The sequence below is a fragment of the Balaenoptera acutorostrata genome, chromosome 4 (genome assembly GCF_949987535.1).
Source record: "Balaenoptera acutorostrata chromosome 4, mBalAcu1.1, whole genome shotgun sequence".
Lineage (NCBI taxonomy): Eukaryota > Metazoa > Chordata > Mammalia > Artiodactyla > Balaenopteridae > Balaenoptera > Balaenoptera acutorostrata.
In genome coordinates this window covers 84,896,684-85,040,862 of record NC_080067.1, presented here as the reverse complement: position 1 = coordinate 85,040,862, position 144,179 = coordinate 84,896,684, and the positions used below count along the sequence as shown (strand labels likewise).

The 144,179-nt window shown below is 41.2% G+C and overlaps 1 protein-coding gene and 1 non-coding gene across 5 annotated transcripts; both read right to left on the bottom strand.

Annotated features, from left to right (window-relative positions):
- Window positions 1-37,597: 37,597 nt before the first annotated feature.
- On the bottom strand, window positions 37,598-127,195 carry GPR156 (G protein-coupled receptor 156). Of its 4 annotated transcripts, none has more exons than XM_057546098.1 (10): window positions 126,985-127,195; window positions 97,127-97,605; window positions 96,774-96,910; window positions 61,929-62,064; window positions 61,599-61,709; window positions 56,630-56,755; window positions 55,532-55,627; window positions 51,955-52,191; window positions 44,886-45,044; window positions 37,598-40,691 (listed from the first exon to the last, which is right to left on the bottom strand). In XM_057546098.1, exons 2-10 carry the CDS (start codon window positions 97,220-97,222, stop codon window positions 39,342-39,344), a joined length of 2,448 nt encoding a protein of 815 aa, XP_057402081.1. In that variant the 5' UTR covers window positions 97,223-97,605; window positions 126,985-127,195; the 3' UTR covers window positions 37,598-39,341. The 4 variants fall into 4 exon arrangements, with proteins under 4 accessions (XP_057402081.1, XP_057402083.1, XP_057402082.1 ...); XM_057546100.1 differs by having other exon boundaries at window positions 56,642-56,755; XM_057546099.1 differs by lacking the exon at window positions 126,985-127,195 and adding an exon at window positions 126,820-126,977.
- TRNAG-CCC (transfer RNA glycine (anticodon CCC)) lies at window positions 75,094-75,166 on the bottom strand. Its single transcript has one exon. It is a non-coding gene; the product is annotated as a tRNA-Gly (tRNA).
- Window positions 127,196-144,179: the final 16,984 nt, after the last annotated feature.

Below are 144,179 nucleotides of genomic sequence, written 5' to 3'. Positions count from 1 at the left end.
GAAAGGACGCAAATCAATAAAATTAGAAATGAAAAAGGAGAAATCACACTGACACTGCAGAAATATAAAGGATTATAAGAGACTACTACAAACAACTATATGCCAATAAAATGGACAACCATGAAGAAATGGACGAATTCTTGGAAAGGAACAATTTTCCAAGACTGAACCAGGGAGAATTAGAAAATATAAACAGACCTATCACAAGTAATGAAATTGAAACTGTTATTAAAAATCTTCCAACAAACAAAAGTTCAGGACCAGATGACTTCACAGGCGAATTCTATCAAACATTTAGGGAAGAACTAACACCTATCCTTCTCAAAGTCTTCCAAAAAATTGCAGAGGGAGGAACACTCCCAAATTCATTCGATGAAGCCACCATCACCCTGATACCAAAACCAGAAAAATATATCACACAAAAAGAAAATTATAGATCAATATCACTGATGAACATAGATGCAAAAATCCTGAACAAAATACTAGCAAACAGAATCCAACAGCACATTAAAAGGATCATACACCATGATCAAGTGGGATTTATCCCAGGGATGCAAGGATTCTTCAATATACACAAATCAATCAATGTAATACACCACATTAACAAATTAAAGAATAAAAACCATATGATCATCTCAATAGATGCAGAAAAAGCTTTTGACAAAATTCAACACCAATTTATGATAAAAACTCTCCAGAAAATGGGCATAGAGGGAACCTACCTCAACATAATAAAGGTCATATATGACAAACCCACAGCAAGCATCATACTCAATGATGAAAAACTGAAAGCATTTCCACTAAGATCAGGAGCAAGACAAGGATGTCCACTCTCTCCACTCTTGTTCAACATAGTTTTGGAAGTCCTAGCCACAACAATCAGAGAAGAAAAAGAAATAAAAGCAATAAAAATTGGAAAAGAAGAAGTAAAACTGTCACTCTTTGCTGATGAAATATACTATACATAGAAAATCCTAAAGATGCCACCAGAAAACCAGTAGAACTAATCAGTGAATTTGGTAAGGTTGCAGGATACAAAATTAATGCACAGAAATCTCTGGCATTCCTATACACCAACAACGAAAAATCAGAAAGAGAAATTAAGGATAGACGCCCATTTACCATTGCAACAAAAAGGATAAAATACCTAGGAATAAACCTGCCTAAGGAGGTGAAAGACTTGTACTCAGAAAACTATAAAACACTGATGAAAGAAATCAAAGATGACATAAGCAGATGGAGAAATATACCATGTTCTTGGATTGGAAGAATCAATATTGTGAAAATGACTGTACTACCCAAAGCAATCTACAGATTCAGTGCAATCCCTATCAAACTACCAATGGCATTCTTCACAGAATTAGAAGAAAAAATTTTACAATTCGTATGGAAACACAAAAGATCCCGAATAGTCAAACAATCTTGAGAAAGAAAAACGGAGTTGGAGGAATCAGGCTCCCTGACTTCAAACTATACCAAACAGCTACAGTAATCAAGAGAGTATGGTACTGGCACAAAAACAGAAATATAGATCAATGGTACAAGATAGAATGCCCAGAGATAAACCCACGCACATATGGGTACCTAATTTATGACAAGGGAGGCAAAAACATACAATGGAGAAAAGACAGCCTCTTAATAAGTGTTGTTGGGAAAACTGGACAGCTACATGTAAAGGAATGAAATTAGAACACTCCCTAACACCACACACAAAAATAAACTCCAAATGGATTAAAGACTTAATAAATGTAAGACCAGACACTATAAAACTCTTAGAGGAAAACATAGGAAAAACACTCTTTGACATAAACCACAGCAAGATCTTTTTTGACCCACCTCCTAGAGTAATGGAAATTAAAACAAAAATAAACAAATGGGACTTAATTAAACTTAAAAGCTTTTGCACATCAAAGGAAACCATAAACAAGACAAAAAGACAACTCTCAGAATAGGAGAAAATATTTGCAAATGAAACAACAGACAAAGGATTAATCTACAAAATATACAAACAGCTCATGGAGCTCAATATCTAAAAAACAAACAATTCAGTTAAAAAATGGGCAGAAGACCTAAACAGACATTTCACCAAGGAAGACATACAGATGGCCAAGAGGCACATGAAAAGATGCTCAACATCACTAATTATTAGAGAAATGCAAATCAAAACTACAATGAGGTATCACCTCATGCCGGTCAGAATGGCCATTATCAAAAAATCTAGAAACAATAAATGCTGGAAAGGGTTTGGTGAAAAGGGAACCCTCCTGCACTGTTACTGGGACTGTAAACTGATACAACCACTATGGAAAACAGTATGGAGGTTCCTTAAAAAACTAAAAATAGAACTACCATGTGACCCAGTGACCCAGCAATCTCACTAGTGGGCATATATCCTGAGAAAACCATAATTCAAAAAGAGACATGGGGGCTTCCCTGGTGGTGCAGTGGTTAAGAATCTGCCTGCCAATGCAGAGGACACGGGTTCAAGCCCTGGTCCGGGAAGATCCCATATGCCGCGGAGCAACTAAGCCCGTGTGCCACAGCTACTGAGCCTGCGCTCTAGAGCCTGTGAGCCACTACTACTGAGCCCATGTGCCACAACTACTGAAGCCCACGTGCCTAGGGCCTGTGCTCCGCAACAAGTGAGGCCGCGATAGCGAGAGGCCCACGCACCGCGATGAAGAGTGGCCCCCACTTGCTGCAACTAGAGAAAGCTGGTGCACAGCAACAAAGACCCAATGCAGCCAAAAATAAATAAATAAATTTATTTTTCTTAAAAAAGAGAGAGAGGTACGACAATGTTCATTGCAGCACTATTTACAATAGCCAGGACATGGAACCAACCTAAATGTCCAACAACAGATGAATGGATAAAGATGTGGCACATATGTACAATGGACTATTACTCAGCCACAAAAAGAAAAGAAATTGAGTTATTTATAGTGAGGTGGATGGACCTAGAGTCTGTCATACAGAGTGAAGTAAATCAGAAAGAGAAAAACAAATACCATATGCTAACACATATATATGGAATGTAAAAAAAAAAAAAAACTGGTACTGATGAACCTAGTTGCAGGGCAGGAATAAAGAGATAGACATAGAAAATGGACTTGAGGACATGGGGTGGGAGGGCAAAGCTGGGGCAAAGTGAGAGTAGCATCGACATACATACACTACCAAATGTAAAATAGTTGGCTGGTGGGAAGCAGCAGCATAGCACAGGGAGATTGGCTCGGTGCTTTGCGATACCTAGAGGGGTGGGATAGGGAGGAGGGGAGGGAGGCTCAAGAGGGAGGGAATATGGGGACACGTGTATGCATATGGCTGATTTGCTTTGTTGTGCAACAGAAACTAACACGGTATTGTGAAGCAATTATACTCCAATACGGATCTATTAAATAAATAAATAAACATATAAAATGGAAAAAAAAAGAAAGGTTAAATCTATTGAAAATTGTTCTTTAAAGTATACTAATTCCAGGCGACCATACAGAAGGATGAAAAAAGTCATCAATTTGTCAACTTCCTACTACAAGCAAGTAAATACTTCAAGAAAATCCCAGGAAATCATTTAAAGAATCAATAAAATGAACCGGTAGTTTTCACTAATGGATAAACAGTTGATGCCATTCATCAACAGAAAAGAGAAGAGAATCTGGAATCTCATTGCACCCACTACTCTTTATTGATTTTTAAAAAAGGCACTTGATTCCATCAACCATAACTCAGTTCTTTCAGCATTACTGGAAAAAAGAACTGCTAATAATAATGTATGACTTAGAAACTCAACATGTAAACCACAAAAGAACCCTAAATTACAGAATATTCTAGTATCCCAGAGAATGAGCTGATGAACAGTAATAATTAAGAAATATTTCCCATTGTATGCAGAAATTACATAGGTGTGTGTGTGTGTGTGTGTAGTGTGTTTTCACATCATTATTATTCTCAATGTCTGGAATCCAATAAAAATTACCAGGCATGAAAAAAAGCAGGCTATTTTCACCTATTGTGAAAAGATGTATCAATCAATCAAAACCAACCCAGGATTGACATATATTTTAGAATTATTGGATAAAGATATTAAAATGGTATTCAGTAGGTTCAAAACTTAAATTGAGACATGAAAGTTATTTAAAAAAGATTAAGTCAAACTTTTAAATATCAGAAGTACAATGTCTGAGATGAAAACTACCATGGATGTGACTAACAACTGATTAGACATTGCAAAATAAAAGATAAGTAAACTTGAAGACAGCAGTTGATGCTACCCAAAATAAAAAGCGAGAAGTGAATTGAAAAATAAATATGATGGAGCATCAGTGAGCTATAAGACAACTTAAGCAGTAATTGGACTTCCTGAAGGAGAGAAGGAGAGTGGACAGAAAAGTATTTGAAAAAACTATGGCCAATATTTTGATGAAAACCATAAACCACTGCTCCAAAAAGTGTGGCAAACCCTAAGCACAAGACACATGAAGAAAATGACATGAAGACACATAATAAGTTGTTCAAAACTAGTGGTAAGGATAAAAGCTTAAAAGAAGTCAGACATGTTTTAAAGAGAGAAACAAAGATAAGAATGACAGGAAATTTCTGTTGGAAACAATATAAGTGAAAGGACAGTATAACAATATCTTTAAGATACTGAAAGGGAATAACTGTCAAGCTAGAATTCAATATCAGGGAAAACATCTTTCAAAAAACAAAGATGGAATAAAGAATTTTTCAAACATATAAAAGCTGAGAGTTGAAAGAATTCATCATCAGCACACATTCATTATAAGAAATAAGGAGGGCTTCCCTGGTGGCGCAGTGGTTGAGAATCCGCCTGCCAATGCAGGGGACACGGGTTCGAGCCCTGGTCTGGGAAGATCCCACATGCCGCGGAGCAACTAGGCCCGTGAGCCACAATTACTGAGCCTGCGCGTCTGGAGCCTGTGCCCCGCAGCAAGAGAAGGCGCGATAATGAGAGGCCCGCGCACCGTGATGAAGAGTGGCCCCCACTTGCTGCAACTAGAGAAAGCCCTCGCACAGAAACGAAGACCCAACACAGCCATAAATAAATAAAACCCAAAAGTTAAAAAATAAATAAATAAATAAAGAGTGGTCTTTAAAAAAAAAAAAAAAGAAATAAGGAAATTTTTATTTCTACCTTTCCAATCCAAATGCTTTTATTTCTTTTTCTTGTCTTATTGCACTGGCTAGAAGTGCTAATATAATGTTGAATACAGAATGGACATCCTTGTCTCATTCCTGATCCTAAAGGGAAAAAGCATCTTTGTAAATGGTCCTTTAATCAAACTCTCTTTCGTTATCGATTTTGAACATACCATCTATTTCCTATCAAGATCATATCAATTTTTTTTTCTCTAGGTAGAAGGTAAGTAAGAATCACAGGGTAGAAATTACAGAAGACAGAAAGTGACTTGATGTTAAAAAAACAAAGCAAAACAAAAAACAAAACCCACTTTCTAATAGTGAGAACAATTAAGAAATGGAAATGGTTGCCTTGGGAGAGAAAGTATCTGTCTAGAAGTTCCAGAGGACCCCATGCTATGAATAGTGTGGCAGTGATTTTAATCCTTCACTGAAGAAGAAACTAGTTGACCTCTTCAGTTTTCTTATGGCTGTGATGATTCTGTGATAATCTGAGGCTGTGAGATGTTTCTTCAAAAAAGGGAAATTATAAGCAAACTACATATTTAAATGCTTATGGATAGTGTTACATACAGGCAATCCAATATATCACTATTTTTCCAAGCTTTTTTATAGTTTATTAAACCCAAAATTTTCTGTAGTTTTGTTTCTTAACTTGTTAACTAGATTCTGTCTTTTTTTTTTTTTTTAAGAGTAGTTTTAGGTTCACAGCAAAATTGAGAGGAAGGTACAGAGATTTCCCATGTACTCCCTACTCCCCACAGGCATTGCCTCCACATTATCAACATCCCCTACAAGAGTAGTACATTTGTTACAATTGATGAACCTACATTGACACATCATAATAACCAAGGTCCATAGGTTACATTAGGGTTTACTCTTGACGTTTGCTGTACCTTCTATGAGCTTGGATATACCATTTTTCACAGATATATGTTATGTTCAAATTATGTTTTAAATGCCCTCTTGAAATCTTTTGCAGGGAATCTTTTGAAGTCAGTTCATTGTAAACCCCCAACACTTCATGGCTCAATAAAGAAGTTCCATTGTTCCATTGCACAGAAGTATTTGTACCTAGTAGGATTCACGAAGCTTGCTAGAAGAAATTCTGGTTGTCAAAAGAAATTCCTGATTGTATGAGACCATAAGAAAAGATGGTGCTGAGTGTTCTGATGGTACTGGACTCTGGGGTGTGTTTGTTTGTTTGCTTTGATGGGTGTCTCTCTGACCTCATTAGGTCAGTGGAAAGAGAACAAAGGCCTCTTATCTTGCTGATTACACCACCAGGAAGCCCCAGGTAGTTGAAATGAGAATGCTTCAAAATACAGGAATAGATATATTCCCAGAGAGAAAATAGGACAAACAACTAATTAAGAGCTGAACACGGGAAGAAAGACCAACAGAACAGCCCTAGAAACCAAAGCGGTGACGTGAAAGAGGCCTGCAAAAGATCTGTAGTTGAGTGCCAAACTTAGATCTGGGTTGACATCCCAGAAAATTTGGCAACAATTAACAATACATGAAGTTTAGGTAGATTGGGACTCCATTTGAACCTAATTAGTCCTATTTTATTATTTAAGAATTAATAAATGCAAGAGTGTATAAAGCAAAGTCAATCTACTCTTTTACCTAATCACTGTAACCTCAATCAACCAAGTCTGGTACCCAGAGGCAACTTCTGTTACCAGTTCGTGGTGTCTCCTTCCACAGATAATCTATGAACATACAAACTGGGGAAGTGGGGGAGGCATAACCCTAACACAATGGACACACTGTTCTGTATCTCACATTTATCTTTTAACAATATATCTTTGAAACATTTTCTATATGTACATAGAGTTCTGCTTCATATTTTTTAAACAGCAGCATAGTTTTCCATTGTGTGAAAGTACAATTATTTATTTGACCAGTCCGAAAATGATGAATATTTAGATTGCTTCTAGGCTTTTGCTAGCATTTTCTGCTGCTTTTTAAAAAGTATGCACCTTAATGGTGCCTTTTAATGAATATGCTCAGTAAACACATCAGCTAGGAAATAACACTTCATACTTAACAAATTAGCTAAAATAAAAGATTTTATTTTAGGGGTTATGGAAAACAGGCACACTGATTATATATATATATCAATCAAGTATCATTGCAATTATTCTCAAACATAGCTGTTTATCAGAATTTCCTTAGAGTTTTTTCTCAAAATACAGATGAGGCTTGGGTCACTTTCGTGGCGATTCTGATTTAGAAAGACTGAATTAAGTTTTATACACCTAGGAGCAGGGTTGAAAGAGCCTCTCTACAATCCTAACCCCAAGCTTGGATGCGTAAATACATATTGGCAGGTACCAACACTCTAGAATTGGTTCTTAGGGGAAATGACCTTTATAGACCTTGCTTCATGAATTCAGCCCTTATTAAGGGATGATACACATCACTGTCCCTGTTACTACACATTTTAAAAAATTTTATGGAAATAAAGCACAAAGATTTTATTGTGCTAACAGAGCTAACTATTTATATAAATCTCTTGGTTCTTATTTGTCATCGCAAAAGTATAATATATAGTTTTAATGTCTGTGTACATATTAGTTTGGTTCTTTTTCCACTTAGGTTTATTTCATATGCACATTTAGATACACAAATATAGATCACCAAGTTATCATTTTAATAGTTATATGCTTACATTATTTTACTTTATATTTTGCAAAACCAGTCGTCAAATCAGGATATTTGCATTGTGCCATTTTTTCCTGTTGTTAATGGTGCAGATATAAATAGCATTATTCAAACAACTTTTTTGTTCTAAATTATTTCCTCAAGCATTACTAAAAGAAGTTGTACATCAGAAGACAAACAGTTTTAATACTTTTACCTGTATAGGCTGCTCTACAGAAAGATTCTAAGTCACTGTGTTCTGAGGAATGGACAGTGTGTCTGTTTCCCCGTTGCCTCTCCAGCAAGGGGTTTTATTGCTTTTATTTTAATCTGATAAATATTGTTTTATCTCATTCTTGATGAATTCCGTAAACATATTTATTAAAAGGCATTATAATGGTTTAAGTTGACTCTGGCAACAGACTGCCAGGGTTCAAATTCTTGCTCTGATATAGGACTTTCATTAAGTTACGTACTTTCTTTCTGCCTCGGTACCCTATGTTTAAAATGGCAACAATAATGGTACTTACCTCAAAAGTATATTGTGAGGATAAAATGAGTTAAGCCCTTAGAACTCTTCTTGGCATTTGGTAAACACCATGTAACAGAGGCCATTATGAGTGCCCATGAGTGCCAGGAACAGTGCTAGACTCCAGAGATAAAACTGTAAATACAACAAACACAGAAACAGTTTCTGCACTCACAAAGCTCACAGACTAGTTGAAGATACAGGCAATTCCAATCTGTATGAAAGGCATATGGCAAGGGAACATGTTGGGAAGAATGTCTGATTCGAATATTTGATTTTTGTATTAGAGAAGCTACAGAAATGTTCTAAATGTTGGTTTGAGGTTCTATTTCTTCTCACATGAGTTCGTCATAGCCATTGTCTACTTGCCCATGCAGTCTAAGTATTTATTACATATGTGTATATCAGTATTTTTTGATATATGAAAGCAATGCTTATTATGTTACAGCCACACTGGCCTTTGCTGTTCCTTTAACAACCCATTCTCCTTCCTCAGAGCGATTGATTCGCTGTTCCCTCTGCCTGGAAAGCTCTTCTCCCAGTATTCACATGGCCTATTCCCTCTCCTCTTTCAGTCTCTCTCCTATTTAAAATTGCAAACTTCATCGCCCAAGACTCTCTACTCTCCTTCCCTGATTTATTTTTCTCCATTGTACATTTCACTTCTATACTAGGAAACATTTATTTTGCTTCAGTTTCTACCATTAGAACTTAAGACCCATAGAATCAGGAGTTTTGTCAGTTTCATTCTTCACTAGATCGCCAATAGTTAAAATAGTGTTCAGCACTTAGTAGCCGCTCAATAAATATTTGTTGAATAAATAAATTGTCACTCATACAAAATTGATATAACGTACATATTCTGGAACTTACTTTTTCATTGAAGGATACATCTTAGATATATTTTCATACTGGTACATATAGATCTCCCTCATTCTTTTTAACTATTATATAATTCTCCAAAGAGGTATGAACCCTAGTTTATTTAGTTTTTTGTTAACAGACATTTGAATCATTTCCAATTTGTTGCTGTCAGCAACAATAACATGTGACAGCATATCTATCTTCATGTAATTGTGGTTTTCTTATAGGACTTAAAATTTATTTTGAGTATTGAGATTTGTCCATTATATTTATTGCAAATATTTATTGCTTATACTTTCACTTTCTGAATGTGTTAAAACTTCAAACTGAAAATGAAAATACATCTCTCTCTCCATCTCCCACTGCCCCTTTACTTACATTATCTCAGAGACAGTGCATATAAAGTTTATGTAACGGAAGCAAAAGTTTCATAAAACATACCCTTTACTACATTCCATATACTTTGATACCTTCTGTTCTATTCTATTCTACGCATTTCATTTCATTAAAAAATGCTTGTAGAGACCCTCTAAATTGATATCAAATCACTAGTTCATTGAAACCCACAGTATGAAAAGCTCTGCCCTCTTCTCCACCACCGTGGGATGAACTAATCTATAGAAGCAGGCAAGCATTTGAGTTTCCCTGTTTGGCATGCTGGTAGCCTGTTAAAACTGGAGACCTACCATGTACCTCGGCCCAATTAAGTAAGGTCTAGCTCTTATCCATCTTTTTCCAAGAGTTGAGACCCAGCTACTATACCTGCCAAGAATGAACAGATGGTGTCAAACTAAACCACTGCTACAGATGGCAACCACCTGACTTGGAATGTCATTGTTTGCTGCCATACCTTACCTACCAGACTGGTATTAGCCCCACTCACACCCCATCTGCCTAGATAAACAGGGATATCATTTTAAGACTGTTTGCTCACTTCCATGTTGATACTTAAGGGAGGTCACTCTGTCAGATGGGAATTCTTTCCAGGCAATGCTAGCACTTAAAGCCAGGAAGGGACAGGACCATAACTTTCCAAGTTCAATTTATTCAAATCCCTGCCCAGCCTGAGTCTGGGAGTACAGGGGTGGGTATGGGAATGTGCTGCTGGGATCCAGGTAAAGAGTTGGGACTCTAGCCAAAGGGACCAGAATCCAGGGCAGAACTCTGGGCAAACAGGAGGAGGTCAAGTACAGACGACTAAGCATGGCATGTTGGGGTAGGCAGTAGCATAGTGACACTTGGGTTGCTAAGGCCCGCTTGAAACTCACAACAAATGACAAGATTGTGTCTAGGTCCCACCAGCTGATGGAGCTAGGCTCCTGCCTTGATCAAGATCAGCTCAGGAACAGGGTGACCCTCAGCATGTATATTAGGGCCATCCAGGCCTTGAACTGAGAGTGACAGGGCAGGCAGGGACTCATAGGAAATAATAAGAAAGATTCCTTGACTTCTACATTAAAGCTGGGAAAATAACTCCTCTCTTGGGCATTTGACTCAGGACCTGTGAGGTGATCATACTGGGTAAACAATTTAAATGCAAATTGATATGATCAGGATTGGAAGAGCAGATCAGATCAGCAGATTTTTCTCAATTAGGAAAAGAAGGAAAGAAACATGTTCTATTCTTGGAAAGAATTTTCTGACGGGTAAGTTTACTCATTCACTCACTCACCCACCCATTCATTCATTTATAATGTAGGACACACTTTGCTTTCATTCACTTTTGCACTGTCAGATGTGCACACTTTCATATTTTCTCAGTCTCTCTGGACTTTACCGGCAGATGGGCAGGTATAAGGTACTTACCCAACTTAAATATGCAGATTTCTCAGGCAGCATTACTTGACTTTAGTGTCAGTGGGCCCCTGATGACAATTGAAAAGTGCTCAAAAGTCAGTTCTACATGAGAAGTAAATTTGTTTAATTGTGTTTTTTTCTGTTGGGTAGGTAAGTCCTTTTATGGCAGCAAGATACAGATAGCGATAAATGACAAGCTCCTGAAAGTAGATTGTAGGAGATGAAAATATTCAACACCTAAACCCAGATGTCAGCAGAGACGACTATGTCCTTCAATATTTAAGAAAGGGCCGGTCCCTTACTCCACTCCCTGCCTGCATTCTGAGGAGGCCGCACTGCACTCTGCCTTCCTCAGGTAGCAGGGGCAGGAAGCTCATATTGTCATGCTCATGGCTTCAGTTCTCGTTTTCAATGTGTTGTTTTCATCTCCCCTTTGGCAGCTCTTTCTTCCCTGTGTTGTTCTGTCCAACCCAATATGGAGCTCACTTCTCTCTCTCTCTCTCTCTCTCTCTCTCTCTCTCCTTCTCTTCCCCACCTCCCAAATCTCACATGGGACATTTGAGTATGCAGTAGAGTCCACTGCAGACTTATCCTACATCCCTTCTTCCTCTACCTTTCGGCTCCCCAACTAAAACTCATGGACCTTCAGTCTGTGGGTGGGGGACATGTTGGTGTTTGCTTAGTCTCATTAAAGCTCCCTGAAAGCTAAAAGAGAGGGGCCCTTTCTGCAATTAACAGCACCCAATAACTGCTTCTTTCTTTCTATTCTTATATCAATTAGAACAATTCATGCCACCCCATAAAAGGGGAAAAAATGGTCAGTTGGGTTTAAAATATACTTTAAAAATCATTATGCTAATAATATGGACAAACCCTATTTAGCTGTCAATGGATTAGATGTGGTCATAGTTATAATACTGTTTAAAAATACATAAAATTTTAGTATAGACAACTGCAAAGAGGAAAACAAAAATTGGCGCATAAATTTCCCAGATTGCCTCTGTTGATATAATACCCAGATTTTGATGATTTTTCTGCTACTTTCCTGTTCCAAGCTTGCTGGAATTATAGGGTACTCATTGGTACAAGGGGAAATGATACTTTGACCAGGAACCCTGACCAGGATCTGTCAATGGGACCCAAAACACCAAATCACAAGTCAGGAGCTGGCTGAGGTAAGGCAACAGAATAATTGAAGGTAGAAAGTTTATGAGGAAAGAGTGAAATTAAAGGTGGTCCAGGGCCAGAATTCAAGACAACCATAGAAGATGCCAGGCCCAAGAAAGGACATGCATGGGAATCAAGATCCACTTGAAACTCTTAGATCTGAGCAGGAAGAGTTGCAAAGAGACTAGGGAGGAGAACCAGAGTGCGTGTTATAGATCCAGATGATGTGGCAGGAAGCGGTTGTCACGGCAGAGCTCTACTAGAGGCCCTCAGGTTTCCCCTATGGGTGGGCCTCTGCTGGTCCACAAAGCCTGGGCCTTGGTAGGCAGCTTGCTGGTGCTATATTCAGCCAGGAGGCAGTCACTGTGGTTAGTGGAGTCCAGGATCTCCTGGCTCTATGAAATGATATTGGTAGATTTATAATAGGATCAGGCCAGCCTGGATCATTAAGGGTGGCTAGGAGGTCAGTCTGTGTTCTTCAGTCTGTGAGGCCTAGGTGAGGTTGAAGGTCAGGAAGCCAAGAATAGCAGCTGTTACAGGCAATTTGAGTTGAAGTTTCTGTTACTTGCATCTAAAAGCACCTTAAATAATCGTGTGTGTGTGTGCACACATGTGCATATGTGTATTTTAATGTATATAGATGTATGAAACAAATTCTGAATGGCTTTAGAAATAAAATGTTAAAGGATGTTATCATAAAGGAGATTATGAGTGATTTTATTTTTTGCCTTTTCTCTCTCTCTTTTCTTTTTCTTTTTAATCTTTTTAAACAATGAACTTATATATATCAGCCAGGGTTCCTACAAACAATAGAGGCTGACCGAGTCTGATGTAAGTGGAAAAGGAACTTATTTAAAGGATATTGAGAACTCACAGAACCACCTGGCAGTCTGTAAAACCAAGTTTAGGAGGAAGGCAATAACCAGGGACCCCAAACCGCACCTGGAACCATTCTGGTAAGGACACTGCTGTTGCTGCCACTAACTCCTGGCCACCAAAGCTCACAGTGCTGCCCAGCTTTAAGTGCTGGATACCACTGCTGCTGACTAGAAGCTCTTCCACCTTCACCTGTCACCAAAATGGACACATGCCTCTTTGTGACAATAACCCCTGCTTCAAAGTCCAGGAGTTCACATTTGTTTGACTGATCTTAGGGCACTCTCCCATGCTCAAGGACAAAGAAGCTGGAAAGTGAGAATATGCACTTCCACTTTCTATAGTGGAAGGCAAGATTTGCTCCCATCAAGACTCATAGGTAGTGAAAATATAGAAAGGCAAAAAGTAATAAAGCAAAACAAAGCAAAAAACCCAACCCATACCAAACCAAATCAAACCAAACCAAAATAAAAGTCCAACATCAATGTAAGCACTTTAAGAAATACCACTATTTTTGTAAATAGGAAAAATAGATGCACAACATATTTTACACATTTGAGGAAAAAAATTTATGAAGTCATCTGAATTTATGTACCTTTCATATATGAAACACATTTATCTCACATTTTCTGGTTTGCTAACCAAAAGTTCAATTCAGAATACCTGCCATTTTTACAATCTCTCTGATGAATTTATTGTTACTAGAAGCTATTTATTCTAATGTACCAATAGGTAAATTATATATAGTCTGATGTTTTAAGCAGCTGAGCTTCCTATAAGCATGGTTAAGGGAATCACAAAGAGTGCTTCTCTACTCAGTATTTTTTTTTTAACATCTTTATTGGAGTATAATTGCTTTACAATGGTGTGTTAGTTTCTGCCTTATAACAAAGTGAATCAGCTATGCATATACATATATCCCCATATCTCCTCCCTCTTGCGTCTCCCTCCCACCTGCCCTATCCCACCCCTCTAGGTGGTCACAAAGCACTGAGCTGATCTCCCTGTGCTATGTGGATGCTTCCCACTAGCTATCTATTTTACATTTGGTAGTGTATATATGTCCATGCCACTCTCTCACTTCGTCCAGGCTTACCCTACCCCCTCCGCTTGTCCTCAAGTCCCTTCTCTATGTCTGTGCCTTTATTCCTGTCCTGCCCCTAGGCTCTTCAGAATTTTTTTTTTTTTAGATTCCATATATATGTGTTAGCATATGGTATTTGTTTTTCTCTTTCTGACTTACTTCACTCTGTATGACAGAATCTAGGTCCATCACTCAGTATTTTTTTTTTGCCATCAAAAATAGAAATTTTTAAATTGTCAAGAAAATATGTACTTGGTACATTCACTAGAATTAGCAATAACTATATTTAAACAAGCAGTTTAGAACAAGATTCAAATAAATCAAGTTGGATTTATTCCAGGGATGCAAGGGTGGTTCAACATTCGCAAATCAAGCAATGTGCAACACCACATTAACAAAAGGAAGGATAAAATTAACACGATCAATTCAATAGATGCAGAAAAAGCATTTGACAAAATTCAACATCCATTCATGATAAAAACTCTCATCAAAGTGTGTATAGAGGGAACATATCTCAACGTAATAAGGCCATTTATAACAAACCCACAGCCAACATCACACTCAATGGTGAAAAGCTGAAAGCTTTTCCTCTAAATTCAGGAACAAGACAAGGATGCCCACTCTTACCACTTCTATTTAACATAGTATTAGAAGCCCTAGCCACAGCAAGCAGACAAGAAAAAGAAATAAAAAGTGTACAAATTGGAAGCAAAGAACTAATTGTCACTATTTGCAGATGACCTGATACTTTATATAGAAAACCCTAAAGTCTCCACCCCAAAACTATTAGAACTAATAAACAAATTCAGTAAAGTTTCAGAATACAAGATTAATATAGAGAAATCTCTCACATTTCTATACACTCATAATGAACTATCAGAAAGAGAAAGTTAAGGGGAATTCCCTGGTGGTCCAGTGGTTAGGGCTCGGTGCTTTCACTGTCAGGGCCTGGTTTTAATCTCTGGTTGGGGAACTAAGATCCTGCAAGTCGCGTGGTGCAACCAAAAAAAAAGAAAAAGAAAAAGTTAAAAAAAACCGGAAAATTGAATTACCATACGATCCAGCAATTCCAATTCTGAGTAGATATCTAGAAAAAAATGAAAACACTATTTCAAAAAGATACATGCACCCCAATCTTCATAGCAGCACTATTTATAGTAGCCAAGATATGGAAGCAACCTAAATGCCCATTAACAGACTGAATGGATAAAGAAGATGTGTGTATACACACACACATACACACACTGGAATGTTAGCCATAAAAAAGAATGAAATTCTGCCATTTGCAGCAACATGGATGGACCTAGAGAATATTATGCTTAGTGAAATAAGACAAAGAAAGACAAATATCATACAATGTCACTTATATGTGGAATCTAGAAAATAAAATAAACAAGCATAAATAACAAAACAGAAACAGCCTCACAGATATAGAAAACAAACCAGTGGTTACCAAAGGGGAGAGAGAAGGGGGAGGGGCAAATTAGGGGTATGGGATCAAGAGATACAGACTACTCTGTGTAAAATAGATAAGTAACCAGGATATATTGCATAGCACAGGGAACTATAGCCATTATCTTACAATAACTTTTAATGGCATATAATCTGTAAAAATACTGAATCACTATGCTGTACACTTGAAACTAATATAATATTGTAAATCAGCTATACTTTAATAAATAGCATTTTAAAATTTATCAAGAACATTACAGGGGACTTCACTGGTGGTCCTATGGTTAAGACTTAGCCTTCCAATGCAGGGGGTACAGGTTCAATCCCTGGTCGGGGAGCTAAGATCCCAAACACCTCACTGCCAAAAAACCAAAACGTAAAACAGAAGCAATATTGTAGCAAATAAAATAAAGACTTAAAAAATGGTCCACATCAAAAAAAATCTTAAAAAAAATGTATTCAATATTCACTAAAATTAGCAATAACTATATTTAAACAAGCAATTTAAATCAAGATTCAAAGAAATCCAAAGACCTAGGTACAGTAAGTATATTTGTCTTTATCTCCTTCAGATTTTCTCTCCTATATTTTCTGAATACAAACACCAGAACAATTTTCTTTAAAATGCCAGTTTCATCATGTCATTCATGTGCACAAAATCTTTCAGTATCTCTCTGTGCCTTTAGGAAAAATCTAGACTCCTGAGTTGGCATTAAGACTTCTATTCAATGTGGCAGTCCCAATCTATCTTTCCAGCTGCATCTCCCACTCCCTTAGTTAAAGCCAAACGAGACAATGAACAAGCCTTGGGCTTTCCTGCCTCCGGGCTCTGTTCATAGGGTCTTCTCCACACAATAAGCTTTCACCAGCTCTTCCTACCCATATCAATTTTACTTATCTCTAAAAACTGGGTTCACACCTCATGTTCTGTGCAGAGACTTCTCTGACTCTCAGCTTAGTTGAATCAATACTTTGAATTCCTATAGCAAAAACCATCCAACTTTCCAGTTTTTAAAAATAATTAATTAATTAATTTATGGCTGCATTGGGTCTTCGTTGCTGCACGCAGGCTTTCTCTAGTTGCAGCAAGTGGGGGCTACTCGTTGTTGAGGTGCACAGGCTTCTCATTGCAGTGGCTTCTCCTGTTGCGGAGCACAGGCTCTAGGTGTGCGGGCTTCAGTAGTTGTGGCTCATGGGCTCTAGAGCACAGGCTCAGTAGTTGTGGCGCAAGGGCTTAGTTGCGCCGCGGCATGTGGGATCTTCCCAGACCAGGGCTCAAACCTGTGTCCCGTGCATTGGCAGGCAGATTCTTAACCACTGCGCCACCAGGGAAGTCCCAGCTTTCCAGTTCTTAATGGTGATGTTAGGTTGTGAGGTGTATCGCCATTTGTTACCACTAAGCATCAAAGCAGGAGATTGTAAATTTTAAAATAATTAATTAACTGAAGCAATTTTAAGATTATCTCCCACATTAACACCACCCTCCATCACTTGAGTCATGATAGGCTTTCTAGATGGGGAGCTACCTCTGTAGCACTGGTGATTACACATAACCATCTGCCCAGGAGTGTGTCTCACTGTATGATTCCAAGTGCAGCATCCCATCATTCACTCAGCCTGCCTTTTCACCTAGTACTCAGGGATCATGTTGGAGGCCCAGAGGCTTGTAAGACATTGAGAGCCCCATGCAGAGATGAAGGGATGGGGGGGGCCTTTGAGATGACTCTAAATCCATAATGGGCATAGTTACCTATGGGGTGGAGATATTGGGGAAGGAGTTACAGTTTGGATGTAGAGACATGCAGGAGGTAACACCAAAACTTTCAGAACAGAGAGGGGTAGAAGGATGGATGGGAAAGATCACTCTGTAACAGAAAAAACCTTGTTTGGGAAAACACAAGAGACCACCTCCACCCCCATCCTAGCTTAGGGACTCCCAGAAATATGTGGGTGGACTTTGAGAGTGGTCAGATTTCTCAAAATTGAAGGTGACAGGGCTTCCCTGGTGGCACAGTGGTTGAGAATCCGCCTGCCAATGCAGGGGACACGGGTTCGAGCCCTGATCTGGGAAGATCCCACATGCCGCAGAGCAACTAGGCCCGTGAGCCACAACTACTGAGCCTGCGCGTCTGGAGCCTGTGCTCCGCAACAAGAGAGGCCGCGATAGTGAGAGGCCCGCGCACCGCGATGAAGAGTGGCCCCCGCTTGCCGCAACTAGAGAAAGCCCTCGCACAGAAAGGAAGACCCAACATAGCCAAAAAAAAAAAAAAAAAAAAAAATTGAAGGTGACAGCAAAGCCTGAGAAATGCCACTTTTACCATTACTGTGACTCTATTTTATTTCAGACAGGTGTGGCCTGGGACAACATGGGTTATATTCAGATGTTTATTTGTCATTTTAAGGCACACAGGAATGATAGAGAGATAAAAATACCTGTATTTAGGTGAAGGGGTTATGGGTAATTTTTGTGGTTTTACAACAAAGTTTAAATAAAGAATAAAAAGTTTAATAACAACTATATATAGTTATTATTAAGCTGTTACCACAAAATAAATATTAAAAATTAAAATGTTATTAAACTGTTACCATAAAATTTTACATATAAAATATATATATTCATATATATATATATGTATGTAAAATGTATACACATTGTTCACATTGGTCTGGGAACAGTTTCTGACAGGACACTTCATGGGTCAGTGACGGCTTCCACACGAGGGGCTGTTGGCGGATTCTGTCAGGAAAGCCAATGGGGTTGGAGACAGAGGAAGAAAGGGTTCTATTAGGATCTGAGTGGGAGAAAAGGGGCAAGGAGTCACTTCCTGCATACCAAGAGAAAGATAAAAAGGAGAAAGGAAACAATACAAGCTCTCTACACTCAAGGTCAGCTCAGGGTAAAATTGGGTTGAAAACAGAAAAGGTCTTCAGTTCCAATCCCATTCTATTTTTATCTCCTTGGATCTCATTTTCTTCCACTTCTACTTTGTATCTTTATTAAAACTTATGAAAGTATGCTTCCTTTCTTTGCCTCACTTAGTTCTGTTTCTTGGAACTTGCTTAGCACAACAGCTCATTCTCTGCCTGTCTCCTGAGGCCAGTTCTGGCTTTATTGTCAAGTCTGCACAATGCCTTGCAGGCCCTCAGGAGAGTCCTCACATTAAGCTGGCCATGAACACACTGGCTGCCTAACCCCCAGGCTGCCACCTGCTGTCTTGCCCTATAGATGTTCCTTTACAGGGATGCACCCTGGCAATCTGTATACTTTCATGAATGGCATGGCCTCCTTTCCCAGGTGGACTCAATTCCTATCATCCCTGAGAACATGTTCTGCTCTGACCCCTTACTCATCTGACCTCCGGAAGGCCTGGGAACAGTGTGTTGCCCCAATTACAGAAAGCAGAGTGTGGCTGAGGTCAGCCCCAGGCCATCCTTGCTGGGACTACTGCCCTGTGGAGGATTCCTGGGGTTGATCACGGTTTAGTTAGGGGCCTCTTCAGACTTCGTGAATATCACTCAAGTAAGCCCAGGCTGTAACTCTCCACAGGTCCCATGACTCCCTCACTCCCACCCCAAGTGGCCTGCTAATTCTCAGACTTGTCTGATGCAGTTACTAAGAAAACCTCACCTGGTGTGCAGTGGTTCTTCAATGCCTGTGAGAAAACCTTCATTTTGTCTTTACCTGGTCTATACGCTATGCCAGGTGATCACAGGTATCATGGCCTGGTTAATGTTGAAGAATATTCTGAAAGCCTGACAGAGACCATGGTCTGGGGTACAGGTTGCCACCAATTGGGGCTTTATAGTTAACTCCTAATAAACTAAAGAAGTGTCCCGGCTGTTTAATGTCCGAACATTGCCAAATAATGGGCTTTCTGTTAAACACCTACAGCGTGCAGAATTTGACTAATCCCACTGTGACCCTGACTTTTTGCAATGAGACAGAGCACCCCAGAGTTTACAGAGACACCACGCCCACTATGAAATACTGTGGCCTCAAGGTATGCTGTAGATCAGTCTTCTTACACTTTATTGTGCACATAAATCACCTGGGGATTTTTGTAGAAATGTAGATTCTGATCCAGCAGAACTGGGTGGGGCCTGAGATTCTGCCTTTCTAGCAAGTTTCCAGGTGATATTAATACTGCTACTCTGAGGACCATACTTTGAGTAACAAGACTCTGAAGGAAGCAGAGCAGGTGGAAAATATTCTAGGACATAATTCCAAATTGTGTCCTTCTATGGACAATTTTCTTGCAGCTAGAAAGGAAGTCAGCTTTGAGACAGACGGAAATGGCCTTCATCCACTTGGCCACTTCTCCCAGACAGATGACATTTCCTTGTGAGCAAGCAGAGATAAGGGAACTGATTAGCGTCCAAAAGGAACCCAGCCATATGTCAGCATTTCCACACCACAGCGCATATACCTCCTCAAATCCTCACCTAAACACACCCCATTCCTCACCCACCCACCTAGTGATTCAGCTCTTTAGGCCCTAGGACAGGGCAGGAGAGATGATGTGAAATTGCCCAGTGACTGGATAATGCTTAGTTCTGACAGCTGGGATTTTCAGAGAAGGTAACAGGGCTCTCTTCTCTTCAGTCTCCACTTGCTGTCCAGGTGGTGGTTGGCAGCTCACTGGGCTGGGCACTATGAAAATCAGAAATGAATAAAACCTTGTCCCTGCTCTCTAGACACTTGCCATCGAGTAAGGAAGACACGTGGGCAAATAACGATGGAATGATGAGTGAACGCTTTATAAGTCTTATGACAAATAACTGTTTTGAACATATCTGGTGAAAGGGTGGGGCTAAGGTTTGGGAAAGGATGTAGAAAAGGCTTCACAGAAGAGGGGCATGGGAGCTAGGACTTTTCCAGGTGGAGAAGGAGGCACGGGAGGGTAGCCTAACCGGAGTATCCTGACAGGGCTCCTTGAGAGGAAGGCTGGGAAGAGAGGGCAGCTCCAAAGAGGAGTCCCTGGGACCAAGGTTTTCCAAAGCACACAACGTGAGGAAGGCTCTTGCTTACTTATCTCCTACTGAGGTATAAGGGTTTTCTCTTTTCATTTTTAATGTTTCTCTGATTTTAGAAGTATTTCTAGTAAAGTTAAAGGTAGATAAGAAAGAGTTGATTGCTGTAATGAAAGGGTGTTTATGAGCTTCTCAAAGATCTTTGTCCCAGAAAGACACACAAGTCAGACTGCAGTGCTCCAGGGACAGACAGGCCTGTTGTCCAGGGCTAGCTGCAACAGTGGAGAGGGGTGTAATTGCCATCTAGTGGCCCAAACCCACAAGTGTGAGCTCCATTCGAGGCATCTGTAGTCTCTTCAGGTGTGGAATCATTATGGCCTCTACAAGTCATTTAGCATAACTTCCTCTATCCTCTTCCAGGGCCTAGCCCCTTAGTTTGGTTACTGGAGAATACTGATTCAACTATGAAAATATCAAATGGGCAGTATACACAAGAAATTAATGCATACTAAAGTGTCAAGAATTACTGAAAAAATGTCAAGTGGCGGATGCTGAGCCCATGCCTAATTTGATGGAGGAGAGGAATTGATGGCCAAACCGTGGAGGGTAGGAAAAGCAGGGGCGGGTGGGGCGGGGGAATGGGTCCTCCCTGAGAGAAGAAACAAACTCAGGAAGAGGCTGCTGGAGCAGCAGCTGCCTTTGATTTTACTTGTTTACCTTCTCCTGGGAAGGGGCAAACAGAAGCTACTCGGTATTATTTTTAGAGCTATTTTCAAACAGTGTGGCTAGAAAGGGCTGCTGTGCTGTTTGGCTATGAAGAATGTTTAGCATGCCTAATTTTCTTCCAGAAGGAAGAAAATTTGTCCCCAGGTGCTTTGTCCCCAGGTGCACCAGCAATGTTAAACACTCTGAAGAAAGAATCCGTATCAGTGCCCCCGACTGATGTGGGGTGTCTCCTCTGGCACCACGAGGGGCCCTGGCATGGCCTTTTTCTGGTGCCAGCAGGGGGTGGTCTGATTTACTCTTTCCCCCAGACTCCACTTCTCCAGGGTCCCTTACTATTTGCCGAATCCTTACATTACTCAGAGAGAGCCCAAGGGCTCCTTTTAGCCTCCGAAGAAGGTCATTTCGGATGAGGAGGCTATAGCGAGGTAGAGCCGTTACAGAGCAGGTGAAAGAGAGGCCGGGAAGGCTACGACAAGGAAGCAGAAGGGGCAGGGACCAGGGATTTGCCAGCCAGACATCCTGGCTTCTTAGGACCTTGTGAGACCATTTAGGCAAGTTAGCTCATCTCTCCGGCCGGCCTTAGTTTCCTCTTCTACAAAATGGAGGTTAAAAACAACTAGTGTTATTGTGAAGATTTAAAGGAGAAGAAGACAGTAAAGCAGAGAGTCTGGCACCTAGTAGGTGCTCCATCATTTCCTTTCAATGCCTACCTTCAAATCTCCCTTCTAATGCCCGCATTTCCTCCGCCGCTTCTCTTTACTTCTTGTTGGAAGGGTACCTCAGTCTCCAGTGTTGAGCCAAGATCCCCGCCGTCTAGGAGTTCTCATTTGGTGCGAAACGGAAGGATGCGCTACAGCTGAGACTTTGGCGCGCCGCCAGGGGGCGGGGCCTTCTCCTTTCAGAATGTCCGGCTCCGCTTTGGAATCACTTCCTCCCTCCCAGGCTCCGGGGCTGTCAGGGGTCCCTTACCAAAAGGGGTGGGTGGCTCAGTCTGAGCGAGAGATGCTCTTTCCTGGGGCACTGATTCTTTGGTGCCTTTTCCAAAGGGGCTCTTTTCACCTTCTGAGCGTTAAAACCTCGGAGGTCTAGGTTAAGCATCTAGGCTTGAGGGGAAGAGCCCAGAGAGATACTCAGCTGCTTTTAGTTTGGGCTGGGATTTCTCATATTTAAGTAAGGTAGAGGCCTCTCTCTCTTTCTAATTTGGTAAAATAGAAATAACATAAAATCTACCATTTTAACCATTTTAAGTGTTAAATTCAGTGGCAGTAAGTGCATTCATATTGTTGGGTAACCATCATCACATCTCTCTCCAGAAATCTTTCATCATCCCAAACTGAAATTCCACACCCATTAAATAATAACTTCCCATTCCCCTTTCCCCACAACCCCTAGTAACACTATTCTACTTTCTGTCTCTATAAATTTGACTATTCTAGGTACCTCACATAAGTAGAATTATAAAATATTTGTCCTTTTGTATATGTACAGGCCTCTTTTAAAGGAAAAATTATACATTACAGATATACTCGGTCGCCTATTCTGATGTTGCACACACACACACACACACACACACACATACACATATGTATGTGTAAAAGTAGGTATAGAATCCTATGTGTACAGCTCTGTTTACAGGTTAGGCCATTAGAAAACCAAATCATCAAACTGAACCTAAAAATCCACAAAATTCTATATAATTAAATTTAATGTGAGAGATGATATTTTGTTTTAGCAAAACAAAAGTTTTAGACCCAAAGTTGTTTAAAAATAGAAAACGTTTTGGTCTGGGTCCATGTTTAATTTTTGTCTGCATTTTGACTTTATTTTAATGCAGAGAATAACTATTTGCATAAGTATGTTATAGGGAATGTCATTAGTATCATCAAAGCTTGGTTTGATAGTTCAGAATAATCAGACCACACACTTAACCATAATGCCAGCAAGCAAGTCTTGAAGACCAATTTTAATGAAGTTTTACTAGATAATAATGTAAAATTATCTTTTCTTACAGATAAGATTAGCATTGTGATGTTATTGAAATCTGAATTAAAGGAGGCATCTAATTTAACTCTTATTATAGAGTTGGGAACGAAAAAAATCCTTTATTGTAATTACTTACTATACTTGCTGCTAATGAACTGTTGCAAGTTGGTACATACAAAGAAACTCTGAGCAGTAGAATCTGAATATGAAATCATCTGCTATGGCAAGGTCTTCTTGAATCCAGCATGCTTATAAAACTGTTTGACTCATCTATTGCTATGAAATAAGCCATCCTAAAATTAGTGGCTTAAGACAGCAACATTTATTTTGCTCAGAAATCTTTGATTTGGGTTGAGGCTTGGTGGCGATCGCTTGTGTCTGCACCCTAGGACTTACCTGGGGTGGCTTGAAGACCGGGGGCTGAAATCATCTAATGCAGAGGTTGGAAAACTTTTTCTGTAAAAGATGAGATAGTAAATTATTTTTGCCTTTGCAGACCATATGGTTTCTGTTGTAACTACTAAACTCTGCATTATAGCACAAAAGAAGCCATAGACAAATAAATGGGTGTGGTTGTACTCCAATAAAACTTATAAAAACAGGCAATAAGTCAGATTTGGCCTACAGGTAAAAATCTGCTAACCCCTGATCTAAAGGCTTGTTCACTCACATGCCTGGCAGTTGATGCTGGCTTCTGACCCTTATCTGGGCCTTCCAGCCAGAATACCCACGTGTGGCCTCTCCATGGGGCCTGAGCTGTGTTCCAAGGGCAAGTGTTCACAGAGAAAGAGCCAGGAGGAAGTTCTATCTTCTTCATGACCTAGCCTGAGAAGCTATGCAGCATCACTTCGACCACGTTCTATTTGTTGAAGCAGTCACAAAGGCCCACTGAGGTTAAAGGGGAGGAAATATAGACTCTACCTCTTAAGGGGATAGTGACAAGGTCCTGGAAGAGCGTTTAGACCAGGAATATCGCTGAGCCCATTTTTGGACAATACAATCATCCACATTTACCATCTGCCATGTGATGATTCAATTCTCCCACTAGTTTTTTTACATTCAAACCATTTCAAAATCCTCGCTTATACAGCAAGCCCTGACGTCATTTGAGCTTCATTTATTATGAAAACGTTCACAAGCACAACCTTTGGTACTGAAGTTTCATGGAACATTCTAAAAGTCATCCAGACGATTCAGAGAAAGCTAAAACTTGCTTTTATATTATCACTAAAATAAAAAGCCAAATTTCAAAAAAATCTCAAAGAGATCTTGAAAATATCTTCTCCATTTGAGAAACACTAATTCAAGCCTTAGGCCACAGGGGAAAACAAATTCCTTCCGGCCTTTACAGGATCCAGTCCAACTTCCCGGAGTGAAGGTCGAAAGTCCTGTAATTATAAGCTGTGTGCATTTGCTGCCAGAGTCCTCTCCCCAGAGCTCTTGGGGGAAGCTGTAGGCCAAGGATTTGGTCTCATTCACTCAGAGACACTACTAACAGCCCCTCATTGTTTTTAACCATTTGCACTTGCACTGTGGCTCTTCAGCAGCCTCTTCACAGCAGTGAAAATGTTCTCTCCTTTATTATTGGCTGGAATTTGGACTGATATGCCTTAGCTTTCTGGATCATCTTCCAAAAGTTTCTCTTAGGGTTTTGCTTGGTGTCCAACCTGGAGGACTGAACACCTGCTATAGGTGGAAGAGAAAGCATGGGAACTCTTTCCTGCATAACCATCTGACTTCTCTTTTTTGATTATCTGAACAAATAGATCTTAAGAATGCCGCCCCACTCTGACAAAGCCTTGCTAAGATCTTCATTCAACATTTTTAGTGGTGAAAGAAGACACGGGAAGCATGTCTTCAGCTCTGGAATACCCCCATTCAGAGAATCTGAGGTGGTTGGACTCAGATGCCGTATCTGAAGTCTGTAGGAAACAATGTAAGCGCATAATAGACCTCAGTGAGCGTCAGGCAGGATGGAGGTAAGGGCTCACACCTCTCACACCCATGTGTCTTGTTTCTGGGTTATTGGATGTTGAGCTTTTCACAGTTGGTCCAGGGACTGAGGGCGGGGGGCTCAGTTGGTGTGGAGCTTTGGAGACCTTTACTGAGCAGCTGGAAGGGAAGTAGCAGCTTATCCTGAAGGTGGGAAGACACTTGGTTAAAGCTAATTGCTGTTTCTATTGCCTTTGGTAACTGAGAGGCTGAGCTGTGGGCCCTCCTTTTCTCCTGTACATCTTGGTAAGGGGTCTCTATCTTAAGATGCTCTCCCTCTTTCCTGCTGTTCATTCCCGTCTACTGGGAGCCAGACCTTCTCTCTGTGACTCATGTAGTTGCTGTAGAGATAATTCTGATGTCAGAAGCAGAGGCCATTGATGTGAGAGGAAGAAAGTAACGACTATTCAGAAACAAGTCTCCTCTCATCATGCAAATACCCCTAATTAAGAAATCCAGACAGATTCTGTGTCATGGAAACATAATTTCCATTGACTCAGAGAATTCCAGGAATTGCTGTAGGCTATCAACCTTTCTTGATTTCCTGAGTTAAATGGCTTCGCCTTCACTCTGGGTTTTCTTGAATAAAAGTAAATTCAATCTGACATTTGTGAAATATCTTGCATGTGCCAGGAATGGTCCTAGTGACCTGAGAGATAGGTATGAACAACAGAGTTCCTGCCCTCAAGGAGCTTACAACTGAACAAAATAATCTTTAAGTGGTAAACTCTGTGGATCCTGATAGAAAGGTGAAGATTTTGTTTGGACACTGTAATGGGTTGAATTGTGTTCCTCCAAAATTTATATGTTGAAGTCCTAACCCCCATACCTCAAATGTGACCTTATCTGGAGATAGGGTCTTTACAGAGGGAATTAAGTTACAGGGAGGTCATTAGGGTACACACTAGGGAGAGAGGCCTGGAACAGAACCCTCACAGCTCTCAGAAGGAATCAATCTTGCTGACATCTTGATTTAGACTTCTAGTCTCTAGAACTGAGACAATAAATTTCTGTTGTTTAAGTCACCCAGTATGTGGTACTTTGTTACCACAGCCCTAGCAAAATAAACACTCAGCAACATAGACACTCAGTGGCCCCCTTCTGCTTTTGTACAAGCTGGTGAGGAAAACCCTGGGTGGAAGTAAATTAAATGTTTGTGGAGTTTGCATTTACTAGACATTTGATAAATTCACTCATTGATTTATTTATTCATCCATTTCCTATCTCTTTACCCTGGTTTAATTATTTTTTATTACACTTACCACTATCTGGGAAATTTAATCTTTTGTTTACTTGTTCACTGTTTCTCCACCTGCTTTATGATAGAGGTGCAATAAATATTTGTTGAATAAGAATTTATCCTCTCTCATTCCCTTCCCTCCCTCTCTCTATTAATATTTAAGCACCTCTTATGTCTATTGTGTACACAGCATTCCATGCTCATCCCTGTCAGAACATAAAGACATTCAAAGAATGGCTCTTGGACTTCCCTGGTGGCGCAGTGGTTAAGAATCTGCCTGCCAATGCAGGGGACACAGTTCCGATCCCTGGTCCAGGAAGATCCCACATGCCACGAAGCAACTAAGCCCGGTGCCACAGCTACTGAGCCTGAGTGCCACAACTACTGAAGCCCTCGCGCCCAAAGCCCATGCTCTGCAACAAGAGAAGCCACTGCAATGAGAAGCCCGTGCACTGCAATGAAGAGTAGCCCCCGCTCACCGCAACTAGAGAAAGCCCTCACACAGCAACAAAGACCCAACGCAGCCAAAAATAAATAAATTAATTAAAAAAAAATTGCCATCTCTCAAAACACTAAAAAAAAAAAAGAATGGCTCTTGTCTCCGAGGAGTTTGTGATTTCGGGAGAGAGATGAATATCCATGCGAGGGGCTGCATGCCTCACATGGGTGAGTGTGTGCTGGGCAGCTGTTGGATCATGGCTGTTGCAGAGGGAGGGCGAAGTGGGCTGAGGTGTGCGGGAAAGGGTCACAGAGGAGGAGGGACCTACACTTGAGATGAAGGGAGAGAAGTGGAGAGAGTAAGGGGAGAATAGAATGTTTATAATCCATCTACCTTCCTAACCCCTGCAGTCTATGCTTAGGAAGGAGTAGGATTGCTCCAGGCCAGGAGTTGGGCAAAGCGTAGGGATGGAGATGGTGGCAGGACCCAGAAGCTTCATTCTGGTGTCCCAGGAGATCAGAGGAGCCAAATCCCAGGGGCTCTCAACTCTGGCTGCACATGAAAATCACTTTGGGAACTTAAAATACTAATGTCAAGACCCTACCTTGATCTGGGATGTCCTGGAAATTATAGGCAGGACTTCAGATGGAAGAAATTCTTTTAGCATGTGGCTTGAGAGCAGTGGCTTCTGTATGCAAGCCCCAGGCCACTCTGGGCCAGTAGTGAGACTCCTGTAGTTCCAGAGTGACAGGGATAACTGTTGGAAATAAGACATCTGGCTGCATTCCACTGGTACGGCCCGGCCCCCTTTTCCTGAGTGTAAAAGTGCCTGCTTGTGACATCAGAAGAATGTGTTGACAGATCTGTATCCTGTTTCTGACTCTCCATTATATTTTATGGTGGGAGCAGTAGCAACAACAGCAGAAACAACCTGGTGTCCCTTTTTTTAAGGATCCTTCAGCTTTCTGTAGGTGTTCATAGATAGGAACAATCCAGACGAGTGGCTTTCACCACTGCTGATTTTTATTTGTTTGTTTTGAGGATGTTGGGGAAATTGGGTCCAGAGTTTTAGGGATCTTACTACTTGGGTCCTGTTAGCTTGATTTCTTCCGGCATTATCTGCAAGGCTCTATCATAATGCTTGGCATGTAATGGACTCTCAACTAAGGAAACAGCAGAGATCCTCTGAAATGCTATACTTCAAGTACAGTCTGAGAGAAAAACACTGCAAACTCCTGTTTGTTTGCTCAAGACCCACTCGGTACAAACAGAAAGGTGGGAACAAAGAGAGAGTTGGTCAGTCTTCAAAATAAACCTAGAAATGTAGATTGAGATCTATGAGGCATCAGGCACTGCGCAAGATATTTTGGACGTGCAATGATAAATTGGACGTGGCTTTTGACCTCCAGTCCCTAATAATCTAGTAAGAGAGGCAAGAAATGAACATGTGAAAAGTTAACAATGAAGGACTTATATAACAGCTCAAGATAATAAATTCCGAGACCAGTTGGAACCGGTCAGAGGAACGCAAGGTCACTTTAGGCTGGGGTGGTTAGAAGGAGGGAGGGGCTGGTGTGAACAAAAGTGAGAGCCTGAGGTGGGTGCCGGCATACTCTGCTTAACGTACTGTAAACCCATTTGGCAGGAGCCAGGAGGGGAGTTTTAGGCAAGTTGAGAACGGGGGAGGGTTGAGCTCCATAAGGGAGGGCCTCGAATCCCAAACCAAGGTGACAGCTCATCTTGCAGGAAGTGGGAACAATGAAAGTTTTTCAGCAATGTAGAGACTTGGGTGGAAGAGATTCCATGGCCCTTCCCCAGTCTCCGCAGAAGCCCTGTGGTCTGCACCACTTCTAGTCATCATGGAGTCTTCTGGGACCCTTGCCCAGCATCATCTTTTTCTCCCACTTAAAGGGCATGACACTTGAGAAAACACTTTCAGCTTGGAGGACTGGGTTTGGTCTTTTTAAACAAGGGACTTGCTTGTTTTCAATATCCCGTGTGTTTGGCATTGAACTTCCTGAAGGGGGCGGGAGTGACTGGGTAGCTTTAGAAACCTCCCTTCCAGTGAGTGGCAGGACATATTTAAAGTGATGAAAGGGAAAAACCTACAACCAAGATTAATCTACCCAGCAAGGATCTCATTCAGATTCGACAGAGAAATTAAAACCTTTACAGACAAGCAAAAGCTAAGAGAATTCAGCACCACCAAACCAGCTTTACAACAAATGCTAAAGGAACTTCTCTAGGCAGGAAACACAAGAAAAGGAAAAGAACTACAGTAACAAACCCAAAACAATTAAGAAATGGTAATAGGAACATACATATCGATAACTAACTTAAATGTAAATGGATTAAATGCTCCAACCAAAAGACATAGACTGGCTGAATGGATACAAAAACAGACGCATATATATGCTGTCTACAAGAGACCCAAATCAGACCTAGGGACACATACAGACTGAAAGTGAAGGGATGGAAAAAGACATTCCATGCAAATGGAAATCAAAAGAAAGCTGGAGTAGCGATACTCGTTTCAGATAAAATGGACTTTAAAATAAAGACTGTTACAAGAGATAAGGAGGGACACTACATAATGGTCAAAGGATCAAGCCAAGAAGAAGATATAACAATTATGAATGTTTATACACCCAACATAGGAGCACCTCAATACGTAAGGCAAATGCTAACAACCATGAAAGGAGAAATCGACAGCAACACAATAATAGTAGGGGACTTTAACACCCCACTTACACCCATGGACAGATCATCCAAACAGAAAATAAATAAGGAAACACAAGCTTTAAGTGACACAATAGATCAGATAGGTCTAATTGATATTTATAGAGCATTCCACCCAAAAGTGGCAGAATACACTTTCTTCTCAACTGCGCATGGAACATTCTCCAGGATACATCACATCTTGGGTCAAAAATCAAGCCCTGGTAAGTTTAAGAAAATTGAAATCACATCAAGCATCTTTTCCGACCAAAACGCTATGAGACTAGATATCAATTACAGGAAAAAAATCTGTAAAAAATACAAATACATGGAGGCTAAATAATACAGTACTAAATAACCAAGAGACCACTGAAGAAATCAAAGAGGAAATCAAAATTACCTAGAAACAAATGACAGTGAGAACACGACCACCCAAAACCTATGGGATGCAGCAAAAGCAGTCCTAAGAGGGAAGTTTATAGCAATACAATCCTACCTCAAGAAACAAGAAACATCTCAAATAAACAACCTAACCTTACACCTAAAGCAATGAGAGAAAGAAGAACAAAAAACCCACAAAGTTAGCAGAAGGAAAGAAATCATAAAGATTAGATCAGAAATAAATGAAAAAGAAATGAAGGAAACAATAGCAAAGATCAATAAAACTAAAAGCTACTTCTTTGAGAAGATAAACAAATTGATAAACCACTAGCCAGACTCATCAAGAAAAAAAGGGAGAAGACTCAAATCAATAGAATTAGAAATGAAAAAGGAGAAGTAACAACTGACACTGCAGAAATACAAAGGATCATGAGAGATTACTACAAGCAACTCTATGCCAATAAAATGGACAACCTGGAAGAAATGGACAACTTCTTAAAAAAGCACAACCTTCCAAGACTGAACCAGGAAGAAACAGAAAATAGAAACAGACCAATCACAAGCACTGAAATTGAGACTGTGATTAAAAATAAATCTTCCAACAAACAAAAGCCCAGGACCAGATGGCTTCACAGGAGAATTCTATCAAACATTTAGAGAAGAGCTAACACCTATCCTTCTCAAACTCTTCCAAAACATAGCAGAGGGAGGAACACTCCCAAATTCATTCTACGAGGCCACCATCACCCCGATACCAAAACCAGACGAAGATGTCACAAAGAAAGAAAACTGCAGGCCAGTATCACTGATGAACATAGATACAAAAATCATCAACAAAATACTAGCAAACAGAATCCAACAGCACATTAAAAGGATCATACACCATGATCAAGTGGGATTTATCCCAGGGATGCAAGGATTCTTCAATATACACAAATCAATCAATGTGATACACCACATTAACAAATTAAGGAATAAAAACCATATGATCATCTCAATAGATGCAGAAAAAGCTTTCAACAAAATTCAACACCCATTTATGATTAAAACTCGCCAGAAAGTAGGCATAGAGGGAACTTACCTCAACATAATAAAGGCCATATATGACAAACCCACAGCCAGTATCATTCTCAATGGTGAAAAACTGAAACCATTTCCTCTAAGATCAGGAACAAGACAAGGTTGTCCAATCTCACTACTATTATTCAACATAGTTTTAGCCACAGCAATCAGAGAAGAAAAGGAAATAAAAGGAATCCAAATTGGAAAAGAAGAAGTAAAGCTGTCACTGTTTGCAGATGACATGATACTTTACATAGAGAATCCTAAAGATGCTACCAGAAAACTACTAGAGCTAATCAATGAATTTGGTAAAGTAGCAGGATACAAAATTAATGCACAGAAATCTCTGGCATTCTTATACACTGATGATGAAAAATCTGAAAGAGAAATTAAGGAAACACTCCCACTTACCACTGCAACAAAAAGAATAAAATACCTAGGAATAAACCTACCTAAGGAGACAAAAGACCTATATGCAGAAAACTATAAGACACTGATGAAAGAAATTAAAGATGATACAAATAGATGGAGATATATATCATGTTCTTGGATTGGAAGAATCAACATTGTGAAAATAACTATACTACCCAAAGCAATCTACAGATTCAGTGCAATCCCTATCAAACTACTGATGGCATTTTTCACAGAATTAGAACAAAAAATTTCACAATTTGTATGGAAACACAAAAGACGCCGAATAGCCAAGCAATCTTGAGAAAGAAAAACGGAGCTGGAGGAATCAGGCTCCTGGACTTCAGATTATACTACAAAGCTACAATAATCAAGACAGTATGTTACTGGCACAAAAACAGAAATATAGATCAGTGGAACAGGATAGAAAGCCCAGAGATAAACCCACGCACCTATGGTCACTTCATTTTTGATAAAGGAGGCAAGAATATACAATGGAGAAAAGACAGTCTCTTCAATAAGTGGTGCTGGGAAAACTGGACAGCTACATGTAAAAGAATGAAATTAGAACACTCCCTAACACCATACACAAAAATAAACTCAAAATGGATTAAAGACCTAAATGTAAGGCCAGACACTATAAAACTCTTAGAGGAAAACATAAGCAGAACACTCTATGACATAAATCACAGCAAGATCCTTTTTGACCCACCTCCTAGAGAAATGGAAATAAAAACAAAAATAAACAAATGGGACCTAATGAAACTTAAAAGCTTCTGCACAGCAAAGGGAACCATAAACAAGACAAAAAGACAACCCTCAGAATGGGAGAAAATATTTGCAAATGAAGCAACTGACAAAGGATTAATTTCCAAAATTTACAAGCAGCTCATGCAGCTCAATATCAAAGAAACAAACAACCCAATACAAAAATGGGCAGAAGACCTAAGTAGACATTTCTCCAAAGAAGATATACAGATTGCCAACAAACACATGAAAGGATGCTCAACATCACTAATCATTAGAGAATTGCAAATCAAAACTACAATGAGGTATCACCTCACACTAGTCAGAATGGCCATCATCAAAAAACCTACAGACAAATGCTGGAGAGGGTGTAGAGAAAAGAGAGCTCTCTTGCACTGTTGGTGGGAATGTAAATTGATAGAGCCACTATGGAGAACAGTATGGAGGTTCCTTAAAAAACTAAAAATAGAACTACCATACGAGCCAGCAATCCCACTACTGGGCATATACCCTGAGAAAACCATAATTCAAAAAGAGTCATGTACCACAACGGTCATTGCAGCACTATTTACAATAGCCAGGACATAGAAGCAACCTAAGCGTCCATCGACAGATGAATGGATAAAGAAGATGTGGCACATATATACAATGGAATATTACTCAGCCATAAAAAGAAACGAAATTGAGTTATTTGTAGTGAGGTGGATGGACCTAGAGTCTGTCATACACAGTGAAGTAAATCAGAAAGAGAAAAACAAATACCCTATGCTAACACATATATATGGAATCTAAAAAAAAAAAGGTCATGAAGAACCTAGGGGCAGGACGGGAATAAAGATGCAGACCTACTAGAGAATGGACTTGAGGACATGGGGAGGGGGAAGGGTAAGCTGGGATGAAGTGAGAGAGTGGCATGGACATATAGACACTACCAAATGTAAAATAGCTAGCTAGTGGGAAGCAGCCGCATAGCACAGGGAGATCAGCTCGGTGTTTTGTGACCACCAAGAGGGGTGGGATAGGGAAGGTGGGAGGGAGATGCAAGAGGAAGGAGATATGGGGATATATGTATACGTATAGCTGATTCACTTTGTTATAAAGCAGAAACTAACACACCATTGTAAAGCAATTATACTCCAATAAAGATGTTAAAAAAAAAAAAAAAAAGAAAGCTCCCTTCCAGCCGTGAATATGCTGTTCAATGACTCAGCAATGGAGGGTTTTGCAATAGGCTTACAGAACCAGACCAGCTTGCTTTTCCTAAGGAAACCTTGGTGTCCTGAGAAAACCTCAGTCTGGGTCCCTGCCCTGCCAGGTTGAAATTCCTTCTGTCTTCTGGTAGCACGCCTGTAGCACATGCTCTGGAACCGGCATTGGGGTGTCCTAAAAGGGCTTTGGAGTCAAGTCAGATTTCATTTAAACTTTGGCTCTGCCTCTAATGAGTTGTGTGACTTTGGGCAAGTTACCCAACCTCTCCCAGTTACAGTTTCCTCATCTGTAAAACAGAAATAACTACTTTGTGGGGTTGTTTTAAGTCTTGAATGAGACACGTATTAAGTGGCACATAGTAGGTACCCTATATATTTTTGTCTATTATAAAGTGCATAATATTTCTTTAAAGGAAAATAGTCATCTGGCTCCACCCTAAAAAATCTGATTTCCTGACTTTCAACTGTACTTTTCCCTAGGCCTGCCCTAATATTTGAGTCCTGTAGGTGGATGTTCACCCCACAGTAAGTGAACCTGACCTAGAAGGGGTTCAGGGAGAAATTTCTGCTGTCCTAGAAGTGGGCTGAAGCAAAGGGCCATCCTCACGTTACCAGATCTGTTTAGAAGGCCCTTCCATCAGGAACAAATTGAACACAGGAATGGGAATTTTGATATAAAGCAAGAAAACATAAAGAGGCTTTTAAAATATAAAGCTGTGTTTCCCAAACAACTTTCTAAGACAAACACTTAATATAATGTTTACTACGTGCCAGGCATAGTTCAAATCAATAATTAGTATTAACTTATTTAGTCCTCATATCTGTATGAGGTAGGTGTTATTATCCCAGTTTACAGTTGGGGAAACTGAGCCACAAAGAGGTTACGCAACTTGCTGAAAGTCACACAGTCACATGGGTGACTCTAAGCCCTGGCAGTTCATGGGGAAAATTACTGTACAAAAATTAGTGGAGAAGAGAGCCCATCTAAAATGCCTTCCTTTTTTTTTTTTTTAAATTAATTAATTAATTAATTTTTGGCTGTGTTGGGTCTTCATTTCTGTGCAAGGGCTTCCTCTAATTGCGGCAAGGGGGGCCACTCTTCATCGCGGTGCGCGGGCCTCTCACTATCGCGGCCTCTCTTGTTGGGAGCACAGGCTCCAGACGCGCAGGCTCAGTAGTTGTGGCTCACGGGCCCAGTTGCTCCGTGGCACGTGGGATCTTTCCAGACCAGGGCTCGAACCCACGTCCCCTGCATTGGCAGGCAGATTCTCAACCACTGCGCCACCAGGGAAGCCCTAAAATGCCTTCTTTTGAGTAAGGGTCTGGGCAGTATCACAAAGCATTTAAACTTTAGTGAATCAACAGCACTATAGTTCAGTCCGCGATGAGACATCTAAGCCCTGCTTCCCAGGTGACCTCAGCTCTTATGAGTGGCCTCCCTGGGGTCCCCCTTGAGACAGTTCTGGTGAGGCCACTCTTTTCTTGATTTCTTTTGATAAACATCTGCTGAGCGTCAACCCAATCACCAGGCACAGTGCTGGGTGCTGGGGACACCCAGATAATTATAACAAGTTGCAGGCTCAAGAAGCTCACAGTCTAGCGGCAAAGCAGAGAAATGAACCAGTGGTTACGTATACACTAAAGAAAGGGCTCTGCAAGGGTTTCCCTGCCCTTCTTCATAGAAGTGAGCCCCACTTTCTCTCAGCTCAGACCGGAGCCAGCACATTCACTTACGAGAGAGGTGATGTCCACGGACAAAGCTAAGCAGGGTGCCTTTGGTTCTCTGCCTTCCTCCTTCACCACATCTCTCTCATCTCTCTCTCTGTTTTCTGGACTTCTTGTCCTCCTTCCCTTCTTTTTCCCTGCCCCCTTGCTTTTCTCTTAGTCACCCACAGACCCTTCCAGGGCCCTTCCCAAGCACTTATTCTCTGAACCTACGTGTCTTGCTAGTATATTTAGACATCCAAAGGTAAGTTAAAGAATGAAAAGGGTTGGGAAGCATTGACCCAGATCTTGTCAAACTCGTAACAGGTTATTTTGCCTCGTGACACTGGCATTTCTTTTCTCTTTGTGACCTTGATAGTGAACTGAACATTCCAAGATGTTCCCTTATTCAAATGCAGCTTGGCTGGGGATGCTAACATCAGAAACAATTTACGGAGAAAGAGATCAGAGTGGGTACCAGAGGTGAGGAAGAGCGAAGTTTGAGGACAAGTAACCTCTCTCCTGCTTTCAGTCCCAAAGCTGCCATCTCTGCATTAGACCTCCCTTAACAAAGCCCAGAGGCTGTCACTGGGAGAAGTGCAGCAGCCAGAGGGAACAGAGACAACTGATTTGTTTGGGGCTCTGGGAAAAGGGACTCAGGAAGATGATGGTGAGAAAGATGAACAGACTGTCCTCCTGCTAGTACTGCTTGCTACTTAGTTACAAGCCTGTGAGGAAAGCATCTTTAAGAGAACACCTTTAACACAGTAACTTTGTTTCTCTTCCATTAACTCTGTCACTCTACCTCACCTCCCTCCAAGAGACTTCAAGTACTGTCTTTTTCAGAATTCAGTTACTTCTGGGTCCTTCAGTGATGTGGTTTCTTGCTCTTACCTCATCGAGAGGCAGTGAAGCCAGATGGCTCTGCCTCCCTTTTTGTTGCATTACAGGTTCTCTGCCTTCCTCTGTTTTCCTCTGTTTCATCCACTTACCTGCCCAGAAATCCATCCATCAAACATTTACTGGGCTCATACTCTGTGCAAAGCTCTCTGACGGCTACTCTTGAGGATACAAAGATGCAGAAGACACACTCAGTGCTTTCAGGAACTTGCAATCTGTGAAGGAGACACATCTAAATATAATAAAATAAATATAGACACAGAAGAGATTTTTGTGGAACGTGCATTGACTTTTCTCTTTACCGTTTTCGAAGTGAAATGGTTCGTTAAAAACATGCCTCCTACATCTGATGCTCTTTTCTCCTCTCTGAGCTCTGGGGAGGCCAAGTTGATCCTTTAAGGAAAGAGAGTTTGACCCGGGCCAGAGACAGGGGCCGACTTTGGGATCAGGACGGACACCTCCAACCCTAAGATTTCAATCAGCAAAGCAACATATACTTGGGTAAGAAGCAGGCTGGGCTCCATGCCAGACCTTATGACCAACAGAGGCAGGCATAGCCCCGATGACAACAGCAGAGGCAATGTTTACTTCTCTAGGATTTCTTTGCACCAAGTTTCTGCCCTTTCTTCAAGAGCATAACAGTCAAGAGTGGGCCAGAAGCCATGGCATACTCATCCTTTCAAGAATTTCATCACTGGATTAGCTGGTATTGAGTAAAAGATCTAGGGAAAAAGCTGGTGAGGAGTGGGTGTGGAGGTAGTACACAGTAAGCAATCGATTTGGAGACAGTATTCTGGGGCAGGAAGTTGTGGTGCTTGGCATACAGTTTTCAAACCAAATGATAAATAAGGAAAATATAGGGTAGATTCTCCATCTTGTCAACGAAGTCTAGCAAGCGTTACAAAGTCATTCTAGGAAAAATGGATGCTAGAAGCTTCTTTACAACTAAGTGTGAAGCATGGTCCCCAAAACATCTTTCTTCATTTAACTAGGGGATGTCATTTTTCCCTGGGAATGCTCTACCTGAGCCTTGAGGGATGAGTCATTCACAAGATGCACAAAGAGGGGAAAGAAATTCTAGATGGAAGAGAGATGGAGATGTGGAAGGGCTGGGATGAGGGAACTGAGGGTGTAGGAGCAGAGACAGTGAGAGAAGCCCTGCCAGGTTTAGAGCCTGCGTATTCCACACTACTGAACAGCAGGCTGCTAGCGGTGACATACTGGGAGGAAAGGAGCTGAAGGAGGTGAAGCCCAACCACAGGATCCCCAGTGGGTGGGAAGAACTGAGGGTCTCCAGAGTGTCCTCTATCCACTGGGGCAGGTGTTTCTGGGATAGGAAGCTGCACGGGGAGACCACAGAAGAATCTGTTACAAATGGAAGCGTGGTAGAAGATACACCTGGAACCCAGGGTAAGCCAGCAGCAACTCTCATGGCTGCTGCATTTCCACTCCTTTGGCTGGTTCGGTCTTGTCTGTGCCCCTCCTCCCCAGCCCCAAACTACAATTTCTGAAGAGACTTGCCTTGAGAGCCATTTCTTTTATTAAGGTCTCACTTGGACAGCATACAAACAGCACAAGCAGAAACTACAAGCCCACACGCAGAATAAATTATGATATTTGTATTTAAAAGTAGACGACAGAAGAAGCTGTGTTACCAGGAGGGCCTCCTGGTCCAGTGTCTGGAGATTCACAAGGTGTCAGCAGCCGCCGAGAGTCTGTGATACATCTTCCGTGAGACATTTAAAGCCACGTGCTCCCCTCCAGACATACCTAATGAGGCCCAAACTCCTGCACACGAGCATAAGTACACACACAGATGCACACACAAGTCGGGGCAGGGAACAGCCTGTAAACAACAACTAGCTCAGCAACAAGTGAAGTGGACCCAGCTGTGTTCTCCGTGTGGCTCTGGCAGCAGATGAGATCCTGGCACTTATCTTTCACCAACTCCCCGGCTGCCTTGGGAGGTGTGAGTGGGCCCCCGAGGCAGTGAGGCAGTGGAGGGCTGCTTCCCGAGGTGAGGAGCCCAGTTCTGTCATCCTGCAGGGTGAGTGCACTGCAGCTTCCTACACTACCCCTGCTTTGCCGTCTGGCCTGCCACACTCTGCCCGCCACTCCCAGAAGAACAAGTGAAGAGATGTGCCCCAGGGAAGTCCACCCACTTGGAGTCCTGTGAGCTGTGGCCACGTCTCACAGGGGCCCCTACACGGGCCCCTCTCCAGCAATGTGACGCTGGGGAAGCTACCTCAGTTCTCGAAGCCTCGTAATCTCCATCTGTAAAAACGGGATCGAGAGTATCTACTTCATGGGGTTATCATAAGGAATTACCGATATTGGATATTTCCAAGTACCATGCTAGCTAGATTCAAGGTAAATGTTCAAAACCTGTTTTCTTTCCTACCTTCTCCCCCATTTCTTCCTTTCTATTTTCCCATTTTCTGCTTTTAGGTTTACGTAGCCGTCGGTGGTCATGTAGCCCTAGTTGGCATCCTCTTGACCAACAGGGCCTCCCCAACCTCAACAGAGATTGCCAGCGTGTGCTTCCTGCTATTGCAAAACTGCACCACTGGCAAAGTCGATGCGGTGGGCCTCCGGTGCCATCTGAGCCCAGGAGAGAGATCTGGGTCACCTGTGGCCCCATGGACACCTGACTGTCTCAGGGATGATGCTGAGGTGCCACAATGGTATAAAGACATGAACACCAAATACAGGTGCACAGTTGGCTCTGAGCTGAGTCTGCCTGGAAGCTGGGACCTAGGGGTGGTGCTGTTGACAAAGTTGAGCAGAAGCAAAGCCACCCCCTGCCGAGCGTGGGCCACCCAAGGACGCAGGAGATGTCTTCCTAGCAGGTCTGCCACCAAAAAGCCAGTTTGATGGACCACAGTTCACAACTCTGGTTCTGCAGAAATTCTCCTTCCATTTCTCCATCTGTCTGTCCACCCAGCCATCCATCTGGTATATATGAAGAGTTCTGTACATTATAGGCTGACCAGGACAGAAGACCCTCCATGCTCATTTAGCACCTTTTATCCAAGGGTATCCTTTATGGGCACTCGGCTGAAGTCTTTTACAGGAATGCGGTGAGGTAGGAAGAAGACAGGCAATACCCCTCTTTGTATAGATTGAGAAGTGCTCCAGGTACCACCGTGCTCAAGTGAGCATAGCTGAAACATGGTAAGGGCTGGTCCAATGCAGGGCACTGGTCTATTCCCCGAAGGCCACAACAGGCCATGGTATGGCTTGTCCCGGACAGAGCTCTATGTCCAGACTTGCTCTGCTGTTCACACCAGTGTGGGTTTCAAGTCATCTTTGAAGTTCACGATAGGCTTCGAGCGGGCCCACAGCTTTTCCCAGGAAGCCAGCCTCCCAGCAGGCTCGGGGTCGCTGTCTGACGAGCCACTGTCACTGGAATCAGAGGAGCTCTGGAAGCAGATTTCACAGTAGGGCCTGTGGCAGCGGCAGAAGAACTCGTCGGAGCTGCTGGATTCTGTGTCGAGGTAGCTGCGTGGAGGAGACAGGGCAGGGCAGCCTGGGGGCGCCGGGGACCGCTGTAGCCGCTGCTCAGGCAGGTCTGGCGAGGCTCTGGCTCGGCGTGGGGCAGCGGGGCACAGCGCCCCGCCAGGACCAGAAGGCTGGTGAGAAAGGGCTGTGCGGCTCCCTTCGGCTCTCTGGGACTCTGTCTGGCACCGTTTGCTGCCCTCCAGGGCGTCTGGCTTGCCTTGAGGAGCTGGGAGTAGTAAAGGCTTCCCGGAAGAGGGTCTTGCTACCCTGGAATCCGCAGTTTGGGGGTCCAGGCAGGGGCTGTCCCTGTCCTGCACATTTCGCCCAGTGTGTGCCCCAGAATCAGCCCTGTTTACCCGACGCCCCACAGAGGAGGGCACAGAACCTGGCAAGTGCGAGCGAGCCCGCTGTGCCGCGCCCCTTCTCCTCACCATGTACGGGCTGAAGCCCAGCTCCTTGGAGAGGGGCATCTTCTGGGGGCTGCGGCAGGCACTGCTCTTCCAGGGCTGCTGGGGACAGGACGGGGGAGAGGGGACGGGAGCCTCAGGGCCCAGGCCCAGATCTTGGAGGACTTCCTGAAGCTTCTCCCTGATCACTGAATTCACCCTTGACAGTCGCACCTGGGGCCCTTCTGAGTTCTCCAGCTGCCCCTGTCTCTGGGGAACAGAGCCTTCTCCACCTGGCATGAGACCCTGCTGGAGGGCCATGGGTACCTGGTCTCTTCTCTCCGCACCCTGGCTTTGCTCAGCCCGCGGCTTCTGGCTGCAGCCTAAATTTAAATGATCAGAAAAGTCTTGAGAGGCAGAAATTTTCTCCTTCTGCCCCGGGGAGGGGCTGGTGTCCTTCACAGGCCCCTTGAGGCCTTGTACACTTGAGGCGGGTGCTGAGGTGCTCTGGGAGTCCTGGGTGGCCGGGCTGGTATCATTCAGAGAGTCAGAGGGACATTTCAAAGACCCCTGAGCTGCTCGGCTATGGGGAGGGGCTGCAGCCAGGATGTCCTTGCTGTGGGAAGAGGCAGGCGGGACAGCCCCCTCGGGCGGGTCATAGGTGCACTCAGCTGACATCAGCCTCACCAGCTTCTCTTTGGCGTTGTTTACTTGTTCTTGCAGGCTTTCAATCACAGCATTTTTCTGTAAAACAAAAGCAAAACTATCAACAAAAGATGCTGCTGAGGGCTTTCACACTGTCTCCCATGGTGGAGAAAGGGTGGCATCAGAAGACATTGGTTTAAATCCCAGTTTCTCCACGTATTAGCTGGTGATCTTAGGCTCTGAGGAGGTCCCTCCTTGAGGGGAAATGAGATGATGCATACAAAGCATTTAGCACAATAACTGCCACGTGTGCTCAATAACGGTTTACTATGATTTACTGTTGTATGATCTTAGTCTCCCCATACATCCCCAGACTGTGGCACTGTCTGCGAGAAGGGCGGTCGGGGGGGGGCACAGTCTAGCTGCCTGCTGGCTGCAGCAGCACCCTTTCAACTTTGCTCAGAACACAGGGGGTCAGGTCACGCTGCAGGACACCAGTCAGAACAGTGTTTGGGATGGCCCAACTCTGGGTATATCATACTTCTGCAAAATACAGATGACCTTGAGGCATCTCTGAAGGGGATGAAGGAATAGGGAATCAAGAATTTTGCCACTTGCTAAACAGCCCAGAAAATGGGAAGAACAAGAAGGATGGAGATTCCTGGGCCAAAGTGACAAGACTGGAGCCAGGGGTGGGGGGGAGTTTAGGGGGGAATGAGAATCTCAGGTTGGTGTTATCACCTCCCTCGGCTGGAACGTGCGGGTAGGAGGCCAAAGCTACCATGTGGCACTATCAGCTGTCGGTATGTCCCAAAGGAGTGCAGGCATCAGAATTACTGGAGAAGCTCAAAAAAAAAAAAAAAAAGGATTATTGGGCCTAAGTCCCTGATAGCTTGATTCAGTAGAACTAGAAGGGAGCCCAGAAGATAAATGAAGTTGGGCAGTTCTGCTAGTGAGCTGCCTACCTGCAGCACAGCTGTTAGTTGATAAACAGGCTGTGCCCGGGATGCTGGCAGGTGACAGCCGCAGAGATGTACCTGTTCTAACCGCAGGACCGTGGGGCATGAAGTGGGAGGAAGAGTAACAGCAGGGGGTGTGCCCTGAGCATCCTTCGGTGCTACAGCAGCTGATCGTCTGGTTCAGACCTGATGTCCACCTTCTGAAATTTCTGATGTTCAAAGGCGGTGGAGCAGGAAAGAGATCATCGTGGGGAACTGACGGGTCTTGGGGCAGATGACACGGGGTCGAGAGTTTGGAGAAGATAATAAGAAGTGCTTGTCCGAATACCAAAATGCTGCGTCTCTGCCGTCATCCTCTTTAGAAGCTGAGGATGAGCATTTGGACGTCCATTTATTATGCCCTAGAAGTAAAAGGATGTTTCCCTTCTTTAGGATTCCTGACACAACTCGCCTATGAATTGAATTTGTGGTTTCTTCTCAAGTAGGTATGGAAGAGTTGCCCAGAAGTGAACCTTTGAGGGAACAGTACATTAAGTAAACTAGTCCAGCAAGAGTCTTCTGGCAGCAACTCCAAGGCAAATCTACTGCTCCCTACTTATAAGCAGGAAGGTGATTTTTCTGATTATTGGTACTCCCGGTTTCATCCTGGTTTAGACTTCTGTTATCCTCAGGAGAGCGTCCCGGACCAGTGAGCAACTGGTGAATAAGCGGAAGGGCTTGCAGCTGAGCACCTGCCTGATCATTCTCCCTTTTCCCCAGCCACAGAGCGGTAAGGGCTGGGCGTTGTCGCGGAAGCGTAGGTGACTCAAGGACTCGCCAGGCGCGGAGCGGGTGAGTAACAGGAAGACATTCACTCAGGCTCTCCGTGATATCTGGGTGGTGCCAGGTATCTGAGCATCTCACAGGGGTGACTGCGCTGGCTGCACTGCAGGGACCCCAGCTCTCTTCCTCCTCACCAGCCCTTCCTCGTGAAGCCCACCCGGCACATTCTCACGCTGGCTTCAGGAGGCCCTACCGCCTCACAGAGTTGGGACGGAGCCGTCAGCTGATGACAGCTACGCCCGCAAATGAACTCTGAGTGCTGCCTTTTTGTGCCTTATCCACAAATTCCTTAGAGTATGGGAAAACAGTACAAACCTTGAGCTGGGAAGAATGCTCTTCTCTAGCAAACCAAACATCTGAAGCTGGCTGGTGACAGATTTCGAAACATCAGCCTAATCAGTAAATCTCCCTTCTTACAGAAAAGGAAGTGGGACTCTGTTTTCACCATGGCTGCATACTAATCAGAAGCGTGGTTTGCCACTGTGAGACCAAAATCTGACTGACCATGGCAGCTGCATTGAAACGAGCTTATTAACGATCACTTTTGGCACACCCAGGGAAGCAAAACATCCACAGGCATGTTTCGTCAGGTGCAGGCCACAGGGAGAAATGGAATCTCCCCTTCTTTCTGTGTTTCAAGGAAGAAAAGTAATAGGTGCGTTTCCTCTGCTGCAGAGCGTAGAAGGGAGGTTCTTCAAGCTCTGGGAAGGTTCTACCTGCTGGCCTCCACACAGCCTGGGATGTCAGGGACGGATGCTGCCCCAAACAGCCTTTGGGGACCACTGCCATGGGGAAAGGGAGGCAAGAAAGAGAAGATGGACTGCCCAGATGGTGAGAACGTAGGAGGAGGACACCAGGGCGGCAGAGGGGCTGCAGAGGAGGGAAATGCAGCCGAGAAGCTGGGGTTACGGAGATTCTTGTGTTCATCCACTGGGCAGTGGTGGAGCTGGGGATTCAGACACCAGAAACTCTCTAGGCCTGCCGCAGGGCTCTGGGATGGGCTGCTGGTTCTCAGGCCTGCTCTGGGAAAGGTGTTCCAGGTGTGGGGTGTCGGGGACAGGAGTCCAGCGTTTTACTACCTAAGCATCTGCTCCCTATTAGGGCCCTGCCTCTGCAGACTCAAGGCATCTTTTTGGTAGAGTGGATTCAGTCACTGCGTGGGAAACAGGGTAGCATGGCAGGAGTACAAAAAGAACGTCACAAATTACCATAAGGCTAAAGAGTCAGGCCACTTGGCTGTTCCAACATTAGCTGATTGTGAATGAAAACCATCCTGGGTGTTCTCACCAAGTTTCTGGCCTTCTGTTTAGCTGAAAAAAAAATGTTTCTTTGAAGACTTCAGGGAGTATCAATGGCAATGCTACTCCCTTGCCAGGTGGGAAGAAATCTGGCTCTGAAAAAAGGTCCTGAATGCTTGATAAATAGTAAAGAAATGGACAAGTATTACTCTGATGGATAAAAAAGGTCCAGAACCAAGGGAATGGTGCGAGGGACTGAGGGTGCCTGGGGAGCTGAATCCCTTCATTGGTTATGTTTCTTAGGTCCCCATCACACCATCCTTTCGCACAGGGACTATTGGTACCCGGTGTCAGTCCAATACGAAAAAGCATAATTTCCCATATAGCACCTACTCAGGTATGTTCTCTACTAAAAAAAAATATGGAATATAATTTAGTTAGTGTGAAAAAACTGGCTAATTCCTCTGGGCCCCATGCCTCCTCTCTGAGGCAGTGCAGCCTCAAGCTTTCCCATGTGCTTTCTTCAAGCCCACATCACTCTGCCCAGTTCTGGGAGAGGTGCCAAATCTGGCTGAAGAACAGAAGAAAGAGGACTGCGGGCTCCCTTGTCCCTGCCTTGGCGCTACTGTGATATTCAGAGGCTCTATTCATCCTTCCTCGCCATCTTTAGACACCTCTTAATTTTCTGGGTTGGTAGGATGATTGAGGTTTCTAGTTAGCACCTGGAAAAGACAGTAAGGAGCCGCATAGGATCTTGAAAACAAGGGCACTACTCTATGTAAAGAAAGAATGTATCATACAGCAGAAGCTAGCATCCACTACTCCTCAGGGCCTTTACAAGGTCGGAGAGTCTTTTCCGACCACTCTAAATTAGGTTCCCTTGTCCTCACCACTCTTTCTTCCCACTCTGATTTTTCCCTTCATAATTCTTATCACCATTTATAACTATATGGCTACTTGATCAGTATCTATTTGCTCCACTACACTGTGAGCTCCATGAAGGTAGGGACTCTGTTTGTTTTGTTTGTCAGCACTTAGCACAGTGCCTGGCACACATCTGTCCAATGAATGAATGAAGTGGGTGGGTGAGGGTCAGCAATGGGAGGGGCACTGGGGAAACGTTGAGGTTTTGCCTGCTGCTAAGGGAGACCAGAATGGCTAGGAATTGGGGAAATGGGAGGAGGAGAAAGAATGTTAGCAATGAGGCATATGGGGCCCACCAATGCATGACTGGACTTCTTTATAGAGAATCCAGCAGGCAGGGTCTCGCTTACTTCTGTGAGGAGTCTCTCCATGGAGTTTTTCTCTCCTCTAACATGGCAACTCTGTTCCTCACCATACTGGGTGTGCAAGCTTTTGCTAGGAGTGCTGAAATATTTGGCCATGCGTCTGATTGTTTGGTTTTCCTCTTCAAATGCCTTCCATTGCTTCAGCTGTTGGATAAAAGAACACATGTTATTTATTTAATTACACACCCATAAACACATTCTCTCACTCTTTCTCAAAAACACCAAGGAATGACAGTGTCATAGATAAATGCACAAACTATTCTCTCCTCAAAATGTACTTTACTCTGGAAAGTTCAGACAGCAATGACAGAAGGTTTAGAGAATGTAAAGGTTATATCATTTAAAAAATGCCAGAGGAAGATGACAGGTTGATGAAACAGAACAATTGGCTGGACCCATCTACAAACCCACTGCTGGACTGGTCAAAGAAAACCAGAGCTGAGGTGGACTTCTAGAGCCACGTTCTCAAGCCAGAGTTTAGGAGCTATAACAGGGTTAAGCAATCTAAACACTGTATGTTTCAAATGAAGCTGGTTTTAGTTGTATGCAGCAGTTCTTAATTATTCTCATGTGTTGAGCGACGGTGTGCTTACTGCTATTGAAAACCCAGTTCCTTCTAGAGGACTTTTTAAAAAAAATTTAATTTATTTTTTTTATACAGCAGGGTCCTATTAGTTATCTATTTTATACAAATTAGTGTAAACATGTCAATCCCAATCTCCCAATTCATCCCCCCACCACCACCCCCCACCCCAACCCCTGCCTTCCCCGCTTGGTGTCCATACGTTTGTTCCTTCTAGAGGACTTCTAACCCAAGTCAGTGATCAAGGCTCAGAGAAACAGAAAACCACAAATGTCAATAAAAATCAATAAAAATGATAGAACATCAGGTCTGCGATCTGTCTTTTTCCCTTGACAAATGAGGAAAGACTCAGAAGGAGGATGATTTGTCTAGGTCCACATGGCTACTGGGCAGCAGAGTCACAGCTGTAACGAGGGCACTGCGCCACGCTGCACGTCCTCAACACAGCTGAGGAAGAGAGACTGTCAACGGTGAGGGTCTGAGGGAACGTTTTTCAGGAGATACTGGCTTTGAGAACCAGTCCATGGATGCACGGGCTGGTTTAGTTTAACAGGGATGGGACTGAACAGAGAACATTCACAAACAGGGGCACGCTCCTGGGCCTGGGGGACACTGTCTCCTCCTGGCGAATGCCAGGGACGTGATGCCAGGGGAGGCCACCGTGCTGGAGGCGTCTCCTGTTCCCTTAGGGATTCTCATGATTAAGAGCCCTAGTGATGGACGCTGGGCACTCTGGGACCTTAGTTCTAGAAACGATGCTGAGATACCTGTGGGGAACCTCACAGGGATCCTGGGATGTCTGTGCTCGCTCATCAAACATTTACTGAGCTCTGACTCTGGAAGGTAACCTGAATTTGGTAAATCTCAGATAGGATGCTAAAACCTGCCTTCAATTTCAATACCACATTCTGCCCAAGTCCTCTTGGGTCCTCTGTTAACTCGGCATGAGTCCTTCATGGTACCAGGAGTCTGTGTGACCTGTGCTGGGTCGGGCCAGGAACCTGCCCTGTCAGATGCCCTTCTTGAAGGCCCCCTCCCCAGGGTGCTGTCCTCTCAACACCCTGCTCAGGAGCTACTGGAGCCCAGCACTACGGGGTCACCGTACGGCCATGGGTGGATGGCGCTGACCGCCAGCGCTGCTCTCCTAGCACTGGCCCTAGCAGTGCTGCACGATCTCTGTGCCTCCTCAGGGCCCCCTCATTTCCCTAGCAGCACAGCTTTTCCTTTCTCTCCCCACAGCACCTCCAGACCAAGCCCTCCCTGCAGAGCTGCTGGAGGAACTGCTCAACATTGGTGTAAGGGCACTTCCAAGGCTTTTGGTCTGTCTCACCCTAAGCTGGCTGGGTGGAGCCAGGGTGGCCCTTGACTAAAGCCCCCTGCCCCTCCAACCCCCTCCCCCTTAATTCCCCATTTGTGAAGGTCCTGGTCCTTAAGACTTGACTCTTCAGGATTTCTGGAATATGGCTAGAAATGACCCTTAGTTCATAATTTCAGGACCTCCCCACGGCCCTTCCTTCAGAAGGACAGGGAGTCTTGTTTTCTCAGTATCTGGGTATGTGCGTGTAGCAGGCAGAAAATGGCCCCCCAAAGACGCTTCCCTCCCAATCCAAGAACTTGTAAATATGTTACCTTACATGGCAGAAGGAATTCTGCATATGTTGAGTTTAAAACTGTGAGATGGGGAGATTATTCTGGATCATCGAGGTGGGCCCAATGTAATCACAAGAGTCCCTATAAGAGGGAGGCAGGACGGGAGATGTGACAATGGAAAGAGAGGTCAGAAAGAGAGACTTGAAGATGCTGTGCTGCTGGCCCTGAACATGGAAGAAGGAGCCGTGGATCGAAGAAAATGCAGGAAAATGCATGGAAACAGATTCTGCCCCAAAGCCTCCGGAAGCAAGGCAGACCTACTAACAACTTGATTTCAGCCAAATAAGACCCATGTTAGATCTCTGACCTCCAGAACTATAAGACATTAAATGTGTATTGTTTTAAGGCACTCTGTTTGTGGGAATTTGTTACAGCAGCAATAGGAAACCAAACAGTGGGATTAAATCTCGGGTCTTTAATGGGGTGCACCGGGGTCCTTCAGAAGTTCACCCCATGTGCCTCTCTCACCTCCAGCCACTCTCCCCTTGTTTCAATTTGTGCTTCGAAAAGAGCAAAGACTCGTGGTGTTCCAAACACCTTCTCTTCTCTCTCATACCTCTCTGCCTCTGTCAGAGGGCTTCCCCCGTCAGAAATGCCACCCATGCCCTTCCCCAGTCTGCGCTGTGAACATTTCTTACTCCTCATTCAAGGTGGGCCCAAGCACCTCATTTTCTGAGACGGTGTCACCGAGTTCCCAGACAGGCTGGGGTACCCCTTCCTTGACATCGTGTAACATCCTCAAACACTTAACACAAGTGTTATAAATCCTTTCACGTCAGCTCCCAACTAGACCTCGAGTGAGGCCGTGTGTTTAACTGCCTGTTCCCAACAGTTAATATTTGCATGGACAGATACACGGACAAATGAAGGAAGCTTTCCTTTAAAAACCTCATCTGTCTGGTAAGGGTGCTGAGACATTTACAGAGGACTATAAGGCAGAGTAGAAAGTCGTGAGTACCTTCCTGGAGGAGCAGATGAAACACTGCGGGTTTAGAGGATAAAATAACGTCCTATCTCAGGACCCACCTGCCTCTCAGAGGTGGAGGGAGGGGAGGGGGTGTGTGGGAGGATGGGTCACATCTAAGTCACAAAAGCAGAGGCTGGCTCACTACGGGTGATGACCTCAGCGTCTGGCCTAAACACTTAGGCATTCCCTGAGGGCCTGTGGAGAATGCTACTTAGTCCACTTAGCTCTTCAGTCACATCGTCCATTTCACCCAGCTTTCTGGCACTGCCTACCTGCCCTTGAGGTGTCTGTGCCTTTGCTTTCATAAATCCCTCCCATCACCGTCCAGTCTGAAGGCTCAGTAGCAAGAAAGAAGCCTGCCTCCCTGCTCCCTTCCCTCTCCTTGTGGCTCTCCTCACACACTTCTCCAAATTTGCTCAGCTGTCCTACCAGTCTCTGGTCTCACAGGGAGAATCTTTCTTCAACCAAAGGCCACAGAGTCAGAGGGGAAAATCAATTCAGGGGCACACAAAAAACCTGAAAAACCTCAGTTACTTTTATATTTTGAAAAACAATTTACCTCCTACACCTAAAATACAATTGACTATAAAATATATTTTTTTGTTTCAGATCATGGTCAGTTCAAGAGGAGGAAAAGCATGAGAGAGAAAATAGAAAAGATACAGTATGAGAAAGGAGGCTCAAGACAGCTAGGAAGACTGAGATAGAGAGAAGGAAAGAGAAAGGCCAAAAGAGTCCATCTGCCCAGTTCCAGTACCCCAGCCCCAATAATTCCATTTCCACTCCCACTTCACAAACCAAGTGCCTGTTCTTAGTTCAAACCCGGAAGACAGATTCCAAGATGAACTTCATCTTGCATTTTTATGTCTGTGTATAAGATGGAAGTGCACCTAAATATCACTATGGTCCCAGGTCCTGAGGATTTAAACACGGAGGAAAGTGGAAATCTTGTGTCTGAGGCTTAGGATACAAGAGGGACAGAGGCGAGTGTGGAGAGAGGAAACCTAAGTAGGGCCGCATCAGGGAGTTTACTGATTCACTCACTTTTCAGATGGAGGCCTTGTGTTAGATCAGGAAAGCTTTCTTCTAATAGTTCCTTGGTGATTACTTCTGCTCTAAATTATCTTGTTCTCTTTCAGAGACTCCTATTAGCTTTAAATCATATCCCTAGACCTGCTCTCCATATTTTCTAGTCTCTCATTTTTTTCCTGTGTCCTTGTTTTCTGTTTTCTTAAATTAACCCACTAATTCAGTATTTTGCCATGTCCAGCTGCCTATTCAATGCTTCTATTGGCGTTTTAAATTTAACACAATCTTTTTCATCCTTATTCAGTATTTCATGATCTAAGATTATGTCCTTTTCATGATGGTTTGCTTTAGTCAAAGAGGGGCAATAACCTTTGAATCCTATTGATAAGACTAATCAGATACCTTCTAAAAACCTTCTATTTTACTTCAGAGGAAGGTAGCTTCTCTAAATCTTCAGAAATTTGTGGTCCTTTTATTGTGAACTGCAGAATCTCTTCATAGATCCTTTCCCCCTGAATTCATAGTCTTACGTGGGGAGAGCTATAGTTTCCTGGTACAGTAAATACATTCTCTTGGCTTTTCCCTCATCATCACAAGATGGCTGCCATAACGTCAAGCATCAAAAACATTCAAGGTAGGAAGAAAGTAGAAGAGGCGATGCCAGCCACCCCCATAGCTTTTTTTAGGAAAGCAAAAGCTTTCTCAGAAGCCTCCCAGAAAACCCTTGGTGTTCAAAACTGTGTTACATGGGTTACACCTAGCTATAAGGGAGGCCGGCAAAGCAAGTGTTTGGCTCTTTCAGACTATATAGTAGAAATGATCAAGGAACAAAGGGTTTGGCAATGGGTGGATGGGTTACCAATCAACAGTGTTGGCCCCAGGGCCTAAGGAGTGGGCTTCCCAAAAGTCTCTTCTCCACTCTCTTTTACCCATCTCCCAGGGAGGAACAGCCCTGGCATTTCATAGCCCTTTTCTGCTACATCCCAGACAAATAAGACTCAGCTCTCAAAGGCTTCCTTCAATCCAGTTCTTAAAACATTAAGATTCAGCAAAAATTCCTCTAGTTTTTGGCTCAGAGGCAATGCCCATCCTTGATTTTTAGTGCTGCTGCTACAGGTTTTTCCATATTTGTTCATCCTCTTGAGTATTTTAATGAGAATTTATGAAAGGGAAAAAGAGTAAAGGGCCTCTGCCTGTGTCATACTATCGTGCTCCAAAGTGCACTCTTCACTTTTATAAATACACTGCCACCCTCCATCAGGCAACACTTTAATTACCGGTTAGCTCCCTCAGGGAGAAGTCATACATGGTCAATTGGTAACTGCACTGGGAATAAGGATAGGGTAGTGAGGGTGTCGTGGGATGAGGGAAGCCTCCGGAGGAAGAAAAAGAGAACTAGAAGGGACACAAAACTAGTGCTTAATGCCAAGCTCATTAACTTGGATGTATGTGGCTCAGTGGTACCCTGGGGCATAACGTGAATAATTTAACATCACTTTCCTTTCAGACCTTATGGATTCCTTCACCTTTCTCTCTGACTCCCTATCTTTCTGTTTGCTGTCTGGATATTTCTCCTTCTATCTTCCTCCCTTGTTTGATTTTTTCTTAATCCTCATAATAAGAAATACATTTTATTTTATTTTATTTTTTTAACATCTTTATTGGAGTATAATTGCTTTACATTGTTGTGTTAGTTTCTGCTTTGTAACAAAGTGAATCAGCTGTATGTATACATATATCCCCACATCCCCTCCTTCTTGAGTCTCCCTCCCACCCTTCCTATCCCACCTCTCTAGGTGGTCACAAAGCACGGAGCTGATCTCCCTGTGCTATGCAGCTGCTTCCCACTAGCTATCTATTTTACATTTGGTAGTGTATATATGTCCATGCCACTCTCTCACTTCGTCTCAGCTTACCCTTCCCCCTCCCCGTATCCTCAAGTCCATTCTCTAAGTCGGCGTCTTTATTCCTGTCCTGCCCCTAGGTTCTTCAGAACCTTTTTTTTTTTTTTTAGATTCCATATATATGTGTTAGCATATGGTATTTGTTTTTCTCTTTCTGACTTACTTCACTCTGTATGACAGACTCTAGGTCCATCCACCTCACTACAAATAACTCAATTTCGTTTCTTTTTATGGCTGAGTACTATCCCATTGTATATATGTCCCACATCTTCTTTATCCATTCATCTGTCAATGGACACTTAGGTTGCTTCCATGTCCCGGCTACTGTAGATAGTGCTGCAATGAACATTGTGGTACATGACTCTTTTTGAATGATGGTTAAGAAATACATTTTAAATTTAGTTTTTATTTTTTCCTTATTGTAAAAAGAAAAGGAAGGTTCTACATTTTCCTCTTTTTATTCAAAAGAAAGAAAAGGCATTTTAAATTTCATAAAGACCCAAATGCACTTTTCTCTGAATGTGCAATTGCAAACAGGAAAGAAGGAAAGGTTCCTCGCTGCCAGGCTAGTACAAGAAATGACGTTATCAGGATGCAGGGGGGACCGGGGATGCATGGAGCGGACTGGAGGGTGGGTAGAAAAGCAGGTCTGTGAGGCAGCCACCCGGGCGGAAGCGGTGCCACTACTTGGCTACTCTGCTCAGCGCTCCTTGCCGACCGGGAGCAGAGTGGCTCCTTCAGGACAGCGAGGCGGGAAGAACAGAGGAAGCCAGCTCACTAGGAACCCCACCTTCCTTCTGACTCTCTAATCAGTGGCACCCCAAAGTCTCAGTAGGAAACAAAGTGAACAGTTTATCACACCCAGCAAAGTCTCTGGAATGACGGGGTGGACTGGTCCTCCAAGTTCTCCCTAGAGCATACCTGGGGAATGAAGATGAAGCAGTTGATTGTGGTTGTGCAAACAAAGATACCTCCAGACGTGAGTCCAAAGACCAGGTTGGGCCAGGAGTGCAAGTATCTGGTGACCACAAAAAGAAGCCCAGCAGCCAGCACCACGAGGTTGACCCCAACCATGATGGTTAAAGACTGATTCACGGGAGGAGAGCTGACATGGTCAGTCAAGCCAGCCAGGTAGGCCCCATAGAGCAGCAGCAGGCCCTGGAGACAAAGAAGAGAAGAACCGGAGGCTCAGAGAAGTGAAATAGCAGGCTTGGGGTCAAAGAGCAGTAGGGTTGGGACCAATTTCCTCACCTGTAAAATAGGGATAATAATAGCTACCTTAAAGGGTTGCTATGAGGAGGATTTACTAAGATAGCACTTGGGACTACCCTTAGGGTGGTCCCCTTACACCTCATGTATGCGTAATAAATTTCATCTTCCTCTCCTCTGAGAATTAGTTTATCGGAGGTCAGCAAGTCAGCCATCAGAGAGGACTCTGCCAGGATGAGGCACAGGATGGGATGATACACGCAGGTAGGAGCCCGACAGAAAGGGCTGCCGGGCACTGGGAGGGCAAGGGGTGCACCACGCTGCTGGTGGTGAGGGCTTCCGCATCCACTGTGTGCTTCTGCAATGCGTGGAGCTGAGGGGCATGCAGAAGCTGAAATAGCCCTGTGGTCCCCTTGTCAAGCCATGTGCCACGGCAGGGGAAGCACCGGAGGAAGGGGCTCTTTTTTCTAATGTTCCCAAAGGCACCATCTGCTTGCCAAGCCCTGCACCTGCAAGACTGCATCTGCCCACAAGGGATGCCTTTTTCTAACTCACACAAAGGATCTCTATAGGCTAGCAGCAGCTCTGTGCCAGTGGGTGTTTATGGGAGACGAAGAGTGAAAAAAGAAGAGAACAAAGGCAGGCCGGGACCTGGACAGGACCGTGGGACAGGCACAGGCAGCAAAGGCCTCATCTATACCCTTCACCCTCTTTGTGACATTCCCTGCCCCGCCCCCCAGAACCCAGGGCCCTATTCTTTCCTCTTTGTCATGAATGTAAACCTGCTCTCAGATTTCTCATTTGCACTACACAGAAAATGGCTCACAGCCTCTCCTAGAAGGAGCTACATTTAAACAGAAATCAAAGCTTTAATCAATAATACATAATATATAGATTCAACATATGTTCGCTTGATTCAGGGCAAAGCTCTGTGCTGGGGTAGGTGTAGGGCAGGAAGCGGTGTTGCCAAGTGGAAGTCATGGTTCTGGCTTTTAAGAAGCTCAATCTGGTTGGGAGATTTAAGGCAAGCACATAAATATCAATGTTTTATGACACACAATATGAAGCTGCCACAGGGGATGAGGTGGGGTGGGAACTACAGGGATTCAGAGGGAGAACTAATAATAAAAGTAAGGTCAGGTATCAGCAGGGTACCTGCCAGTGACCCTGAAATCACACAATCTGACCAACTCCATCTGCAGGGATGGCCCTTAAGACAACTGTTTGGAGGACTGGCTGTGCCTACAGTGAAGGAGTAAGCCCAGCAGAGATGTTGTCTGGGTGCCCCGAATGCTCAGTGTCCCAAATGGGGCCAAACGTGGCCGCCCTGAGATCTTCAATGACTAGAGGACATACAAGTCAGCAGGCCAGTGGGAGTGGGGCCTGACTTTTGGATAATTAAGGCCATCAGGTGGCATTTGGCAGAGTTAGATCATTAGTAATTTAATCAAAGGCGAATAAAATTAATTCTATGATTCTGAAATGTTCAAATCTGATTCTATTAAAATGCTTTAACTCCATTAAAATTCTTTCCAAAAGGGAATCAGGTATGAATAAAGCATCTATACATGCATGATTCGTGTCTGAGTGAATCACATCTGATATTTGTGTGTCATTCGCCCTCACTGCTGAGAAGCGTGGGGTGGCGGTCCGGGGACTTAATGCGCAGATTTGGGGTCCTCCTCAGGAGCTGCCCGTCGAACAGGGAGCCCATGGGGGCCTGGCTCAGTCACCTTCCTGATGCTCAGCACTCTTTCCCCTTTTTCTTTCTTTGTCCTATAGAAAGATATTGCAGTGAAATAAAATGGAAATGGGATTATATAAAAGGCAATGGAGAAAATAAATCAAGTTGACTTGCAGAGGGAGTTGCTATGGGGGAAGTGCTGAGTTTCTGTGCCGGGAAGGACGTGCTCTTCTACAGGGGCTCGAAGAATGGGAAAGGCACTGTGCTTTCAGAACTGTCTGGGGGCAGGGGTGGGCAATGGAAGATGAATAATAAAAGCATCTAACATGTATTTAGCTCTTACTATGGGCCAGGAGTGAATGAAAACTCAACATGCATTAATCCTTTCAAAACTCAGAACCCTTCTGAGAGGATGTTATCATCATCCCCATTTCACGTATGAGGGAATCGAAGCTCAGGGAGGTCAAATGAGGTTCAGAGTCAGCTAGGAAGCGGCTGAGTCATTATTCAAACCCTGTTCTGTCATATTTTGAAACTCATTTTCTTAACCACTAGTAAGAAACTAGAGATAAAAAGCTATTCACTTCCTACCATTTTCTCTTAAAAATATTTCTATCAAAGTAATACATGCACATGGTTAAAAAGCAACATTTCCCTGTCCCAGCCCTGCCCATCCTCAGGCCTATTTCTCAGAAGCAACCACTTGAACACTTTCCTAGTGGTGAAGTGAGTGAAGTTTACCTTTAGAGGCCATCTATTTCTACAAGACCTCCTTTTCCTCTGCCAGCAATCAATCAACCAGGCCCCTCTCTCCTAATACTCAACAGGCAGCCTCCTGCCATGCAGGGCTCGCCTGTTTGTTGAAACAGACCTGCCCTATGCCGCTCCCCTCCTCCCCTGCCCCAAGCCAGATTCTCTGTCCCTCCAAGCTGAAAACCAGCTAACAGGATAGTTGGTTCTCCTTTAGTGCCCTGTATAGTATCCTGTACCCTCTGGAAATAATATCCTCCTTTTGCCATCTAACAGAGATAAATGAGTTGAATGATGGGAGATTCAGGGCAGTATGGGAGATACTTTGAGGCAGCTGGAACCACTCAAAGGACACTATGGATGTTGCCATTTGTCTTAGGGCCAGCCAGGCTTCCAATCAGAGCAAGAAAGTTAGGCAAGTGGAAGGCAGCAGGTTACCTTGACACAAATCTTGAAGAAAGACCCAAGAGGAGTAATAAGGGCACTTAAGAGAATAGGTTAAGCTGGCTAGAATGTCTCCTTATAATTCCCCTTGAAGGTAGCTGGGGAGAAAACTGGTATTGCCAAATCAATGAAAAAACCAGACCAAGAAGTGGGAGAAACAGTGGGTGAATTCCACATGATTTGGGGGAGGACTCAATGAGGCAGTCCAAAGATTTGGAAACGTGACCCTCAAAACAAATAAAGAGCACAGAAATAATAAGGGTCACGGCTTTGAGATGTATGCATCGATAGAGGTCTCTTCTGATTTCAATACTCTTTGCAGAAATCACCTCATTAATTCCTATAATTCCTCTTTATATCCATTTTGTTGGTAACAGAGAGATAGTATCCCCAGGAGATGAAGTTACCAACCTTGCATCCCCAAACGAGAGCAATCCAGACATCAGAGTACCGGGAAGCACAGAAGTGTGTGCTAGTCAGAGAGCAGGACACGTCTCTCCCTGTCACCTAGAAGGGACACAGAGTCAGGACTGAGGGCACCCACAGTTACCAGGAACACACATACACAGCAGATCTTTGTAAACATTCTAGATTGTGAAATCCTCTATAGCATATAATTTCTCCCTTAATATGTAAAAACTGTAACATTTAGGTGACTCCATTAGAATCTAAATGAGAGTAACCATGAGTTGGAGGAAAAAACGACAAAGTTGGGCTGACATGTGGATTCTTGGTGCCAGCAGGGCTTACCCCTGTTATGTGCTTTGCTACCACAGTGATTCAAATTAGTGCATCAGCAAAATTACAAATTATTTCACATCCTCTTTCTGCTATTTGTTAACAGTTGAAACCTTCAATATTGAATCTGCACTGTCAAGATTCCGCTGTATTCCTCAGCTCCTTTGTCAGGCTGGAGATATAATGCTTCCTATTAATTGAACACTATATACTGGGCACAGTTGAGTCCTTTACCTGCATTGTTTCCCTTAATCTTCACCACAGCCCTATGAAATAGGTACTATTATTATCTCCATTTTACCTATGAGGAAATAGAGACTTAGATAGGTTAAATAACTTTCCCAAGGCTGGTAAGTGGTAGAGCTGGGATTTGAATTGGGGTTGACTGACTCCAAAGAACACCTCAAAATACTACCTTTACCTTTCAACAGTTAGGGTAAAGAAGCTCTCTGTAGCTGAAAACTCTCATTATTGATAAGGTGGAAGCAGAGATAACTGCCAGGCAGATCTCTGTTTGCTGACATCTCAGCGGTTGCTGCTGGAAAACACTTGGGGCGGGAGGAGCAGTGGGAGCGGAGCAGACCCTGCAGACAAGGGGCAGGTGTTCATGGTGCCCACAGCTCCTGACTCGCCATCCTCTTTGGGTCATTTATCTTCTCGTTGGGAGGATGTCCACACAGTGAATGCTACTGGGAGAATGATCCCCGTGTACCCACAGAAGCCAGTCCCTCCGGTTCAGGAACTAGATTCTCCAGGGATTGGGCCCCTCACCGTCATACTGACACTGAGAATCTGGAGGCACTGGATGGGATCAGTCAGCACCCACGTCACGAGCAGGATCACATCTGCTATCACCAGGGCTGCCACCAACCCCAGTAGCTGCAGGTCTTTGATTATCTGCAAAAGAGTCAAGGTCATAACTTTCCTTTGCTCTCTGGCTATACAACACAGGGGCTAGAGTGTCCTATGTGCTCTGAGATAAAGGCTCCAGGGTTAACCTTCCAAAGGGGCTTCAAATCCAGCCATCAAAGATGAAACAGACACTAAACACAGGCAGTGATTTCTATGTCCATATCATCATGAGCACCATTCAACATTTTCATTTGTTTGTCCTTTCCATATCCTGCCTTTTCCCACAAAGGATTCAAGGGATATTATAAAATAAATACACTATTATTTCTATATGTTTATATAGCACATAGAGAGACGTGGAAATTTTTACATAAAACTATTAACAACCATTAACCTGGAGGGTCAGATTGAGAGATGATGGTGGTGGAGGAGAGATTACTAGCATTTTCTTTAAACATATGTGAAGCATTTGACTTAATACAAAGAGAATGTGTTATTTTTGTGGTTACAAAAATAAAATTTAAAAAATGTATGCAGCAACAGGATGAAAAATATTAAGGAAAGAGACAATAAGGAGAATTATGATGAATGCTCAGGTGAGGAGAGCACATACCATTCAAGAATTGGGGCAGAAACATGGGTCTGCATTTTTGATAACCAATGAAAAGAAGGAAGCACAACTAGTTACATGATTCATGGTGTTTGTAAGATAAAAACAAATCAGTTGCTGAACCAAAATGCTCCAAACCAGTGATAAGGAGAAAATCTTCAAATCAACCAGCAAAAAATGACACAGCATGTATAGAGGAACAAAGATAAGGAAGACATCAGATTTCTCATGAGATATAAGGACAAGTGAGAAAACAGTAGAGGGAAATCTTCAACTAAAGAAAATAAAATATCAACCTAGAATCTTATATCCAGAAAAAATATCTTTCAAAAATAAAGGTGAAATAAGGACTTTTTCAGATGAACAAAAGCCAAAAGAATTCAGCATTAGCACACTTGCATGAGAATGTTAGATATCCTTGAAGTAAAAGGAAAATAATACCAGATGAATATAGGGATCTATACGAGAAAATTAAGAGCTCTGGAAATGTTAACTTCATAGAAAAATACATGATTGACATTTACTATTTAAATATCTTTAAAACATAACTGATTGTTTAAACAAAAATTAATAACAATTGTGTGGGGCTTGTAACATATGTAAAAGTAAAAACAACACAAAGATTGGAGAGTGGGGAACTGGAAGCACACTATTGTAAATGAAATACTTATGCCCTAAGTAAATGCCAATTATATAATTATACACAAACTCTTCCAGAAATTGAATTGGAGGGAATACTTCCCAATTCATTCTACAAGGCTGCCATTACCCTGTTAGAAAACCAGAAAAAGATTTTATAAGAAAAGAAAGCTGCAGAGCAACATACCTTAAGAACATGAACACAAACATTATAAACAAAATTTTATGAAAATGAATCCAACAATGTAAGAGGGTAATACATAATGACCAAGTGGAGTTTGTTTCAGGAATGCAAGGTTGGTTTGAGATCCTAAAATCATTTAATGTAATTCACCATATGAGCAAGCTAGAAATGAAAAATCATACGATTAACAGATACAGAAAACACATTTGACAAAACCCAACATTAATTCTTTATAGAAACTCAGTAAAATAGGAATAGAAGGGAACTTCCCCAATTAGATAAAGGGCATCTATGATAAAACTACAGCTAACATCATTCTTAGTTTTGACTAAGATAGGATGTTTTCCCCATATGATCAAGAACAACTCAAGGATGTCTGCTCTCAGCACTTCTATTGAACACTGTACTGGTGTTTCTAGCCAGTGCCATCATACAAGATTGAAAAGAAAATTTCTTTTACAGAAGATATGAATCTATATAGAAAATCTGATGGAATCTGCACAAAAGCTACTAGAACTAATAAGTAGTTTTGCAAGATTGCAGCATGTAAGATCAGCTTACAAAAATCAATTGTATTTCTATATATTAGCAACAAAAAATTGGAAAGTGAAATAAAAAACAGTAACATGTATAATAGCATAAAAAATAAAATACTTAGGAATAAATCTGATAAAAGATATGAAAAACCTCCACTGAAAACTACAAAAAAATTGCTGAGAGAAATTAGAAAAGACCTAAATATATGAAGAATTATACTGTGTTCATGGGTTAAAAGACACAACGTTGTTAAGAAATCAGTTCTCCACAATTTGATCTACAGATTCAACACAACCTCAATCAAAATCTCAGCAAAAAATTCGCAGAAATTGGTAAACTGATTAAAAAATTCATATGGAAATTCAAAGGACCTAGATTAGCCAAAACAACACTGAAAGAGAAAAACTAATACTCTTTGACTCAAGATTTAACATAGGACTTCCCTGGTGGCACAGTGGTTAAGAATCCGCCTGCCAATGCAGGGGACACGGGTTTGAGCCCTGGTCTAGGAAGATCCCACATGCCACAGAGCAACTAAGCCCGTGCGCCACAACTACTGAGCCCACGTGCCACAACTACTGAAGCCCATGCACCTAGATCCTGTGCTCTGCAACAAGAGAACCCACTGCAATGAGAAGCCCACGCACCACAATGAAGAGATACCCCGCTTGCCACAACTACAGAAAGCCCGTGCACAGCAATGAAGACCCAACACAGCCAAAAATAAATTAAAAAAAAAAAAAGATTTAACATAAAGCTACAGTAATATGGTATTGGTGTCAAAATAAACAATGACATCAATGAAACAGATTCAACAAAGGTGCAAAGGTAATTCAGTGAAGAAAGGACACTCTTTTCAACAAATGGTGCCAGAACAATTGGATATCCATATATAAAAAATGAACTTCAATCCACAGATCACATCATATTTCAAAATTAACTCAAAATAAATCATAGACCTAAATGTAAAAACAAAAACTCTTAAAACATCTAGAAGTAAACAAAGGAGAAAAACTTTTGGGGCCTTGGGTTAGGCAAAAGTTTCTTAGATCTGATACCAAAAACATGATCCATTAAAGAACAAAGTAGTAAATTGGACTTCATCAGAATTAGAAACATCTTCTTTTTGAAAGACATTCTTAAGTGAATGAAAAGTCACAAACTGGAAGAAAATCTTTATTTGATAAAGGACTGTATCTGGAATATAAAAAGAACCCTCAAAATGCAATAATAAGAAAACAAACAACTAAATTAAAAAATAGGTGAGAGATTTGAGCAGATACTTCACCAAAGAAGTTATATGGATGGCAAATAAGCATATAAAAAGATGCTCAACACTGCATCAGGGAAATGCAAATTAAAACACAATGAGAATCTACCATACACACCTATTAGAATGACCAACGTGAAAATGACCAACCAAGTCTAATGTTGGGAAGGATGTGGAGGAAAGGGACTCAAACACTGTTGGTGGGAATGTAAAATGGTACAACCACTTTGGAAAACAGTCATGCAATTTCTTTAGAATTTAAACATATACCTACTATATGATCCAATCATTCTACGCTTAGGTTTTTAACCAAGAGAAATGAAAGCATATGTCTACACAAAGACTCGTACACAAACATTCACAGCAGTTTTATTTTTAATAGCCCCAAACTGGAAACAAACCCAAACATCCATTAATAGGTGAATGTATAAACCAACTGTAGTTACATCTACACATTGGAAAATTACTTAGCAATAATAAGAAAAGAACCATTGATGCAAGTAACAACATGGATGAATCTCAAAATAATTATGCCAAGTAAAAGAAAGATAAAAAATACATACTATATAATTCCATTTATATAAAATTCTGGAAAATGCAAACTAATCTATAGTAACAGAAAGCAGGTCAATGGTTGCCTGGGGACAGGGACAGGGGATGTAAGAATTGGACAGGAGAAGGAGATGACAAGGGTGCATGAGGAAACTTGTAGATTATATCCCACATTTCACAGTGTATACATATGTCAAAACATATCAAACAGTAAATATGTGCAGTTCATTGGATGTCAATTATACCTCAATAAAGCTATTTTTAAAAAAAGGAATTAGTGTTCTAGAGGGAAGAATGAACTTACTGTCCTTTAGGCAAACTTTGTCATATGTTTAGTTACTCACAGTGGAGCTTTTGATAAATATTCACCACAATTTAATAATGTTTGCTAAAAAAAAAAAAAGTCTCGTCAGTCCAGAGAAGTAAACTCCAACTGAGTAATATGTTGTGTCTGGGCAGGGCCTACATAGACAAAGGGTTTGATGATCAGGCTTTGAGGTGTGGGCAGCTCTATCAGGAAACCTGATAAAATGGGGGAATGTGGTTAGGATGACACCTGATGTCAGGCACATGTAGGTGGTCTGGCTGCCACATAGCTTCTAGGGTTGATTCTGTCTGCTGAAATGGGTATGCTCTTCCTTGCTCACTGCTCCAGGCTCATCCTTCTTAGTGCAGAGAATGGCCTTCTTAAATGGAAAAGAATTGGGCTCCAAAGAGGGAAATAACTGCTTATCTGCTATAGCTTCTCTGTAATCACTCTCCCTCTGTCCACTTTCAGCTCACACCTGTGCCAAGCAACAGCCTCTCTGGACATCTTGCTCTCCCCCAAACTGGTGCCAGGTATGGACCAGCTCACACATCCCCCGGAGCAGTACCAGGGCCTGGCGTGCATATGAAGCAAAACCTTTGTTTAAAGGCCTATATCCCAATAGCACTGACACAGGCCATGTGACTCCAAGGTTTGAAGTAAGGAGCAGGAACTTCAGATCATCATAAAAGGGCCAGACCCAGTAATCTGGCACAAGTTTCTCTAGCTTTCAATCAATAGTAGAGCTGCTGTCTGTGATCAAGCACTGTGTACTTGTTGCCTACTCACCACTCTCTTGTCTGGAACCCTCTGGGTAAACACCTTGTAGAGTCGCCAGCTCTTTCCCAGAATGGGGCCAAACACAAGGGAGGTCCCAATGCACAACATGGACAGTCTTACCTACAGGTGGAAAGGGACAGAAGCAAGAGGCATGAGAGAAACCTTTGTGGTTCTCCACACATTCTGATCTGTAAAGCCTTAGTCCACAGAGGACCTGGGGCAGAAAGTGGACCTCACTGACTCAGCGTTCCAGGGATTGCCTCTGAAAGTGCCCACAGCAAGGATAAATGTAACCACCACCCGCATCATATTCAAGACAAAATTGAAGACTTCACCTACCTGAATGAGAGTTTCCATTGAGCTTCCTGCTAAAGCACCTTGATGGTGAATCCCAAAGAGGTAAGCGCTACTGTAAGTCATACAACTGCCCAATAAGGTCACAATGTTCAGATTGGGACTAGACATCTTCACAATCCTATAGGAAACCAGGAAGAAAGACACCTACAGTCATGACATTTGCCCTGGGAGTGGACCAGAATAATCTTCAATGCAGCCTCAGAGTAAAAGGCCATAGGGAAGAAACCACTTTACAAATCTGTGAAAAATTTAAATAAAATTTTTTAAAAATTAAATAAATATGACTTATTTAAATTTATTTTCACAAAGAACTAAATTCTGGTATTTCTTGCTTGTATAACTCCAAGTCTTTTAAAAGAAGGTCACCTCCTAAAAACAGGTGGTATCAGAGAAGAGTTAGGATTTTTCCATGAAGTTTATGGTTGCTAAGAGACTGCTCTATGCAGCCTAGTGAATAAATAACTAGCAGGTAGATACCTAAAGAGATACAGTTTGGAGCCTTTAAAAATGAGCTATAAGGTAAACTACTATTTGAAAAAACCAGACAAATATACCACAAAAAAAGAAAATTACAGGCCAATATCACTAATAAACATAGATGCAAAAATCCTCAACAAAACACTAGCAAATTGAATCCATCAATACTTTAAAAGGATCATACACCATGATCAAGTGGGATTTATCCCAGGGATGCAAGGATTTTTCAATATCCACAAATCCATCAGTGTGATACACCACACCAACAAACTGGAGAATCAAAACCATAATACGATCATCTTAATAGATGCAGAAAAAGCTTTTGATAAAATTCAACAGCCATTTATGATAAAAACTCTCCGGAAAGTGGGCATAGAGGGAACCTACTTCAACATAATAAAGGCCATATATGACAAACCCACAGCTAACATCATACTCAAGGGTGAAAAGCTGAAAGCATTTCCTCTAAGATCAGACAAGGATGGCCACTCTCACCACTTTTATTCAACATACTTTTGGAAGTCCTAGCCACAGCAATCAGAGAAGAAAAAGAAATAAAAGGAATCCAAGTTGGAAAAGAAGAAATAAAACTGTCACTGCTTGCAGATGACATGTTACTCTACCTAGAAAATCCTAAAGATACTATCAGAAAACTACTAGAGTTCATCAATGATTTTGGTAAAGTTGCAGGATACAGAATTAATACACAGAAATCTATTACATTTCTATACACTAACAATGAAAGATAAGAAAGAAAAATTAAGGAAACAATCCCATTTACCATTGCATCAAAAAGAGTAAAATATCTAGGAGTAAACCTACCTAAGGAGGCAAAAGACATGTACTCCAAAAACTATAAGACACTGATGAAAGAAATCAAAGATGACACAAACAGATAGAAAGATATACCATGTTCTTGGACTGGCAGAATCAATACTGTCAAAATGACTATACTACCCAAGGCAATCTACAGATTTAATGCAATCCCTATCAAATTACCAATGGCATTTTTCACAGAACTAGAAAAAATTTTTTTTAATTTGTATGGAAACACAAAAGACCCTGAATAGCCAAAGCAATCTCAAGAAAGAAAAATGGAGCTGCAGGAATCAGGCTCCCTGACTTTAGACCATACTACAAAGCTATGGTCCTCAAGACAGTATGATACTGGCACAAAAACAGAAATATAGATCAATGAGACAGGAGAGAAAGCCCAGAAATAAACCCACACACATATGGTCAATTAATGACATGACAGAGGAGGCAAGAATATACAATGGAGTAAAGACAGTCTCTTCAATGGGTGATGCTAGGAAAACTGGACAGCTACTTGAAAATGAATGAAATTAGAACATTCTCTAACACCATACACAAAAATAAACTCAAATTGGATTAAAGACCTAAATGTAAAACTGAATACCATAAAACTCCTCAAGGAAAACATAGAACACTCTTTGACTTAAATCACAGCAATATCTTTTTGCATCCGTCTCCTAGAGTAATGGAAATAAAAAGAAAAATAAACAAATGGGATCTAATTAAACTTAAATGGTTTTTCACAACACAGGAAACCATAAACAAAACAAAAAAGACAACCTACAGAATGGGAGGAAATATTTGCAAATGATGTGACCAACAAGGGATTAATCCCCAAACTATACAAATACCTCATACAGCTCAATAACAACAACAACAACAAAAAAAACAAACAACCCAATCAAAAAATGGGCAGAAGATCTAAATAGACATTTCTCCAGAGAAGACATACAGATGGCCAAAAGGCACATGAAAAGATGCTCAACATCGCTAATTATTAGAGAAATGCAAATCAAAACTATAATGAGGTATCACCTCACACCAGTCAGAACGGCTATCATCAAAAAGTCTACAAATAATAAATGCTGGAGAGGGTATGGAGAAAAAGGAACCCTCCTACAGTTGGTGAGAATGTAAATTGATACAGCCACTATGGAGAACAGTATGGAGGTTCCTTAAAAAACTAAAAATAGAGCTACCATATGATCCTGCAATCCCACTCCTGGGCATATATCTGGAGAAAACCATAATTTGAAAAGACACATGCACCCCAGTGCTCACTGCAGCACTACTTACAATAGCCAGGACATGGAAGCAACCTAAATTTCCATTGGCAGGTGAATGGATAAAGAAGATGTGGTATGTATATATGATGGAATGTTAGTCAGCCATAAAAAAGAATGAAATAATGCCATTTGCAGCAACATGGCTGGACCTAGATTATCATACTAAGTGAAGTAAACCAGGCAGGGAAAGACAAATATCATATGATATCACTTATATGTGGAATCCAATTAAAAATGATGCAAACAAACTTATACACAAAACAGAAATAGACCCACAGACATAGAAAACCAACTTATGGTTACCAAAAGGGAAAGGTGGGGAGGGATGAATTAGGAGTTTGGGATTAGCATATACACGCTACTATATATAAAACAGATAACCAACAAGGACCTACTGTATAGCATAGAGATCTATACTCAATATTTTGTGATAACCTATAAGGGAAAAGAATCTGAAAAAGAATATACATAATACATATATTAATATATACATGTATGTATAACTGAATCACTTTGCTGTATACCTGAAACTAACACAACATTGTAAATCAACTATACTTCAATAAAAAAATAAAATTAAAAAATAAAATAAAATGAGCTGTAAGGTAAACTACTTTTTGACAAAAGTTTGGGGAATTTTTCATCCACTATTTACTTTATTTGACATGTAAATTGTTTTCCTCTCTCTGTTTGACCAAGAGAGGAAGAGAAAGCAGGGATTGAAAGCAGGAAATTTGGGAAGGGTTGTTTCTTGAGTGATTTTTAAATGAGGTTATAGAGCACTTTGAAGATTATAGGGAAATGTGGACAATCACGGTCTGACACAAATCCTGGGCACCAGTGGAGGCTTGGGACAAGGTAGAAATGTGTGAATTGGCTAACCTAAGGGGAAAAGCAGGTTTACATTGGACTGTGATTGATAACAATTAAGAAATAAAAATAACTAGTAACAGTTAAGATGTAACTGTACTTAAGAGTTTTAGTCTAGTGTATTCTGCATAAATGCAATATTTATACAACTAGTCATTTGGTAATTATACTTATATGTTTATTTTTTTCTTAAACTCACGTAAATTTTCTTTTATTAATTAATTAATTAATTTATTAATTATGGCTGCATTGGGTCTTTGTTGCTACGCGCGAGCTTTCTCTAGTTGCGGCGAGTGGGGGCTACTCTTCATTGCGGTGTGTGGGCTTCTCATCGCGGTGGCTTCTCTTGTTGCGGAGCACGGGCTCTAGGCGTGTGGGCTTCAGTAGTTGTGGCACACGAGCTCAGTAGTTGTGGCTCATGGGCTCTAGAGCGCAGGCTCAGTAGTTGTGGCGCACGAGCTTAGTTGTTCCACGGGATCTAAGGGAAGACGTGGGATCTTCCTGGACCAGGGCTCGAACCCGTGTCCCCTGCACGGGCAGGCTGAATCTTAACCACTGCGCCACCAGGGAAGTTCCCTATATGTTTATTTTTAAATAGTAACAAAGGGGGAAAGCATTCTTATCTATGTACCTGGATTACCTGGCTGACCACCTTAAAGGCCAGAGCGAAGGCAAAACCAGCTACTTAGTACAGCCTACTTTAAAGACAGGCAACGTACCTAGGAGGCATTAAACAAACAGTTTGGCAGTGCTGGACTTAGAACCATCACAACCACCATCGGCCCAGCTTGATTACTTCATAACCGGCAACATAATTACATCCACACATACAAGAACACAAAACCTCTGCCTGTGACTTAGGCCCCAAGTACGGTCACCGTAGGCCAATGAGTCCAGTTGAGCCTTACCTAGTCTTGGAGCAAAAATCTTGATTTTCTTCTCTTCCTCTAAAAGTGAGAACAACTTTCATGTATTCGCCTTGTAAAATGGGGATAATAATAATACACGCTTCCCTCCTCCCCAAACCAAAGAGTTGTGAGGATTCAAAGAGGCAATGTAGCCAAGTGTGTGGCACAGGGCCCAGCATGCAGTAAGCATGTTGCCAACATAGCTGATGATACTGTTAACCTCATCTTCCAGGCTTTAGAAACCTGGGAATCATCTTTTCCCTCTTCCTTTTCCTTCTCCACCTCTTTCTTTATCTCCTCTACCCAATCAATTGCCAATTTCTTTCACTTGTTATTTCAAAATCTCTCTGAGCTATCCCTCACTCTCCATTCCTCTTACCACATTTATCCAGGATACAGTCATGTTAGGAGAAATGGAACTGGAGTCGGGTATGAGATGGGAATCCTGGCTCAGCCAATCACAGCTGTGTGACTTTCATCGCCTCATTTAACTAGTCTAGGTTCCTGCCTCCTCATTTGTGAAATGAAGATAATATCTTCTTTTGTATCCACCCACAGGGTACTGTGAAGATCAAATGAGGTGTGTGCTAAAACTCTTTGAATACTCTAAGGCGATGCAAAAATGTTAATCTTTAGATTTTTTGGTGTAAGCTTCAGCTCTCTGTAACACCAGTTTTTCCCTGTCCTAATACATCTTGCGCATTACCTTCACATTTATTTTCTTAAAATACCACCTTCATCACTTAGCAAGAGAGCTATATGTATAAAGAACAATTTTCTGTTGTTTACCTTAAGTCTCCTGTATCCCCATTTAAGATTTCGCCCTATCCTACCTACCCACTTCTTCCCCCAGGCTTGCTTCCTCAGTCATCATGTCTTCAAAGTGTGGGCTTAGAGTAATCCTTCCTAGTTTCTTTGCCTCTTCCCATAAGAAGGGGGAATATGTGCTGAATATTGACTACCAAAATAACAATGATTATCAGCAGCTTCGCAAAGCATTTGTTAAGAAAAGTATACATTAGAGAGACCAGTGCTGACACTGATTTAGAAAAGAGGGCACTGCTCACCGGGACTGGCCACTCAGTGCAGTCAGAAGCTTGGGTAAAACCACTGGGTGGGATCCTGAAGGACTAAGCACTGAGGCTGTTCTTCCCCATGGCCTCTCACAAGCTCCTAGGCATCAGCCATGAATATGTGATCATGAGGTTCTCACCAAGCAAATGCCCAGGTTTCACAGCCACACGTCTGTGTTGCCTAGATCACTGATGGGTAGGTTTCTTTCTCAACTCCTCTCTGGACCATTTTATTTGAACACCACTGTACAATCAGGTCTCCTTTGTGTAATTCAGTACTGCATGAATCCTGATTTAGAATTCCTCCCCCTCCTGATTTAGTTAGGAGGAACTCAATTTAGTTTTTTAAAAAAACAAAATATACATTACATAGTCTTCACATCTCAGAAGTTGATGCAAGTTAATTTTCAAATGGACATGTTATGGACTTATATATGTATGTTTTGATATTTTTCCTAAACAATGATACTGAAAACTTGTCTCAGAAAAAAAATGAATAGAAGATGATTTACCTATTGTGTTTGGCCAAGTTAACACCTGTGAAGTCACTGAAAGGTGAATCATCTCCAATTCAGCAGGTGAATTATGTAAGTCTGGAGAATGTCTTTGCTACTTTGATAGGAATTCAACCACTTATATCATTTATATTTTTCTATTGAACTAAAAGATGAAGACTGCATATGCTGAATATTTTAATAACCACAAACATAATTTCTACAAGGGAAGAAGATTTAAATATTATCTACTTATAAACAGCCAGGCCCATCTAGATTACTTGTGTTTCATTTATGAAGAGACAAAAAGCCCAGACTGGGTTACTGACAGTCAGAAACAAGGTGGCATTTTTTTAAAAAAAGGATTTTATAGCTACCTCTTTATCTTTTTTTCTTCATTTACTGATTGGCAATATAAGGCAAGAGTTTTCTTGATTTCTCTCTTCTCAAGTAAGGTTTCAGTACATAGAGATAAATATCCATCTATATCTGCAGAACCTGTATAAACCTGGATTATCATTTCAAAGTCTTTAATGAATTCAGATGCATAAATGACATCTACCAGTACGATGTTTTAAAAATCTTTATCAAATATCAGTTTCTGAACTTGGTCTTTCATTATACTTGGAGTTATAGAGACACTGGTATCCTGTTGTTTCTTCTTAATGATGCTAAGGACAGAGTTTGGAAACATAGCCTGTGAATGGGGCTGACGGTACTTCTTAGCTTGCTGTTACTATCAGAAAACTTTCCTAAAATGTCACAGGGCCATGCTTTCTAAAATGCTACATAAGTCGATATAAATGGTATCACTGAGCTTTTTTTTTTTTAAATTTTTTTAAAATTTATTATTATTATTTTTTTATTTTTGGCTGTGTTGGGTCTCCATTTCTGTGTGAGGGCTTTCTCCAGTTGTGGCGAGTGGGGGCCACTCTTCATCGCGGTGCGCAGGCCTCTCACTATCGCGGCCTCTCCCGCTGCGGAGCACAGGCTCCAGACGCTCAGGCTCAGTAGTTGTGGCTCACGGGCCCAGTTGCTCCGCGGCATGTGGGATCCTCCCAGACCAGGGCTTGAACCCGTGTCCCCTGCATTGGCAGGCAGATTCTCAACCACTGCGCCACCAGGGAAGCCCCTGAGCTTTAAACATATCTAAAAACATATCCAAAAAGCTTTTTAATAAAACAATTAATATTAAATTGTGAAATTTCTTGAATTTCTTTTTCAGTCCACTGTTTTTGATCCACGCTACAATGGTATTATAAATCTAACTCATCTGGATATGTTCCAAACAGCTTTATCATAATTTTGCCTGGTGTGTTTCAGCAAATGTGATCATTTTGCTTATTTCTAATGTATTAAGTTCAATTCAAATTCTGAACACCTCAAACTAATATTTGTGTGACCTGTAGCTATTTATATTCAAACTTTGTATTTTAAGGGTGAGAGCAGCCTGGCGCTGCTTCTTCCTCTCCTGCCCGGGGCACCGTCCTAGGAGACCGTCCTAGGAGATTTCATTAACCTTTCGGCCTCCAGAGTTTAAATTCTCTAATCATAACAACTTCACTTTATTCCACTTTCAGACACCCTGGGTCACACCCTGGGTCTTAGGATCATTCAGAATGGTTCCACTTCAGAAAATTTAAACACCAATATCTCTGATTTCAATGCACCCAAAATTTAACTCCTAGTCTTCCCCCTCAACCTGTTCTTACATTCTTCCTCAGTTCAGATAATGGCAACTTCATCTTTATATTTGCTTGGACCAAAAATCGTGGAGTCATACTTGACTCTAGCTCACCTCCCACATCCAATCTGTCATGAATCCTATTGGCTCTATCCTTAAAACACATCCAGAATCCAACTACTTCTCACCACCTCTGCTGCCATCACCCTGATCAAAGTCTGACTTTGAATTTCTCATTTGGATTATTACACTAGCCTCCTAACTGGTCTCCCTGCTTCTACTCTGGACCCTCCCGACTTCTATTTTCATGTCACTTCTCTGCTCAGAACCCTGCAATGGCTTTCTATCTCACTCGAAGGAAAAGCCAAAGTCTTTACCAGGGTCTACAGTGCTTACACATTTGGTCCCCGTTACCTCTCTACCTCATTTCCTACTTCTTCCCCCTGCCCACTCCACTCCACACACCTCCTTGCTATTTCATGAAAACACCAGGTGCTCTCACACTTCAAGGCTTTCAAGTGGCTGTGCTCCCTGCCTGGAATATTTTAATTCACATATGTGCATGGTTCATTCCCTCTCTCCCTTCATATCTTTATTCAAATGTTACCCTCTCAACCAGGGCTATGATGACTGACAATCCCACTTAAAATCACACTCTTCCACTAGATACTAAATCCTTATTACCCCACACTATTCTCTCCATCCCCATCCCACCATAGTACTTATTACCTTCTAACATGTTACATAATTTACATATTTATTATTCTTGTTGTTTACTGTCTTCTCCTGCCAATTAGAATTGTTCATGATGTACTCCCAGCACTATAACACTACCTCACATATTAAAATCACTCAGTAAATTTTGCTGTACAGCAGAAACTAACACAACATTGTAAAGCAACTATACTCCAATAAAAATTAATTTTAAAAATCACCCAATAAATACTTGATGAATGAATGAATGAGTCTCCTATCCTCAGCCCTCTACTCTCATAGGCTTACATCTAATACACTTGCCCACTGACAACCTCCAGACCTCCAGTTCCTTGGTTCTTTAGCTTTCTCACGGTCTCTCTTCCTTCCTCTACTCAATTTCAAACCTCTGGTTGGTTATCTGAACTGTTCTCTCAACAACACCCAATTCCCTTTCCAAACAGGCCCTTTTGCTGCACTTGCTCGACAAAACTCGCATCAAAAGTTCAATCCATTGATGTTACTCAGCCATAAAAAGAATGAAATATTGCCATTTGCAGCAACGTGGGTGGACCTAGAGATTATCATACTAAGTGAAGTAACTCAGACAGAGAAAGACAAATATCATATGATATCACTTATATGTGGAATCTGAAAAATAATACAAATCAACATATTTACAAAACAGAAACAGACTCACAGACATAGAAAACTTACGGTTACTAAAGGGGAAGCGGGGGAGGGATAAATTAGGAGTATGGGATTAACAGATACACACCACTATATACAAAACAGATAAACAAGGATTTACTGTACAGCATAGGGAACTGTATTCAGTATCTTGTTATAACCTGTAATGCAGAAGAATCTGAAGCTGTACACTGGAAACTAACACAAACTGTAAATCAACTATAGTTAAATAAAAAAAAAAATTACAGTTCACTGTCTGCTTTTACATCCAGGCCGCTGACTGCTGGGGGGGAAAACTGTAAAACCTTGTAGACCGTTGCCACCAAAATCAATCAGCCAAGCTTACTGTACTACCAGTCAATCTTTTTATTTGTTCTATGAGTTATTTCTTCATATTTCCTTTGTGAGTGACTCACTTCACTGGATTCAAAGAAATAAGAGCACGTGTCTGTCTGGATGATGCCCTCAGTCTAGGCTTGGTGCCCTCCTCCACGTCCTTATACTACCCCAGGGTATATGTGCATCAATACAATTGTTGTGTTATATTACACAACAATTGTATTGATTTTGTTGTCCCACTAGACAATTTCTACTCCTCAAAAGCCAGGCTGTTTCTTATTTGTCTGTATTTCAGCCCCTAGCACAGGCTTTGGAAAATGGCAAGTGTTCCATAACCATTTGTTAGATGGATGAATGAATGAATGAATTCATTAATGGACATGGGAGGCCCATTGTTTCTTCCTTTCTTTGTTGTCTTCCCTAATCTCATTTTTCCCTGGCAATGCTCTCCTCTGTTAGGTGGAGGAAGGAGGCGCTCATCCTTCCCAAAGTGTGCCAAATGGCCATAAAGTGGCAGAGATCCTTGACAGTCAGAGGGAGAGTCAAGAGCCGGTTCAATGTGTGCTAAGACAAGAGGGGTACATTCTGGGTAATGGTAGGAGCTTTAGGAGGGTCCCCTTGGTCCCTCCTAGAATGGCTGGAAAGTCCCTGGCATTACTGAACACAAAAGGGCCAAGATATTTTAGGTGCCGTGGACTTCCACAGACACAGGGTTTTAACCACTTGGCAAATCCCCAGCCCCCAAACCCTCACTGAAAAGCTGTGTCATCTGGGTGAGCCCCTCCTCTGCTTCCTCTCTCAGCATGGTGCCAAGGGAGGCTAAAAATAAATGAGAGAAAGGATCCTAATGGGATGCTTGTGAAGCTTTTTGCTCTCCCATTCTTTGTTTCTAGGAAAGTGCAGCATCTTGGGGATGTGTATACTCACACAGGCACACATGCATATGTGTTCACTTGTCTCCAGTGAAATCAGGCCACTTGAAAGATTCCTTTCCATTGGCTGAATTCATCTTGGAGAATCCCCCCAGGAAATGCCTTTGTCGAATATGTCTCTTACATCATGTGTCGAGGGCCATGTAGGCCCAGTGATATGATTGTTGTTGAGCAATTGATGGATGAAACCTCATCCTCATGACCACATAGGCTACAGGGTCTCAGTGACATCTGCTCAGAGGTTAACACGCATCCCATTCTGACTTCAGAAAATCTGCTGATCTTGATTTGCTGCTTGCAGCTAGGCTGCAATGCATGCCTTCTCTTTACATCCTTGCAGGCAGTAAATGATGTTTTGTCATGAACTAAAACACTCAGCCCTGCTTCTTGTCCTGAGTGAGGCTGGCCTCTCTAAATTTGCCTGCTTTCCTGTAGCCGTAAGTGCTTGCAGAGCCTTGTTTTACACGGAGAGACCGAGGTCCCTACCAACTATTCTGTCAATTCAGGCCTATAGCACTGAAGCTGGGGAGGAACTAGATGAATAGGGACATTCTGCCTGCAGAAGAGCCAAATGGTTAGCAGTGGTTTGACTTAATGAAATCTAGGGCCCCTTCCAGCTCTTCCCTTCTCAACTTATTCCAGAAGCAAATTTCTTTTCCCTGCTCTGGCTTATTAATAAGCCAGTCACACTTTGCATTTCTTTTTTTTTTGTTTTTTCAGAAGATTTTATTTTTGGGGGGGTATAGTTGTTTTACAATGTTGTGTTAGTTTCTACTGTGCAGTGGTGTTCCCTGTGCTATAGAGCAGGTTCTTATTAGCTGTCTATTTTATACATATTAGTGTATATATGTCAATCCCAGTCTCCCAATTCATCCCACCACCACCCCCCGCTTGCCCCCCTTGGACCCTTTGCATTTCTGCTTCTCTAACTTAAGCAGGAACAATAGGCTGACCTGGTTATCAGAGATGCATTAGAATTTACGTCTCAATCAATCAATCAAAATATTTAGCTATTAAGTGCAAAAGAAAACTTGGAATACATCCTGCCCCTAAATTTCCCTTTAACAGATGATCTTCGTGTCTCCATGTTTTATTCATTATTATCTTTTTAATAAGCTTTCTGCATCAGACATTAATTCAACAATTCTTAAATATCTATTTGTCAGGGTATTAAGAAGAACTGGAGACAGGAAAGCAAATGAGATATAATTTCTGTCCTCAGCTCATTAGGACTCCACCTCTCTGGTTTCTAATGTTTTCATGGCAAAGACAATTTTCTTATTCTGTCATCTTTTAAAATAGAATAAAAATTTAATTTAATATTACCAGTTATTTTCTCAGTATACATTGAGCAATTTAACAAAATCTATGTATATGAATGTATGTTTAATATGGATATTTTTATGTGACTATGAATATGAATTCCCAGTATACAAATTTCAGAATGCATAGCTCTCATGGACTATAAACAGGCCTAAGGGTCAATTTAAAAATGGAGCCTTGCAAATATTTTTAAAGCTGAAATGTGAATATTTAGATATAAGACCCAATGCCCATTAATTACTTCATTATACCAGCTCAAGTTTAGGACAGTGGTGAAAAAGCATACTGATAGATTCAAGATAAGCTGGTGATGAGAAGGAAAAAAGGGTACCAAAGGGTACCCTTACTAGAAAGGAGCTTGTATGGTTTTAATTAGGAGTATTACGGTCAAATTCCACATAGATTTTTTAAAAATTAGTTTCTATGTCTCACGCACTTGTAATATATTTTAAATGTGTTTTTAAATGCTGGTGAGGGGGAAACACTAGAAACACAAAAAGTCCTCTTCTGTCATATAACCTCAGACCCTAGGGGGTAGGCATGTGCTGTAATTTATGAAGCAGTGATTTCAACTTCCTTTCTCCCTTCAGCTGTGGGAAAGACCTTGAGCAATTCCTAGCAGGAGACTTGTAGCACTTCCCAAAGGACAGAGCAGATGTCCTGATTTTAAGTAGAGCATAAAGCATGAGCACAACTGGCCACGTGAAACACCCAATCACAGGGCATCTGCTGTGAACCAGAATATTACCATTTACCAGGTGACATGTAAATTGATCTCTCTGAGGCACGAAAGACTGGCCTGCCATCTTGGGGAGGTTTCCTTTCCCTCTTCCCCTTCTTTCTCATCCTCAGGTTGGTGGTATTAGAACTTTGGGCCTTAGGGAATCTGAGTGGAATCCCAAACAGCTACAACTGCTGGAATCATTCCCTACTGGGCCAGAATCTGGGAATTCATGATGTTGGGACTGGGTTTTACTCAGCTTTGTCTCTATCAGCACCATCTACAGGGCCCTGAACCTGGTGGAAACCTATTAAATGTCTCTTATCCTGGATAAATCATGAGTCTTGGAAGGGTACTCCAAAGAGAAAAAGAGAGACTTCTAGAAAGGCAGGACCTGCTTGCTCCCCACCACTCTGCCCCCCACAAATTGCCTACGACAGGCTTTGAGTCTTAGGGTTCTAAGGAACATGGCTTTAACCACTGAGTGAACCTGATTCCCTTATTTTAAGATGAAGGGACCTGTATGCAGTTTTACAGCCAGATAGGGACCACGTGGGGACAGCTAATCTAGATGTCCTGACTCCTGGTTCCTTCTGGTGTTCTTTCACTTCCCCCCAGTCTACCCCAGCCACCTGGGACCTGTGTCCATCCTACTGATCAACGAACTTCTGCTAGGGCCTTCCTGACCCTGGTTTCTAACGTCCTGCAGTAGCTCTGGCAGGCCCAGGGTTTTCTTTTCTTTCTTTCTTTCTTTTTTTAAATATTTATTTGTTTATTTATTTGGCTGCGCTGGGTCTTAGTTGCGGCATGTGGGCTCTTCATTGCAGCATGCAGGATCTAGTTCCCTGACCAGGGATCGAACCCGGGCCCCCTGCATTGGGAGTGCAGAGTCTTAACCACTGGACCACCAGGGAAATCCCAGGCTCAGGGTTTTCACCTCTGCCTTCTCACCTTTAGCTGGAATTTACCATCAAGAGGAGACAGAGAGGAAGTCTGAGTCCCCTGGAGTGTCTTCTGCTGGGCACTGCCTGCCTCTTCCAATTCTGATTGCTGGCCTGGACCTCAGACCTTGGCAGGGTTCCCTACGACTCCTGGCTCAACCTACTGGCTGAAACCCTAGACTGAATTCTTGCTACAGCTGGCTTTGGGCTCTTGGTTTCCATCATTGTCTAGTGTCCAAGTCTTGGCCCCAGCAATGGCCTGGAAGTGTCTGCCCTAGGCTGTGACAGGAGTTGCATATTCTGACCTGTAATCTGATGTGAAAGGAACAACTGTTAGTCTGTGTGTATGTTTAAGCAGCTTTCATGGATTAACACTGAGGTTAATACTGAGGTAACATAAATTTGTGGAAAAGGCGTGGCTTTGAAATCGGACGGACTAGATTGACTAACTGTGTGTGATGGGTGATCGGTCTAACCATGCTGAGGTGGTTTCTTCATCTCAGTTGGGGAAAATAATGTTTATCCTCCTGAGTGCTATATGGGTTAGAGATAATGTACCTGAAGTAAAAAGCAGATAAGAAGCCTGTGACAGAAAGTAACAACTAGTACCTTTAAGTTAAATTGTCTGTGTGTACACATACAGGGACTAAGTGCTGATTTCATGATGTTTGAAGTAGTGAAGGACCCTGAAGTACCTCTGGATCATCAAAAATTACATTATAGTCAGAATCATATGAATACATATTTTCTCTACTACTTAGAATATTGATAATTATACAGAATAATATTAAAAAGAGTAGGCAACATCAATTATATATTTAATATGTGCTAGGCTGTGCTCTACATATACTACGTAATGTAATCTTCACAGCATTCTGAGATACACAGTATCATTACTCTTATTCAAAAAAAATTTTTTTACTTATTTTTATTTTTATTTTTTGGCTGTGTCACCTGGCATGCGGGATCTTAGTTCCCCAACGAGGGATTGAACCCGTGTCCCCTGCAGTGGAAGTGCAAAGTCTTAACCACTGGACTGCCAGCAAAGTCCCATTACTCCTATTTTTAAATAGAGAAGTGGGATTTAGCAAAGTTCATTAAAGTGATCAAGTCACATGCCTAATAAGTGATGGAGCTGGGATCTGAGGTGGAGTTTGATTCCAGAGCCTGAGTTCTTATGCCATTTAATCTTTCACCGGGCACACCTTTAACCTTGTTAAGGGATGTTAACTTTTTTTTTTTTTTGCCACACCGCGCGGCACGCAGAACTTCCCCAACCAGGGTTGGAACCCATGTCCCCTGCAGTGGAAGCAGAATGTCTTAACCACTGGACCACCACGGAAGTCCAGGATGTCAACATTTCTTAACCCCTCTTTCCATTTTCCCACCTAGGCCTACTGAGGAAAGGTTTTCCTCCCACTCTCCTCATGTGGGAAACTGCTGAGGAGGAAGCTTTCACCTCCCTCTCCACCCCAGTACTCACTCTTCCCCGAGCGAGCAGGAGTCCACAGTCAGACTGAAGAGAGGTAACAGGCCTGGGCCACGTTCTACCAAACAGTCTCTAAGGCAGGAATTTCCACTCCACTTCCCTCCTTTCCCATCTCCACTGGGCAATGAACTCGTCTCCCTTCCTGGGGCCCATTTTAGAGTTGTGTCAAGCAGCGCTTTCTAATTTAGCTTTCACCAGAAATTCCTGTGCTTTCTTTTTCTCAAAAGACTTTTTCTTTTGAAATTATTTGACTCACAGGGAATTGCAAAACAGAACAGAGAGTTTCTGTGTACCCTTCGCCCAGCTTTCTCCAAAGATAACATATTACATAACTAGAGTACATTATCAAAATCAGGAAATCGACACTGGTGCAATACTATCAACTAAACTATAGACCCTATTCGAGTTTCACCAGTTTTTACATGCACTCTTTGTGTGTGTGTAGATCTATGAAATTTACCACATGTATAGATTAATGCATTGATAACTACCACCATAATCAGGATACTAAACTCTTCCATTATGCAAACAAACAAAACCTCCCTCCAACTACCCGCTCCAAGTCACACCCTTCCCTCCAACCATAAGCCCTGGCAACCTCTGATCTGTTCTTCATCACTATAAATTCATCTCTTGAGAATGCCATATAAATAGAATCATACAGTATGTAACCTCTTGAGACTGGCTTTTTTCCCTCGGCATAATGCCCTTGAGGTTCATCCACGTTGTTGCATGTGTTAACAGCTTGTTCTCTTTTATTGCTGGGTAGTGTTCCACTATATGGAGGTACCACAGTTTGTTTATCCATTCACCTGTTGAAGGATGTTTGGGTTGTTTCTAGGTTTTGATTATTACAAAGAAAGCTTCTATAAACATCTATGTACAGTTTTTTTTTTTGGTGAAGATAAGTTTTGATTTCTCTAGGGTAAATACCCAGGAGTGTGATTGCTGAATTACACAGTAAGTGTATGTTTGACTTTGTACAAATCTGCCAAACTGTTTTCCAGAGTAGTGGTACCATTTTACCCACCAGCAATGTATGAGAGATCCAGTTTCTTTGCATCCTTGCTGACACTTGGTCTTGTCAGTATGTGTGCTTTTGGCTAGTGTGGCACATGTCAGCCTTTAAGAGTAGAAACCTTGGACACCTTCTGATTATCAGCGCTGTGTGTTTGTATGCCCTCTGACTGGACCGAATCCTGGAGGGGAGTAGAGTGTGCTTAAGGTTCCGAATTCTTATCAAGCGTCTCCTGTATGCCAGACACTGTGGCAGGTGCTAGGAAATAAACAAAAATATTGTATTTGAATTTGAGGACTCAATATGAGGCAGAGGAAATAGATAAGTGGATGGGTAAATATGATTATGAAACAATGTAGCAAGTACTATGGGTATATGCAAAGTGCTGTGGACATTGATAAAGGAATTGTGCCTTAGAACAGTGCTTCTTAAATTGTAGAATTGGTAAGAATCACCTGAAGAGCTTGTTAAAGTACAGATCTGGTCATCATCCTCCAAAGTGTCAGATTCAGTAGGGTCTACCGTAGGGCGCTGAGAATTTGTATTTCTAACAAGTTCCCAGATGCTACTGATGCTGGTGGTCCAGGGCCCACATTTTGATGGACAAGAGTTTGTCTTAAAGGATGAATAGGAGTTTATCAGGTGAAAAATGAGAAGAGTCATGAAACAAGGAAGAGCATGAGGAAAGGCTGGGTGATGAAAGTGCATGGTACGCTCTAGGAATGGCCATTATCTTGTATGATGAAAGTACAACTTAAGGGCTTCCCTGATGGCGCAGTGGTTGAGAATCTGCCTGTCAATGCAGGGGACACGGGTTCGAGCCCTGGTCTGGGAAGATCCCACATGCCGCGGAGCAACTAGGCCCGTGAGCCACAACTACTGAGCCTGCGCGTCTGGAACCTGTGCTCCGCAACAAGAGAGGCCGCGATAGTGAGAGGCCCGTGCACTGCAATGAAGAGTGGCCCCCGCTCGCCGCAACTAGAGAAAGCCCTCGCACAGAAACGAAGACCCAACACAGCCATAAATAAATAAATAAATAATTCCCATTAAAAAAAAAAAAAAAAAGTCATGTTCCTTGCTTTTAAAAAAAAAAAAGAAAGTACAACTTAATTTAAAGGGAATAAACAGAAATTGTAAATTAAGGCCAGACTACAAAAGATCTTAAGTGCTTACCTTAGGAGTTGGGTAGGCAATAGAAGTCTATGTTTGAAGAAAAAAATGCTGGCAAGAGGGCAGAAGCTGAACTGGAAATGGACAAGAGCAGTTAGGGGGCTCCTGTAAGAATTCAGATGAAAAGTAGATCAGGACTACACTTGGGCAACAGAGGTGGATAATAGGAGAACAATTTTAGAGACATTTCAGAGGTTAAATGTCTAAGACTTGGTGACTAACTGGATGTATAGGGAGACAAGGAAATCCAGAATGAGAAATGTGGATGGTAGTGCTATTAATGGAGACAGGAAATACACGGAGGTAGAGAGAGATTAGTGGTAAGGTATGAGTCTGGTTTTTGGTCACCAAATCTGAACTGACTGAGGAACATCCATCTGACAATATCAACTATGAAGTTAGAATGTGGGATTTGAAAAAGGCAGGGCTTGGGGATATGTCACAGGAGGGATTAAGACCAGGTGATGGGTATAGTCTAAGAAGTGAATTAAGACTGGAACCGAAGATGATATCAACATTAAATGGGTAGGTGGAATACAGGAGCCAGTGAAAGCAGCTGGTAAGAAGCAAACAGCTAAAACCAGGACAATCATGTATGGTAAAGTTAAGAACAGAGAAGTTTTCAGAAAGGAGGAACAGAGGAGATGGTTAAGTGTTAACATGGCTTGAGGCTAAACAGGATGGCATCTAAAAAGAGATGAGTTGATTTAACGACGTTGTCAAAGGCCATTTCACTGGAATCAGGGCATGGGTTGAAGAATGAGCTGGAGGTGAGGAAATGGAGGTGGCTGGTGAATACCACTCTTCTAAGAAGCTTGGTGGTAACAGGAAGGAGAGGGCTAGGGCAAGAGCTTCGGAGAAAGGCATGGCCAAGAGAAAAATTTCTTCTGGAGGCCTTCAAAAGTCTCAAGACGAATGTCAACAGTTTCCAGTGGCTAATCAATATTTATTTGTCTACCTGACTTGAAATATGCAAAACAGAAAAAACTATTTGATCAACTACTACTAATTCATTCATAGGAGGCAATTTGAATGTGGTAATCACTCTGGTATCTTTCTCAATAAATTCAGAGGCACATAATTAGTTTAGACTTATTGTCTTTTGGTCTCTGAGCACTCCCTGTGCCCCACTATTAACAGCAAAAGATCCCACTGTTATTCTAAGCTTCTTTTTAATAGATTTAAATAATCCCTTTATGTGTTTTGGACTCTCTTCAAAGGTGCTTCTCAAAGTTTTTTCTCCTATTTTGTACCTAACCTGACATACTCTGTGGGCTCCCTGATCTCTTCTGGGTAGCTTTTTACAGTCTTTGAGAGATGTCTTTTTCCCTCCACAATAACCATTGTGACTATCACATTTTTAAGTGCTTGGATTTTTTTCTTTTTTTTAATTCTCAGTTACTCTTTCCCTACACTTCCAATAAAATCTCTTAAAACAGTCTCCAATCTTCTTATGACTTTCAAAGCCTACGTTTCAATTTTCTCTTAGCTAATACTCATATTCTGTCATAGTTTCCCTTTGAACACTGAATGATTGAGATAAATTTTCTGGGCTTAGGGATTGAATGTGTCATGATAACTCACCTTAATTGGCTCACCCATGGTTACCTCCTAAGACCAATGCCTAGTCACAAGGCAAGAACCACAGCCAGGACATTTTTCTAACTGTAGGTGGTTTGAAACCTCCTGTTATAGCAAAGTTGATTCTATCAAAAATCTCTGTTAAAAAGCTCGCTTCTACCTCTTGACCTGATTAGACTTTTTACAATTCACATTTAGTTCAATTTTTAATACCTGGCATAATTTCTAAGTTTCTAAATCTTTAACATTTCTATATTGGTATCATCAGCTTGGTCATCTAGTCTAAGGCACTGGTTCTCAAACACTGGAATCATCTGGAAAGTTGGAAAAAACTGCTGCTACTGTCCCACTCCCAGACATTCTGATTTAACTGGTCTAGGGTGAAGTCTGGATATCAGGATTTTTAAAAGCTCCCTAGGAGATTCTAATATAAACCAAGTTTGAGATATCACTGGTTTATATTCCTAACATAAATAATCTAATTTTAAAAATTGTGAAAGGATTTGAATAGACATTTCTCCAAAGAAGATGCACAAATGATCCATAAGTACGTGAAAAAATGCTCAACATTATTAGCCATCAGAGAAGTACAAATCAAAACCACAAAACCACTTTATATACACTAGGATGGCTAGAATAAAGAAGACAGATAATAACAAGTGTCGGTAATGATGTGGAGGGAACTGGAACCCTCAAACATTGCTAGTGAGACTGCAAAATGCTAGAGCTACTTTGGAAAAGAGCTCAGCATTTATGTAAACACAGAGCCACCACATGATGCAGAAATTCCACTCCTAGACATACACCCAAGATAAAGGAAAACATAATGTCCACACAAAAACTTATACATGAATGTTCATAGCAGCATATTATTCATAATAGACAAAAAAGGGGAAATAACCAAATATCTATCAGCTGATAATTGGATAAACAAAATGTGGAATATTCATGCAACAGAACGTTATTCAGCCATAAAAAGGAATGAAGTGTTGCTTCATACTACAACATGGATGAACCTTGTAATCATTATGCTAAGATTACGCTAAGTGAAAGAAGCCAGATACAAAGGGCCACATGTTGTATGACTCCATTTATACGTATTGTCCAGATTAGGCAAATTTATAGAGATAGAAGGTAGATTAGTAGTTGCTAGAGGCTGGGGGAGGGAAGAAATAGGGAGGGACTGATAACAGGTATGAGGTTTCTTTTCAGAGTAATGAAATTATTCTGGAATTAGATAGTGATGATAATTGTCCAACCTTCTGAATTATACACTTTAAAAAGATGAATTTCCGGCTCCCCTGGTGGCGCAGTGGTTAAGAATCCGCCTGCCAATGCAGGGGACACGGGTTCAAGCCCTGCTCCAGGAAGATCCCACATGCCTCAGAGCAACTAAGCCCATGAGCCACAACTACTGAGCCTGCGCTCTAGAGTCCGTGAGCCACAACTACTGAGCCTGTGTGCCACAACTACTGAAGTCTGCAGGCCTAGAGCCCGTGCTCCACGGCAAAATAAGCCACCACAACGAGAAGCCCACGCACCGCAACGAATAGTCCCCGCTCGCCGCAACTAGAGAAAGCCCGCATGCAGCAATGACGACCCAATGCAGCCAAAAATTAATTAATTAATTAATTATTTTTTAAAAAGATGAATTTCATGGTGTGTGAATTATATCTCAAAAGAATAAGTATATTCTTATTGTTATCTTATGTGTCTGAGGAATTCTTACCCATGGAGATTTGAGAAAGACTCTCCTTGCCAATAACATTTCTATTTTACTACTGTTTGCTGTATATCTCTCACAAAACTAGGCCACCTCCTTCCCTTTCTGGTAAGAATCTAAAGCCCAGGGTAAAGTCTCACAATGTGCCAGAATGAAACATCTGGCTTTCGTCACCTTTACTAAAGAAGGATATGAGGAAAATAAATAAATTCTGGAGAAGAAAAGCTGAGTGGCAGAGTCTCTAAAGAATGGGGACAGACCACTCTGCAGCCTGGAAAGGAGAAGACCAATGGGGATGTCATAGAAACCTATTAAATCACAAAGAGATCTTGTGTATACTAGAAGGAAATCCTGGAATACTTGAAAGAGATGATACCATTTAAAGGTTCAGAAGGGGCTTCCCTGGTGGCGCAGTGGTTGAGAATCTGCCTGCCAATGCAGGGGACCCGGGTTCGAGCCCTGGTCTGGGAAGATCCCACATGCCGCGGAGCAACTGGGCCCGTGAGCCACAACTACTGAGCCTGCGCGTCTGGAGCCTGTGCTCCGCAACAAGAGAGGCCGCGACAGTGAGAGGCCCGCGCACCGCGATGAAGAGTGGCCCCCGCTTGCCACAACTGGAGAAAGCCCTCGCACAGAAACGAAGACCCAACACAGCCAAAAATAAAAATAAATAAATTTAAAGTTTCAGAAATGCAAAGTTAGGACATGAAAAATAAAGTAACAACTTCACAAAACAGGTAATGATCTAAGGATGATCATTATCATTATTCCCCTGAAAGATAGTACAGGCAATAAAATACAGTTTTAAGGAAATGGCCCTATAGTAGATTATTTTATCAAAATAAGTTACTACTAATAGGAGTTTTAATTTTTTTCTTTAAAATTTCAAAAGATTTTAATTGTGGTAAAATAAAAATAAAATTACATACAATAAAACAACATAAAATTTACCATCTTAACCCTGTTTAAGTGTACAATTCAGTAGTATTAATTATATTGACATTGTTGTGTAACCAATCTCCAGAACTTTTTCAACTTGCAAAACTGAAACTCTATACCCATTAAACAATAATTTCCCATTTCTCCCTCCCTCCCCTCAGCCCCTAGCAACAACCATTTTATTTTCTATTTCTATGAGTTTGACTACCCTTGATATCTCATATAAGTAGATGCATACAGTATTTGTCTTTTTGTGAGTGGCTTATTTCACTTAATGTCCTCAAGATACATCCGTGTTGTAACATATGTCAATTTCCTTCCCTTTTAAGGCTGAATAATATTCCATTGCATGTATATCTCACATTTTGTTTAACCATTCATCTGTCAGTGGACACTTGGATAGCTTGTTTTTTGGGGGCAGTGGGGTAGATGGGACCAAATACTAAAGTTGATATCCAGAGGATTAACCTGTCTTCTCCTAATAAGGTGCTTGGTATCACTATCAGAAACAGAAAGATGGTCAGAATTGGGGCTCAAATGGTGGCCAAAGAGGTTAGACCAGAATTCAGGAGTCTAGGCAGACTCATAGGATTAACACACACAAACCAGATACTGGGAGCATGAAAGGAAGAAGAAGCAGTGGTAATTTAGGGATTGAACATGCAAGGATGTCTAAAACCAGGAGATCTTGGTACAACATTGTGAATCAACTATATTTCAATTAAAAAAATTTAAAAAAAAAGTAAAACCAGGACATCACTTTGAGGAAGAGAAATACAGAAGAAAGAGTCAACAAGGGACTTCCCTGGGAGTCCAGTGGTTAAGACTTCGCCTTCCAATGCAGGGGGTGTGGGTTCAATCCCTGGTCGGGGAGCTGAGATCCCACATGCCTCACGGACAAAAAAACAAAATATGAAACAGAAGCAATGTTGTAACAAATTCAATAAAGACTTCAAAAAAATTAAAAAAAAAAAGAGTCAACAAAATAGTGAACTATGAGTGAGAATCAAAGTCTGCCAAGCAGGGTCAGGAAGTACAGAAAATTAGCAGAGGACCCAGTGAATGAGGGGTTGTACCAGAAAGGGAGGGTATACTACAGGCTAGTGTAGGTATCTAAGGGAGAGGTCTAGGATTCTAGCATGCAGTATGCCACCAGGAAAGGAATGAACAGACTCTAAATAGACACTGGCTGCTCCCCTCTGGCCTCTGCCCTAGGGCATGTTGATTTGATAAGAGAGAGGGGGAAAATTAAAATAGATAGGCCATCCAGAGAAAACCGTAATTCAAAAAGATACATGCACCCCAGTGTTCATTGCAGTGCTATTCACAATAGCCAGGACATGGACTCAACCTAAATGTCCATCAACAGAGGAATGGATAAAGAAGATGTGGTACATATACACAATGGAATATTACTCAGCCATAAAAAAGAACAAAATAATGCCATTTGCAGCAACATGGATGGACCCAGAGATTCTCATACTGAGTGAAGTAAGTCGACAGAGAAAGACAAATATATGATAGCGCTTATATGTGGAATCTAAAAAAAGACTACAAATGAACTTATCTACAAAACCAAAATAGATTTACAGATATAGACAATAAACTTATGGGGGCTTCCCTGGTGGCACAGTGGTTAAGAATCCGCCTGCCAGTGCAGGGGACACGGGTTCAAGCCCTGGTCCGGGAAGATCCCACATGCCGTGGAGCAACTAAGCCCATGTGCCACAACTACTGAGCTGCGCTCTAGAGCCCACGAGCCACAAGTACTGAGCCCGCGTGCCACAAATACTGAAGCCCGCATGCCACAACTACTGAAGCCCGCGTGCCTAGAGCCCATGCTCTGCAAGAGAAGCCACCGCCATGAGAAGCCTGTGCAACGCAACAAAGAGTAGCCCCTGCTCGCTGCAACTAGAGAAAGCCCGCAAGCAACAATGAAGACCCAATGCAGCCAAAAATAAAATAAATAAATTTATAAAAAAAAAAAAGAAAAAGAAAAGAAACTTATGGTTACCAGGGAGTGGGAAGGGGAGGGATAACTTGGAAGACTGGGATTGACGCATACACACTACCATATATAACATACATAACTAATAAGGACCTACTGTACAGCACAAGGAACTCTACTCAATACTCTGTAATGGCCTATATGGGAAAAGAATCTAAAAAAGAGTGTATATATGTATTTGTATAACAGATTCACTTTGCTGTAACCTGAAACTAACACAACATTGTAAATCAATTATACCCCAATAAAATTTTTTTTTAAAAACAGTAAATAGATAGGCCAGATCTAGGAAATTTATACTGCATTCTGGAGCTGACTGCCAACATCCAAAACGGTGTGGCCACTTTGATTTCCGTCCAGACTGGTGTCAATATTGGCATGGGTTGGATTTGGTGAGGCTGCAGGGATATCTACACAGCGGGGATGCCTGGGGTCCAGAGAGTGTTAGTTATAGTCTGAAAGTTGTTAGTGGGGCCTGCTATAATATGAATTTAGTACTAATTTAGACCACTTATTTTCTTGTGCCTACAGCCAAACTATGCCCAGATTCCAGGGGTGGGACCAAACTGATAGTTGAAAGTTAATGGGTGGGGGGGCAGATACAAAAAGAAGAAGGGTATAGAGGTTAGAAGACAATCAGTTCTTTGCAATCCTAGGCTATACAGTAATTATGTTACTGGTCCACTGTGAAATTTCTCAGGGTGAGACATAACTGTTCAGATATTACATACACAATATTACCAGCTTGTTTTTCTCTTCTCTCTTTCTTCTTCTTTTAAAGAGTTTAGAGTATATAAGTACGATGTGCAGGAAAAACATGTTCCTAGAAAATTATATTCACAGATAAGCTTCTCTAATTTGCCAGTTCTTCTCTGCTGAGGCATGTTTTCCAGCAAACAAAATGCACTAATAAATCTATCAGGGACAGGAAGGCAGTGGGGGACAGCTGCTGCCGCAGCATCCGGGAGTGACAATGATTAATTCCTACATCTGCTCAGTCAGATAGAAACAAAGGTCACTGTGCATAGATTAGCATCCTGATCACCACCTCCTCCTAACACACACACACACACACACACACACACACACACACACACACACACGCACACGGGAATAGCATCTTCCTCCATTGATCATGGCAAAGTTCAAAATGCCTGAAATATGTCTACTGTCTGAAAACTTCCCTCCCCCCAGAAACCAAGCTCTTTAGTGGGACAGAGATGGAAGAAGGAATAGAATAGGATCAGCAACTGATTAATGTCAGATTACTGTCTAACCTTGTTAACATCTAAATTAAGTGAAGATTTGATGCTCAGCTACATTTACGAAAGCAAAGGGAACAGGAAATTTAAGAACAAATCCTGATGCAGGAATTTGATCAAAGTAAGAAAGGCTATTATGGTGAAGCAGTTGAACACGTGGACACCTGGCATTATGTAAGGAAAGTATTTAGAAGCTGACTCTTCGTCCTCATGTTCAGCGGTCTCCTGAAGACATCGCCACTTCCTATTCATGACTTCTACACTTATAGATCCCTGACAGGTTGACTTTTTAAAAAAGTAATCTTGAACAAGGAAAGGTATTTTTTAAGTGCACAAATTATAAATGTTTAGCTCAGTGAATTATTACAAAGAAAACATCTATGTAACTATCATCCAAATCAAGAAAAAGAACATTTCAATACCTCAAAACCTCCACTCATAATTATTACCCTTTCCTTCCTCCCTAAAGGTGCACCACTATCTTGACTTTTTTTTTTCACTAGCTTGACTTTTAACACTATACTTTAGTTATGCCTGCTTTTAAACTGTATTTAAGGGGAAGCATATAGTACATGTTCTTTTGTGGCTAGCTTTTAAAATTTGTTTGTGAGATTTGGCCATGTTTCTGGGTGTTAACTATAACTTGTTCATTTTCATTGTTGAATAGTATTTCATTGCAAGAATGTACCATAACTTATTTATTCCTTTTACTATTAAAGGACAGTTGGGGTGACTACAAATAATGCTAGTGTGAATATTCTTTATACAACTTTTGGTATAAATGTGCATACATTTCTCATGGGAATAATTCAGAAGTGGATTTGCTGGATCACAAGGTATATGAATTGTTAATTTTAGAAAATATGCCATATAAGAAAAATAAGTACTAGGGATGTAATGTACAACATGGTAAATATAATTAACACTGCTGTATGTTACATATGAAAGTTGTTAATAGAGTGACTCCTAAGAGTTCTCATCACAAGGAAAAAGTTTTTTTCTATTTCTTTAATTTTGTATCTCTACAAGATGATGGATGGTCACTAAACTTACTGTGGTAATCATTTCATGATGTACGTAACAAGTCATAATGCTGTACACCTTAAACTTATATAGTGTTATATGTCAATTATATCTCAATAAACCTGGGAGAAAAAAAATTTTCACAGGAAAAAAAAAGAAGATATATCAAATCACTTTCCAAAGTGGTTGTACCAATTTGCACTCTCACCATGAGCAGATAAGAATTTCACAGCTTCGCATCTTTATCTTATCTTTAAAAATTTGTCATTTGGTGTATATCTCATAGTATTAATTTGCTTTTCCCCAGCCATAGGTAACCACTAATATACTTTGTCTATATAGATTTGTCTATTCTAAGCATTTTAATAAATGGAATCATAATATATATGCTCTTCTCAAAAAGGGAAAGAAATCCAAACATAACACTAAAGATAGTCTTCAAATCAAAAGGGAAGAGAACAAAAGAAAAAAGGAACAAAAAAGAACTAAAAAAAAAACCCAAAACAGTTAACAAAATGGCAATAAGTACATACCTATCAATACTTTAAAGGAAAATGGACTAAATGATCCAATCAAGCCACACAGCACAGGGAGATCAGCTTGGTGCTTTGCGTCCACCTAGAGGGGTGGGATAGGGAGGGTGGGAGGGAGATGCAAGAGGGAGGAGATATGGGGATATATGTATATGTGTAGCTGATTCACTTTGTTATAAAGCAGAAACTAACACAATATTGTAAAGCAATTATACTCCAATAAAGATGTTAAAAAAATGATCCAATCAAAAGACACAGACTGGCTGAACAGATACAAAAACACCACCCATATATATGCTGCCTACAAGAGACTCACTTCAGATCTAAAGACACACAAAACTAAAAGCAAGGGGATGGAAAAAAGAATATTCCATGCAAATGGAAATCAAACAAAAGCTGGGGCAGCAATACTCATGAGACAAAATAGACTTTAAAACAAAAACTGTAGCAAGAACAAAGGAGGTCATTACATAATAATTAAGGGATTGATCCAAGAAGATATAGCAATTATAAATACGTATGTGCTCAACATAGGAGCACATATAAAAAACTTTATATTTATATATATAATAAAACATTCCATCCCAAAGCAGCAGAATACACATTCTTTTCAAGTGCACATGGAATATTTTCCAGGATAGATCATTTGCTAGGCCACAAAACAAGTCTCAGGAAATTTAAGAAAACTGAAATCATATCAAGCATCTTTTCTGACCACAATACTATGAGACTAGAAATCAATGACAAGAAAATAACTGCAAAAAACATAAACATGTGGAGTCTAAACAATATGCTACTAAACAACCAAAGGATCACTGAAGAAATCAAAGGAGAAATTTTTTAAAAACCTGAAGACAAAAGAAAATAAAAGCACAACAATCCAAAAACTACGGGATGCAGAAAAAGCAGTTCTAAGACGGAAGTTTATAGTGATGCAAGCTACTTTAGGAAACAACAAAAAATCTCCAATAAACAACCTAACCTCATACTTAAAGAAGAACAAACAAAACCCAAAGTTAGTAGAAGGAAAAATAATCATAAAGATCATAGCAGAAATAAATGAAATACGGACTGAAAAACAATAGAAAAGATCAATGAAACTAACAGCTTGTTCTTTGAAAAGACAAACAAAATTGATAAACCTTCAGTCAGACTCATCAAGAAAAAAGGAGAGAGGGCCCAAATCAATAAAATCAGAAATGAAAAATGAGAAGTTACAACTGGCACCACAGAAATACATTCTTGCTGGGTATGGCCACAGGCAAGGCCCTGACTGCTCCTTAACTAGACCATTTCTCAGGGCTATGTTTGCAGTGAGCAACCTTGAGGGATGAGGTAACATACCCCACCCCTCAGACAAAGAATAGGCTTGTTATGACTCACTATAAAAGTGATGAATTCCCCAGGCTTAGGTTCCTTTCCTTTAATGGTAACCCCCTGTGTGTGCAAGTATCATCCGTCATGGGCCCTGCATCATCCCCATGGGCCTGATGGCATGGGAACCAGCACAAACCCAACATGAAGCTCTGACTACTGCTTTCTACCATGAGTAATGAAGTACTTTGTTTCTGACCCAAGAGTCTTGTGTCTTTTGCCAGCATAAAACAGTAACAGGCTAAGTTGTTAACTTATAAGTAGGGCAAAATCTCATATCCTACACAATTCTTTTTTTTTTAATTAATTAATTAATTTATTTATTTATTTTTGGCTGCATTGGGTCTTCGTTGCTGCATGCAGGCTTTCTCTGTGGTGGTGAGTGGGGGCTACTCTTCGTTGCGGTGCGTGGGCTTCTCATTGTGGTGGCTTCTCTTGCTGTGGAGCACAGGCTCTAGGCGTGCAGGCTTCAGTAGCTGCGGCACGTGGGCTTGGTAGTTGTGGCTCACGGGCTCTAGAGCACAGGCTCAGTAGTTGTGGCACACGGGCTTAGTTGCTCCGCGGCATGTGGGATCTTCCTGGACCAGGGCTCGAACCAGTGTCCCCTGCATTGGCAGGCAGATTCTTAACCACTGCGCCACCAGGGAAGCCCCCCTACACAATTCTTATTACTCAAACTTTTTGATTTCCCAGGTAGTAAAACCCCAGATACTGGGGATTATTGTGGGAATGCTACTTTCAATTCTGAGAAGTAACAATATGTAAATAACTACCATCTAAATCATTATCACAAATGACAGTGAGATAAGGTCTTAGAATAAAAGATAGTCCTTTAATTGAACAAGTTTAGCTTCATGCAAAACTTAGGACATTGCCCTTGTTTTGTGCATTTCAGAGGAGGCACCAGGAGAGCCTCCCTTTTGACATGAAAGGTCTACTTTGCTCCAAGAGTTAATTTGGTTCTTATTAAATTGCATGAGGAATCTAGGAAAAAAGAGTGCATTCCCCCGTATCAGTCAATAATACCTAGCACACTTAACAGATGGGTTTTAGGTCACCTAGCAGGGCCCTTTGGAAAAGGACACCAAATATGATATACTTTTTCACTCATGAGAACCTTCTCAGAAAAATAAGAATGTTTATGGACTACATTTTCAACAGCTTTATTGAGTGTAACTGACATACAATAAACTGTATGATTTTTGAAGATTATATGATTTATTAAGTTTTGATATATGTATATACCTGTGAAATATTTGCCACAATCAAGGTAATGAACCATCACCCCCAAAAGTTTCCACATGCCCCTTGGTCATCCCTCCTTCCTGCTCTTCTGTGTTACCCCCCACCTGCAGGCAACCATTCATCTGATCTCTATCACTACAGATTAGTTAACAATAGATTAATTTTCTAGAATTTGTATAATTGGTATTATATAGTATACAATCTTTTTTGCCTGTCTTCCTTCACTCAGCATAATTATTTTGATATCCATCCATGTTGTTCCAAATATTAATAATTATTTTAATGTTGAGTGGTATTTCATTATATGGATATACCAAAATTCGTTCATCCATTCACTTGTTGATGGATATTTGTTATTTCCAGTTTTTGGCTATTACAAATAAAGTTGTTACGAACATGGTATACAAGTATGGTATACACATAGTTTAATTTCTCTGGGTAAAAACCTAAGAGTAGAATGACTGGATCATATTGTAGCCATATGTTGAACTTTTAAAGAAATGTTCAGACTGTTTTCCAAAGTGGTTGTACCATATTACATTCCCACCAGCAGTATATGCCAATTTAGCCAGTCTTTTAAAATTTCAACCATTCTAATAGGTGTGTAGTGGTATTTCATTGCGGGTTTAATATGCATTTCCCTATGATGAATGGTGTTGACTATCTTTTCACATGTTTATTTGCCATCCATATATCTTCTCTGGTGAAGTGTCTGTTCAAACCTTTCACTCATTTTTTTTGTTGTTGTTGGATTGCTTCTTTCATTATCAATTTTTAGTATTATTTATATATTCTGGATACAAGTTGTTTATCAGATACATGACTTGCAGATATTTTCTTCCAGTATGTGGCTTTCTTTTCATTTTCTTAAGTTTCTCTTTAGAAGAGAAGATGCTTCTAATTTTGATGAAGTTCAACTCATCAATGCTTTGTTTTATGGATTTTACTTTTATTGTTGCATCTAATAAATCTTTGCTTATTTTAAGGTCAAAAAATTGTTATCCTATGTTTTCTTTGAGAAATTTTACAGTTTCAGATTTTTTTAGATTTAATAGATAGGTCTATGATCCATTTTCAGTTAATTTCTAAATATGGTGCAAGATGTAGATCAAAGTTCATTTCTGCATATGGGTATCCAATTGTTCCAGCACCATTTGTTGAAAAGACTGACTGTCCCTTCTCCACTGAATTGCCTTTGCACCTTTGTTGAAAAGCAGTTTCCCATACATGCATAGGTTTATTTCTGGATTCTATCTGTTCTGTTGATGTATATGTCTATATTTACCCAATACCAAACTGTCTTCATTACTGTAGCTTTGTAACATCTTGAAATCAGGTGGTCCTAGTCCTCCAACTTTATTCTTCTTTAAAGTTGTTTTGGCTCTTCTAGGTGCTTCATATTTCCATTTGAATTGTAGAACCAGCTTGTCAATTTATACAAAAAAAGGCCAGCTGAATTGTGATTGTGATTGGGTTTAGTCTATAGATCAATAAGGGGAGAATTAACAATATTGAGTCTTCTAACCCATGAACACAATATGTCTCCATTTATTTAGAATTTCTTTAATATCTCTCAGCAATGTTTTGTAGTTTTCAGTGCACAAGTATTTCACATTGTTAGATTTATCCCTAAATATTTCATATTTTTTATGCTACTGTAAATGGCATTACTTTTAATTTCACTTTTCAGTTGTTTTTACTATATAGAAATACAGTTGAGTTTTGTCCATTGATCTTGTACCCTGCAATCTTGTTAAACTAATTTATTAGTTCTAATTGTTTTTAAAAAAAATAGATTCCATTGAATTTTCTACATAGATGATCAGGTAACCTGAAGGTAAGCCATTTTAGTTCTTCCTTTCTAAGTTAGGTGACTTTTATTTCTCTTTGCATTGGCTAAAACCTTCATTGTTGAATAGAACTGGTGAGAGCAGACATCTTGCTTCTGGTCACAATGGGAAAGCGTTTAGTCTTCTACCATTAAAAATGGTAGGGAGTTAAGTTGAGGGAGTTCTTTTCTATTTTACTTTGTTGAGATTTTATCAGAAATGGATGTTGAACCTTGATGTTGTCAAATGCTCTTTCTATGCCTATTAAGATGATCATATGGTTTTCTTTTTTAGTTGGTAAACATGCTGTATTTCCCTCTAATTTCCCCATGGTGTATTATATTGATTGATATATGGATGTTAAAACAACTTTGCATTCCTGGAATAACTTTGTCATGATGAATTATCCTTTTGATATTGGTTGGACTCAATTTGTTAAAATTTTGTTTAGAATTTCGGATCTATGTTCATGAGCCTATAGTTTTTTTCTCTTCTAAATTCTTTGTTTCCTAACTCATTAGAATAAGTTAGGAAATGCTTCCTTATTTTCAGTTTCTTAGAAGAGTTTGTGTAGAACTAGTAATATTTCTACAATACAGGCACAGTTTAGCAGGGCGCCTCTGGCTCAGGGTCTCTCACAAGTATACCCCTTGGTGAGCCATGGCTGCAGTCCTCCAAGGCTCGACTGGGGGAAAATCTGCTTCCAAGTGTATTCACACTGCTCTTAGCAGGACTCAAGATCTATTTTGAAGCTCACTGACATGGCTGTTAATAAGCCTCAGGTCCTTGATGGCCACAGACTGGAAACATCAGCTCCTGGCCATGTGGGCCTCTCCGCAGGGCAGCTCACAAAATGGAAGGTGGCATCCCTCACAGTGAGTGAGTGAAAGAGTGAGAGGGATCCAAGTTGGAAGCCACAGTCTTTTTGTAACCTTATCCCAAGTGACTAATAAGCAAATCAGTCAGTCCAGCCCATAATCAAGGAGAAGAGATTTCACAATATTGTGACTACCAGGAGGTAGGACTTATTGGAGAACATTTTAGAGACTGCCTACCAAAGTTGTTCATGATATTAACTTATTTTCCTTCTAATATTTATAGAATCTTTAGTGATGACAGCTCTTTCTTCCTTACTTGGGTAGTTATATATTCTCTTTTATTTTCCTGGTCACTTGGTCTAGAAGTTGGTCAATCTTATTGATCTTCATAAAGTTTTTGGTTTTGCTGTTTTTTTCTGTTGCTTTTCTGTTTTTCATTTTATCAGTTTCCACTCTGATTTTTATTATTCCTTTCTTCTGCTTATTTGGGGACTCAGCTGCTCTTGTTTTCTGTTTTGTAAGGTGGACCTTTCTTCTTTATAATATGGAGTGTAGTGCTCTAATTTCCCCTGAAGTACTGCTTTAATGGCATCCAAAAATTTTTGGTATATTGTGTTTTCACCCTCATTCAGTTGAAAATACTTTCTAGTTTCCCTTCTGATTTCTTCTTTGACCATGGGTTATTTTAAAGTGTTCTATTTAGTTTCCAAATATTTCAGAATTTTCCAGAGATCTCTCTGTTACAGATTTCTAATTTAATTCCATTCTGGTCAGAGAACATACTTTGTATAATTTGAATCCTTTTAAATTTAATAAGATCTTCTCTATGGCCCAGAAGATGATCTATCTTGGTAAATGTTCTGTGTGTACTTGAAAAGAATGTGTATTCTGCTGTTGTTGGGTGTAGGATTATACAAATGTCAACTAGGTCAAGTTGGTTGATGGAGTTGTTCAAGACTTCTGTATCTTTACTGATTTTCTCTTGTAGACTACATTTTAAAATGCTATCAAAAATGCAGTATTGGTGACTGAACTTGAACATTGCTACATTATTTTTATTAAAATGTTTTTCTTACTCTGGCACACACATGCATGTGTGTGCACACAAGAGTCACAGTCACAAATTTAGAGACCACAAAACTGGAGTGAAATGAGGGATCTAACTCTGATGCTGCACCTTTGAACAAATTTTACTATTTAAGAAAGCACTTTTGAAACTGGGTTATTTTATGTTTCCTTGTCTGACCTTGTAAGCTACTTAACTGCAAAATGTGTTTTTATTCACAGTGCCTCTTAATATGTTATTTTTTATGCCAAGTCATGCTCCCACTGAAAGCAAGACAGGCAACAAAATCTTTAGTAGAATGAAACAAATATAGGTGCTTCTACTATAACACTGTTTACAAGTATTCAGACATATAAATGCTTTTAAAAAAACCTCGCATTCTACAAAATTGTGGATAAAAATAATCGGTTATGGGAAAAATAATGTGGGGCCATAACATATGAAACACATTTAACTTTGTAACCAGAATACTAATAAAAAATAATAAGTATCTCAATTAAAATACTAGTACTCAGTAAATATCCACTACCACTTGTACCCAGGATCACAGCTGATTTTTACAGCCTTAAATCTGCAAGACATAGGTCCTTAAGGGCATTCACCTCCAATAGATAACATTGTCATCAAAATCTAATTTGGATCTGTGTTTTCTTCAGCAATCAATTTTTTTTAAATACAAGGGAAATGTCTTCTTCGTGTCTTCATCTACTCCTGCAACTTCATCAGATAGCTTCACATTGTAGGTAGAATACCAGTTCTTGAAGCCATTAAAACAGCTACTGCTTGCACTGCTATCATAGTATTCTTAGCTTAAGGCTTCCTTCTTTAACTGTAAGAAAGCTTGTCCCTGGATGCTTTAAACTATTGATTAGTTGGGGAAAAAATTACATATGAACCAATGATGTTATTTTCTTATTTGCCAATTGGGTACTAACTTGCATTATAGAAATGTGTTGTAACTGAAAACAGTATACTCCATAGTTTTCTAACCTTGAAATATGTGATTTTCCTAGTCATTTTCTTGGCAGCAGCTACTGTTGGGATTTAAATCTCCTTACTCCCAGGATCACTGAAAACATATTTACTGAGCACTTATTATGTTCCAGTCTGTTCTAAATGCTGGAGACAGTGGTGAGCATGAGACACAAGGTCCTTGTGTTCACAGACTTTACATTCTGGTGGGGGATGCAGACAATAAACAGGTAAATCAATAAATATGGTACTATCAGAGAGTGATATTTGCTATGAAGAAAATAAAACAGGGTGATGGGATATGGCATGAGACGTAGGGGGCTGGGTGGCCATTCTGTAGAGAGGCTACCTTAGATAGGATGATCAGGGAAATCCTCCCTGAAGAGATGACATTTGAGACAAGACCTATCAGATGAGAAGGAACTAGTCATGGGACGATCTGGAGAAGACTGTCAGGCAGTAGGAACAGTAAAGTGACAGTAAATCAAAGGCCTTAAGATGGGAGTGGGCTTAGTGTATTTGAGGAACAGAATGAAAAGTGGCTGGGGAAGCTTCAGGGGTGCACCCAGGGCCAAGTGCCACGCCTCAATGCCATGCTGAGGTTGACCCAGCAGATCAAGCCACTGCTGCCTAACAGTTCCATGTCCTCCAAGCCTCAGATGGCCAGTGGCACCCCAAAATGCCTGCAGACAAATCCAACTGACGGACCCTCATCCGAGTGCCAAACCCAGGCAACGGAGCATAATACACTTGATCACAAAGTGTCAGGCTGTTGTGGGGACAGGCGAGTTTGGCATCTCTGAGGGGGTTGTTGAAATCTGACATGGGCTCCGTCCAGAAATCACCTGCAGACCAGGGAGAGAAGGCTGGAGCAGGGCTTCTCAGGAGGGAGCCTGGGATAGCTGGGGCAGGAGGATGGCACAGAGTGGGAGAGATGGGGTGGGCCTTGAGGGAAGGACTGGATACCAGTGAAGGAAAGATCCTGCAAGTCCCTTCAGAAAAAAGCCATCACTTTCTTTCTTTCGTCAGTCCTGGGTGCCATATGCCCTTACCTGGATGAGCCAGTGACTTTCCAACCAGTCACAACTGTCTAGCAGAATAGCCAGGTAGTGGGGCTTCACTGTTTTTACAGAAACCTTAGCTTACCCAGACTGGTTCCAATCGTGCTGCCATAAACTTTAATGCTGCTTTGGAATATTTCTCTACGTGCTCTCTATTTTTAATACAAATACCTCATCTTCTCGGAAAGATCTCACCATCCTTTATGAGGAGAGACTCTTCATTCTCTTCTTTGGATATCCTTATAGTAGTTAGCGCAAGAGTGGGCCAGACCTTTCTCCTTCTCAAGAAGGAATTGTACTGCGAGGCCAGGCCTCCTTCAGGGACAGCTTCTCACATAGTTTAATGCCACAGTAGGACACGAGCTTTGCTGATACCAGCCAGCAGCTCGTGGTGCCAAAACGACACTAATACTCTGGGTTTCATGTTTCAGGCAACGAGATACGAGAAACTAGGCATGGGGCTGCTTACCTGTTCTTCCTGCAGCGAATTGTGAAGCCAAGAAAGAAGGCTATCAGCAGAAGTCCACAGCTGAGGAAAGTCCAAACAACACCCAAGAGGGCAGGAGATAATGAAGAAATGGTCTTACTGCTGTGGCGGGAAGAGGTCTGAGAACAGAATGAAGAGAAGCTGTTAGGAACGAAGGCTCTTCTATAGATCAAACATGAACTGCCCCCATCATCTCCAGAGCTGGGACATATATGTCCTGCATAAGCATTTCCTCCTCGTACTTCTCCCCCCTCCACCACCACTACCATCATCAACAATAATAACAACAACGTGTACATCTAAGCAGCCCTGACACCCCATGGCTGCTCACTTACAATTGTTGTCCTGCAGAGATCATGAAGGGGTCTCCGCTCCAGCTCCTGGCCAGGAAAACCGTCACACAATTCAGAGCAGTTTATTTCAGGCTCCATGTCATCATATGCCCCTCTTGGTATGTGGTTATTCACAGTCTTGGTTACCCACCAGTAGATAACCAGAAGATCTTTGAGTAAAACAGAAGAGCAACTCAAATCTTTTCTTCAGAGGTGCCATTTTGAATCTGGCTCCTGGGGCAGAATCTGGGACGAACAATCCATTCAGGTGGAAGCGGAGAGTTATTTCACTAAAGCTCCTTCATCAGACACCCTCCAGGCTCTCCGGGTCCCCTGCTGCCAGTGAAGACCATGTAAGTCAAGAGTGGGCATCTTAGTAACCATTAAGTCACACACTGCGATGATTCTGGCTTGCCACCAGATGGCAGTCGCTGCTCCAAGTACTCCCACACAGGTCTCAGAGGAGAAGAAAGCAATTAAACCTGTTAACAAAAAAATGTTATTTATATATAACACACACAAATAAACACAAACACACACATATATGTAAATGGCTTATTACAGAAGTTTTAAAATATTTTACACATTTTAACTATATATTTTTATTGTATGTAGTTATATACATTATTATATATAACCAAGGTTTAAAATATAGTATATATTTAAATAAATATATTTCAAAACCTCTTTAATAAACAACACTTTAAAAACAAAGACAAAGCACACCTAACAATTTATAGATATACAGCTCTACAGTCCCTCTTCTGATCCCCTTTATGGTCCAGCACTACAAAAATTTCAGTTTCGGGCTTCCCTGGTGGCGCAGTGGCTGAGAATCTGCCTGCCAATGCAGGGGACATGGGTTCGAGCCCTGGTCTGGGAAGATCCCACATGCCACGGAGCAACTAGGCCCGTGAGCCACAACTACTGAGCCTGTGCGTCTGGAGCCTGTGTTTAGCAACAAGAGAGGCCGCGACAGTGAAAGGCCCGTGCACCGCGATGAAGAGTGGCTCCCGCTTGCCGCAACTAGAGAAAGCCCTCGCACAGAAACGAAGACCCAACACAGCCATAAATAAATAAATAAATTTATTTAAAAAAAAAAATGTTTAGTTCCAATATGTGAACACGTCTTCCTTTCTTCCCTAGTGGAAACACCCCTGCCCTTCCAAGATCTCTCTCTGCAACTTAGGGAGTAAGCTCTGTCTGATCCTGGGTGGTGGTAGGCTCAGGTGCCCCATGCTGTCTGCATACATTGTCTGTTGGTTGGTCCTGTTCACTCCTGTTAGCTCAGTGAGGGGAGGAACATTCTATGCCCAGTCAGTTGGGATCTCAAAAGGATATGCAAGCCCTTTGCCAAGAGTTTTGTGTTTGTTTATTTTTAAACTGTTAGACTACTAGAAGTGGGATAGGCTACTCAGGTAATAGGGAGAGAAACTGAGGGTTCTAAGAATTCCCACAGAGTGAGCGAGTGGCCAGAGCATGGTGTTATTTCTCTCAGAAGATGATTGCAATATGAATACTGTGATCTAAAAAAAAGCTCTACCTTTCAGAACAAAAGTACAAATGCTCAAAAGTAGAGAGGCTTAAATTAACTCCAGCAGAAAAGGCAGACATGTCCCCAATACTTTAAAGCAATCTATCCTGTAACAGAGAAACAGATTTGAAATTTTACCAGTGGGAATTTAAAAAAGGATGCCACTTCTGCTTCGTGTTTCTGAAACAGCTTAGCACAGTTTTCTTTTATTGTGGAGGAAACTTCGAAGAGGAAAAAAATCAATTATTATTATTCCAATAGCCACTGAATACAGGACTTGTGTTTAAGCCAGAACAATAGTGACTGGTGTAGAATGCCATCTTTGGATTCTGCATGCTTAGACATGAACAATATAGCACCAGGTGCTGCCCATATATTGGCCTCTCATATCTTCCTGAATTATTTACCAGGCTCATTACAATGAAATCCCAAGAGAACTAAAAGCCACTACCTCCTGTCAAGACATTTAAATTCTTGTGAAGTCTGATCAGATTACTGAATGCAAAATTAAGAAGTAAATACAAAAATCTGACTATTTGCATCTTAATTTAGTTGAGAATTTAATTGCTAAAAAGATAATTTTTTTCTTTTTCTTAAAAGTTAGACATCCCTTATTGTGCTTTCTAGCATAGAACAATATTGGAAGCCACAGGGAGGACTATACTGTATGATGGATTGAAAAATATATTTTTCCTATATTGCCCTTTTAATCATACTCGCAAATAAGTACAGTTACATTTAAACCATCATTAAGTCCCTGTTTGTGTATCCTTACATCATATAGATGTGTGTGTGTATATACATAAAACCTCATTTTGTTCTCACAACTGTGTCATGTGAGGTAAACAAGACATCTCATTTTCACATAAGAAAACTGAAGAGCAGCAAAGCGGAGAATCTTGCTCCAAATATGCAGAGGTGGGACTCAAATTCAGGAGTTTAACTGCAAGGTCAATGTCCTCCCAGTTAATACCCTGCATGGGGCAGACACCCTGGACTGACCTCACCCCAAGAAGACACCAATGGCCTGTTAGGTTTCTTCATGTTTAGTTCTCAGAGCTTCACATCTATGGGTTCTCTGGAGTGTGGCCCACAACAGTATGTCTATATCAGTTACTCTCAACTGGGGCAATTTTGCACCTCCAGAGGACATTTGGCAGTGTCTGGAGACATTGTGGTTGTCAAAACTGAGAGGAAGGTGCTACTGACATGTGGTAGGTAGAGGCCAGGGATGCTGTTAAACATCCTACAATTCACAGAATGGTCCAAATAACAAAGACTTATCCAGCTCCAAATGTCAGTAATGCTAAGGTAGGGAAACCCTGGTCAACACTGTGGATCTCAGAAGGGCTAACAACCTTAAGCCCAAATCATCTTTGGGAGATTCTGTGAACATGATAGAACGGTCCAGCTGAACATAAATTTCTGAGTACATTCTAAAGGTCATCTTGGACAGACTGAACTCACTGGCATGGAACTTTGAATGCTAGGCACCCCTCCAGTCCATGGATATCCAGTGTAGGAACTTTATAAACCATGATACTAGGCTCCTCCATGGGGCAGGCATTCAATTCCAACATTAGCACACACTTACAGAGATTCACACGTGAAGAAGTGGTGAAACAATGAATGGCTTAGTTATTGAGAGGACAGAGTTGAATGATTTCAAAAAGTATTGAGTGATTGGGAAAGTGGATGGGAAGTAGTGTGTCAGAGGGGATAATAGTGAGGCATTTGACCATAAGATACATACAGAATCCAAGGCACAAAGAGAAAGGTCTGCCAGGCTCCTCCAAGAGCAATTCTCGCCCCCACCAAAGTCTATAGAGGTAAACTGTCTAGTCCACAGACAGCAGCAGGCCCAAGAAGATGAAACGGTAGGGCTTACAATTTATTTGACAGAATCCTGCCCGGTGATTAGGATCAGCAAAACAGACGCTGCATCAACTACACTGTTCCAAAGAGCAAGATGGTCATTTACAGGTTCACAACTCTCAACAGCCCCCAAATCTTTCCACAAAAATCTACCCTATTCTTCTACACATTATTTCTGGCTATTGGAAAACTAGTCCTACAATTACTGTCTTTTAAAAATTTGTTTTGTAGTTGGTACAACTTCTGCTTCTGTTCATTAAGAATTAACTGCTATTGGAATTGCCCTCCTGCTGTAAACACCTCGAAAACCAGACAAAATATACAAAACAACTCTTACCAGATATTGGATAACAGATTTCACAGGACTTTGGAAAACAAATGAGGTGAACCTACAATTGACTGACAGATATAAAGTGAAATATCAATAAATAAATATATCCTTTCAGTGACAATAATTGATCCCAAGTTACTGCTTGAAGGCAGTTCCCAGGCCACAGCACAAGGAGGGAAACCCAAAGAGAGCCTAGAAGTCTTGCTAAGGTAAGGAGAATAGATTGGAGTTTAGGGACATCAGGCAAACAAATTTGTGAGGAAGAGTAATGAAGAAGACGGAGATACCAAGAAAGAGAGTGCTTTGGAAATCTGCAGGGGATCCTCTCAGTCTTTTTCTGAGTATTGATCTAGGCATGTGAGAGGAAACTATTTGAAGTGAAAGAAATAACCACTGGTAGGCAGTAGTTGAACATTTCCTGGAGTTCACACAGGGTTGGGAATACTTTGTGTTCCCACCAGCCAGAGTGGAAAGACCTCATAATATACAGGACATTGGATACAATTCTCATAAAAAAATGCGACTAAATAAACCCTAGACTAGAAACTACTCTGGACTTTCCCTAATAATGCTTAAAAGTAAGCCTTAAAAGGATCAGATTGATCCACAAAAAACTTAACTGCATTCCAGAACAAAACACAATGTTCGTTAAAGGAATACAACAAGAGCCAGCACTCAACAACATAAAATTCAAAATGTCCATCATCAATAAAAAATTACCAGGCATACAAAGAAGCAAGAAATAAGATCTATAACAATACACTTTAAAAATTCAATAAAAACATACAGCAGGACTTCCCTGGCGGTCCAGAGGTTAGGACACCGCACATCCACTGCAGGGGGCACAGGTTTGATCCCTGGTCAGGGAATTGGGATCCTGCATCCTGTGCAGCGCAGCCAAAAAATAGAAAAAAAATACAGAAATAACAGAAATAATATAATTGGCACATGAGGACTTTAAAACAACTATTATAAATATGCTCAAAGATATAAAACAGAACATAAACAAAATGAAAGGAGAAATGGAGAATATATTTTAAAAACCCAAATAGAATTCTAGAGATTAAAATGCAATTATAAAATTAAAAATATAGTAGATTAGACACTCCAAAAAAAAAAAATATTGGTGATCCACCAGAGGGCAGACAGCAGAAGCAAGAAGAACTATAATCCTGCAGCCTGTGGAACAAAAACCACATTCACAGAAAGACAGACAAGATGAAAAGGCAGAGGGCTATATGCCAGATGAAAGAACAAGATAAAACCCCAGAAAAGTACCTAAATGAAGTGGAGATAGGCAACCTTCCAGAAAAAGAATTCAGAATAATGAAAGTGAAGATGATCCAGGACCTTGGAAAAAGAATGGAGGCAAAGATCGAGAGGATGCAAGAAATGTTTAACAAAGACCTAGAAGAATTAAAAAACAAACAAACAAACACCTAGAAGAGTTAAAGAACAAACAGAGATGAACAATACAATAACTGAAATCAAAAATACACTACAAGGAATCAATAGCAGAATAACTGAGGCAGAAAAACAGATAAAAAAAAAAAAAAAAAAAAAAAAAAAGAAGAACAGATAAGTGACCTGGAAGACAGAATGGTGGAATTCACCGCTGCGGAACAGAATAAAGAAAAAAAAGAATGAAAAGAAATGAAGACAGCCTAAGAGACCTCTGGGACAACATTAAATGCACCAATATTCACATTATAGGGGTCCCAGAAGGAGAAGAGAGAGAGATAAAGGACCCGAGAAAATATCTGAAGAGATTATAGTCAAAAACTTCCCTGACATGGGAAAGGAAATAGCCAGCCAAATCCAGGAAGTGCAGAGAGTCCCAGGCAGGATAAACCCAAGGAGAAACACACCAAGACGCACAGTAATCAAATTGGCAAAAATTAAAGACAAAGAAAAATTACTGAAAGCAGCAAGGGAAAATCGACAACATATAAGGGAACTCCCATAAGGTTAACAACTGATTTCTCAGCAGAAACTCTACAAGCCAGAAGGGAGTGGCATGATATATTTAAAGTGAAGAAAGGGAAGAATCTACGACCAAGATTACTCTACCCAGCAAGGATCTCATTCAGATTCGACGGAGAAATCAAAAGCTTTACAGACAAGCAAAAGCTAAGAGAATTCAGTACCACCAAACCAGCTCTACAACAAATGCTAAAGGAACTTCTCTAGGCAGGAAACACAGAGAAGAAAAGGACCTACAAAAACAAACCCATAACAATTAAGAAAATGGTAATAGGAACATACATACTGATAATTACCTTAAACGTGAATGGATTAAATGCTCCAACCAAAAGACACAGGCTTGCTGAATGGATACAAAAACAAGACCCATATATATGCTGTCTACAAGAGACCCACTTCAGACCTAGGGACACATACAGAAAGTGAGGGGATGGAAAAAGATATTCTATGCAAATGGAAATCAAAAGAAAGCTGAAGTAGCAATACTCATATCAGATAAAATAGACTTTAAAATAAAGAATGTTACAAGAGACAGGGAAGGACACTACATAATGATCAAGGGATCAATCCAAGAAGAAGATATAACAAATATAAATATATATGCACCCAATATAGGAGCACCTCAATACATAAGGCAACTGCTAACAGCTATAAAACAGGAAATAGTAACACAAAAATAGTGGGGGACTTTAACACCTCACTTACACCAATGGACAGATCATCCAAACAGAAAATTAATAAGGAAACACAAGCTTTAAATTTATTTATTTATTTATTTTTGGCTGTGTTGGGTCTTCGTTTCTGTGTGAGGGCTTTCTCCAGTTGCGGCTACTCTTCATCGCGGTGCGCGGGCCTATCACTGTCGCGGCCTCTCTTGTTGCGGAGCACAGGCTCCAGACGCGCAGGCTCAGTAGTTGTGGCTCACGGGCCCAGTTGCTCCGCGGCATGTGGGATCTTCCCAGACCAGGGCTCGAACCCGTGTACCCCGCATTGGCAGCCGGACTCCCAACCACTGCACCACCAGGGAAGCCCGGAAACACAAGCTTTAAATGACACAATAGATCACACAGATTTAATTGATATTTATAGGACATTCCATCCAAAAACAGATTACACTTTCTTCTCAAGTGCACACAGAACATTCTCCAGGATAGATCACATCTTGGGTCACAAATCAAGCCTCAGTAAATTTAAGAAAATTGAAATCATATCAAGCATCTTTCTGACCACAATGCTATGAGATTAGAAATCAATTACAGGGGAAAAAACATAAAGAACACAAATACATGGAGGCTAAACAATACATTAGTAAATAACCAAGAGATCACTGAAGAAATCAAAGAGGAAATCAAAAAATACCTAGAGACAAATTACCACGAAAACACGACAATCCAAAACCTATGGGATGCAGCAAAAGCAGTTCTAAGAGGGAAGTTTATAGCAATACAAACCGCAACAAACACGAAAAATCTCAAATAAACTATCTAACTTTACAACTAAAGGAACTAGAGAAAGAACAAACAAAACCCAAAGTTAGTAGAAGGAAAGAAATCATAAAGATCAGAGCAGAAATAAATGAAATAGAAACAAAAAAATAGCAAAGATCAATAAAACCAAAAGGTGGTTCTTTGAGAAGATAAACAAAATTGATAAACCATTAGCCAGACTCATCAAGAAAAAGAGGAGAGGACTCAAATCAATAAAATTAGAAATGAAAAACGAGAAGTTACAACAGACACCGCAGAAATACAAAGCATCCTAAGAGACTACTACAAGCAAACCTATGCCAATAAAATGGACAACCTGGAAGAAGTGGACAAATTCTCAGAAAGGTATAACCTTCCAAGACTGAACCAGGAAGAAATAGAAAATATGAACAGACAAATCACAAGTAATGAAATTGAAAGTGTGATTAAAAATCTTCCAACAAACAAAAGTCCAGGACCAGATAGCTTCACAGGTGAATTCTATCAAACATATAGAGAAGAGCTAACACCCATCCTTCTCAAACTCTTCCAAAAATTGCAGAGGAAGGAACCCCCAAACTCATTCTATGAGGCCACCATCACCTTGACACCAAAACCAGACAAAGATACTACAAAAAAGAAAATTACAGACCAATATCACTGATGAATATAGATGCAAAAATCCTCAACAAAATACTAGCAAACAGGGCTTCCCCAGTAGCACAGTGGTTAAGAATCTGCCTGCCAATGCAGGGGACACGGGTTTGAGCCCTGGTCCCGGAAGATCCCACATGCCACAGAGCAGCTGGGCCCGTGAGCCACAATTACTGAGCCTGCGCGTCTGGAGCCTGTGCTCCACAACAAGAGAGGCTGCAATAGTGAGAGGCCCGTGCACTGCGATGAAGAGTGGCCCCCACTTGCCACAACTGGAGAAAGCCCTCGCACAGAAACAAAGACCGAACACAGCCATAAATAAATAAATAAATAAAATTTAAAAGAGATAAGCAAAACATTCTCTCTATAAATTTGATCTTTAAAAAACAAAATGTTTAAAAAAAAATACTAGCAAACAGAATCCAACAACACATTAAAAGGATCATACGCCATTATCAAGTGGGATTTATCCCAGCGATACAAGGATTATTTAATATATGCAAATCAATCAATGTGATATACCATACTAACAAATTGAAGAATAAAAACCATATGATCATATCAATAAATGCAGAAAAAGCTTTTGACAAAATTCAATACCCATTTATGATAAAAACTCTCCAGAAAGTGGGCATAGAGGGAACCTACCTCAATATAATAAAGGCCATATACGACAAACCCACAGCAAACATCATTCTCAATGGTGAAAAACTGAAAGCATTTCCTCTAAGATCAGGAACAAGACAAGGATGTCCACTCTCGCCACTATTATTCAACATAGTTCTGGAAGTCCTAGCCATGGCAATCAGAGAAGAAAAGGAAATAAAAGGAATACACATTGGAAAAGAAGAAGTAAAACTGTCACTGTTTGCAGATGACATATGCTATACATAGAGAATCCTAAAGGTGCCACCAGAAAACTACTAGAGCTAATCAATGAATTTGGTAAAGCTGCAGGATACAAAACTGATACACAGAAATCTCTTGCATTCCTATACACTAATGATGAAAAATCTGAAAGAGAAATTAAGGAAACACTCCCATTTACCACTGCAACAAAAAGAATAAAATACCTAGGAATAAACCTACCTAGGGAGACAAAAGACCTGTATGCAGAAAACTACAAGACACTGACGAAAGAAATTAAAGATGATACCAACAGATGGAGAGATATACCATGTTCTTAGATTGGCAGAATCAATATTGTGAAAATGACTATACTACCCAAAGCCATCTACAGATTCAATGCAATCCCTATCAAATTACCAATGGCATTTTTTACAGAACTAGAATAAAAATCTTAAAATTTGTATGGAGACACAAAAGACCCCGAATAGCCAAAGCAGTCTTGAGGGAAAAAAATGGAGCTGGAGGAATCAGGCTCCCAGACTTCAGACTATACTACAAAGCTACAGTAATCAAGACAGTATGGTACTGGCACAAAAACAGAAATATAGATCAATGGAACAGGATAGAAAGCCCAGAGATAAACCCACACACCTATGGTCAACTAATCTATGACAAAGGAGGCAAGGATATACAATGGAGAAAAGACAGTCTCTTCAATAAGTGATGCTGGGAAAACTGGACAGTTACATGTAAAAGAATGAAATTAGAACACTCCCTAACACCATACAAAAAAATAAACTCAAAATGGATTAAAGACCTAAATGTAGGACCAGACAGAGTAAAACTCCTAGAGGAAAACATAGGAAGAACACTCTTTGACATAAATCACAGCAAGATCTTTTTTGATCCACCTCCTAGAGTAATGGAAATAAAAACAAAAATAAACAAATGGGACCTAATGAAACTTAAAAGCTTTTGCAAAGCAAAGGAAACTACAAACAAGACGAAAAGACAACCCTCAGAATGGGAGAAAATATTTGCAAACGAATCAATGGACAAAGGATTAATCTCCAAAATATATAAACAACTCATGAAGCTCAATATTAAAAAAACAAACAACCCAATCAAAAAATGGGCAGAAGACCTAAACAGACATTTCTCCAAAGAAGACATACAGATGGCCAAGAGGCACATGAAAAGCTGCTCAACATCACTAATTATTAGAGAAATGCAAATCAAAACTACAATGAGATATCACCTCACACCAGTAAGAATGGGCATCATCAGAAAGTCTACAATCAACAAATGCTGGAGAGGGTGTGGAGAAAAGGGGACCCTCTTACACTGTTGGTGGGAATGTAAATTGATACAGCCACTATGGAGAACAGTATGGAAGTTCCTTAAAAAACTAAAAATAGAATTACCCTATGACCCAGCAATCCCACTACTGGGCATATAACCAGAGAAAACCGTAATTCAAAAAGACACATGCACCCCAATGTTCATCGCAGCACAATTTACAATAGCCAGGTCATGGAAGTAACCTAAATGTCCATTGACAGACGAATGGATAAAGAATATGTGGTACATACATACAATGGAATGTTACTCACCCATAAAAAGGAATGAAATTGGGTCATTTGTAGAGACGTGGATGGATCTAGAGACTGTCATACAGAGTGAAGTAAGTCAGAAAGAGAAAAACAAATATCGTATATTAACACCCCTAGAAAAATGGTACAGATGAACCGGTTTGCAGGGCAGAAATAGAGACACAGATGTAGAGAACAAAGTATGGACACCAAGGGGGGAAATGGCAGGGGGTTGGTGGTGGTGTGATGAATTGGGAGATTGGGATTGACATGTATACACTAATATGTATAAAATGGATAACTAATAAGAACCTGCTGTATAAAAAATAAATAAAATAAAATTCAAAAATTCAAAAAAAATAAAAAATAAAAACAAAATTAAATCAAAAAGAAAATAAGTATCTAAAAATTAGAAAGCAAGCTGAAACAAATTACTATCATCAAGTTGATGATATAACCACATAGAGAAGAATTATTTTAAGTAAAAGTAATTTGATTATACACCTGAAAGACAAAAAATAACCACAAAGAAATCTTAAATGGCATTAAGTGGGTATTGTTCCTATTTTATATAGATGGATATACATACATATACACATACATACAACTACTTATTAGATAAAGCAAATAAGTAATTATGTTCATGTCAATGGGAACTAAGAATTTCAAAGTAAGAGAAAAATATATGCATATAAAATAAAATAAGTTAAAAAATCTCTCAATCATTTATTTAAATGGGAAATATCAGTATGGACTCAAAATTTTTCTTTTTCTAAAACATTCATATTTCCTAGTCTGTTAACTGAAGTTTGGAAGTAAGTACAACATAGCAACAATAAGCACTCCAAGTGCCCAGATTGTAGTCTCTAAAACCATTTTTCACTAAAAGGAATCAGGTTTCCTTAGTGAAATAGTCAATTTAAGTTATGGAGCTGGAAATACATGAGATGAAACTGGGACATTTTGTCATACTAGAGCATGAAAAATTATCAGACTACAGAGAGTACAGAATCATGTCAAAGGGATGCAGGAGTCAACAGGCTTCCACTGGTCAATGACAGGATAATTCGAACATCAAAAAGAACAATAACTGTAATGCACTGAAACCTATATGGCATATAGTAGGCATGCAATAAATGATTATTGAATAAATGAACAAAATTAGCATTGTAGGTATTAGTAAAATACTGTCGAAGGTGTGGTCTACAACACTGACTTAGTGGCTCCTCCATGAGGACAGATGGTGGAAATTTCTCTTCCTTTCAAATACCAGGAAAAGTTGTCTTTTTCTCGAACATTTTCATGTCATGAGTAGTACATTTCTTTCTCTTTTGGCTGCTGGGAAGCTTGGAATCAAATATGTGGTGCACTTATAGCAACTGTGCAGTGTTAGGTATTTCTGGCTCGTTTTATTATCCTATGACTATTTTCCTTTTGTCTGGATTTCCTTATTCCTTCATTTTTTCAACCCAATACATGCTTTATATTAAAAGCAGAAGGGACAACTGAAGTAATACGGATGTTTCTACCCAATGTGAGCAAACAGATACATTGTTTGAAGTATCTCAGCCTCAGGTTATCCAGGAAGAGGTAAGTCAGAACCACATGCAAATTAATAAAAAATGTATCTATTCAAACCACCACCAATAGCACTGACTAGATACTTAACTAACGTTCCTTCTGGGACTAATACTGTCTGAAGTATTACCTCCACATTAACTATGTTAATATAGGCAGCAGATACATGGATAATTATAAACAGCAGGGAATGTAAAATGCATTTTAATTGTTTTTGAATGCACTGTGTTATGTCCTAGTAGCAGATTTACAAACATGCTGCATATGGGTCACTTATACTAACAGTAAAATTCATGTCTATTGCCTAAGCATACACTGCTCTTTGTGGAGGCAGCAGACAAGTACACACAGGGCGGAGGGGATTAAATCTCCCCTAACAACCACCGACCACAGAGATTCTCAACACAGAAGATGGCTTACAGTTGTAAATTCTTTCTAAGAGAGGATGAGCATGAGATTAGGGTGGAAAAGTACTGCGTGTCTATGAACAAGACAGTTCAGTCAGGGAAAGTAAGTGAAGTCACAGAATACTGGAGATGGAAGCAACCTCAGATATAATCAAGTCCAGTCTCCATTTTATGGGTCAAAAAACTGCCCCACAGAGGTTGGGAGGTTCAGGGATCACATGGTGAGTGTAGGAAGAGAATCCTGGTGTCCCAAGTTCAGTGCTCTTTCTATACTACTTTAAAGGTCCTTTAAAGGAAGTTATGATTGGCCTTTCACGCACTTGAAACATCTGGGGCAAAGGCCTGGGCTTGCGTAAGGGAAGATGGAGACCGTGTGTGTGTGTACAGGGGACTGCCGGATGGGAATGGTGACCAGCAGGAAGGCAAGTTTTTTTTTTTTTTTTTTTTCTTTTTTTTCTTTTTTTTTTTTTTTTAATTGTATAGCTACTTTATTTATTTATTTATTTATTTTTGGCTGTGTTGGGTCTTCGGTTCGTGCGAGGGCTTTCTCTAGTTGCGGCAAGTGGGGGCCACTCTTCATCGCGGTGCGGGGGCCGCTCTTCATCGCGGTGCGCGGGCCTTTCACTATCGCGGCCCCTCCCGTTGCGGGGCACAGGCTCCAGACGCGCAGGCTCAGTAGTTGTGGCTCACGGGCCCAGCTGCTCCGTGGCATGTGGGATCTTCCCAGACCAGGGCTCGAACCCGTGTCCCCTGCATTAGCAGGCAGATTCTCAACCACTGCGCCACCAGGGAAACCCAGGAAGGCAAGTTTGATGTGAATACACAGAATGTGTGCAGGGCCAGTGGAGGCAACTGGAGAGAGCAGGGCCATAGGGGTAACAGCTCTAAGGCTGTAGTTAGAAGTTTGTGGAGGAGGTCCGAGAGAAAAAAAGGAACACTGTGGAAGGGGGAAAGAGTATTCTCTTGGGAGAGTATAAGTTTTGGAACTTGTACATTTTCTCCCCAACAATGTAAAGTGTACTGAATTAATCTGCTTCTCAGAACATCAGATTTGCCTTATAAAAGAGGGAGAAATGATAAAAGTTCTCTTTTAAAGCCTCTAAAGTGCCTCCAGTTAAGTTTTCCACATACTTTCATGGTTTCTGAATAATCATCCCCAGGACCCTGGAGCAGGGCTCGTTCAGGGAATCTTGATTCACTGGAGGGAAGATCAAGGGGAGGAGACACAGCTGCTCCAAATACATCCCTCTTAGGGGAGTTTAGAAGCAGAAGGGAATCACTGGGTGTCCCTTGGCAGGGGTGGGAAGAGGACAGGGTGGGGTGAAGGAGAGTGGCCTTGATTCACCACTTTAATGTGAGTTTTAGAGAAAATGAACCTTTTGGATTCTTGGGCTCTGTATGAATTCTTGGATTATCCCACCATTCTTTCCTAATCCCTGTGTTCTAAAGCCTCTCCTCTCCAGAGCTTCCCAGCGCACAGTCAGTGATTTTTTCTGCAATCTGTAGGACATTTTTGTTCAACATTACAGAAGGCCATACTCAACCTTTTAATCTGATATTACTTGTAACTTTTCTTCTACGAAACCTGACTTCTCCCTTTGCTTACAGTGTTTAAATATTTCTGGCTGCTTGGTGGAATTAAAGTGAATCAGACTGTCTATTGGAGTGGGTCCCCCACAGGATCTGAAAAACAGTGCTGTAAGCAGTAGGTTTACTGTAAACAGTAGATCAACTGAATGCAGGGCACACTTCAGGGTCCCTGGGTCAATTCAGCCTCCATCCCAGTACATGGAGTTTGGCTTCATTTCACACATCCTAGGACCATTGGGTATAATGAGTGATACTGCAATGGACAAAGCCCAGGCTGAATTTAACTCTCAGCTCCATCATTTTATATCTGTGGTGTCTTAGGTTAGTCACTTAACTTCTCCAATTCTTAGCTGCCTCCTCAGTGAAATGAGGATAATACTATCTACACCTCATAGGTTTTGTTGATGATTAAATCATATGATGTCCAGGATGCATGCACGTGGAACTGATATACTAGATCGTCAATAAATATTGGCTTCTTTCATTTCCACAATAGAGAAGGGTCATCTATACAAAAGATTTGGATCATATAGCCAAGGTTATCTATCTTGTTTCTCTAAAGTTTCTAACAGAATCCCAAGTTCTAAATCATTGTTTCTTCTAACATGAAGAGAAACGGTCTGTATATTGTATTTAAAATCAGATTTTGTAAGGATAATGAATTATAGATCCCTGATGGTAGAGACCATGATCATTAATTCAATAAATGTTGACTGACCAACTATTATGGGCTGGTCACTAAGACCTAGGGATGCAGCAGGGAACAAGACAACGTGGTCTTGCTCTACCACCTAGCACACGGCCTGGTGATCAGTACATATTTGTTGAAGTGAACCCAGAGATGTTTAGACAACATTACATAGGATAGGAGTCCTATACTCCTGGGAACAATCCTCAGGACAGTGAGATACTCCTATAACTCAGCAGAAACAGGAGATCTGATTTATAAAGGAGGGCTGGAAAATCCCCCTGACTACTGTGGGAGCATCTCCTACTTTCAGAGACCTGCCCTGATGTGTTTTGCGACCCTCTGTACTCTCAGGTATAAACTGGCACAACCACACGAACTGGGCTGTGAGCCACTACTGCCTTATAGACGGATCCTAGAGACATGTGAATATTCCACACTACTGCCAGAGACTGGAGTTGGGAATTCAACACAAAAAAACAAAAAAACCCAGCAACATACAAAAACCCTCACCAACTTCCCAGAGTTGCACTTAGGTACTATCATGCAAATTATATATGCATGATTTCCATAAAACCCAGTCACAAATGTCAATTAGTGTTCATTAATATGCAGTAAAATTCTCACTTGAAAATTATTAAGAGCCAAGAATGAATTCCACTTGGCTGCCCTCCTTTAATGAGAACTGCTGTGAAGTGCTCTGTGCTATTTCTCATCAGCGAAACAGTAAGGTGTCATGACAAAGCAAGCTTCAGGCAACAGAAGGACCAGAGAGAATGATCATTTGAAGGTTTCAGAGGCTGGTTTTGGACAGCTCAAGTTTTATGCTGCTATAGCTGAGACCTCAGTCCTGTTGGATACCCAGAACATACGCTGAGTGAATTCATTAATCTACCTTGCCAACGGAGCCATGGTGATACTGAGTACTTCTTTAAAGGATGTTTGTGAGGGTGCCGTACAGCTAGAAAAAGGTAAATAGCACTCCGTTCCTGAGGTTCAGTCTGTTCAGGAAACAATGTTCTACTCCTCAAAAGCAGCAGAGATCCAAGGCCCTTGGAATTAATGGGACTCATTCCTGAAAAGCCTTCTGGTTAGAATTTTTATGAGTGAACTCACATGCTGTGTCTGCAAATTCCAGTTTCATCTGGGCATTGGATTTCTCTGAACGGTTGTTCAGTGTTGTTGTGCAACCCAAGACACTGTGTGACAGTGATTCAGGCTCTTTGAGGATAAAGAGATGGAAAATATAAGCTACTGACACTGGACTGTTCATTCTGCAGCCACTTCCTTATCAAAATGTCCTAAACTTGGCCTGAAAGGAGGGGGTACGGAATAGACTTGTCTAAGAATAGTTTAACCCAGTGGTTACCAAACTTTAGTGCACATCAAAGTCACCTGGGGCTTCCCTGGTGGCGCAGTGGTTGAGAATCTGCCTGCTAATGCAGGGGACACGGGTTCGAGCCCTGGTCTGGGAAGATCCCACATGCCACGGAGCAGCTGGGCCCGTGAGCCACAATTGCTGAGCCTGCGCGTCTGGAGCCTGTGCCCCGCGACGGGAGGGGCCGCGATAGAGAAAGGCCCGCGCACCGCGATGAAGAAGCGGTCCCCGCACCGCGATGAAGAGTGGCCCCCGCTTGCCGCAACTGGAGAAAGCCCTCGTACGGACCGAGGACCCAACACAGCCAAAAATAAATAAATAAATAAATAAATAAATAAATAAGAAAATCCTTTAAAAAAAAAAAAAAGAAAGAAAATACAAATTAAAACAACAACATCATTAAAAAAAAAAAAAAAAGTCACCTGGAGAATGCCTTAAAAAATACTGATTGCAGGCCCTTTACTGCCAGAGTTTCTGATTCAGTAGGGCCTGAGAATGTGCATTTCTAGTAAGTTCCCAGGTGGTGCTGCACCTGTTGATCTGAGAATCATTCCATGAGAACCTGAGTCTAGCTTAAGGAAACGTAAGGCTTTCATCAGATTGTGTGGAACCACAGAATCCTTGGAATAACTTTTAACTTGTTACTCCAAGCTACTGTGATGAGGCTCATGTACACACATATGGATCAAATCACTTGAATCATTCACTAGAAATTAATTTCAGAGAAGTACTAAGAAATTAGACACCTAGAATATACAATGGAGGAAAGACATTCTCTTCAGTAAGTGGTGCTGGGAAAACTGGACAGCTACACGTAAAAGAATGAAATGAGAACACTCCTTAACACCATACACAAAAATAAACTCAAAATGGATTAAAGACCTAAATGTAAGACCAGACACAATAAAACTCTTAGAGGAAACATGGGAAGAACACTCTTTGACATAAATCACAGCAAGATCTTTTTTGACCCACCCACCTCCTAGAGTAATGGAAATAAAAACAAAAATAAACAAATGGGACCAAATGAAACTTAAAAGCATTTGCAAAGCAAAGGAAACTATAAACAACACATTAAGACAACCCTCACAATGGGAGAAAATATTTGCAAACGAATCAATGGACAAAGGATTAATCTCCAAAATATATAAACAGCTCATGCAGTTCAATATCAGAAAAACAAACAACCCAATTAAAAAATGGGCAGAAGACCTAAATAAACATTTCTCCAAAGAAGACATACAGATGGCCAAGAGGTACATGAAAAGCTGCTCAACATCACTAATTATTAGAGAAATGTAAATCAAAACTACAATGAGGTATCAACTCACACCGGTTAGAATGGGCATCATCAGAAAATCTACAAACCACAAATGCTGGAGAGGGTGTGGAGAAAAGGGAATCCTCTTGCACTGCTGGTGGGAATGTGAATTGATACAGCCACTATGGAGAACAGTATGGAGGGTATTCTGGAAAGAATATTTTGGTATGCCTCCTTTTGTTTTGTTTTGTTTTATTTCACTGAATATCAGAGACCATATGTTAAGAATACAGAAGTTCTGGATCATTTTCTCTTTCCAAAGGATATGTTTTTTAGCTTCTGTTAGAGTGTTAGAATAAAACTGATTATCTTTTTTTTTTTTTTAGTTGGAAGAAAATGTTTATTTCGTAAAAAGGTATGAAGGTAGAAAACCAGTAAGAATAGGGAAAGGAGAACTTAACAAGTGGGGGATTTTTGAGGCAACTAGTAAGTGATCTGGACAAAACTTTCATAGGCAAGAGAGTTTCATATACCATAACCACTACACTGAAAGGCATCTAATAACCAGCCAATTTTATTTGTATCAGTAGTACTAAGAATAATTATCTACACTTCCACCTTTACTAAGGAAAATGTAATCAGTGAAGACCTAGCTGGCTTTAATGTTTTCAGTGTGTCTCGAGTTATCAAAGATTAACTGTAAGAGAGTAGGATGAAGTAGAGACCTGCATTTTTGTGTTGAGAAAATATTAACCTTTAGTTGTGCAACTTAATTATTGGGTATGCCTTTGCTGTTTGATTTTTGTTTATTCTTCCCTACAACATTAGCATGATGGAAGTATAATTACTTGGTCACCACTTAACAGTTCAGTTCTGTTTTTCAACATGTAACCAAGGGTACAATTAATTTAAACACTTTTAACAGTAAACAATTGTGTATATGGTAAAATAAGTTGGCTTTTTTCAAATTTAAAGGGTATAGTATCAACTGAAACTAACTCCACTCAAGAAATAATTGAGTGTCTTCTATTAAGCAGGCACAGTGCTGGTATTACATGAATATTACCTCCTACTAATCATTCTAAGAACTTCAGAAAAGACTAGTGAAACCAGAGCACTACCAGAGGACTAACTGTAACCCTTCACACCCTGTGGTCTATTTTTCTTGCTGTTACAATAAGTAACATGAAGTATGGCCACTTTGTAGAACCAGAGACATAAAATCACTGTCATATGGCTAGAAAGTAGCAGATGCTATAACACGAACCCAAGGCCTTGATTCCAAGATCAACTCTTTTATACTGCCATTATGATGCCTTTATACAATTCATTAGCAGACAGTTTTCTTCACCTGGCAGTCATTTTCTTACTTTAATTTTTTATAAGGAAAACACTGTGAAGAAGCAAAGTAAAAAACTGATTTAATCCTTGGCAGTACAGTGGCAATTAAATAGCTGTTAAAAAAAAAAGTGTTTTGAGAACATGCCCAGGATTTTTGAGAACATTTCTACTGGACACCTTTGCTCCAAGCTTATCTTCCATTCAGAGAGGGAAGGGACCGTATTTAAAAACAAGAATAGGGTGGTCCAGCGGTTAAGACTCCGTGCTCCCAATTCGGGGGCCCTGGGTTCAATCCCTGGTCCAGGAACTAGATCCTGCATGCTGCAACAAAGGGCAAGGTCATTAAATGAGTGCAGTGCAAGGACACACGGTTTGATAGGGTTAGCCTTCCACAATGTGGGTGGGCCACATCTAATCAGTTGAAGGCTTTCAGAGCAAAAGACAGAGGTTTCCTGGTGGGTTCTGGCCGAGGGGCCGGGCAAGGGGGTCGGGAGTTGTGCGAGAAGGCCACCGGGCCGCCCACCGCGGCCGCCACCCTCCCGCGTCCGCTCCCGCTCCCTCTCCCTCTCCCCTCCGGCCTGAGCCAAAACTGATCATCTTAATCCAGTCAGTGGCTAATCTGATTGGGGACTGGATTTCAATTGTTTATAAGATCAGGTCTATTTCTGGGCTAACTCCTCAGGCATAGTCCCTCAGGAGTCCCAACCAAAAGCCTAGGGTATTCATACTAGTCAGCGTCCTCCAGAGAAACAGAAGTAATATTTTAGATATAAATTAAAAAGAGTTATTACAAGGTTCTGGCCCACACAATTAATTATGAAGGCTGAGAAGTCCCATGATCTGTCATCCACAAGCTGGAGACACAGGAAAGCCAGTGGTGTAGTTCAAAGGCCTGAGAGCCAGAGAGCTGATAGTGTAGGTGCCAGTCTGTGTCCGAAAGCCTGAAAACCAGGAGTGCCGAGGGCAAGAGAAGATCAATGTCCCAGCTCAGTAGTCAGGCAGAGGAATTTCAACCTTCCTCTGCCTTTTTTGTTCTATGCAGGCCTTCAACAGACTGGGTGATGTCCACCCACATTGAGGAAGGCCAACTGCTTTACTTAGTTCCCTAACTCACATGCTAATCTCTTCTAGAAACACCCCACAGATACACCCCAAAATAATGTTTAACCAGATATCTGGGCATCCTGTGGCCGACACAAATAGACACATAAAATTAACCGCTGCAGTGTTTTTCAGGCCCTTCCACTTTGGTGGGCCTAACACCCCCATTTTAATCTCCCCAGCACAGTGAGACTGTAATAGCTCTGGTTACCTTAGCTTTTTAGCACCTGCTTTCTGTTTGGCTTTCTTACCTCTTGGTCTGTGCTACCTATACATTGGTGAATGACTTATAAGGAAAATGGTTCAAACTTATTGGGCTGATTCCTCTGTGCCTCTTTTCTTTCCACGAGCATGGCCTCTTTTGTCCCGGCTCACTTAGTATCCTTGAATTCGCCCTTTTTTCCCTCCCCAGCCCTATCAGGCTGCAGAATGTTCTGCTCAGCTTCTCTGAGTCTTAGCAGCTGCTTTTTGCTTGGGTTCTTAGCTTCTCCTCACATGCTACTTAATAAATGGTAAATGTCTCGAGGAAAAATGCAACCTAGGATGTAGGGCACTCAATGAATTTCTCTTCTTTCTAAGGTCTTAGCTCTCAAGCACTGGCTGCCTTGGTAGGTCTTTTATGCCTTCAAATAGATTTTTGAAATCCAGCTTTTCTAGATGTCCCCTCTGGGAGCAATGGTCTACTACCAGGTAGACCATTACAGCCAGAAGCAGATGCTTAATGTCTTGTAATATGTTTAAGCTTAAATTATTTTTACTGTCAAGACCAAACTGTTTAAAGATAATCTTTACAGATGCAACTCACAGTGCAAACAGTATAAGACATAACTATCCTTACTATTAACTGTGAGACCAATTAAGATACATCATAGAATCCCTAAGTTATAAGAGACAAACCTATTATAGGGATTGGTTTAACTATCATTATTACTCCATCAGTGCATACTTGAAAATAAAAGTTGATGTAAAAGTATTAACACAAAGGATGATGCTTATGCTTCAGGTTTATATACGTCCAAACTAAAGTTAAAATTTCTCCTTAGAAATTAATCACAATAACTTCTATTCTGGTTTTCATTTCTTTCTTTAGTTTTCAATCTAGGACATAAAAATCCATTTCAAAGTTACTGAGCAAAAACTGTAGCATGTGTTATAGAAGCCAACAGCAAAATGTCTGCCATAGGACTTCATAATTTTGTTCCCTCCACTTAGCTTATGTTTGCATTCTGAACACAGAATCACAACTGGGTTTGTAATATAGATTAGAGATCACAGATTTCCATAGCATGTCCATGAACTCACAGGCCCACATAGCAGCCTTCAGCTGAGGATTTAAAAATCTCATATACTTCTTGCTACTTTGTCAGTTCACCATTTATATTTCACTTGTTCATACTCACCAGCTTCCCTTAATGCTTCTCTGATATCTTCTCCAGCCCTAGTGTGGTGAGGAATCCCACTCCTCTCCAGTCTTATGGGCTAGACTGAATTTTTACATGCAAACAAGAGCGGAACTAAAAATGAAAGCCAAGTAGTCCTGGGAAGCTCACTACCAATACCAGGTTGAGTAAAATCATTTGTTTAAAAATGTTCGCATCTGTTGCTTGGCACTGATCCTTAAGCTCCAAGACCCCTACCTTCTCAACTAATTATCCTCTTGTCAAGTAATCAATTGTAGTTGATTGACTATATACTCATAAAAACCCCCAAATCCCAAATCCCTCAAAATAGAGGGAGAAGACCGGGATGGAATCAAAGAACTTTCCTCAATCCAACTATTAAGGAAAGGACATTAACAAAAACATTAGCAGATACGGCGTTGTGAGAAAGCATTGTAACAGCCTATTCTCTCTGAAAGAGGCCCCCTCCCCACTGATCATGCTGCCCCTGCCACAGATGAAGACCACGTATAATTCCTCAGCATGGAATAAATGAGCAAGGGGAATTGTAAACAGTCTGGCCAACCAGAAGCAATAGAGACACAATGCAACCAAGACACTGCAGACCCTGCTCCCCACTGAGCTGATATAATCCACACTTGGCAAGGATGAGTTCTCACTGCAGGGCTCTCCTGCCTAAATACACAGGCTCCCCTGGAGAAAGGCGGTGGGAGAGGGGACAGCAAGACAAAAGGAGGGAGGGAAACAACTACTGTAGGGGAAACCCACAGTGAGCAGTAAAATTGTGTGTGTTCCCTTTGACCCAGAAATGCCAATTTGGGGGATTTTCCTATGGAAATAAAAACCAAAGTGTAAGGATAAATGTAGAACGTTTACTGTGGCATAGTTTGTTGTGTAAAAAAACAAAACAAAAAAACACTGGAGGAAAATGCAGAATATCTATCAATACAAAAATAATGGGAAAAATTACGGAACTTTTCTGCAAAGGAATATTATAAATAATTAAATAAATAATAAAGGAATATAATAAATAAAATGAAACAGAATAACTTGTATTATATGATCCCATTTACATATGAAATAGAAAATAGCTCTACCTATGTTTGAAAGTAGAAAAGAGGTGAAGAAGTGGTTTTGTCAGGAAGGTGGAAAGGAAAGTAGGTGGAGATTAGTAACATTTTCTTTCTATACTGCTATTTACTAGACTTGTTATAATGAGTGTGTATTACTTTTATAATTTAAAAAAGTAATAAATTAAAACTATAAAAAGGATTTTAAAAAAAAAAAGGATTTATTGAGACTGTATTATTACAAGTAATGCCAGACCCCAGAGTTCAGTGGGGTGTATAGTTCTCTGGCATTTGCTTTAAATTGATCCTGGTGGGTAAAGGTAGACAGCAACTTCTGCTCCCGGAGACAGGCCTCACCACGTGTCCCTCAGTAGAAGCCAATTAAAGCACAGACTCGACAGTGCCTCTGGAAAAGGCCAGTGGTTGTGAAATGAAAACTACATCTACCTCTCCAAAGGCTCAGCCGCAGAGCTTCCCAAGGGGTTGCCTGAGCCAGTGAGCAGCAGGCAGAGGCGTAGATGAGAATAGAACAGGCTTTTGTCTGAATTCAGTTTTGTCTACTCCAACTACAGACACCTTTTGTTGGTCCCTGTTCCATATTCCAGAGATGAGATGCACAAGGCTGGCCTGGCCGCTGCAGGAATAAATATTAAACTCTGTGGGAAAGATGTTGCCGCCCAGGTTTGAAGTGTTCTGTGTTAGCACCTTGGTGGACATCTGTAGCCAGTTGTGGGACTTCCAATTGTCACCCACAGGATTGCATTAAGGCCTTGGAGGTGTGACACTTGGCTTAGTGTTTGCAATTTGGTTTCATGCTAATAGAAGCTTCCAGATCCTTGGGGCGGGGGGCAGGAGATATATGATATTCAATAATGAACAACAAAAAAAAAATGCAGAAGCTAGCAGCCTGAAAAGAATTAACTTTTTTGTTCATTCATCTTCCAACATTTTTTTTCTATTCTTGTACAATTCTACTGTCCTCCATCTATGCCTCTTCTTCTTTCTCCCTACTAAGCCCCTTAAAAGATTTTTTTACTTCATGTTTTGCTGATTATCATAGAAATCCATACTTATAATAGCAATCACGGAAAATAGGGATAAGTTTAAAAAAAAGAAAAGTAATCATTTATAATCCCACTGCTGGTAATATTTTAGAATAGTTTCTTCTTATCTTTATACTTACTTTATAAAGTCAGTCTGCATTTGTGTATCTTTGCAAGTACAGCTGAAATGTCTCACATACATAACTAATATTATGAATGAATATGAGAGAATGTGATGGAAGTGCGAAGGGGGTTTGGACAGTGTATTACTGCTGGGATCTGCAGGGTTGTGGTGTGGCTATGTGTTCTGGTGTGTCAAGCCTGTATTAATATTCCTCAAACTGACTGACAGCAGCCTCATGTCTCCGCCCTTCTTTTCTCCTCACAGCTGCCTTGGAAGTCAGCAATATTTGCACATAAAGATTCCCATGGGTGGTTATTTGATGTTCTTTCATCCAGTCTTTCATTTGCAGATAACTGGGTACCTAGGACCCCAGCAGGTCACTACTCTTTTCCCTTTCCTGTCTCCTGCCATCATCTTTCCTGCTTCCTCTTCACTCCAATCTCCTGGGTTTATCTAAACAGCATCCAAAAGCAGGCAACCATCACCAGCCAGGGCACAACACAGAATCACTGAAATGTCCATTTGGAAAAGGCACTCAATTAAGGATGCACCCTGTTCACCTGTTCAGAGGAAATACTACAGCTAATGTGGCCCTCAGAAGATTCCACTTCATGCAAAAATCAGGAATTTCTTAAATTAGAACCAAGAAGGACGTTGTTGGTCCGGAGCCTTGCCATTTCCCTAGTTAAGACTTTCGCTTCTGCCTCCTCTCCCAAGGTCTCCCCAGTTACCCTTGGAAAATCAGGATGGTGAGGTGACAGTGCTGATTGATAGTCTGACATTGCAGCATAAGCAGACAGCAATGGGAAGGCCCAGAGAATTCTTTCTTGGGTGTTTCCAATGTCACTCTAGAACAGGTACCCACAGCAGCAAGAGAGCAGTTCCAAATAGCAAGGCCCTGGGCAGAATCATGAAGTTTCTCTAAGAGGTCCTCCCATGCCTTTTTCTGTCCTCACACCAAGAAATCGCTTCTCCCCATCAGAACTCCAGAGCTCTCCGGCTAATCTAAACATATGCAAAGTTCCTCACCACAGCACTGAAGACTGACTATCCCCAGACCATCACGTCTACAATTATCTCTTCCTTATCACAAACCCCATAAAGTGGAGATGACTGAGAGGTTTCACACCCCTCCTGACCTCCTTATTTTTATTATGGATTAAAAATAAACATCCTGAGGCACTTTTGAATAGGAATCTGTGATCTGACGAGAGAACACATGTGGAAGGTGGCCGAGCAGTCCTGTCTATGGCTTGTCAATCTGCATGGCCTCAACCCTCTATTGCCAGTTGCCTCTCTAGTCACAGCCCAGGAACCGGGTTGAAGCAGGCCTGAAGCTTGCAGAGATGGTCTGCCGGCCTCATCGCTTGGTCCTCTGTTGCTTGGCAACCCAGCCTGAAGTATACTCACCCAGATTTAGGTTCAGGTGATAGAGGGGTACTTAGACCCTCTCAATTCCCTCCCACTGAGGCAAAGTGGCCACGAAAGAGATCAGAGGATGCAGCATACAGCCTATGAATTCAGTTTGACTTGGAGCATTCTGAGTATTTGTGTGATGGGTGAGATCTGTTTCTGGTTAATCCCAGAAGTATATTGACTGAACCTGACCTCCTCTTGTTTACATCCTTTAAGAGTAGATTGTACAAAGTCTCTAGACTGGATTGGACACAGAAGAATATTCTGGAAGTGCCTTGGACATAAACAGACTTCAAGGTCTTGCTTGGGCTGGAGGCACTGCCCAAGAATTGCTCAAAATCTGACCCAATCAAAAGTTACATGGCTCCCTACAACAAACAGACTAAAGTCCAGGCTCCTGTGTCCTTTACAATTGGCCTTTAGCTCTCCTGCTTTACCTCTTACTGCAAACCTGCCCTGACCCTCCCTGACCCCCGTCTTCACCTCACTCAAAGCCACACCAACACTTTGGCCCTGACTCAAATGTCTGCCTAAGTTACTCTGTCTGTCTGGAAATGCCCTTCCACACCACAGCTGCCAGTCAGAGAGCCACACCTCCTTCAAAACTTGACTCAAGGGCTTCCCTGGTGGCGCAGTGGTTGAGAATCTGCCTGCTAATGCAGGGGACACGGGTTCGAGCCCTGGTCTGGGAAGATCCCACATGCCGCGGAGCGGCTGGGCCCGTGAGCCACGGCTGCTGAGCCTGCGCTTCTGGAGCCTGTGCCCCGCGACGGGAGGGGCCGCGATAGTGAAAGGCCCGCGCACCGCGATGAAGAGCGGTCCCCGCACCGCGATGAAGAGTGGCCCCCACTTGCCGCAACTGGAGAAAGCCCTCGCACGAACCGAAGACCTAACACAGCCAAAAATAAATAAATAAATAAATAAATAAATAAATAAATAAATAAATAAAAAAAAAAAAAAAAAAAAACTTGACTCAAAAGGCACTTCTTCCCTGGATGAAAATAACAATTCCTCCTGAAATAGCTAGTTCTCTCCCCCGGCCCCCCACCCCCACCCCTGGAAACGCTGGCTAGCCTCCACTCCTTCTCCCATATTTTCATAGCAGGTGTGATAATTATAGCACTCAGCACAGCTGTCTTATACAGGCCTTGTCTACATTGCTGTCAAAGGAACTGTGTCCTTTAAAGGCTGATTTCTTTATTCTTCTATTTGGAACGAATGCATTCCATCTTAATTAATCCCTCCTCACGCTGGCAAGCTCTTTTCCACCATCCCCTCTGGACTCACACCCTCAGGGGCACTCCATTAACAGGCCCTGCTTTTCCCAAGTCATTGTTGTCAGTCTTTCTCCCGATCCAGATACTATTAATGCTCATTCTTCTGAAGGCTCATTCTCCCCCATCCCTAGAAAGCAGGGTGGGTTCAGTATTACCAATGTTCTCTGGCCATATCATCTATCTCTGTCCGAGTAGCTCATGATTATGACAAGTGTCTCCAAAAGAACACCTTGAGAAGTCTAGATGGAAACCAATGCCCCATGGAAACACATAAATATTTTATCAGGCTCTGAACAAGACTCTTACTCATAAATATTTAAACCCCTCGAGAACAGAATGCTCGATGGCTAATTAGAGTCAACTTGTACTGGGATGGGGAGCTGAGAGGAGGAGGTGAATACAACAGCAATGGCGGCAGGCATTCTACAGTCTCTTTTAAGGATCTAGAAACGCTGAAAGTGCACCTGAGGGCTCCCCAGTTTGCCTGCGCACTCCTTTTCCAAGTGCTTTCCCTCTGCAGTGGAAGTCAGCGCCCAGTGGGGCTGTCTAGGAAGGGCACGGTTGGGCTGCAGGCCGGCTGCCACATCGGTCATAGCCACCATAACCTTGCCATACTTCTCTCAGCACTGGTGGCACAAAGGTTTTCAAAGAAGTACACAGAAGCCAAAATGAGGCAGACTCTATAAGAATGTTCATGGCAGCTTTATTCAAAATAGCTCCAAACTGGAAACAACCCAAGTGTCCATCAATAAGAGAATGGATAAATAGAAGGTAGATATTCATATTGTGGAATACTATCTTGAAATAAAAAGAAATAAACAACTTTTATACTCAACCACATGGCTGAATCTCACGGACATTGTGCCAAGCAAAAAGAAGCCAGACACAAAAGTACATACTGTGTGAATGCATTTATATGTTCAGGAACCAGCAAGACTAATCTATGGTAACACAAATCATAACAAAAGTTGCTTCTGGGGGGTGGGAGTAACTAGAAAGGGGCAAGGGGGAAATTTCTAGGATTGAAATTTTTTATATCTTGTTTGGGATAAGGGTTTGTCAAAACTAGCCCAGCTTCTAACACAGGATTCAGCTTCAAAGCACTGTGGAGATAAGAGTGGCCACTGAGCTCCAGGATCACCATTTACCTATAAAATATTGATTAACCTGAATTACTTACAAGGACTTCTAGTATTTTACCAAGGGTTTTGTAACCCTTATGGGAGGCAATGTCTTGCCTGTGTCATTTAATTATCTAATTAATTCAACAATTATTTATTAATTGCCTACAATATGCCAAACAGGAACATAGCCATGAATAAAACAAAAAATTTCTTGTCCTTACTGAAGCTTACATTTGAGTGGGGGATAGATGGATGATTAATAAAGAAACAGATATATTATTTAATGCTGGGTAATGGTAAGTACAGTGAAGAAAGCTAAAGCAGGGTCAGAGGACAGGGAGTGACAAAGTGCGGTTTTGGATCAGGTGGTCAAGGAAGACCTGATGGAGGAGGTGACATTTGAAAAGAGCCCTGAATGAACTGAGCAAAGAAGCACTGCAAGTATTTGAGGGAAGAGAGTTCAGGCAAAGAAAAGCAAGGAAGACAGTAAAGTGAGGGGAGTGTGACAGAATATAAGGGCAAAGAGGCCAGATCACATAGGGCTTTGCTAAGTCCTGGTAGAGAGTTGGATTTTATTCCAAGTGTGAGGGATTTTATTCCATTGGAGGGTGTTAAGCAGGGGAGTGAGATCATCCAACTGATGTTTTAAGAATGGGAAAAAGGAAGCAATGAAGAGATGTGCCTAGGATTCTTAGGGAAGAGTCAGAAGAATAAGATCCTCCCCCCACCCCGAAGTGTCAATACCTTTCACTCATCTATTTCTTAACCACCTTCTGATTCGAGTTCTGTACGTCTGAAATTTTTCACAATAAAATGCTGGAGAAAAAAAAAGAGAGGTAGGAACTTGGATCCTTTATCAGGCAAAACTCATCAGTAACTAAAGGTACATGTTATGGTTCTCAATGCCCTTCTGCAAAATAAAGGCTCTGATTTTTAACTAAATGTGGAACATTCTTTTCAACTTTCAAATCCACCTTCTGGGCCCAAGTCAGTCCACGTTCCATTGTCTCTGTGGAAAGGCAGAGCCTCAGTGCTTCTTTCTTCTCTCTCCCCCTGCCCTCACTTACTCTCTGAAAACCTACAAGGGAGTTGAAAGAAATACAAATTTGGGAAAAGGAGGGACTTTTCAGAGAAGTTCTATACTCCCCCAACTCCATCTGGAAATGCCCTTACGGTCAAACAACAAAAAAGGAAATAGTAAAACCCTCAGCAGGAAACAAACTGTTAAGCACCTATTGTCCTCCCCAGAGAATCTCTTTCCCTCCATCATTACCCTCCCTCTCTTTCGAGAGCCTTCTAGGCTGGAAGTCTAGGCTGGAAGTCTAGGCTGGAAGTTGCTTCACCCCACCCACCCTGAGTCTCCCCTAGGCCACAACTCTGCTTTCACTAGACTTGGAAGTTCTCTATCCCCAGGGCACCATAACTCTGCCTCTGCCAAGCTCAATGCTAGCCTTTACTGGGGAACAGGGAAAAGCTAAAAGCTGGAGGCGGAAGAGAAAGGGAAATACAGGGAGCACTCCAGAGACAGTGGTGGCCCTGAAGTGGAATTAGTTTGGCAAAATGGGGACCAGAGAGCCACCAGTCCCCTCCCAAGAGATCCCTAACTCAAGCAAAGCCTGCCAAGGCATTTTCTTCTCCAGACTCAAACTGCCTTACGCTATGTACAACCACTTCCTCAGCCATTTATCTCCATTTATTTAGCCATTTACGCATTTGCTCCAACTGCAGCAGGGGAAGAAGCTACTGTTTTGCAAGGCTGGCTGCTACCCAGCCTGCAGGGAGGCCTTCTATGCTGCATTTAGCCATTGGCGGAGAAAAATTAGTTTTCCTTTGCAGGCTTTGCTGCCTCATACAATTATATCAACAAATTTTCCAGCTTTTAATCCCCACCTGAAAATCTTTCACTTAGGGGTGCAATAATTTAATGTTGCCCTCCATATCCTGGTTAAATGACTACACCAGCAAAGACATTTCATTATAGGCTAGGACATAATTTGCCTATTATTCATGCACGCATGTACCTAGGAAACCAACAAAGGGAAGAGTAAGAGAGCAAGCAATGACGTCTCTCCCCCACAGATTCCTATTCGAAAATGTTAACAACAAAACTCAATTTTAAAGAAAAACCTCACGGTTCATATTTCGCAGCGTAGCACGTATAACTAGACATACACCACTCAAGTTCTAACAAGTGGCCTCTAGTTTCGGAGAGAGCTACAAGGATGCTGCAGCTCCCGGGCGACTCTCCTCTGCCCAGAACAAGGCAGTTCGACTAACCGCAGTGCAATAAAACTTTCTCTGTTCAGGACCTCACAGTGCCCGTGAGGGAGTCCAACCTATCCGCCACCCGGCACCCTGGGGTGCACGTGCCCCCCCCACCCCCTCCGCCACCAGGCAGGTTTGGGGACAAGCTCGGTGAGGAGGCTCTGGGAGGTCTACACGCTGTTCCCGGATCCCTCCGTTTCAGCAGACCATCGCTCGTTTAACAAAACGGAACAGCCGCAGCCCCTCTTCCCGACAAATACCAGTAACCCTCCTCTTCTCAGGAAGCTGCCACGGGCATCCCTGGTCAGTGACCCCGGCTGGCCTCCAATTTCTAAGATAGTTTCATTACCGTTTCCAAAGAAGCTGCCCAGATTCTGGAGAGGAGAGAACGCCTTTCCCCCCTTTTCCCTTTTTACTTTAGAATTTAAGTGTTTGATGTTTTGTGGATATATCGTGTCCACAGAGAGGTCCTGCAAACTCCCGAATTTGGGTTCCTCCAGGGCGCGCTGCTCACCTCACCAGGTCCCGGACCGCCGAGGAGCGCCAAGCCCGCGGCCGGCTGCGGGACGCCCGCGGTGTCCGGGTATCTCGCGGGTTCGCGGGGCCGGAAGGGACGGGGAGGGGCGGGGGCAGCACCGCAGGGCGCCGCGCCCATCTCCGAGCCAGGAGCCGGGAGGCGGGCGCGGAGGCGGCGGGACGGCGGCGCGACGGCGGCGCGAGGCTCTGAGATCTGCACAGGGCGCGATGTGCCTTCGGGGCAGCCCCTGGCCGGCTGGGGCGGGGCCGGGCCTCCTGCCCCTCCCCTGGCACCGCCCCGCGCGCCGCGCCGGACCCGGCGCTCTGCCCGGGAGGGCGGGTCGGCCCCGTATGGCCCCGTACGACTCGGGGCCACGTGGAGCCGTGCGCCGCGCCCCGCTCCGCGTGAGCTGGGCTTCCCCCGGGGACTCCACGGCGGACCGGGGAGGAGGACGCTCAGGCTCTGTTTCCCAGGAGCAGGAATTATGTCCGAGATTTTATCCAGGACTCTTCCCAGATCTCTCATTCGATACAGCCAGGCCCTTTCATTTGGAACATGCGGACAGTGAGCGGAACCAATTTGATCCTCCTCCTTGGGGGCTGCTTTAGTTAAGAAGGCACATGGGTTTATCTTCTCCTTAGGACAGCTGACTTAAGAGACCAGAACCAGGGCTTCACTTCTGTGGTTCAGATTGAGGATTTGTCCTTCCCATCTCTGTGGGGCTTTTATTTTTCCTCAGAATTTCTCCTTGCTTTTAGCCCATTATTCTCACCATATTCTGCAAGATATTGGAATTTTTCTCCCAACGTGGTTCCCACCTTCAATCCCAGTGTTCTTTTTCTCAAATTGAAGTATCCCCAAGCCCTCAGTTGGCCAGGCGCAGAGGTTTTCCATCTTCCACCAAGGCCTGCCCTATTTACCTCAGAAAAGTTTCTGGAACCTTTCCCCTCCTCTGCATTCCCATATTGCTGCTCTTGTTAGATTTTGATTACCTTGGCCCGAATCATTTTAAGTTTCCTTGCCTCCTGCCTCTCCCCACTCCCAAAACAGAACTAAGAATGTTGCTCTCCTGACAAAATAAGCAAAACATACCTCCCCTCCCCTGCCACAGACCTGCAGTAAACCCCCTCTGCAATTGGAATACAGTCCAAACTACTTTCACAATTGGAAACCAGCTTACCTTTCCAACCTTCAGTCCACTCAACACCTGTGTTCCAGTTATACTGAGTTGCACCAATTGCCATTCTTTGAATATACCCTGGTTGTTTAATGCCCCTGTGTGTTTTGGTCACTCTGTTCCCTTATCCTGGATTTCTCTGTATCCCCTTCTTTACCTGTTGAATTGCTCCCAAGCCTTCAAGATCCAACTGCCTTCTCCTTTAACGAAGTTCTTCCAGGTCTTCCCAGTCAGATCTGGGAGATCAAATAGTGTCCCTTTCCCAGCACTCTGTGCTTCTGTTACAGCACTCACTAAGTTGGTCTGTATGTTACAGCTGGCTGTGTCTTCTTGTCTCCCCACTGTCAGAGCTTGCAAGGCAGAAGGTGTTTCTGACTCAACTTCATCCCCCATGGCGACTGGCCACACACGTTTTAAAATAAATAACCATTCTTTGGTTGCATATAAACTGTGCTTATTGTAAAAATTCAAATACTTAAATGTATAAGGAAGGAAATTAACCCCCAACACACTGAAGTAACCACTGTTAATGTTTTGATGATCCTATTTTCATGAATATCTTTATGCACATGTCCCTCCACCACATATGCACAAATGGAATGATTTCATGTATGCTATGTTTAGGACACCCTCTGTTTTAGTTTTCTCCTTTCTTACCTGACTCTCCCCTCACTACTCTCCCTCATTCTCAACTATCTAAAATGTTAAGCATGCTGGGCTTCCCTGGTGGCGCAGTGGTTGAGAATCTGCCTGCCAATGCAGGGGACACAGTTTCGAGCCCTGGTCTGGGAAGATCCCACATGCCGCGGAGCAACTAGGCCCGTGAGCCACAACTACTGAGCCTGCGCGTCTGGAGCCTGTGCTCCGCAACAAGAGAGGCCACGATAGTGAGAGGCCCGCGCACCGCGATGAAGAGTGGCCCCCGCTTGCCGCAACTAGAGAAAGCCCTCTCACAGAAACGAAGACCCAACACAGCCAAAAATAAATAAATAAATAAATTAATTAATTAAAAAAAAAAGTTAAGCATGCTAATATAACCATATATATTGATATCTATCTATATATATATTTTACAAAGTGAGTATAGTGTAAACATTTCTCTGCTTCTTGCTTTTCTCATTAAACAATGTTATAAAAATCCTTCCAGTTCAACTGGTATAGCTCTGATTCGTTCTTTTATTTTAGAGGCTGCATAATGTTCCACAGTATGGATGTACCAAAATTTATTCAAGTTTCCCTATTCGTGACATTCAAATTCTTTTAAAAAAAATTGTCACTGCCACCAACATTTCAATAAACATCCTTATGCGTATATCCAAATGCCCTGGTACTTTAATTTCTGAGGGACTGATTCCCAGGTATGAGATTGGTCTATTTAAAATGTTAATAGATTGCCTTCTTAGAGACTGTAACAATGTACTTTGCATAATTTAGCCATTCTGGTAAGTGAATAGTGATAATTTGTTGTTCCTTTAATTTTTATTTCACTGACTACTAGTGAAGCTGTTCATGTTTTCTCTTTCTTTCCCCTTTTGGATTTTCTGTTCTGTAAATTGCTTAATCATATACTTAGTTCATTCTTCTTTTTGAGTTACTGGTCTTTTTCTTTTCAGAGTGTAAGAATTTCTTGTATATTATAGATGGTAATCCTATATATGTTGTATGTTAATATGTTGTATGTTTTGCAAGTATTGTACTTTCCCCAATCTCTCATTTATCTTTTAACTTTGTTTGGAATTTAAAAACCGACTACAACTAATTCCAGTTGGTGTCAAGTTAATATCACATGCCTTATAATGAGTCAACATAGCACTTAGGAAACTAAAATAGATTTTGCAGTTTCAAACTTCCTTGGGAAACCAATCTTCTATTTCAGTATTTTAAAAATTTGACATACCATCCTACTCTGTAATCCCATACTCAGTCACTATTAATCACATTGCCCCATTCACAAATATACTTCTGTTTATAGTATAATATAAATTTGCTATATATTATTATCTGGCAGAGTCACATTAAATAGACCATTTTGATTCATTAAAATTCTGGTCAACAAAATGTTAACTCATTTAGTGGTCATCACTTATTTATTTATTTTTGTCCAAACCTACTTATTTGGGAAAATGCCTCCCATGTAATTCTAGAGGTCTGCCAATCTTGCAACCCCACTCTTTTGAACATGATAGTGGGCATGACCCACACTAGAACAGATAGACTCTATGTCCCAGGAATTTGAATCTTGAATTTTAGATTGACACTCTCTTAAAATGACTGTCCTTAATCCCAGCCACTAAAATCCTCAGATCTGCCTTGTTTCTTTTGATTGTATGTATTCAGTTATTTTCTTAGTGGGTGCCCTGGCATTGTAGTTAACATCTGTACTTAAAATAATCTAATTTGGTGTAAGACCAACTTAATTTCAATAGCATACAAAGTTTTGCTCCAGTATAGCTCCATTCCCACTTTTGTGATATTATGTTCACACAAATATTTGTATCCTTTTTGTACTATAAGCTCATCAACACAGTTTTAAAATTAATTACTTTTTCATGCAGTTTATTTAAAACTCAAATAGGAAAAGAGAGTTACAAACAAAAATATATTTATACCATCTTTTGTATTTATTTGTGTAGTATGTTTACCAGTGCTCTTTATTTCTCCATGTGGATTTGAGCTACTGTCTAGTGTCCTTTTATTATAGCTTGAAGGACTTCCTTTAGCATTTGTTGAGGGCAGGTCTGCTAACCACAAACTCTTTCAGTTTTTGTTTTCTTGGAATGATTGAATTTCTCCTTCACTTTTAAGGACAGTTTTGCTGGATATAGAATTTTTGGTTGACAGTTTTTTCCTTTTATTACTTTGAATATGTTATCCCACTTCCTTCTGGTCTCCATAGTTTCTGATGAAAAGTCAGCTGTTAATTTTATTGAGGATCCCTTGGATGTGAAGAGCCATTTTTCTCTTTCTGCTTTAAAGATTCTATCTTTGGTTTTCTAAAGTTTGACTATGATGTGTCCAGGTATGGATCTCTTTGTGTTTATCGTACTTACAGTGTGTTGATCCTCTTGGATGTGTAGGTTAATTCTTTTCATCAAATTTGGGAAGTTTTAAGCCATCATTTCTTCAAATATTGTTTTTGCCCTTTTTCTCCCTCTCCTCTCCTTCTGGGACTCCCATTATGCTTATGTTGGTACACTTGATGGTGTCGCACAAGACTTTGAGGCTTTCTTCATTTTTTCTCTTTTCTTCTTTCTGTCCTTCAGATTGCATTATCTCAAGTGACTTATCTTCAAGTGTGCTGACTCTTTCTTCTACCTATTAAATCTGCTGTTAAGCCCCTCTAATTTGTTATTTCAGTTGTAATTTTCAACTTCAGAATTTCAACTTGGTTCTTTTATTTTAATAACTTCTGTCTCCTTATTGATATTCTAGATTTTGTGAGACATCATCCTCATTCATTTTTTTAAATCTTTATGTGTGATTTCTTTTAATTCTTTGAACATATTTATAATAGCTGACTTAAAAACTTTGTCTAGTAAATCCAAAATGGATTAAAGTTAGCACTGGAACTCTGACCAAGTTAAGCCCCTAAAGGTCCCCCTTCCTGTCATTCATGCTAATCCTTCTTAAGAAAAAGATACCCTCCATACTTCACCCTCTCGGCTCCTCATCTTGACTCCCTTTTAATTTTGTTCCACAAGGAATCTAAAATAAGGTCCCAGAATTTTTACCTTGAAATTGATTTGAAAGCCACCAGAATTTCCAGGCTTCCCACACTTTAACCAGCTAGTAGCATCAAGAATTAAGACTCAGCATCCAGGGCTTCCCTGGTGGCGCAGTGGTTGAGAATCTGCCTGCTAATGCAGGGGACACGGGTTCGAGCCCTGGTCTGGGAAGATCCCACATGCCACGGAGCAGCTGGGCCCGTGAGCCACAATTGCTGAGCCTGCGCGTCTGGAGCCTGTGCCCCGCGACGGGAGGGGCTGCGATAGAGAAAGGCCCGCGCACCGTGATGAAGAGCGGTCCCCGCACCGCGATGAAGAGTGGCCCCCGCTTGCCGCAACTGGAGAAAGCCCTTGCACGAACCGAAGACCCAACACAGCCAAAAATAAATAAATAAATAAATAAATAAGAAAATCCTTTAAAAAAAAAAAAAAAAAAAGACTCAGCATCCAGCTCAGTCCCCTAAGATGCTCCCTGCCTGACCTCAAATTGACCTCCAAGGGTTGGCTCCAATTTGCACTACCATGTAGAGGGCTGTGGCTGGTTTGTGAATGGTACATTCTAAAAATGGACTATTATCAGAATGGCATGCATACTTTTGTTATTATTTTTTCAACAACTACCTATCAAGTGTAGGAGATAACAGCCTCTCCCTTTCCATAATTTCTTGCCTTGGTCCAAAACATAGTTCTGCTTTCTCAGAACTGTTAAGGAGAAAGTGTCAATCCTTTGTTCTTTCACCTCCCACTTGTTTCTTACGGGACATACAATGATTTGTGTGATTGTTATTTTAGAAAAAGGATCATTGCATTTACATAGCCAAGTCCTTCCTTGACTTTCTGTGGAATGATCCTGCTCACAGGAGGTATACGTTCTTCTTCATATGGTAGACTAGCTAGAACAGACCCTGCTTCTTTAGATGGCCTGTGTTTGTACAAGTTCTGCCTGTGCTTGGGTGGTTCAGTTCAGTTTGGGAGGAAGGAGTGTGAAACACATTTTGACATCTAATCCAGGCTGTGTTCTCCAATCTAACATTACCATAAAAAGCTGATATTTGGGGAATTTCCTGGCGGTCCAGTGGTTAGGGCTCCACACGTTCACTGCCAAGGGCCTGGGTTTGATCTCTGAGAAACTAAGATCCCACAAGCTGCACAGCACAGCCAAAAAAAAAAAAAGAGAAAAAGCTGATGTTTGGATTATAGTCTGATTCCTGGATTTATATTTCTATTTTTCAGAACTCAGAGGCAAAAGGGATATGATTATCCTTCTAGCACTCCAATTATTGGTGTTCATTTTGTACAATATATTGCTAGGAGCTATGAGGAATTCAAAGGATTATGTACATGGTCCCTGCCCTTTAAGAAATTTGTAGTTTTGTAGTACTGTAGATCTAAGACATAAACAAATAATAACAATTCAAATGAGAATATCATCATAAAATATTTTGGAATCATTTTCTGGTTTAAGGTTTTGTGATAGGTACTAAGGATACAGATATGTTATGGTTTCTGCTTTCAGAGACCAAACAGAGCAATCTTCACAGAGAAAAGGGAACTTGACCTCATTTAAGAAGGATAAGATTTCAAAGGGCAGAGATGGGAGAAGATATTCCAGGTAGAGGAAATAACATGAGCACGAACTCAGAGGCAGGAATCAAGGCAAGCAGTCCATTTTTGTTAGAACTGGAGGACTCTTTGAGGAAAGCAATGGAAGATAACTAGACAGGTAATTGGAACTAGATTGTGTGGTTTCTTGATTTCTGGCCTAATCAGAGGCATTAGAGCCTAATGGTTAAGTGTCAGTGGCTCCGGGTAGAAAAAAAGGCTCCCAATAGAGGCTAAATATCTTAAGAGGAGGAAGATGTCCCCCAAATAAATACTTTCCTCTACAATTTACTCGGTACACAGTTATAGAATATCAAAACTGGCAATGACTTTAGAAATATGCTAGTTCAACATTCTCATTTTTAAAATGAATAAAGAAGCTCAGAGAGATGAAGTAAATATTCATACCTAAAAAACTTAAAGATGATGCTGTGAGAAATCTATCCCAAGAAATAAAAGCAGCAACAGCATCATTATTGAAAAAGAAGGGCAGATGCTCTCCAGAATTCCAATAACACAACAGGTAAGAACTGTTTCAGGAACACAACTTGAATAATTTCCTATAAAACAAGTGGGAAGATTTCTGGTCCTTTCATTTGTGGATACTGGTCTTGTGTGAACCAGAGGGACTGAGTCACAGTAATTAGTAGATTATTTTTAGTTGTTTTTTTTTTTCATGTTATAGTCATGCCCCTAAATGACTCTTAGGTTAACTTTTCAATCTCCAGTAAGCCTTTAAAAGGTAATAGACATCTTTTGTTGGTGCTTGCTGGGATGATGGGAGGCCACTGGAAAGGGTTGCCATTATGAGTCTTAGCAGGGAACCTGTCTCCTAGGCCTTACTTGTCAGACAGTCAGTTCTGTGGAACAGGCAGGAACAAGATACAGAGAGGAACACCTGTGGGAAACAGAAGTAAACACTATATTAAGAATAATTAAATTAATAAAATGGACATTCTGCAAACTACTTTTGTCACCAAATGTTTACTGCACTGTGGCCCCACATAGCCAGAGGGAGAGTTTTAATGAGCATGAGACTCCTTGAAACTAGATGTCCAGAAACCAACACAGTTGACGCAAGCTGCCAGTCCTTTGAGGTTGAGGAGCTTTCTGGTTGTCCAGCACTTCTTGGGGATAGAAGTTGAGAAGGGCTCATCTTTAGTGCTCTTAGGCAAATGTCTTTTTTGCTTTTTTAAAAAACAAATTTATTAATTCACATAACATGCAATTTACCCATTTAAACTTTACTGTTCAGTAGTTTTTAGTATATCCACAAATACGTACAACCATCATCATAGTCAATTTTAGAATGATTTTATTACCTCAGAAAGAAAACCTAGATGATGAGAATGAAATGTAGAATTACTATATGATCCAGCAATTGCAATTCTGTGTATTTGCCCAAATGAATTGAAAGCAGGAACTCGAACAGATATTTGTATATTCATGTTCATAGTAGCATTATTCACATGAGGCAAAAGGTGGAAGCAACCTAAATGTCCATCAGCAGATGAATGGATAAACAAAATATTGTATATACATACAACAGAATATTATTCAGCCTTATAAAAGAATAAAAGTCTGATACATGCTACAACATGGATGAAAATATTATTATTAATTTTAGTCAAATTCATAGAGACGGAAGTAGAATGATGATAGATGCTTGTGGTAAGGTTACTGAAACAGGATGGAAATATAAAATTTAGAATGTATTTCATAATTCCTCCATACAGATATATCTTCACTTAAGACTATATCATGACATTTTTCATGTTAGCGCCCAAGAATTTATTTCATTGTTTTTAACAGTTGCTTAGTACTGTAGTCCATTATATGAATGTGCCATTATTTGTTTTAGCATTCTCCATTGATAAAATTTGTGTAGCTTCTACTTTTTCACTGAAATGACACAATCAAGATATTTACACTGGGTTTCTGGTAACTGACTGTACTGCTGAACTGAATGAATAAGCATTTTCAGAACTCTAATGAAAAACTGATGAACTCATAAAAGTGCTAACAAAAGATCAAGATGAAAAAAAAGAAATTAATTACATGGGACTGAGTGAACTGATGAGGATGAGTATAATTTTTGTGACTTTCTGTCTGAATTAAAAAAAAAAAAAATCCCACAAGGACTCAGAGGAAAAGAATATACAAATCAATTTTCACTGCAAAGTAAAGGAGCTGTTACAGTGGAGGATTACTGGACTGAATGTCAATGTTATGACATAGTATAAGTGTGTTTCATGTTAAAAAAAAAAAAAAAAAAAAAAAGATATTTACACTGTTTCTTTGTGCTAGTGTTTCCTGGAAGTGGGATTTCTGAGTCAAAGGTTATGGAAATACAGTGTTGTGTAACCTGCTTTTTTAAAAAAAACCTATTAATATATTATGATCCCCTTTTCAGGTCATTAAATATTTAATTTAGCTGCCTAATATAATTTACGGATATATTAAATTTTATTTTTCCAATCTCCTAACATTAGAAATTGAGTTATTTCTAGATCTTCACTAGATTGTTTGATTAAAAAAACTTTGCTTTAAACATTATTTTAGCTAAATCTTGGCATGCAGCTTAAAATTATACTCTTAAGATGAATTCCTAGATATAGAATTGCTCATTTCAGGAGTATGTACATTACAGAAATAATACATAGTCATTCTAGATTAGAAAAATATAGATAGGCAAGAAAATCAAACATGCATAACCTCATCACCCAGAGGTAACCATTGGTAACGATGTGGAGGTAACCATTGGTAACTATTTTGTCTGCATACGTTTTCTTTACACAAATGCAAATAGAGAGTATATGCTGCTTTGAACTACCTATGATAAGCATGCTTTCATTTATCTCCATTATCACTTTTAACATCTGCACAGTGTTCTAGCTTATAAATGTGCCAAAATGTATTTGAACAGTCCTTATTGCTGGGCATTTAGGTTCTTAATGTGCATATTTTGAAAACTTTTCAGGTGAATGCAGTACATACAGGGGCCGTCATCTCACTGTCAAGAAGCCCCGAACAAAAGGTTCCTGCCTTTTTGTGGATCTGTGGGCCAGGGGGAAGGAGAGAGAGAGAAGGGCTAGTAGTGCAAAGGTACTGACTCGAAGTAGAGAAAAGTGCTTCAGCCAAGGCCCTCAACAAGGAGGACTCTGAATGGAGACATCTGGGTTAGGAATGTGGATATGTGTATGAGCATGGCTGGTTGGATTAGGGCGAAGGAAGGCTGAGTCCTTGACTGCAACCCCTCCAGAAAATTGCAATGGATTGGCAGTGCATCAAGTCTGGTGTGGGGAGGGCAGCTTCTCCCCATGAGGCCTGCCAGGCAAAGCCCTGTAATTTTCAATGATCAGTTCTAAAATATCACACATACGATTTTGGCCTGGAGCTGGACTCTTCAATAAATAATGACAAACTGCCGAAACTTGTCCAGTATCCCTTCCCACCAGAGTATGCGAGAGTGCCAGTAGAAATGGTAGTTTGTCAGGGACCCAGTAGAGAAGACTGAAATGATTTCTTTTGGGGTGTATAAACTGACATCTGAGGGCAGGACAAAGAGTTCCAGCACGACTGGGCAATGGAATGAGCCCAAGAATCCTAAGCAGGCTGAACCAGGATCTGATGTAATGGGTCCCTTCCTTTTGGGAGATGAGACTGAGTCATCTCCATTGTCCACTCAGCCGAGGGCTCTACTTTTGGAGTAAATTCTAAGCACATGTTGTGTGAATGCTTGGCTCTGCTCCGTGACCTCAGAAAGTTATGATAAATCTCCTAAATTTTTATTTTTTCTTAAGAAGAACGTAGGGACAGGAATAAAGACGCAGATGTAGAGAATGGACTTCAGGACATGGGGAGGGGGTAGGGTAAGCTGGGACGAAGTGAGAGAGTGGCACGGACATATATACACTACCAAATGTAAAACAGATAGCTAGTGGGAAGCAGCCGCATAGCACAGGGAGATCAGCTCAATGCTTTGTGACCACCTAGAGGGGTGGGATAGGGAGGGTTGGAGGGAGATTCAAGAGGGAGGAGATATGGGGATATATGTATATGTATAGCTGATTCACTTTGTTATAAAGCAGAAACTAACACACCATAGTAAAACAATTATACTCCAATAAAGATGTTTTTAAAAAATTTAAAAAATAAAATAGATAATGAACAAGGATCTACTGTATAGCATAGGGAGGAACTCTACTCAGTATTCTGTAATAACCTATATGGGAAAAGAATCTGAAAAAGGATGGATATATGTATATGTATAACTGAATCACTTTGCTGTACACCTGAAACTAACACAGCATTGTAAATCAACTATACCCCAATATAAAATAAAAATTAAGTTAAAAAATAAAAAATAAAAGAAATAATCTATTTTGGTTTTTCCCTCTTGAGTTTCCTCTAAACCTTATAGATATTTTTAGCTTGCACTATTTCACTGAGTAATGGATTCTCTCATTCCATTTCCCACTGTGTATACTGCATGTTTTCAATTTTTCTGCTTCAAGATTTAAATACTTTGAAATGTAATGGAGAGTAAGCATTGTCTGGTTATCTCATCCACACCATTCATGATTTCATAAACATTTTATCACATCTCCTTTCAGTCTTCATTGTTTTGGACTGGTCTAGTCCTTTTTTTTTTTTTTTAAATTTATTTTTTATATTTTGGCCAAGCTGTGTGGCATGTGGGATCTTAGTTCCCCGACCAGGGATTGAACCCGTGCCACCTGCAGTGCAAGTGTGGAGTCTAGCCAGTGGACCACCAGGGAAGTCCCTGGTCTATTTCTTTTTAACCCATTAGATGGATGATTCTCAAGCCTTTTGGCTACCAGAGGTGGACCTTCCTGTTTCACTAAATTATTATCGTGATTACTACCAACACTATTATCATTTTAAGCATCTATCATAGGGAAGCACCATTGTAGGTTCTCAGAGAGGGACACATAGTTGAATAACTTATGATCCCTGATGAACCTACTATTCTCTTTGCTTGGCCTGTAGAAGTAGCCCCCTGGGCCAAGTGTTTAGAGTAGAGATAAAAGAAGACATTCTAGGTGGATAATCTCTTTGCTAGGCCACAGGGCTGTTTGACTCTTTAGTAATGAACATAAATAGAAATTAATTTTCTTAACTCTTTTTGTCATGGAAGTAGATTCTCCACAAGGGTGACTGTTATTAGACCTCACAGTTCTAGTTTTGCCTAGAGATTCTCCCTCGGTGTAAGGAGTTCTGACACCAACTACCTAGAGTTAGCGCAAACTTCACAGGTTAAGGGCACAGTCCTCCATAAGACTGTCTTTACTACAAACGCCAGCTGCAAGTTGGTGTTCATTAGCATAAACTATCAGGTATGATCTGGGGGGCCAACCACAAATAACAAAGACACTTTTATCACTCTGAAAATTTCAAGGATTTGAGGTGGATTCCCAAGACCTGGGGAAAAAGGCCAGTTAAGTTTTTTATAATACAACCCCCTTGGAGTCTCTCCCTAGGCACCTAAACATTAGCCTCAAAGGGTGCTAGCTTCTCCTCTACCCTCCAGGCTCAGTATTCACAACAGATCCACTGCCTTCTGGTAGTACCTGTTCTCAGGGCTGACAGAGGCAAGACATTACTCTGTAGCTAATTATTAGAGGTCAAGTATATCCACATAAAATAGTTCAACATCTACACAGCAAATACTCATACGATAGCAGAGGAATTGGGGATCTGTATTCCCACTCTGATTTCTTTTTCTTCCTGCTCCTGTAGAAGACAAAGTAAACTGAGGAGTTTGGTTCTACCAGGAGCACTGGTCTTCAAAGATGTTGAAAGGAGTATTAGGGAGGGTTTGGTAAACAGGCATTCCCATTTGCTGTTGATGGTAGTGTACATCAATATAACCTTTTTGGAGAGTAATTTGTAAGTAGCTAAATGCATGTAACAAGAAATTGAGAGGGACTTTTTCTCTTCCTAAATTGCATTTAAAACCGAAAGCTTACACTATTAGACACTAGGTAAGAAAAACTAGATATATATACATTTTCAAGACAGCTATCAACTGATCACCTTAAGATGGGGTCAAATACCTCCCTAGGTCTTCTGGAAGGAAGCAAAATTGGAAATACTATCATCAACACACCTCAACAACCATGCTGAATCAAGAAGACTGGAAAAGAGTGGGATGAATGATGAGTGGTGGTCTTGTGATAAAAGACTACCATAATCACCTTGAGAGTCTTTTCCCTTCTTTGCGAGAGGAAAGGAGGGATGTTCTCCCCTCCCTCAATCCAAATGAATGTGGACCCCAAGGGTGGCAAGGGGACTTTATTTTTCTATGGATTGAGAGGAGAGGACCCTACAGAAGGTTTTTGGGCTTGAATTATCTTACCAGTACTCCATCCAAGAAGGTTACCCATTCAGGGAGCAACAGCTGTGAAGTGGACCCTAGTGGTCCAGTGGTGGGAGCTCAGGAAGAAGCTGAGCTAGAGCCATGTCGCCCACACTGGGGACTGTGCAACAGAGAAGGAGGTCTCACAAGACACCTCCAAAGATCAAAAATCTTGATGCCTGCCATACAAATAACATCAACTATCTGCCTGGTGAGCCAGAGAAACAGCACAGCCAACAAGATACAATTAAAGTCAAGAAGTGTTTGCTTTTTTCCCACCACCATTCCTCCTCTGTTCCTATCATTGAAGGAGCCCTTCCAAGTATCTCAAGGGAAACGGAGAGCTTTGAATCAGCTTTGAAGTTTTAAATGGACTGGAAAGTTATGGAATCTGCTCAAGATGCCCTTAAAAGTCTGAAGGGTATTCAAAATAACACAGTTGAAAATGATGGTTTGAGAAACAAAACCATTTCACATTTAGACTCTACAAAGAAGAGAGTCTTTTAAATAAGCCAGTTACATGCATATGTTCTTTGATCCTGGAATTCCACAGTTAGGAATTGAGACTAAAGATATAGTAGCTAATGTATGACACATTATATATACAAGGATGGTTACTGCAGCATTATTTGTAATAGCAAAGACAACAGTAACAAAAAGAAAAAAAACAATAGCAGCAAAAAACTAGAAAAAATATGATGCTATCAATTGGATACTGGTGGGAGAAGAAAATGTGACGATGAAAGGAGAGGTCAGAGTGATGTGGCATCACTAGGCAAGGAATGCAGGCAGCCTCTAGAAGTGGGAAAAGGCAAGGGAATGGACTCTCCCCTGGAGACTCCAGCCCTGCCAACCTGGTCTGGTGTTCTGACATCCAGACATTAAAATAACAAATTTGTGAAAAAAAACCCTACCAAGATTGGTTCAAGATTGCAAAGTAGAAGGACATGCTCTCACTCCCTCTTGTGAGAACACCAGAATCACAACTAACTGCTGAACAATCATCGACAGGAAGACATTGGAACTCACCAAAAAAGATACCCCACATCCAAAGACAAAGGAGAAGCCACAATGAGATGGTAGGAGGGGTGCAATCACAATAAAATCAAATCCCGTAACTGCTGGGTGGGTGACTCACAAACTGGAGAACATTTATACCACAGAAGTCCACCCACTGGAGTGAATGTTCTGAGTCACACGTCAGGCTTCCCAATCTGGGGGTCCGGTAGTGGGAGGAGGAATTCCTAGAGAATCAGAATTTGAAGGCTAGTGGGATTTGACTGCAGGACTTCGACAGGACTGGGGGAAACAGAGACTCCATTCTTGGAGGGGACACACAAAGTAGAGTATGCATCAGGACCCAGGGGAAGGAGCAGTGACCCCATAGGAGACGGAACTAGACCTACCTACTGGTGTTGGAGGGTCTCCTGCAGAGATGGGGGGTGGCTGTGTCTCACTGTGGGGACGAGGACACTGGCAGCAGAGGTTCTGGGAGGTACTCCTTGGTGTGGGCCCTCCCAGAGTCCACCATTGGCCCCACCAGGGAGCCTGGGTAGGCTGCAGTGTTGGGTTGCCTCAGGCCAAACAACCAACAGAGAGGGAACCCAGCCCCACCCATCAGCAGACAAGCAGATTAAAGTTTTACTGAGCTCTGCCCACCAAAGCAACAGCCAGCTCTACCCACCAACAGTCCCTCCCATCAGGAAACTTGCACAAACCTCTTAGATAGCCTCATTCACCAGAGGACAGACAGCAGAAGCAAGAAGAACTACAATCCTGCAGCCTGTGGAACAAAAACCACATTCACAGAAAGATAGACGGGATGAAAAGGCAGAGGGCTATGTACCAGATGAAGGAACAAGATAAAACCCCAGAAAAACAACTAAATGAAGTGAAGATAGGCAACCTTCAGGAAAAAGAATTCAGAATAATGATAGTGAAGATGATCCAGGACCTTGGAAAAAAAATGGAGGCAAAGATCGAGAAGATGCAAGAAATGTTTAACAAAGATCTAGAAGAATTAAAGAACAAACAAACAGAGATGAACAACACAATAACTGAAATGAAAACTACACTAGAAGGAATCAATAGCAGAATAACTGAGGCAGAAGAACGGATAAGTGACCTGGAAGACAGAATGGTGGAATTCACTGCTGCAGAATGGAATAAAGAAAAAAGAATGAAAAGAAATGAAGACAGCCTAAGAGACCTCTGGGACAACATTAAATGCAACAACATTCTCATTATAGGGGTCCCAGAAGGAGAAGAGAGAGAGAAAGGACCAGAGAAAATATTTGAAGAGATTATAGTCGAAAACTTCCCTAACATGGGAAAGGAAATAGCCACCCAAGTCCAGGAAGTGCAGAGAGTCCCAGGCAGGATAAACCCAAGGAGAAACACGCCGAGACACATAGTAATCAAACTTGCAAAAATTAAAGACAAAGAAAAATTATTGAAAGCAGCAAGGGAAAATCGACAAATAACATACAAGGGAACTCCCATAAGGTTAACAGCTGATTTCTCAGCAAAAACTCTACAAGCCAGAAGGGAGTGGCATGATATACTTAAAGTGATGAAAGGGAAGAAACTACAACCAAGATTACTCTACCCGGCAAGGACCTCATTCAGATTCAACAGAGAAATCAAAAGCTTTACAGACAAGCAAAAGCTAAGAGAATTCAGCACCACCAAACCACCTCTAAAACAAATGCTAAAGGAACTTCTCTAAGTGGGAAACACAAGAGAAGAAAAGGACCTACCAAAACAAACCCAAAACAATTAAGAAAATGGTAATAGGAACATACATATCGATAATTACCTTAAACATGAATGGATTAAATGCTCCAACCAAAAGACACAGGCTTGCTGAATGGATACAAAAACAAGACCCGTATATATGCTGTCTACAAGAGACCCACTTCAGACCTAGGGACACATACAGACTGAAAGTGAGGGAATGGAAAAAGATATTCCATGCAAATGGAAATCGAAAGAAAGCTGCAGTAGCAATACTCATATCAGATAAAATAGACTTTAAAGTAAAGAATGTTACAAGAGACAAGGAAGGACACTCCATAATGATCCAGGGATCAATCCAAGAAGAAGATATAACAATTATAAATATTTATGCACCCAACATAGGAGCACCTCAATACATAAGGCAACTGCTAACAGCTATAAAAGAGGAAATCGACAGCAACACAATAATAGTGGGGGACTTTAACACCTCACTTACACCAATGGACAGATCATCCAAACAGAAAATTAATAAGGAAACACAAGCTTTAAATGACACAATAGACCAGATAGATTTAATTGATATTTATAGGACATTCCATCCAAAAACAGCAGATTACAATTTCTTCTCAAGTGCACACAGAACATTCTCCAGGATAGATCACATCTTGGGTCAAAAATCAAGCCTCAGTAAATTTAAAAAAATTGAAATCATATCAAGCATCTTTTCTGACCACAACGCTATGAGATTAGAAATCAATTACAGGGAAAAAAACTTAAAAAACACAAACACATGAAGGCAAAACAATGCGTTACTAAATAACCAAGAGATCACTGAAGAAATCAAAGAGGAAATCAAAAAATACCTGGAGACAAATGACAATGAAAACACGACGATCCAAAACTTATGGGATGCAGCAAAAGCAGTTCTAGGAGGGAAGTTTATAGCTATACAAGCTTACCTCAAGAAACACAAAAATCTCAAATAAATAATCGAAACTTACACCTAAAGGAACTAGAGAAAGAAGAAAAAACAAAACCCAAAGTTAGCAGAAGGAAAGAAATCTTAAAGATCACAGCAGAAATAAATGAAATAGAAAGAAAGAAAACAATAGCAAAGATCAATAAAACCAAAAGCTGGTTCTTTGAGAAGATAAACAAAATTGATAAACCATTGGCCAGACTGATCAATAAAAAGAAGGAGAGGACTCAAATCAATAAAATTAGAATTGAAAAAGGAGAAGTTACAACAGACACCACAGAAATACAAAGCATCCTAAGAGACTACTACAAACAACTCCATGACAATAAAATGGACAACTTGGAAGAAATGGAAAAATTCTTAGAAAGGTATAACCTTCCAAGACTGAACCAGGAAGAAATAGAAAATATGAACAGATCAATCACAAGTAATGAAATTGAAACTATGATTAAAAATCTTCCAGCAAACAAAACTCCCGGACCAGATGGCTTCACAGGTGAATTCTATCAAACATTTAGAGAAGAGCTAACACCCATCCTTCTCAAACTCTTCCAAAAAATTGCAGAGGAAGGAAAACTCCCAAACTCA

Bases quoted from the DNA above. Each gene is read 5' to 3' on its own strand.
- GPR156 (XM_057546098.1), bottom strand. From the start codon at position 97,222: ATGGAGCCTGAAATAAACTGCTCTGAATTGTGTGACGGTTTTCCTGGC. The intron at 55,628-56,629 runs GTGAGGGGCCCA...TGTCCCTTCTAG, and splicing joins TTCTCAGTGTCAGTATGACG to GTGACAGGGAGAGACGTGTC. The intron at 52,192-55,531 runs GTTGGTAACTTC...CTTTGTCTCCAG, and splicing joins CTCTCGTTTGGGGATGCAAG to GGCCTGCTGCTGCTCTATGG.